The 144179-nt window shown below is 39.1% G+C and overlaps 7 protein-coding genes across 10 annotated transcripts in view; 5 read left to right on the top strand and 2 right to left on the bottom strand.

Moving 5' to 3' along the window:
* The first annotated feature begins 7489 nt into the window (after nucleotides 1-7489).
* Nucleotides 7490-16708, top strand: LOC140374297 (tumor necrosis factor receptor superfamily member 11B-like). The gene is made up of 6 exons (XM_072461150.1): nucleotides 7490-7613; nucleotides 11957-12181; nucleotides 12567-12711; nucleotides 14192-14404; nucleotides 15278-15499; nucleotides 15650-16708. The coding sequence occupies exons 1-6, from the start codon at nucleotides 7563-7565 to the stop codon at nucleotides 16042-16044; spliced, it is 1251 nt and encodes a 416-aa protein (XP_072317251.1). The 5' UTR covers nucleotides 7490-7562; the 3' UTR covers nucleotides 16045-16708.
* A 2020-nt stretch (nucleotides 16709-18728) lies between these two features.
* LOC140374447 (F-actin-uncapping protein LRRC16A-like) lies at nucleotides 18729-68251 on the top strand. Of its 3 annotated transcripts, none has more exons than XM_072461341.1 (39): nucleotides 18729-18805; nucleotides 23118-23215; nucleotides 39753-39803; nucleotides 43761-43820; nucleotides 44714-44835; nucleotides 45357-45454; nucleotides 45541-45611; nucleotides 45695-45768; nucleotides 46790-46865; nucleotides 50701-50789; nucleotides 51138-51232; nucleotides 51606-51692; nucleotides 52785-52888; nucleotides 54080-54157; nucleotides 54533-54609; nucleotides 55272-55376; nucleotides 55471-55540; nucleotides 56967-57048; nucleotides 57132-57231; nucleotides 57314-57368; nucleotides 58181-58353; nucleotides 58441-58509; nucleotides 59352-59445; nucleotides 59560-59658; nucleotides 59751-59879; nucleotides 59983-60114; nucleotides 60181-60356; nucleotides 60435-60522; nucleotides 60605-60745; nucleotides 60967-60984; nucleotides 61300-61366; nucleotides 61479-61696; nucleotides 61773-61882; nucleotides 61954-62178; nucleotides 62289-62499; nucleotides 64197-64233; nucleotides 64317-64586; nucleotides 64669-64788; nucleotides 66179-68251. In XM_072461341.1, exons 1-39 carry the CDS (start codon nucleotides 18766-18768, stop codon nucleotides 66334-66336), a joined length of 4167 nt encoding a protein of 1388 aa, XP_072317442.1. In that variant the 5' UTR covers nucleotides 18729-18765; the 3' UTR covers nucleotides 66337-68251. The 3 variants fall into 3 exon arrangements, with proteins under 3 accessions (XP_072317442.1, XP_072317444.1, XP_072317443.1); XM_072461343.1 differs by having other exon boundaries at nucleotides 64389-64586; XM_072461342.1 differs by lacking the exon at nucleotides 60967-60984.
* A 127-nt stretch (nucleotides 68252-68378) lies between these two features.
* On the top strand, nucleotides 68379-74143 carry scgn (secretagogin, EF-hand calcium binding protein). Its single transcript, XM_072461346.1, has 11 exons — nucleotides 68379-68519; nucleotides 68606-68676; nucleotides 70124-70216; nucleotides 72139-72228; nucleotides 72513-72569; nucleotides 72637-72714; nucleotides 72784-72839; nucleotides 72927-72972; nucleotides 73054-73113; nucleotides 73436-73504; nucleotides 73776-74143. The coding sequence occupies exons 1-11, from the start codon at nucleotides 68450-68452 to the stop codon at nucleotides 73902-73904; spliced, it is 819 nt and encodes a 272-aa protein (XP_072317447.1). The 5' UTR covers nucleotides 68379-68449; the 3' UTR covers nucleotides 73905-74143.
* A 12032-nt stretch (nucleotides 74144-86175) lies between these two features.
* LOC140374448 (CCN family member 3-like) lies at nucleotides 86176-88626 on the top strand. The gene is made up of 5 exons (XM_072461344.1): nucleotides 86176-86357; nucleotides 86615-86837; nucleotides 86916-87170; nucleotides 87426-87655; nucleotides 87744-88626. Exons 1-5 carry the CDS (start codon nucleotides 86316-86318, stop codon nucleotides 88014-88016), a joined length of 1023 nt encoding a protein of 340 aa, XP_072317445.1. The 5' UTR covers nucleotides 86176-86315; the 3' UTR covers nucleotides 88017-88626.
* Nucleotides 88627-89338: 712 nt separating this feature from the next.
* On the bottom strand, nucleotides 89339-90520 carry LOC140374124 (uncharacterized). Its single transcript, XM_072460924.1, has one exon. It carries the CDS (start codon nucleotides 90518-90520, stop codon nucleotides 89339-89341), a length of 1182 nt encoding a protein of 393 aa, XP_072317025.1.
* Nucleotides 90521-97796: 7276 nt separating this feature from the next.
* On the top strand, nucleotides 97797-133037 carry sntb1 (syntrophin, basic 1). The gene is made up of 8 exons (XM_072460386.1): nucleotides 97797-98340; nucleotides 108135-108366; nucleotides 114745-114862; nucleotides 116427-116516; nucleotides 117997-118133; nucleotides 120003-120199; nucleotides 129188-129417; nucleotides 132034-133037. Exons 1-8 carry the CDS (start codon nucleotides 97818-97820, stop codon nucleotides 132124-132126), a joined length of 1620 nt encoding a protein of 539 aa, XP_072316487.1. The 5' UTR covers nucleotides 97797-97817; the 3' UTR covers nucleotides 132127-133037.
* A 3886-nt stretch (nucleotides 133038-136923) lies between these two features.
* The window catches only part of mtbp (MDM2 binding protein), a 28272-nt gene continuing 21016 nt past the window's right edge, over nucleotides 136924-144179 (bottom strand). The window contains exons 13-23 of one of the 2 annotated variants that reach the window (XM_072461001.1): nucleotides 143802-143915; nucleotides 142825-142992; nucleotides 141190-141283; nucleotides 140911-141069; nucleotides 140404-140499; nucleotides 140061-140324; nucleotides 139807-139961; nucleotides 139608-139723; nucleotides 138567-138680; nucleotides 137141-137206; nucleotides 136924-137064 (exon numbers count right to left, since the gene is read on the bottom strand). In XM_072461001.1, coding sequence (XP_072317102.1) covers nucleotides 137026-137064; nucleotides 137141-137206; nucleotides 138567-138680; nucleotides 139608-139723; nucleotides 139807-139961; nucleotides 140061-140324; nucleotides 140404-140499; nucleotides 140911-141069; nucleotides 141190-141283; nucleotides 142825-142992; nucleotides 143802-143915 — 1385 coding nt within the window. In that variant the 3' untranslated portion in view covers nucleotides 136924-137025. The remainder of the gene's footprint in view (nucleotides 137065-137140; nucleotides 137207-138566; nucleotides 138681-139607; nucleotides 139724-139806; nucleotides 139962-140060; nucleotides 140325-140403; nucleotides 140500-140910; nucleotides 141070-141189; nucleotides 141284-142824; nucleotides 142993-143801; nucleotides 143916-144179) is intronic. The other variant, XM_072461002.1, reaches the window with a different exon arrangement.

The following is a 144179-nucleotide window of genomic DNA, read 5'->3' on the forward strand; positions in this document are numbered from 1 at the left end:
ATTTCAAATGTGGACAACATGGATTCTCCAAGATATCAATAATCAGTAACTATGAAGAAATTGACCTACAAAGAAATATATTTTATATCCATGTTAGATGTGATAAGAAATGTTGTTTAGTATTTTTGACTAAATTAAAAATGTAATAAAATAATCAGTTTAGTTTTAACCTACTTTTAGTGTGTCGTTCACTGTGTGTCTTTATTTGGTCCAGCTTTAGTGTCTCTTCTCTTTTCCCTAAGAATCAAAGGCTTTATTTTTAAGGGGAAGCAGTCACCAAATATTGAGGGCAGGCCTCGGACCCTCGATAACACAATGGCACCAAACACACACATGCAACGCTCTTAACAATTGCACCACTAGCAAAGCACAACCTCCACCTCTTTTCAGATCTCACCTGCTCCTCAGCCTTCATCATCACGTTCCTGTCACTCCTCCTCACTGCTGCTCGCTGCCCCTTTTCGACATCTGATCATGTCCAGTCTGTCCCATTTAGTCTCTCAATGCAGATGGCACGTCCGCTTTCCTGTATGTGACGCGCAGAATAGAAATTGTTTTCATAGTAACAGACCTAGGTCAATAGATGACTTCTATTAGTATGACACTGTCAAAAAACTATAAACTAAAAAATCCATATAGAACAGGCACCATAACCTCCTCCTCTGAAACTATCTAGATTCAGAGAGAGACACACATCCTCCTCCGGCATGTATTGTTTACTCTTCTCTAATGTACTTCCTATACGTACAAAGGTCCTTATTTTGACTTGGTCTCTCCTCTTCTCTTTTATGTGGTCTGTAGATATTTTCCAAGTAGGCTGAGCGGCCAGAGAGTGGCCATTTGAAGACCACTGCTGCTGCGGTCGGTCAGGGAAACCTTAAGCCAATGGAGGACCAGGCAAAAGTCCACCCAACCTCTGTAAAACAAACAACTGCATGATGTGGTGAAAACCCAGAGGAACATACTGTACATCCTTGTTTATTTTTTACGCCAACAATGGTTTGATTTTTTTTATGCGTCATCTTCATGTCTAGATCTGCTGTCAATCAGATAAACAGTTCTTTTATTCACTCATTTTTTTCTTCTTCCATTTTTGCGGCATTTCTATTTGCACACCTCAATTTCTCTTTCCTTCCAGATTCAAGGGTTTCCTTTGTCGTTTCCAGTCAGTCAGACCCCAGCTCAGACAAATATAGCCCCTTTACTGGCAGTCAACACATCAGTGGATTTAGCACTTTCAAAATGTGCATTTATGTCTTTGAGTCTCGGTGCTGAGGGCATTCTGTGTTCAGACGACACCGGCTAATAATCTACTGAATAAGAAACAAAAAACAACTGCAATGATGCAATCGCCCCTAATTAACCAAGACCTTTGCTGGAAATGGAAATGTGGTCCGGGGTTGACACATTTGCCCACTTTTTGACCCATTTGAGACTGAAAATCTCTTTTCTCGTAAGGTGAAGGGAATGACTTAAAGCAATTACATTTTTATATGTGTGTGAGTCAGTCAAATGAAACTGTTTACGTATTGCTCAACTTCTGATTGGATTACTGTTGCATTATTTACTACCTCATTTTCCATTGAGCCAAATATTGGGGTTTGCCAATGAGCAATTGCAATTTGTCTGACTATCCTAAATTGGCAAGAACATCTGAAATCTAACAAATATACTAAATGCCCAGAATGTATATTTAATAATACAGTGTTGTTATGCACTATAATCCCACCCAGATCAAATAATTTTTCTTTCCATATGAAGGAGCATGAAATTCAAGTAGTGACCATCTTGAATCTAGATACATTAACATAAAGCCTATGGCACATACCCACAAAACACTGAATTTGTTTGTTACAGCAAAACTATTTATTGTTATTTTCAAGTAACTGAACAATTAAAGGACTTACTTAGGGGACGTCTACAGCGTTCGGCATCCTGGAGAGAAGCAGAAAAACACTGCTGCTTGAGACCCTCTTCTAAGTTTGTCATCTTTTCCAGGGTAACCAGAGGCTGCAGGAGATTAGCCCAGTGGAAAATACTCTTGATAATGGTGGAAAAAGACAACAAAGTCTGCTACTCATGTGGAAACCTCACTATCAAAATAACATTATGGTATTTAGAAAGCTTCATGTTCACGTCACTATTCAATCAACGGAACATTTCCTTGTATATTTTAATTGAAGATTGAGTCACAATTTTGTAGTATTTTTTGTAGGTGGCTTTAATATTGATTTAACCTTATATTTTTCAGGTGGAGGCGTGAATCTATGTTACTTCTATGTACTTCTAATACTACTATGAGAGCAATTCAGCACAACTCATACGGTGCCCCATTTGCTAATTGTTTGTACTATCAGTTTGGACATACACTCTCGTCATTATATCAATTAAATAAATGATCAAAACTGAAACACTGGCCTCTAGTTGTTGACTGTAGCCCAGCTGCCACTTTTCACATGATCTTGACAAAATAATTAAAACTCTGCACAATCACACACACTCTATTCATTGAAACAGGACAATACCGCTCATAAGCAAATAGGAACAATGAACTCAGGTGCACCTGCTTGTACAGCAAATATGGCACAGAGCAGGACTCTCAATCAAAACTCTTATTAGTGCATAGTCCACGGTCTAGTTCACCGCTTCATTATGTCTGTGAAAGGAGCCATACAGTCACGTTTCCTGTTCAAAACGAGCCTTTATTAATTTTGAGCCACTCTACTTTCTCATCTATTTGTATACAATCCCCCAGTCTGAAAAAGCCACCACATCACATATAATGTACAATGCTCTTATGGGTTGAGATAGTCAAGTGAACACAAGGAATTGATCATTTAAATGTCAGGTCATCATGAATAAGGGCATATATTCACAAATGCTTCAGGTTAACTGCTATGTGACTGATGTAAATGATATTGATTGATTTACAACCAAATATCAGCCCAAATGATCAATATCAGTTTGCTTGATATCACTGTTAATCTTTACGTACAAAAGTATCACATTTGATTTGTCTACATTCTGTGTAATTTTGCAACAGCGCAGTGACCAGTGATGGATGTGACCTATGATGTCCATTCTTTTACAGACTCCCACTGGGATAAACATTGCCCTCTAAATAGCAGTGTGGCATAGAAAGTTGTGATCAGAAATAAACTTGTAGTACTATTCATACCCAAGTGATTTGTTCATTCACATGGAGACCTCTTGAGTGAGGCGCATTACATACGTCACTCCCAAACACCAGGCGTTTCATAAGCGCAGCCGAGTTTCCCCTAAATCATTTGGAGAAACCTCAGCAGGGAAAACAAGAAGACCACATCAGCTACTGTGGAAGTGCAGGGATCCCTCTGTGTTATTTCTTCTCCAAGGTCACATGTGACTCATGCTTTGACTGGCAGCACTTCCAACGCTGGGCACATGGTCGGAGGCCTCAGCCCTCTGCCCCCTTCCAGCCTGTCTCTGCTCCTCATTCAGCACTCGGTCAATAGAGGAGGGTCAGGGAGCAAAAGTACTAGTAGTGTACAAGGTGCTCTGATGAAAAGACAAGGGGCGAAAGAAAGAGCAGTCATTTGATTTTATTTCTTTTTTCAGTTTTTAAACATATAAAACAGAAGAGAAAAACACACAAAAAAACGAACATGGACAGAAAGAACGAAGCGAACGAAGAGAAAGAAAAAAAATGAAATAAAAAATCCAACAGGCACCAAAGGCTCAAGTTGTCCGAAGTAAACGTCCCATTTGTTCCAAAGTCTTTCAAATTTGTCCATTTTCAAATTAAGCCTAAATGTGATTTTTCCATTTTGCGACTGTCAGTTACAATGTCAGTTCAGGTTTGATTGTTATCCATTTTTAGTGATGACCTTTCCTGCTGCGAGAAGTATGTTCCAACGGTATCCATTTCTTGTGTCCATGGCAAGAGTTTTGAGGCCCAAATACATAGTTCTGATGTCCAGTGGGATGGCGACCTGCAGTCCAGTGCTTTAATACCTGAAAGAAGACTGAATCCATCCCAGTTCTGGCCAAAGCATGACACTTCGCTCACCTTATCTTTGTGAATGTGCTTGTGGGTGATGGCTAGTGTGGGTCAGGAAAGGTCCAGATGGGCCGCCTTGTTTTCTGTCAGGGCAAAAGTAGCATATACCACCTATTTCGATATGTGACTGAGTAATTGCTTACTGTGCTTGGATCTGCAATACAGACATGTAAACCGCACTATAAATCCATCTTTTAACTTTTTGAAGAAATTGGGGGAGTGGTAGTAGTTTAGTACAAGCGGTATGTTGTTAATACGAAACTATTTTGAACTTTTGTGTGTATTGCACTGCTCCTTATTTGTGTCTATTCTTTGAAAAAAGATAGTTGCTCTTACAGTTGAGTAATAGTTTCCGCAAATCCATTTTTTTTTTTATACTTTTACTTGAGCATTATTATTTAGTCAACGCTATTTGCTTTATGCTAAAGACTGATGACTTTCCATTTATAATTTGTGAAACCTAATGTAAAAGAAAAGATTTATGTTTTCCTCCATTTTATGTTGAATTTTTTTGTTAAAATAAACAAATGTCTGGGGTGAACTCATCTGAAGAGGCTGGATAAAGTATACAGAAACAGAACCTCTAAGGTGGACCGCAGAAAATCACAGGGACGAATATGAGAAGGTCAGCAACCTTAACAGGGCAACATGGCTTTTGTGTGTCTGTAAAACAACACATTAAAATACAGTACGTGGCTGAAGAAAATCTGTACTGTTATTGTCACCATTGACACAAATAAAACAAACCGACCATGAGTAAAAATTATTAACATTTGAGTTGCAGCAGAATAGACTTTAACCAGCTTTCTCCGTCCATTGGCAAACATGCCTATCACAGTTAGCCTCAAAAACACACCATATAAATAAAAAAAGCATTGTACCTTTATATGTAAATGTACTTTCACTTGTCACATATTGTTTTTGTGAAAGAATGTTGATTTAATTGAGAGCTTTGATTTCCTACTTTGATTTGTAACTCCTATAACTGAGTTGTAAGAAGAGGCATTTGGCAGGAGAAGTTTATTTACCATCAGTATGAGACCCAGGACCTGGAGGCATGAACCTTCAAGACTTTAGAATTGTGTTGCCCATTCAAGTTAAGCCTGGCTGTGCTGAATTTTGTTCACTGACAATGGCAACAAACCTTTTTCTGACTCTGATTCTGATTCTGTTGTAGGCAGTAATGGCCAGCATACAGTGACAAACACTGCTGGCATAGTCCTTGGTAAAGCTATTTCTCTATCACCAGTACAAGCTCTATGTTATAAATAGTAAGTATGAAATTTCAAGGTTAGGTGTTAGGGTTAGGGATACAATTCTACAAATGATCATAAAACCCTATATCAAAATGTAAAATCTCCTTTTGTTGACAAACCAAGACCAAGTCACAGCCTATGTGTTGCAATCAGACTTGAGCGTTTGCCTTTATACTTTGGGTGCTTTCACATTTGCCCTTGTTTAGTCCTATTTTCCGGTCCAGGTTTACTTCCAGGATTAGTCTCAGTTCAGTTTAGTCCCAACTCCGATGCAGTGTTTATGTGTGAACGCACCCTTTGAGTTAAACCTACCTTCGATGTGGTGTGTTGTTGACATGGTTCAAAAAGGGAAACCAGATTGTTCTGTGACATCAGTGGTCCACATCATAGCTTCTGTTCTTCCACTGAGACGTGTCATTGTGGCTTCTCTATTGTGATATTCCAGGAGCTCACTGTGACGTTCAGCTTCTATGTTTGCACTTTATATTTATTCCTATAGTCAAAGACAATAACAGGAAAGAATGAGGGTTGTATTCATTCTTTTAATATGGTCTTTTGGGTTGTATTACACAAATTACAATCTAGAAAGCACATAATACAACCTTTAAGAGACACTAAAGTAGAGAGTGATTACTTTGCCTTATGTGTCAAACGTGTATTGTTTTCTATGGCCTTTAACAGTATTATAGAGTACAATCTTGGCAAATTTGAGTTGGAAGATAAAAATGGTAAGTTTTGTGCTGTTGGGCCATTGCTTCTGACTCAAACAAACCTTTACTTTTGTTCTCAAACATCTATTGTTTGGCGTGAATACAGCTTTATAGGCCGATATGCGCATAAGACACGTCCTCATGTAATTATTAACTAGTTTCGTGGGATTGTAACTGTGGTAAATATTTATCGTAGTTTTATATTGGTCATGTTGCAGTTAGTAAAAAAAAAAACTGGACATCTTAAAATTACAGGGAGTAGCACCTAAAAAGGTCCTAAAAAAGAAGAGAGTGTCTACAGAGCCACTCCTGAAACTGATGGGCTATTTGACCGTGCCGGGTTAGGCCGTGCCGGGTTAGGGTTAGTGTTAGGGTTAAGGTTAAGGTTAAGGTTAGGGTTAGGGTTAGGGTTAAGGTTAGGGTTAGGGTTAGGGTTAAGGTTAAGGTTAAGGTTAGGGTTAGGGTTAGGGTTAGGGTTAGGGTTAGGGTTAGGGTTAGGGTTAGGGTTAGGGTTAGGGTTAAGGTTAGGGTTAGGGTTAGCCATGAGGCTTTATGGCTGTGCCGCAGCTCCTGAAACTGCTGGGCTATTTGACCGTGCCGGGTTAGGCCGTGCCGGGTTAGGGTCAGTGTTAGGGTTAGGGTCAGGGTCAGTGTTAGGGTTAGGGTTAGGGTTAGGGTTAGCCATGAGGCTTTATGGCCGTGCCGCGGCTCCTGAAACTGCTGGGCTATTTGGTTATTCTCTGTGGGTTAGGGTTAGGATTAGGGTTAGGGTTAGGGTTAGGGTTAGGGTTAGGGTTAGGGTTAAGGTTAAGGTTAAGGTCAAGGTTAGGGTTAGGGTTAAGGTTAAGGTTAAGGTTAAGGTTAAGGTTAAGGTTAAGGTTAAGGTTAAGGTTAAGGTTAAGGTTAAGGTTAAGGTTAGGGTTAGCCATGGGCTATATGGCCGTGCCGTGGCTCCTGAAACTGCTGGGCTATTTGGTTATTCTCTGTAGCCACGGCCAAAAAAGAATCCCTTGTCTACGTCATCAATAAGACAATTTAAACACAACAGACACCCTTTTCTGACAGTTTAAAAAATAATTTAACAAAATAAAGATGTTATTAATTATCATTTTGTGTCAAACCATATGTAATCTATATGGATTTGGCCCTTGTTTACAATATGGTTGCTAGGTAACAGTTGCGTTATTGCCTCTCTGTCACATCTGCCGCTCATGTCCAACCAGGAAGGAACATTATAAACTTTACACTGTCATTGTCAAACTGAGGCAGAAGTTAAACATAATCATGTTCACTGCGTTTTAGTGAAATGTCCAGTAGTCTAACCTGCCATGTGCACTTTATAAACGTATACCACACCACAATAGTACTGTTGCATTGTATCTACAACCACTTTGCGTAAGTCAGATGCGTAACTGGCGGGGAGAGAGCGCAGGTTTATTTTTAGGAGTGATGCAAAGCGGTGGGTGTGCTCAAGCCCTCCCTGTTCTCCTCGTCCACGCTGTATAAGAGCAGATCCGTGATGGAGACCCTGTCGCTGTTGACTTTTGCGCGGTGGGTATGAGGAGCGCTCGGACATACAAATCCAACCCAACCATGAAACTCCTAGTGGTAAGTGGCAAGTACGTCTATGTATGTATGGATGTGTGTTTTTCTTTTGTTTGTTTTACAACGCGACACTCTAATTCATAAGCAGTTCGTCTACGGTAAATTAGTTTGTTGGGCTGGAGTCGAGAATAATTTGAGCAAAACAAATATAACGCGTCACATCGCAGCTCAGGTCTGATGTTCATATGTGAGTTGAGTTTGTTGACACGTTTTATGTAGAGTGTTATTTCATACAAGGCTCAAACCCCACGTGTCCATGTTTATGTAAAATGCATCAAACTATAATGGGTCTTGTTATGGGAACAGAAGCGATTGAATTAGAAAGCATAGTGGTGAGCAATTTGCTTTGACAGTTATGAATGTTTCAATGTGTATCTGTGACTTGTGTAAATCCAGTTTGAAGCCTGGGGGTGAACTGTATCCCTCATTGTTTGTGTTGAATACTACTAGTATTTATTTATTGGCTTCTCTATATGTCCTATTGTATGTGCTGTCAGTGTGGATTTGCATGCAGCGCTGTGTTGTAAAGGTTTTGCATATTTTAATCTGATGTCTATCTGAGATCACACAGCAGCAGATCTCGCCGCTGCAGATACACTGAAGGCTGTTGTCATGTGTGCTTGTCAAGATAAACAATGGCATTGTCTAGTTTGATGATATGCGTAAAAGAGCTCCTATTATTTCCCAACTTCCCTTTATCAGTCACTGACACCGACACAATATCAGATATTGTGCGTGTCTTGTTACACTCCTGGCTGTGTTTCTCTGTAGGTTGGTGACAGAGGATTACACAGCACAATATATTCTAAGTATTTAAGTAGGTTATTGCAAAGCGAACCAAAGTGAAGTAAGAAATAATGGAGGATTCCATCATTACATGTATTCTTACTCCAGTTTGTACACATATGTACTCTTCCTGCTGTCCCGCATGCTTGCCACATGTGGTCACTGTCCTGGAGTGGGTCCTGGTGTGGGTCCTGGTGTGGGTCCTGGAGTGGGTCCTGGTGTGGGTCCTGGAGTGGGTCCTGGAGTGGGTCCTGGTGTGGGTCCTGGTGTGGGTCCTGGTGTGGGTCCTGGTGTGGGTCCTGGTTTGGGTTGAATGCAGTTCAGACATGGTTTAGTTGTAGTTTAGTCCTGGTTGAGTCCTGGTCTTATCCAGATTTTGACGTGGCGTTTGTGCAAACCTTATGTTGCTATTGTTTCAGGTGAAATGGGGAAGCAAAATTAAATTACATCCATCGTGTATTGTACTATATTTATTCTCAGTTTCACAATGACTTAAGTCAGGCATGTCCAATCCACGGCCCGGGGTCCAATTGCGGCCCTCAAACCATGGTACAAACAACACAAAGTAATGCTTTTTACTCTAATATTGGAAAAATTCAAGCATTTTTATGTTGTACCAACCTAATATTAATGCGGCCCTCGGTGAAAAAAGTTTGGACACCCCTGTCTTAAGTCTTGAAGTCTGGTTTCAGTCACAACAACTTCTCTAACTTGAGTGGCGCTTGTCAGCAATCTGTACGTTTTACCTGAAGACCAGTACAGGTGAGGAAGTCTATGAACAGCCGACAGACAAAGAGAGGCGTGTGAGGATCAACAAACAAGTCCAAACGTTTAACCTTAGCTATGGAAGTTATTGCAGACTTCCTCTTTTGGATCAACAGTGGAACTGATAACAGCGGTTTGTGAGGCTTGAGAATGTGAAACAGTTGTAATTTCATGCAAGCGCATGTGGGAGACATGGTATTGGCAGTGAAAACAGGGCAAGGGTTTATTTTTGCATAAAGTATTTGCATGATAATCAAAGATGACTGAGTGATATTACACTAAGATTACTTTTCATTAGTTTTAGATTAAATATACTTCAACATTTGTTTTTTGTTTTAGATTTGATTATTTCATTTGTCTCATTTTTGTATTTTGACCAAACCATAGAAATCAGACATGTGGTTTGAAATAGCTGTGGTAGCATATTTCAGTGACTTGTCCTACAGAGGTGGAGGACTAATTTGACATTAGACACACATGCATGTACACACACAAATGTGCAGGAGCAAGAATCCCCCTGAAGACCACCTGCGCACTACAGTTAACTGAAGCCATGTGCCCCTGGAGAACTGCAGCGACTGAAGTTTAGGCTCGTGTCTTTATTGCTGTCACAGATTTATATCTGAGTCAGAGAATACCTAAGGGCAAAATGTAAGAATAATGGTTCTGTTATGAAAGGTATTGAATCAACAATACTTTTCAATCTTTTAAACCTGGACTTGCCCACATTTATTATACAAGAACAATAATGGGATTGATATATTTAGGTTCAATTTGTACTCAAACTCCAACATTGTACTCTCTGTCTGAGCCCCTGTGATGATGCTCACGGTGTAATTGTGGTTGTCGGTGGTCACTGGTTGCTGTGTAATTGGGGTTTCCAGTGGTCAGCCAAGATGTGGTTAAAAAATAGCTTCTATGGCAAGAACAAGTGTGAAAACTTGAGTCTCATGTGCCACATTACAGATAGCCTTCAGATCAAGCCTGTCTTGATTTGTTCTTGAAGATAAATTATATTTTGCACTGTATTTCTATAATTGTATGCTGAACTGTTTCCCCTTCCACCTCTTTTTGAAGTGAAATTAGATTTAGTAAAAGCCATAGTAAATTTCAATGACCCTTCTCTCTGGTCTCTGGTATTGGCTTTGATATTGATTGGATGTGGTCTGAGGGCTTAATAGTGTATATACAAACTTCATTTAAAGAGCAGAACTATGATTATGGGTTTGATTCCCGCCGAGGCCACCCATATTACAAACAAACACAAAGTGCCGTTCTGTGGCTCTGGATGAAAGACTTTTGCCAGAAAAACCGCTGCACAGGCCTGGCTTTTTTTTAAGCTTCAAAGTTTCTATCATGGTTAAAGCCATGCATCTATTTTTATCCATTTGAAATTCCCTGATTACAGAAAATAGAATAAGGTTAAAGTAATACTTAGTTTTATATGTTACTAGTGTATGACTTTGTGTCACTAAATCATGAATATAAAATAAGTGACTGATGCCGCAAGCAAACCATCAAGCATCAAGGAAACCACAGCTTTCTTCTACTCAAAGACTAAATTAAAAGCATATAAACTGATGTTTGAATGATTAAGAGAATGTTTGGTGACAGATGATTGACTTCATGTGTACAGACAAAAGACTCAACCAGTTCTTATCTTTAATTCTTTTTCACACATGCGTTTGTGTAGACAGGGCTTTGTTGTGGCTGCAGAAAGGAGATGAATGCACATAATAGTGTTAGTGAATAAACTATCGAACACAGTGCTTGTGTTTTGTATTGTGGTGGCGATAGGGAAAGCCCAGTAACCTCTAACAGTTTTCTTTATGAACAGCGGGCAGCAGCGGAGACCACAGGATGTACACACTAACGCTAAGGGAGGCTGTAACTGGATCTGAAATCAAGGCAAAAATGCACACAGGCATCGTGGCACATTCCTGCTCTGCTGCACGACCATCAACAGTGTTTGGTTAATGCAACAATATCAATCCATTCAGCTAAAGATGCACAACAACCTGGTGAAAGCACAAACCACAGGCCTGCGCACACAAGCTTGGACAAACTATTGTTAGTTTGTCCAAGCAGCGCTCATGCCTCTGGGCCGAAGGGGAAGTCCCCCGAGTCAAAGAAGAGGGCTACGGCCCGTTGTGTCACATCTGGCCCACATGTGGCCCGGGACAGCTGTATGGCCTCATGTCAAACATGCTTTGCAACTGATAGCTGCACTTTAGGTTTGGACCAGGTTTTGGGGTTTCAACTCAAAGATGATCCATGGGCTTGTTATTGAGGCAATTGCTACATATGTCCGTCTCAGATCATCAGTAAAGGCCACCCACTCTACAGCAACCGTGCACTGGGCTACTTTATAGTGGGGGACATGTAAGGGAGTGTGCGGTGTGCTCCTGTTCAAAGGCACTCACTCTGTAGATTATACGGCAAAAGGCCATCATCGTAAAAATAGACACATCTGTGCCATGCAAATCAAATGTCAATGCAAGCCAAACAAGGTAAAGTAGAATTGTGATGCATTGTCATGATCAAATGTGTTCAAATGAAATACATAATTGAGGGGTCTGTGCTACATGTGTTCTAACATTTCCATATACTATATAACAGAATATAGTTTCAAATAGAAAAAGATGCTGAGAATGTGGTGGAACATTCTTCAGTTTCTCTGGACGCCAAACTGCAAAACAAAGGGAAATCATTTTGTTGGTCCACTAGGATCTTCAGCTTTCTGCCCTGGCCTGTATCCAAGAACAGTTTATCTAAAGAAACTTCTCTTGTTTCAGCTCTTCTCTGTCTCTCTGTCCTGGGCGTTCCAGCAGCAAGAGCGACCTAAGTACCAGCACTGGGACCCGGTGACCTCTGAACTCCTGCTGTGTGACCAGTGTCCGCCGGGCACCGCCGTCATGCACCCCTGTACGGAGCACACAGAGACTGTGTGCCAGCCCTGTCCAGAGAGGCACTTCACCATGAACTGGCACTGGGGAGACAAGTGCCAACACTGCACCTCTGTAAGCATCTTCTCTCTTGTCGGTGTAATCCCTCATTCGTCCAGGAGTGTTCCATTGTAGAAAAAGCTTCAGTTGTAGTCATCTGGACTCAGTTTAGAAAAAATAAACGTTTTGACTCTATTTTCATAAAAAAACTACAAGTAGTTTCAAATAGATCAGGATTCTATTTGACATGATCAACAACATCCCAATAAGATAGCCTTTATTTGTCCACACAATGGGGAAGTGTCAATGAAGCATGTAGTGACAACTATGAGAATAATGGTATTCACATTAATTTCAAATTAAGTGAAATGTTAAAATAAACCACAAATGAAAGCTCTCTATTAAAATCAGTGCATACATCATACGTTGTAAGTAACTGTGCTTTTCTTGCTGGATGCAGGTGTGTAAGGAGAGGCAGCTTGTGAAGCAGGAGTGCAGCAGCACACACGACCAGCTTTGTGAATGCGCTCCAGGTTTCCATCTACTGGTCGAGTTCTGTATCGCACATATCAAGTGTCTCCCTGGATTTGGAGCAGCAGTCTTAGGTAAAAAAAAAAAAAATCTAAACTAATGAGGTATTCATTTTATATCAATGCTGTAACAGGAACTGATACACTGAAAAAGGGAAACTGTGAAGCTGTTTAGAAAAGGGGTAATTAACTTAATTTGTTTTGATGAATACATTTTTGCTTGGTAAAGTAAAAGGTCAACTCTGATAGTGAAATGAGTTCACCGAATGTACTGAGTAGGCCAATACTTTTACAGATAAGTTATTTGCATCACCAATGTCAATAACCAGGGACTGGTACGCTGCCAGTTAGACATAGTTACATATTGTTTACTTATTCTAATAGCTATTTATGTACTTCTGGGTAATGTAGTTGTTAAATGCAGATAAGATCCAAAAATAAGGCTTTGAGGAGGATATCATTTTGTAGTAAAATGTAACCTTTCCAGTTCATTTGCCTTCAGTTTGACAGTTTACACAATGAACAATCGCATCAAGAATATGATATATAAAAATCTATGTGCACTTATACATAAATAACAACATAATTACAGAAACCAAATATGTAATATATTATTGAATTTGTAGCACTTCCCCTGACCTCATCTTTGTCTTCAAACCAACTGATGAGGCAGTATTTTCCAGTTCTTGACCACAGAGAACCCCAACAGAGCTGACACAGAAACAGTTTCCACACATTCCCGTCTGATCCATCATCACACATAAACCCAGAGTCCTTTTGCAGCCGTGTTGCAGAGGGGCATTCCCCTCCTGCGTCGAAGCCCTGCTCATTATGTAATCCATCAGCAGTGGTCAGAGCTCACCACCACAGGATGTTTGAAAAACCGTTCAGTCTTCCAGAAACTGTTTTATGTAGCCACATTTGTTTCTCACTTTACACAAGTTTATGTTGCAACATATCAATACCACAACTAATGAAATATGTTTCTTCTTTATTGAGTATTTACATTTTTCTTTTTATTTTCCCTTTTACAGAATAGTTAGTATTTCAATTTTAGATAGAAAACAGATCACTTACACTTTTCCCAGGGAAACAAAATAAAACATTTTACACTTTCATAATAAGAGATCATTGATTTATTTTCTTGATTTCTCTTTGACAGCACCAAATCACCCAAACATTGAAAATGAAATACATTAGATAAAAATGTTATTGTATCATTCAAAGTGAACCCACTGGCCCTGATCTCTCTGCATTATTCTAGTGCATGCATGGTGAAACAGACGTCTCTGATGACAAACATTATTAATAATATAATACTTCCTTCACTTGTTTCATACAACTCCCTTTGCTGTCCCCATTTAGTAGACTTTATGAAGTCAAACCTGACAAAAAAATAAATCTGGTGGTTGGCACGTATCAGCCTGTAACCTTAAAAAATCTGTCCATTCACCGGTAGATTCAATTCTCAATACGCCAAAGAGTCAGTCTTCTTCTTATTGTGTCCAGAGATCACATTCTAGACTGTAAGTGCTTTATTTTGTATCTATTGCAGGAACTCCTGTGAGTGACACAGTTTGTGAGTCTTGTCCTGCTGGACACTTCTCTGCGGGACACTCGTCCACAGAACCGTGCAGACCACATCGAAACTGCTCCAGCCTGGGACTAAAGACCCTCAGATGGGGGACTTCTACTATGGACAGTGTGTGTAGTCAAGACAGGACTGCAGCACTGGACTGCTTCCACCACCACTCTCTGTGCCACACAGGTGAGTCTACGATTACCTCACTGAACGCCTGTCTGTAGGGCGCTAATGCTAAAGGGTTCGTTCGTCACACTCACAATTTAAGCAATCATTTCTCAGTCTAAATTTCTTCTGTCAACCTCATAAAAACTGAAATGATTTTAGACATGTGGCCGTTTTCATTCTTTTAGGCAGGGGATTTCCTTGGTCAGGTTTGTTGTTCAAATTCCTTTCTTTTCCAACATTTTTGCGTGTTGGAAAACCAAGCCGAGAGAAAAGTAATCGCTTGAATGGGGATGTTTGTGTACCCAATCTCATATAAGCCATGATGAATCAATTAGCCTCTTAGCTATCACATCCTCTATCTACAATAACAGCGGAAACTGACTCAGTACATTTAAACCCAGGGCCTTTGTTAGTCACACACTCTCTGTGGCAAATGATGACAATTTATCTGAATGAACATCCCCAAAAATTATACTGGATTCTTAAAGTCTGAGCCAATGTGTGCATTCTTTTACAGTGACTTCCGAGTTTTCTTGGGAACCACATGACCACAAAGGTCTGAAACTAATAAACCGAGAACCCATAAATTTGATGTCATTTGTCATTATAATTAAGTTTTAATGTTTACACATAGACAAGTGGAGTATGTTTCGACTTAACAGCAGCATGTTTCTACACTGTTTGTCTCACTAGATTAACCTGGGTTGATTTTACTTACAAGAATAAAATAAGTGAAAGAACCCCTCACCAGAAGACTAGTGTATAATTCTCTTGAACAATGTTTGCATATCTCTGTCAACTCTATATAAATGAGTTATAAATGAGAATGATGTGATTACTCACATGTGTTGTTAATAAATGACTTCATGTATAAACTTATCTATTACACAGACATCACACTGTGTGAAGAAGCAGCCTTCCAGTCGCTGGCAACCCTGCGTCTCTCTTCTGTTCCTCTGGAGAGGATTTTGGAGAACCTGCCTGGGCGCAGAGTGGACCACAAGAGCTTAGAGCGTCTGAAGAAGGCCTGCTCTCCTCAGCAACAGGTCCTGCAGCTGCTCCGTCTATGGAGAGAAGAGAACAGGGACCAGAGCAAACTCAACGTCATTCAAGGTACACACAGCATATATATATATATATATATATATATATATATATATATATATATATATATATATATATATATATATATATATATATATATATATATATATATATATATATATAAATTGCCTTGGATAACATGGCTATTTTATGTCCTAGGAGTAAACCTGTGTGAGAGGAAGTTCTCCCGCTGTAGTGGGCTGAAAAACGTGACCCTGAATGACCTTGTGCAGATCAGGAACAGTCTCCCGGGGGCCAGGGTCTCACAGGAGGATATGGTGGCCGTGGTTCAGACGTGCTCTCCACGACAGTTCCTACTGCAGCTCCTTCATCTCTGGAAATCTCACAACTATGAGATGGACCTGGCCAAAGGGCTGAGCCACAGCCTGAGGGTACTGCGCAGCCAGGGGGCGCCGCGGCATCTGCTCAAAAGCCTCCGAAAAATCCGGCAGATCATTGGAAAGACCTCGGCCCATAAAATGTATGAGAAAATGTTTGTCAACATGCTGGAGGATGAATCCTGCTTCAAAAACCACAAGCCCTTAAATGAATAATGATTTTATGTGAACATCATAAAATAATAAGATTTCAAAAGGTTATAATCTGGACCTAGTCTAGACGACTATGGCACCCTCCTGGAGGACTGAGGGACTGCACACACACAATATGAATGTGTTTAAATCAGATATAAATTCAAGGGACATTTGTTAGTTTAAAAGGTGAAGCGTGACACTCAGGCCTCTAGCTGTATGTTTATGTAAACCTGAATGCATAAACGAGGCAACTAATCCTATTTGGTAAGAAAACAGCAAGAAATTAAACAAGAAAAGGAGATGTTTTAACTGAATTCTGCGAAACATTTAAACTATTTAAAATGTAAATAACATCATTTGTGGATAAACATGCACCAGGTGTAATATAATTGGTTTCTCACTTGAAGAGAAAGGATTTGGTTTCATAATGAAATACTTTTATATTCTACAGTCATTTTTTTGTGTTTGTTTGGTTTATTTTGGACTGTTTGTAAGTAAAGCCTATTTTTTTACATGTCAGTTGAATGTACAAAGGAGTGCAATTGTTTTATATTTAAAATAATTTTACTTAATATAAAGTGCTTTAGGGGTGTGCCAAAATATTGAAATATCGATATATCATGATACTAAATTTGGTGAAAAAGTATCGATATCGTGGGCTGCTGTATCGATACCAGTAATTTTTGTTATTATTTCACAAATTATTTTGTGACTGCACTACAATTTTGTTGCTCATTTAAAGAAAGGAAACGTTTTGACTTTTTATTTTAAAATGGGTGTATTTCCTTTTGAGTTTGTGCAGGTCGTGGCTTAACAGAGAAAAATGTTGTTAAAATGTATTGGGTGGAATACCATGAGAAATATATGGATTATCGCATGTGTCACAAACTCGTGATAGTATCGTATCGTGAGCCGTGTATCGTGTATCGAATTGTGAGGGACCCTGTAATTCCCAGCCTTAAAGGGCTTGTTTAAATACTGGATTACAAATGCTGCAATTTTATGAAGTAATATTGGTTTTATAGTTTGTATCACATTAATATGAATGTTGGGTTTTGTAGATATAGATGTACATATTGTGTGACACGCCATCATTTTTAAGCTTTTGTACTTTCTGAACACTAATATTAAAATGAAATACAAAATTATGGAAAACCTGCTTTGTAGTGTGTTTTCAATTAAATTGCATATTTCATAGACTAGGTATGAAACAAACCTCTGGCTTGCAAATAACTTTATGTTATCTTTTAAACAACAAACAACAACCGGCAAGTATTTCAAGCCTACCGAACTGTTCAACTGCAATTCACAGTCTATTTTACTAGGTGTCAGCAGCGTGCAGTGAATTTCATCAGTACAAGCAGACTTGAGGTGGTCACTTCTGACTTCCATGTTGCAATGTAGACTAATTAGTAGGCTGTTATTTTAACTACATATTAAAAGCATAATTAAACTATTTCTGAGTGAAATAAGCCTAGACCTACAACAATACAGGTACAAACTCAGTGGGCTAAGTTTGTTTCTTCACAAATGTGTTACACTCTAAGGTCTAAGGTCCCAACCCAACAGTGTCTAATTGTGAATCATGAATCATTAGACATTTTGCATTTGGCATTGTTTCGATGAGCCTCCACACCTTTAATCAGACTTGGAAGGCAAGGCAAGGCAAGTTTATTTGTAGAGCACATTTCATACACGAGGCAATTCAAAGTGCAGCAGGAAAATGCATTAAAATCACAAAGAAATTACAGAAACGGAAATACAATAAAAATGAACTAATTAAAAACAATTTAAGTCATACATTGAAACATTGGAACATTGATATCAGGTTGGTACAACATCAAAAGCTTGAATTTGTCCAATTTTACAGTAAGAAGTACTTTTTGTTGTTTGGACCAACTTAGCAGAAAAAATAACAAAATTGGTCTGAGGGCCGCACGGGTCCAAATGTTCAGACACAAACAGCAGAAATAGGGATTTATTCATTTATATTTGTACATTTTGGACTTGATAATAATACAATTCATGTCTAAAGGAAAATCAAACTTCACAGACTTTTGCACAGTTTTAATTGTTAAGAGTAAGAGTGATGATGAAACCCCATGTGTTCATTATTAGAATAAGCCTTTTATTCCCTGTAATAAAGCTTGCATCGCTTGAGCAGATCATTAGCAGTCGCGTGGGCTTGTTCCGCACTACTTGCTCCTGCGAGTTCGACATCTCTCCGCTAGAGGTCAGTAAAAACCCATCAAATCCTCGCGTTCATTCTTGTGGGCTGACCGCGGGGCTGTCATCGGTGCTCCCCGCCTTCCGCTGCCACGCCGCGCCGCCCCGGCAGCGCCTGCTCCGGCTGTCGCATCAGGGACGCGCAGGGAGGGGCCGGGCTCGCGACCATTGGCTGGCGCGTGGATTAGCCACAGATCTACGGAAGGGCCACGAGCGGATGAGGATGAGCTTAAGCGGTGGTCTCTTTTTTCGCCTCGCCAGCGCTCAGTGAAGCTTCCAGGATGATCATAAGAAACAACTAGCGAGTTTTTCCTGGCGTTCTTCCCGTGCGTAACGTTGAAGAAACAAAGAAGCAGCAGCAGCAGCAGCAGCGATGCGCGCGCGCGGGGGGGAAAGCCTGTCGGGACAGCGCTGAAGGAGCGGAGCATGTAACCGTGAGCAGCCCACCTGACACTTGCCTCTCAGCTCTGTGCTCGGAACCGCTTTGACTATTTTGGATTTTTATCTGCTGGGAAAATGGCCGAGGAATTGTCAGAGGTCCCCAAAGAACTCGTGGGTAAGACGCAACACGCGATTTTGAAGCCATGTGTCTCTCCTGCCACAACAGTCCCACTGTCCTTGCGGTAGTTTACACTGTACCGAGATGAACCTCATTCATAAAACACAGCGTTGCCAGAGGAACAATGCTCTCACACTGATGGTCTCACCGCTGCTACCTTGCACTTTCTTTCGTTCTTTCTTTCTTTCTTTCTTTCTTGCTTTGTTTCTTTGTGCGCTTGTTGGCCCCTGTATTTGTTCTGATTTCTCCGATTTTGGCAGTGTTTTGGACAAGCGGTTGAAGCTACTCCCTCTTTTTTTTTTTTTTTTGGGACCCACCACAGCACTGAAGTCACTGCTCTATGGTCTGGAGTCTATATTAGGAGAAAATCCAAATAGTTTACATGACACAGTGCAAGCCAGTCATCCCCAAGTACACCAAACTTTCAGGGATATTTCCACTAAAGCAGCCACATTCCTGCTCCAAAGTCTTTAGAAGTCACTCTGATGCTTTGGTGTGTTATTTGTGTTGCCTGTAGACGTACCTGAGGCTGTTAAGATCACACTGAGCCTCTGTTTGGTGAATGAGCTCTGGCTTTGACACCTCAGTGCAATGTTGAACAAGCGGTTACTTCTGACCTTGTCCTATGCTTCTTTAAAGGTGCACTGTGGAACATTTACCTTGAGCGTCCGCAACCTCCCTTTTCTTTGTGGAGATGTTTAGTCAGTGCTTTGGCTGTTATTTTCAACTGCGTGGCATCGACGCTCTCTATATTCATGGAGACGAGCGGGTCATACAAGAAGTTATAGGTCAGATCTGCGGAGAGGCGAACACACTCGGTGTTTTTTGTAATGCCGTAATTTAATAGACACAAGAGTCTAATACTGTAGAACTCCAAGCTAAGCAATCATATCTTCATAGATACAGGCAGGTTACCAGAAAAGTTACATAGCGCACCTTTATGTGACTTTACAATGGTATAGTAAGTAGAGTTTCACTGGATGAGCAACAGAACGTGTGCTGATCAATGTGGTACATTTAATGGCTGTTTCCACATGGTTTGGATGGACTTTCTTTCTTTTATGTATTTATTTAGATTCTTTAAATATAAAGTCAACAAACGTAACAAGAACAATCTGGACAAGAGACGAAGAGGGTACAGTAAGATGAAAAGGAATATATAAATAAATATTTGAAAATATAGATAATTTTTTGTTTTTATTTTTAAAAATTAAAAAAATAAATCCATATATAAAAAAATAAATAAATTTTCAGTTGGGCACGTGTCCCCTAAAGTCTCGGTCCCATCTGTCCCAGTGATTGTTAAATTTGTCCATGTTTAAGTTCAAGTAAAATGGATAGACCGTGTATTTATCATAGTCACTATTTAGCTTTACAGATTGTATAAACTAGCAGACAATGTAAACATGATTCATTTTGGTGATTATTCACGTCGCTACAAGGACTGAAAATAATCATGAGAATTTTAGAAACAATGTAAAGTGATTTTTTAATCTGGCTATTTTTATCATCAGTTTTTCATTCGTAAAGTTTGATCTCATAAAGCTGTGACATAATAGCGACCTGCTTAGCTATTGGACCATGCAAATGAAACCGAATTAAGGTTTTCACGTTGTTTTGTTCTTCGTGTTGTTCCTTGACATTGTGACCGTTAATTAAACCGTTAGTGGTAGAAGAACACTAAGCAATCTCACATGATGTTGGCGTAATGTGACCTAAAGAGCCTCTGTCTATGATTCAGCGTCACAAGTCGTCATCTCAAACATTTCCAGTCACTCGAGGACAAGGATGAAACGGGAGAAGTGCGTCCCCATTTCCCCAAACCCTTCCAAATGGTCAAACAGACACTTTTGTAGTATGTCTATAGATAGAAATGTCCTTTATGTTGAAATAAAAGGGACATTTACATATTTTTTGTTGCCAAATTGCAGATGTCAAACTAAACATTATACTTTGATACCACATAACAACAGCCCTTTGTGTTTTCAGTAATCTGACTAATCTGGAGTATCCTAGTCAGTAAACAGCAGTGACTTAATTGCCTTGTAAATTTTGATAGTTTGGTTGAACTTTATGAGGCTATAAGACTCTATTACCCCGCCCTGCATCTGTGCCTGCCCAAACGTAACCTTCACTGACGACCACAGCACTTGGCACATGGTTCACTGCCAGCAGAAGTACCACTTGTGTCATACCACCTAATTAGCAGTTGGAAATGGGGAGAATGTTATATAAAAATGTGTCTTTTCTACGTGCGAGCTGGTCTAAAATAAAAATAGGTTTGTTTGTTTGTTGACAGGCGTTAAATAACATACTTTATTGTTGAATTTCCCTTTTTGCGACTGTAGTGTGCCTCTTTTCATGAATCCAAATTATTATAAAGCATTATGGGTAAACTCTTTTGACCTAGGCACCAAGATGAAATGCAGTAAAATCTAAAAGTACCATACTGTATTTACATACTCAAAGTTGTATTTAGACTTGTAGTTATTTATGCTTGTTTGAACAATATTTATTCTCCAATGTTCTTTTTCTCCGACCACAGCCATTGCTCTGTACATACTTTGTCCTCTCTTTATTTTCATGAAACGACGATACACTTTGGCTGTCCGTGGCATGGTACGGCAGCACGACAAATTTGTATCGATTACTTTTACGTTGACGTACCATAAATCTGCTGAGATCTGTGCCACAGTTTTCAATCAGACGTCAGCGGACTAGTTTCAAGTCATTGCGGTTTAAAATGTCCAAAACATAAAATAATGATCCATGGCTGTCATAGATTATAATTAAATCGCAGACAAAAGTATAATATGTCTCCATTGGGGCTCATGTGGTCAAGTTAAAGACCTTTCAAATACATGCGATTGCTGTATAGTTTATCAGTGGAAATGACTTAATTTCGATGTTTTAAAGCGTACTGCAGATCACAATTGCAATGTCGGGTCAGAAAAACCACTCGGACCTAATTTGACTTTCTAATACTTTGAGGTTGCTGGGGGTGGTTTTAGCTGCATGCCTTCAGAAACACAGCCTCCTCCTGTTTGAGACACGCGTGAGTGCAGACAGACTCAGCTGCTGCGTGGCGAGGCGGCTGACCCACTTCTGTGCCGTAAGCCTGGAGTCTGTGCAGGGTTTCTGTGGGCGTGAACAATCCGCCTGAACACCAACACAAACTTGGTGTGCCCAGAAGTACATCTGGCAAATATGGTGGGATTTATTATATTCTGAACCTTTTACTCTCTTTTTCTTTGCCAATACAATGCGTCAATATGATTTGTACCCATTGCATTAGCAGGATATATTGATTGCGGTTGGGGCCCGGCCGGTCGTACCAAACCTTGATCGGATTCCTGTGGCAATATTCTGTGTTACTGATGTCGTCATAGAGCTTTTGGTTACTCATAAAGCAGTCTTTATGATCAAACAGACACTTTTCCCAATCTGAAATGTGAACTGTCTGTTGAAGCAGATGGCATTAGTTTCCTCTTTAAAACAATAGAAAGTCTGGCGGTAATGCAACACTTGGATGCCAACCGCCATAAAACAACAACAACAACAACAACAACAACAATAGAAGTATATGAAGTAAACATGAATTGCGATAAAATCTAAATTATTATCAGGCTCTAAGAAAATCATAATATTAATTTTTTTGGTATCCCTCAAAAAAAGCCGCAAGAACATACTAAGATACAATGACTTTTCACAAATCACAGGTCAGGACTTCCGTATGGAAACATGAAACTGATTATTCAAAAGCTGGGAGTAATTGAATAACAGTAAAGCTCAAGTCTTTTTGAACAGTGACCGTACTGACCCTCTGTTGTAGCTGAAAGTGTGTAGTCAGCCTGGTGAGCCAGACACTCCTTATTACTTTCTGATGAATGCAGAGTCTGGGACCAGACGCGCAGCACATCAGACAACTGTCCAATTTTGAACTATTTTAATTATTTTTGGTTTTCTTATTTACTTTACTTTTAAGCCGCCATGTTTCTTTTGACATAAATGAACCACGTGTTTCTCCTTTTGGTTAATATACCTGTTAATCACACCAATTTTAATATTTAGGGACAAGACACGATTCCATTCAATACAAAATTAATTTGTTGTTTCTACCATTGCTGTTAAAAATGAAGTTATTTAATTAGTATGCATACCATCCTTATGTACAATGCCTTAAAGATTTCCTCTTTTCTCCTCTAACCAGATGTATTACGTGCTCCAACAAGTGTGCTGTGATTGAAAATACTATTCCTTTGCCCTGTTTCCTGATTCCTAATGCTGTTTTCGTTGTGTGTTTGAGCAGACAGTGTGAGAGATGCCGTTGGGAGGAAGGTGAAGCTGTCGCTGAGGAGGAGAGTTAAACTTGAGATCAAAGGAGACAAGACGGAGAACCGGGTCCTGGTGAGTCTGACACTGCCTCGCCAGACTTCATTACAGAGAACATTTCACTTCTACACGTGTCACCCAGATCTGTTCACCTCATCAGTACTTCAGAGGTGTTATCGTGTTGGCCTCACTAACTCTCGCGCTGCAATTTTAAAATCTGCAGTATTCAACCAAAATTCGGATAAGATTGTATAATGTGAACGTCTCCTTCTGGTGGCATATGCAAGGTCCGCTACAGTTCTAATATTTGCTTAATTTTATTCACTTTTGGCCCTACTTTGGGGCTATTCTTGAGCAGAACAACTCTACTGCACTACTACAATCTTAGACCTGGATTAGTCCTATAGTGTGGACCTGGATTAGCCCTATAGTTTAGACCTGGATTAGCCCCAGAGTTTAGACCTGGATTAGTCCCAGAGTTTAGACCTGGATTAGTCCCAGAGTTTAGACCTGGATTAGTCCCAGAGTTTAGACCTGGATTAGTCCCAGAGTTTAGACCTGGATTAGTCCCAGAGTTTAGACCTGGATTAGTCCCAGAGTTTAGACCTGGATTAGTCCCAGAGTTTAGACCTGGATTAGTCCTAGAGTTTAGACCTGGATTAGTCCTAGAGTTTAGACCTGGATTAGTCCTAGAGTTTAGACCTGGATTAGTCCCAGAGTTTAGACCTGGATTAGTCCCAGAGTTTAGACCTGGATTAGTCCCAGAGTTTAGACCTGGATTAGTCCCAGAGTTTAGACCTGGATTAGTCCCAGAGTTTAGACCTGGATTAGTCCCAGAGTTTAGACCTGGATTAGTCCCAGAGTTTAGACCTGGATTAGTCCCAGAGTTTAGACCTGGATTAGTCCCAGAGTTTAGACCTGGATTAGTCCTAGAGTTTAGACCTGGATTAGTCCCAGAGTTTAGACCTGGATTAGTCCCAGAGTTTAGACCTGGATTAGTCCCAGAGTTTAGACCAGGATAAGTCCCAGAGTTTAGACCTGGATTAGTCCCAGAGTTTAGACCTGGATTAGTCCTATAGTTGAAAACATCTAAACATTTGACATGTGTTATGTTTTTTAGTTTTGTCTCACTGTTGGTCTGTTAAGAGGATTCCGTGGTTGGATTGGCACAGACATGAGAAGTTAAAATACTGTGAAATAAACCAGTGTCTGAATTGTTGTAATTCATGGAGCAGCTGGACAAGCCACTGCGAATCAATAAATGTTTGACATCACGTTGAACATGAAATACTGTGAATTGTAAATAATTAAAACCTGGTCTGCCATTAAAATCTCACACAAATGCAAGAAACTTTACATAGCAGGGCAAGAACTGCCTGTGAATTAGTGTCTGCGTGTGCAAGGGCCATAACGTTTTATAGTGGAATCAGAAAGTTGTGATTAGGACATGAGAACTTGGCATGATTAAAGGCTGAATATAGAGGCGTTTTCTACATGTCGTAATAGATTTTCATATTAGTATCTTGGACAGATTTGGAGATGTTTTCTTATGAAAGGACATAAAAGTCTGCTGACAAAGGATTTAATAATATGGAAACATTGGTAGTGCCATTAGAGCAACGTTGTTAGTCAGACTGGGAATGAGAGGCTGAATGATCAAACTGTCTTGTCTTGTCTGACACATTATCCTGTACCACTCACTAAATACTGAGTCATGCTGAGGTTTAGAAACTTCAGGCAAGTCATTTCAATTCTAGATGAATTGCCCTTGTCACTTTAATATTGACGCACAGTGTGGTTCCATGGAATGGAATGCGACGAGTGGAATGCCTTAAAACGCTTAATCTTTTGGCCTAGGCACGACTAATGGAATTGATCTACCGAGTTCATATTTCACTCACTAATGCGTTTTTATGGTCTGATTGGAAATAATGAATACCCATGTAACACATTTACTCTATAGCGCCCCCTACCCATTGTGTGAAAACTACATTGTCTGATTTGTTTGAAACTCATGGATTATATTCTCCGCGAGACGCCATGGAAAAAAGTGCATTGCAGATATATTTTCACAATTGGCCAGCAGAGGCTCAATTAATGCCTTCACTTCCTCTTCCTCTTTTATTTTGATGGAACATTTCCTCTCGTGCCGTGGTCTTAGCATTAGCGTTAGCATCAGCATTAGCGGCGGGTCTCTGTAGCTAGTTGACGCAGGTACAGGGAGGAGGGTCTCAAGAATAAAGTCTCAAGAATAAAGTCTCAAGAATAAAGTCTCATGAATAAAGTTGAAAGAATAAAGTTGAAAGAATAAAGTTTAAAGAATAAAGCCGAAGAAGAATGCAGTGTTGTTGTTGTTGTTGTTGTTGTTGTTGTTTTATGGCGGTTGGCATCCAATTGTTGCATTACCGCCAGACTTTATTCCTCAGACTTTTCGTAGTCCTCAGACTCTGTCGTAGTCCGTAAAAGAACTCCTTCCATTGCTTTGGTGTTACAAAGCCCATATGTCTTTGTGACTAGAATAGTTGTTGTTGTTTCAGAGACCAACCGGCTTTATTCCAGGGAGACTCCTCTTCATCCTCCCCCCCCTCCCCGACGCTCGGCGCTTCCACCGCACAGCTTTATTCTTTAGGCTTCATTCTATAGGCTTTAATATTTCCACTGACGTCGCTGCTTGGTAGCCGTGCGTCTACGAGACTGGACGAGGACAGGAGACCACCCCCACCCCCATCTCGTCACTCTGATCACTCCGACTCCCCAAAAGCAGACCCCCATTACTCCGACTCCCATTTAGCGCCTTTAGCCTGTTTTCTATATCTGCCCAATCAAGCTCCTTTGTTCCAAGGAATCTCCCTGCAGCTTTAGCAATGATCCTGATCCTTTCAGTTCTGCTTTGAGTCTGAGCAGCACAGTTTACAACATCCACCATAAAGAGTACAAAATCCTCTCTATCCACAACCAGGGTATTCTCATTCATTCTGGAACCTGCACACTTGGGACCTCCACGCTGGCCTTTCTCATTTCGCCCTGGCTGGGAGCAGCGCTGGCTCCTCTCTCTGTATTTACTCTAAACTCGTTACTTGAAACTTTCTTGACTGCATCTGCATAGGATATACCTTGAGAGACCTTTATTTTATGCACCTCAGCAGCTCTTTTGCTAAACCTGCATCCCCCGTAGGCAGAGCTATGTTCTTCCCCACAGTTACAGCACTTCAGTTTTGCTCCCACGTCACACTTCCCATACTCGTGATCTCCTGCACATTTACCACATCTTTGCCTCCCTCTACAGACCGCTGCAATATGCCCAAAGCGCTGGCACTTAAAGCAACGCAGGGGCGGTGGAACATATGGCCTAACGTCATGGCACATGAACCCAATGAACACCTTACTAGGCAGGCACCTCCCTTCAAGTGTTACCATTACCGACAAGCTGTCACATCTTACCCCAGACCGGGTCACCTTCAACCGCCTAGCGTCCACCACCGTAACTCCAGTCAAATTCTCCTTAACTTCATCCACAGACGTCGCCGTAGGGACACCTACGATAACTCCTCTGACCGTGTTTCTTTCAGCATTAGACACAAGAATGTCCTTTCCACCCAGACGTTTAGTTCCAATCGCCTTCCGTTGCTGAGCCGCGTCCTTGCACACGACCAGCAGCGAGCCATCTCTAAGGACACTCGCACTCTTGATCACTCCCACAGCTACAGTTAGGCTCTTTGACAATGCCACTGAATTCCACTCCTTAAAGGATGCACTATCCTGTGCAAGCTTTATGATCACCTTACAGTCTCTGCTCTCACTCCGGATATCAATAGCTTCAGCCTCATCCTGCTGCTCATTCCCAGAACCCTCGGACGAGCTAAGGGACTTTTTACGTTTCCGGGCACGTGCAGCCAGAAAAGGCTGCTCCTCCACGCCGTCCAGAACGTCTTCGACCACCGATCCACTCTCCTCCGCCATCTCCCGTCCTTGGGGCAATCGCGATCAAAACACGGTTGCTGAAAAAAGTCTAAAGAATAAAGTCTGGCGGTAATGCAACACTTGGATGCCAACCGCCATAAAACAACAACAACAACAAACGGATGCGGGATGGTGGTCGTGCGGCTTTAATTTTTTTAATTTTTTTATCTTTGTCACAAAATTGTCTCTATTTTGGGTTGTTCTCTGTATTAATCTGAATACTGACCCATATCTTGGTAACTTCCACTTTATTTTTTATTTATTTACATTTACTTAACAGTTTTCAAAGTGTTACACATAGACAGACAACAATAAAAACCTAACTTTGATATGATAATGAATGCTCAATTTAATCTACTTGTCCTAAAACAATAAAACCAGTCAAATCAAATAAAAGTAAAAAATCTATCCAGAAAAACACAAAGGACTGTGTCAAAGAAGATTCATATTATCTTATTATGCAGCACATCTGATCTCATTCTTGTTGAAATGTCGATTTATCCAGGCCTGGAACGGTCACAAAGAAAGTACAGCAGGTCATGGCCCTTTTGGCTGGATTTGTTGTATAAAAAAACAATCCTGTGCAGTGTGCTTGTTCTGGGAATAAGATAAGACTTTGGAACACTGTGGAGGCTTTGGACACAGGGACCCAGTGTGTACTCACAAGTCAATGGCAGAACAATGCGGAGCAGTGGGACTCAGTGCTGGGAAGAGGAATTCCAGTGGAGTGGTTCTTTCTGGTATTTTTTCCACAGAATGACTCGGTGAGTTTGTGTCAACGCTCCACTTGACCACGCGAACAAATACCCCACTGTTGGCTGCCGTGGAAAACTGTGCTGGAGAAAACCAATTATGACGGAAGTAGCTGCAAGAAAAACAACATTTCATAGAACTGACAGCAGTGTTAAAGGTCATGCAATAGTCAGTTGGAATAAGATGAGATAACAGGAATTAGATACTAGTTGAAGATGCTATGTCCCTGCTTGGCTTTCCCCAGTTGGAAAAACTATGTATGAGGCTGATATACTAATCGATATACAATCTAGTATCAAAACTAGATCGTTTGGCAAAAAATAATTTATGGGACAACGTTTAATATGACTAAATAGTTTTAGATAAGTGGAATATATATTGGTCAGTATTTTTTCTATATATTTTTTTTCCTGACTGAAATAGAGCACCAGTGAAAAGGGATTGTGTGTTTGCAAAATTATACAAATTGTGTTGAGAAGTGTATGACTGTTTGTAGGCTTTGTTATAGATTGTATAATATTAATGTAAAATAATATTACATCCCCCACTTTAAGTATTACGAACTGTTGTATTGTCCTTGAAAATATGAAATTGTCTAATATTGTATGCATCTGCTTTTTAACTGTATTCATTAAGGATTTAGTTGGCATTGAATGTCCATTCGGCACAAGGCTTTAAGACTTCTGTCTGCAGTGCATTTATTTATCCTTCATAGATTTATAGTTAATATTATGCTTATACTCATTTGTTAATTGAGGTATTATTGGCATTTACCGGTTCTTATCGTCATCACATTCAACTCTGGAATGGAACGATTTACTGTAGACTTTAGATCACCAGAAGTGTGAAGTCTGACAGACACATAGAAGGTCTTTCTGTTTTCCTGTCACACATGTTAACCTTTTTCCTGCCAAGCGTTTGCTCTTTGACTGAAGCCTCAGGCTCTTCTTAAGCGCTGAAGCTTTTTAGACTCTTCTGCTGCTTTGAAGAATACGGTGCTAATAACATCCTCCCATACGAAGCACCACGGGGAAGAGAGAGTAATGGTAAAGAAGGAGAAGGGATTTTCAGGCATGAACAGTTTATGATCTCATGCAGACTGTAACAAAGGGTTGTCAAAAAAAAATCGATACCCAAATACTAACAGATCCTAAATATGTAAATTAGATACTTGCTTAAACAAGCCTCTACACTAGAAAAATACAAAAACAAACAGGACAAAGTTTGCCTTTTCTGTATAGTTTTAAAACTGTCACATATATCAAGACCTCATGATAATAATAAAAAATATAGCCGCAAGCGGCAATGATCGGCCCTCGCCACGCCGCCGCTGCCACGCCGCAAGAGGAGGGGGAGCTAACGCGCCCCAATTGTCCTTTTATTACGCCTACTGCTGAATCTGTGACGCTGTCACATCTTCTCCCCTTTGTTTTACCATCAAAAAGCAATTTTATTTTGAATTCTTGGCAAAATGTGCGGCTTTGCCGCACAGACACCGTGACTCTTTGAATAAAAATGTGGATAACTTTTGATGGTCCACCTCTGAAGATGAGTCTCACCAAATTTCAGGTTAATAGGGCTGACGCCCTGGGAGGAGTTTGTGAAAGTCTAAAGTGTACACATGTTCTGGCGATTTCCCCATTGGAATAACATGGAAGGTTTCGGTCATCGTTACGGCAAAGCCATAACAATTATGACATGAGTCATTGACTTTTTTGATGGGGCCAAAATTGAGTTGTGTGTCAAATTTCATATAATTTCGCAAAACTAAATATTTAACCTCCATATAAAATCTGTAGGGGGCGCTGTGGCTCCAAATAAATGTATTTCACTTCAAGTAGGTTTAGGGCAAAGAGTTTAACAACTGATTCTAATTTGACGCAATTCGGACTTTATCTGCGCAAACGGCAGAAATGTTAAATTTGGGAGATTTCTGAAATTCTAGCTACAGTTTGCGGCTTCGCCGCACAGAGACCGTGAGAGGTATCAATGTAATTTGAATAACTTTTGATGTCCCACTCCTCAGTAGCATTTTCACCAAATTTCAGCTTTTTAGGGCCAACGCCCTGGGAGGAGTTCGTAAAAGTACGACGTTTGGAAAAACTCCGAAGTCATGTTTAGCCATTTTTGAAGCAATATGGCCGACATTTGGTTGGGCGGACGGCGTTGCCGTAATAATATTTTTTACTTCTCTTGTCATCATCTACCTCTGCGCCAAATTTCATGATTCTACGATCAGATTTTTTTTGGGTCATTTCCCATCTCTCAATGCATTTTTGGTACATTTGGGGGCGCTGACGCGCCAATTTTTTTTATTTTAGAAAAGGGAAATAGCCAGAATGTAGAGGGGCACGATTTTTAGAGGTGTGCAAATTTTTGTGACTTTTCGTCAATGTTCACAGGGTGAAAAATAGGGGGGTTGGTCCCGAGAAGAAAGAAAGAAAGAAGAAAGAATAATATTCCGATGCGAAAACAATGTTTCCCATTTTTCAAATATCATAAACTATACATTTTCGGAAAGCGCTCGCGCTTTCCTACCTCATGGTGTGGGTCCCTGGTCACTGACGGGTACTTTCGTTAATTTTGAGTGGGCTCCGCCCACTTTGTGTTTTTGGCCCTCTAAACAGTAATAATGTTCAATTTTTGTATTACATGCTTATATGCACGGAACATGCAAGAGATGGGGAACGTATTCGTGAGCTACTTAGCGCAAATGAGTGCTTTATATGGGGATGACGACCGCTTCGCGGTCGTCATCTCAATGTAAAGTGCTCGTTTAGTGCGCACTTTTGCACGGGCTTCGCCCGTTTACAACGGTAATGTTCCATTTTCCTAATACTAATTAGTATGCACGGGGCGTGCATGAGTGAAGGAGTGCGTTAGTGAGTGTTTGGAAGTGGGCGAGCGCTTCGCGCTCGATTTCGTGCGCACTATGTGCGCACTTTCGCAGCCGTGCTTTGCACGGCCTTACGAGATTAATAGGCCTCTCGCCAGCTTGTGGCGCTCGGGCCTAATAACACAAAATATTTTTTCTATATTATAGAAAAAATATTTTTGTGTATTGTCTAAGAGTGTTGTTTTAATTTTATTTTACTGAAATTGGTATCGAAGCTTATCACTCTCTATCTGGGGTTAAATGTCAAAGAGAAAATGTATTGCACTAATATTGCTTCTCGTTTGCAGAAAAGCACTCGACCTGGCCAGCACTGATTTATATTCTTGCGTAGTTCATAGTATTCAAATCACATTCTCAGATTGAGGTGGGCTAAATGACCCCAACATGATTAAGTTTTCAACCTCATGCAATGAATTTACAACACCTAATCATCTGTCTGAAAAGCCTTCCCTGGCAGAATTTTGTGATAGTAAATCGACTCCCGAGAGACGTTCCCAAGCGTCAGCCCCGAGCCCCTCCCCCTATCATTCATCTTCATTACCCATAGGTCAGGGTCACTCATAGTCTCAGTAACAGAATTGACCAATGGTTGTCTGTTTTTTCTTTCCTATTTTGTCTTTGTACCCAAAATATGTCTTTCAGCTTCTGGTCAAACCCTGTATACTTGCTATTGTTGCAAAGTATTGTGGGAACGATGTGGTAATGGCTGTGTGCGTTTATTGAATTGGGGTTTGGAGGTCGCAGACACATCCATTATCGATCACCGTTAATGATATTTGTAAACCGCTGGTACAAAACTGATGTGTCGCTTGTGATAATTGTCAAAACTGTACTGAGAGATTATACAATTTGGAGCTTGTACTAAGACTATATCTTGTTGTATTGTATGAGATTTGATTATTGTATGACAGTGAATGGCAACGCGAGCAGCAATTTTGCAGTGAAATGACCACAGTGACTTTAGGGCAGTGCTGTCATATGTTCTTGCTGCTTGGCTGGTTTTCATGTTACTGCAGTTAATGGTGTGGCACAGTTATTCTATTATTGCCGTATGCAAACTCCTGCCCTTGCCTTGGATTTATATCATGTCTTTAATAGAATTTTTATTGTCTGCTTGCTATATACGGTTCTAAAATGTCTAAAAAGTTTGAAATTTGACTTCTGCTTATATAAATTGGACCACTGATGCTGCTAATAACCCTTTTCCTGCATATTTGGAAACTTGTAAATTTTTCATCATAAAGTTACTAATTAGGGCTGTGCAATTAGTCAAATGTTTTATTTAGATCAAAATTAAGTTTGTTCTGGTCTACAGATTTTTTGTGTGTGTTTGATGGCATAAGTTAAATTCTGTTGCTATGTTCAGGAATTTAAGATTGAAAGCATGTTTTATTTGTTTTTAATTAGATGAAGTATATTCAAATTGAAAATAGTGGTCAAATAATATGAAATAAATAATGCCATAATGTTCAGCCTTGTTTAGGGGCCCGAAAAGCTTGGCCAATATAATGGACCGCTCCTTCTTAAAATGTTAATGTGGTAAAATATCTAACTATCTACCTAATGTTTTTTGTAAGACTTGCATCATATACGTGTTACTTTTTCCACACACTGTTTGAATTTTGCTTTGGCGTGTTGCTTAGTTGCTGAGGTAAGCTGTATTTTGAGCTGGTTTCATGTCTCATAAAGTGGCCACTGGTGTAGAGGAAATGCCCGCCCCGTATCCACCCTGGTCACTTTGTAGTGGTCTTTGTGAGCAGTCAAGTGCATCTGCTTTTCATCAGGGCTTATCAGGAAATAATTTAAAAGGATTTAGGGATACTGATAGCATTTACCAAACCTAAGCAGTTTGAAGATCCATTTTGAAAACGCTTTCTAATTTTTCATGGCATATCATTTACCTTAAGCAGAACAGTCTGTTCAAAAATCCATTTCGTTTGACTTGCATCATTTCTTCTTTTATCCCTTTAGCTTTGATATAATTGTTGTCCTAGGAAGACCTTTTTATTAGAGCTCAGTCAACCATCCCTTGTGATCTTAACCAGAATGACTTCATTTTCACGTTGACATTGGCAGTACACGCAGTGGCTAATGCCAACACCAGCCCGGACCAAAGCGCCATCTCCCCCTCCCATCTGTGCTCAGCCTTTGTCTCTGTCAGTCCTTTCTTCTCACTTTGCTTCATCACCTGTGAGTCTGTTAAAAAGGTGCTCTTCAACAGGGCAGGGAAATAATTGTGATTTTAGAAATATTACATTTATTGTATCAAGATACTGAGTTGTTTTCTTTCACACAATCTCATCATATACAGTAAAGATCGGACGGTATGGGGTTTTTCATGTCTGATTTCGATACCAGTTGTTTAGAATCCAGAGATGCCGATGGACGATGAGCTCTGTATATGTACACGATTTTGATTATATAATTTGACTTTACTGCAAACTCATCCCCACCTATAGTAGCAGGTCGGCCAAAACAGCCAAAGATCGATAGCCGATATATGAAAAAATCCAAATATTGGCCAACCAAATATGTAAAACAACTGCTTTATAATAAAACAGTTTAGTTTAACTGATTTACAAACAGGTTTTCACAATGTAAATGAGTTTCAGAGATGAACATTTGCCATAGCAATTAAGAATTCAAATAATATCTTTTGAATGTTAAAAGGAATTAAATAAGAGCCTATACAGGAAACTCATGAGTAGATTAGTTAAATCAAACATTCTTCTAAAATTCTATGAAACAATTATCTGTTAAACGTGTACAATATTGTTACATCTAGAAATAAAATTAATTGTAAACACATGTATTCAAAAAATGTGCAAAGATATTCAAAAGTTTTGCTCATTCATTCTTACTTTAGTGATTCAGTTTGTAAACACGTCTCACTTTTTTGAACCCTCCGTGTTTGTTTTTCCCTTCTGTATTGATTCTCTTCATTCCAAAATGCTGTCTTCTTGGCATAGCTGCTCTCAGACACCTCTACACTGTGGTTCTGTGGTTCTGGCATGCTGATGAATCAACCAGCCTCTGTCTTCTTATCTGTAAGTGAAACGCATGTGGCTTAAGGACGACCTGCAGCGGAACAATAGTCTTCTGGGACCTCCCTCCATCAATCCTGACGGCAGCATCCAGCTCGTAAAAGCCCAGATCTGTATCCAATATTACAGAGGTCCTGCCAATGCGTGTGCGTAATAATCCGCAGCATTTAAGACTTTTTGAATCCTCAGCCAACCCCAGATGTGTTGTTGCCTGTCTTAGTTTTTGCAGTGTACACGCAGCAATACACAAGCTATCAAATAATCAAATATAGGATGCATCTTATCTGTAATTTTGTGCGTGACAATGACAAATGAAGCTACGGATTGTAATAACTGCTCATGTACATGTGCAGATATTTGAATGGCTTTGCAGTTTTAGTTTTTTTATCCTTTTGTTTGAAAAAGTCTTTGTCTGGGTGCTAGGAATGTCAATTATTCGGTCATCGGTAACAAAATAAATAATAATCTTGACAATTTTAGAAGCTAAATTAAGTATTTTTAATTCACTCTACTGTCCAAGAAATGCATGTTAATATAAAGTTGTTGTTTTTTAAATCTGGATGTTTATTTAGTCATTCAGAAAGTTATATTTCATCACAAATGTGTTAGACAATGGGTATAAAAGAAGATGTCATTGTTGTTTGTTTAAAATCTCAGTAATCCTGAATAACTGCTAAATTGTCTTTATTTCCAACAATAGTCGTAACACAAAAATGTGACATTGTGACATCCTTTAGCGCTAGGTTCTTTTTCCATTATTGCAAGTATAAAGTTGGGCCTCAGCTGAAGTCTGTCTGTTATATCTTTCTTGTTTTAAAATGTCTGTTCCAAAAGCTCTATTTATTTGACGGAACAGCTGAAATGACATCTACACCAGCGGCAAGCATGTTTTTACATTTCTATATTGCCTATCGAAAGCATAGTAACTGACCATGCACCATGTTGAATTCTGACTTTTTCAAAACAAACTAAAGCTAATAATAATATAAATTCTTCCTACAAAATAAAGAAGGCAAATGCTACAAAATAGAGCCTGCATGTTCCAGTGTGATGCCATGAGGAAGAGCGTTTTCCTCCTCCATGCCACCACTCACTCGGCTGCAGCTGTGGTCTGATTACGGCGACCAATCACGCGCGTTCAGGAAGTGCCACTGCCGGCCGCCTTTGTTCCTCTCTGCGCGCAGCTCTTCGGCAGTAAAACCCATAATGACAAGCATGGCAGTGATAAAAGGAAATTGATGTCTGTGGTTTTTTTTTATGCTGTCCTCGGCTGCTGGCACAATGAGAAGGGGGCAGGCACGGTGGAAATTGCTCAGTTCCTAAAAGAGATATTCAACATTGTATCTGGAAAATCTAATGTGGATTTGGCAGTTTGTTGTGTTGTTTTCTTTTGTCTGTTATGTGCTGTTGCGTTTAATGCATAATACCTCGGACGTAGGTGTTAAAAAAAAAAATCTATACCCAGAAACTTGGATACTCATTTGAAGCATCAATTATGACAAAAATAAAAATAGGACAAAATCAGAACAAGCATGGTAATTATAAAGAAACTACTATCATATTCTTTTGAAAATGACATTCAATTGTCATGGCTTATATTGTCATCGTGTTATTGAAATTTATATTGAGCATAAGCCTTTGCCTGAGTATTGAAATAAAGTTAAAATGTCAGGATCGTGACACTACTCTTTTATTGCTGAATGTTCTTCCACACTGCACTTTATGCACAAATTGTGCAGTGATTTTTGCGCATTGGGATGCTGCAGTCGGAACCTCAGCTGCTATGTCAGCAGCTTGTGCTGGCTGTGCAAAATCAATTTACTGTAGAAGAGATTATTTCACTACAAGCCCGGCTTCAGATGGTCACCTCAAATGTACAGTTGTAATTTTTTTTTATGATTACCCCCTCAAATCTTAAAGATACTTGTTACTGATTGTACTGTTTAACTTTATTCTTAATGCTGTTTAAATACACACTTTAATAATCAGTGTTTAATATTGAATATCTGGATTTAAAGCAGTTCTTTTCTGGAAAGTTAGATTGCTGATGTAAATTTTGAATGAAAACCGTCTCTTTGATCCAAACAAGGCTTAACCGGGCGTGTGGCACAGTTCCATATCGTTCTGTCGAGCTGCAGTCTGGGAACTCTTGCTTCTCTGTTGCACCATCCATAAATGTTCAAGTAGATTGGAGAATTACACGTTGTCAGCAATGTACAATTTATGTGACACGTTTATATTGAAACATGTAGGGTATGTTTAGATGAGATGCAAATTTAAATACACAATTGTAAAACATTTATTTTCATCGCCAAACAGTACATTGGTATAGGGCATATTCTAAAGCAGTGTTATTCAAACACACAATCAAAGTCCAGTTTACGAAAAAAAATGAAGCTTTCCGAGTTTAACCACATCTTAAATACTGAACTTGCAAAGAATATACACGGAAAAGTAGAAAACTGCTGATTCCAGTTGAGTGATTGTGCTCAGAACAAAGAGGGCCGTCTCTATATTGAAGTGGACACAGATGAAATGGCTTTTAAACACTTTGCCTTCATTAGTATCTGGTCTGTGATTGGATTTAAGCTGTGGCTCCTTATCAGCAAAGCCGCACTTAAAATCTATTAAGTCATTGCTCTTCCGCTGCTGCTTCTCTGCACTCCACTAACCAATTGCTCTCTTACTATACCGCTCTATATTATTTTACTTACACATTCTGCTCTTTCTTCCCTGTCTTGTTTATATATATTTGCTCAGTGGCTAAAAATACCTTCTTTCCATTGGTGTATGATGACAGTGGCACATTGTGAATCAAGTCCACATGCGAAAACTGGCATCACGTTTACTACTCAACCTGGCTCAACTTATTCAAATATTTACCATTAATAATACTAATGTCTGTTATTAATTGTTTTCAGTGGATAAAGGTGTAATGCACCTTTATTGATTTAAAGGCAATATGCTGTAGGCCTAATCTAAATGTGATTTTATTTATTTTTTTCAAGAATTGGCTTTGTTTATTCAAGTATTCATACCAAAATACCCACAGCAGTTGCAATATTGTGAGTGATGGGTCCCGTGGAGTGTGAATGCGCCTTGAGATGGGTGAAGAAAGGCTTTTTCAGAACAGTATTTCCTTCCCGCATCAGTGGTTACAGATAAAACACTGTCCAGCTGCTTGTGGCACAGATACAGAGTCAAGTCTACACCGCGCCGACTGTTTTGGGGGTGAAAAACTCATTGGCGTTGGTTCACAGCATTACTTTTATGAGTGACTGAGCGGCTATCAGTCCATACAGTATGTGCCAGCTGTTACCATGGTTACCACCGTGCGTTTGAATGACTCAAGTGGACAAGCAGGGAACGAGGGTCTGAAAGAAATATAAGAAAGTTTGGATGTTGAATTGGTGAATAAATTGTATACATATATAGTGTTTTGAATATGAATATTGTGATGATGACTAGTTTAAATACTTCTAATAAATGTAATATCTTAATTTTGTGCTCACCATGCCCAACTATTTGATAAGAAAATTCAGACATGGTGCACTCTCTGTCCCAGTCTCAAGCATAAATACATAACATAAATAAAGATTGGTTGTGTTTGCTACTAGGGATGGGATGAGGCACATTTTTTACAAGATTGACAGATTGCATGGGTTTACCAGAACGAGACAAGATACAGTTTTGATATAATTTATAATACATTTAGCACATATTCACATTAACCAGTCTGGTGCCCTTCTCTTTGGTCTGTGCTGATTATGTCTGTAACTTTAACTGTACATAAATAAAACAGATAAAAAATATAACTTTTTGATCTGTTAATCTCTGATATGGGAGATGATTTGTGCCATCTCACTTTCAAACAGATAATATGTGGCACTTTCGTTTAAATGTAGGCTATCACTAATCTCTATCTCTGCATGCTTGTAATTCAGAGAGACCCATAGCAGATGTCCAGTGTTCAGAGCCATGATCTGCCCATCTTGCCATCTGGTTGTCCCAAACAGGCTGGGGGCAATATGGTGGTCATGTGAAACTCTGGCTCAAAGTAAAGCCTCGGCCTGAACTCAAAACGGGGTGAGGCGGAGTGGAGAGGGAGGGAGGCAGCAGGACAAAAGTAGAGAGGCGGAGTTTTGGATGTGGAGGGGTGTAAATGTCTGGCCACTCCAAAGAACACAAAGCAAGACAACTCATTCATGTAATCAGAGCTGGGGAGAGAATCTAAACTCCTATCAACTTCATGTAAGAGTAAAGTTACTTCAAAAATAATTAGTAGTAGTAAGTAAGTAGAAGTACAAAGTAGTGGTCCAAGAAATGACTCAAGTAAAAGTAAAAAAGTCACTGAAAGTCACTTGTCGACTTGCACAGAGTAGAAGAGTACTGTTACTGTAATGAAAATATTATTCGAGTAGAAGTAAAAGTACAGCGTCAGAAAGTCGCAATAAGAAGGACAATTTCTTGAAAAAGTTACTCAAGTAAATGTGACTGAATAAATGTCTTGGAGTACAACAAAAATCAAAATGTTGAAGATTCTCAGTCAGATTTGAATCATGGCACATATTGGACTTTTGGGATATGTAAGATTATAATATTGAGTATAACGTCTATAATTAAAACTATTAAAATTACATCAAAGGGAGCTGATTAAAAAGTGAATTAAATGAGAAGAAACAAGGTGTATGAAGTGATATCTCTGCCCTTTTGTGGCAAATGTCATGGTCCATTCACGTTTTGTGTGATGCTTGAACCTCTGTCAAGACATTTGCAGTCACATTTTTGCACATGACTGATGCCTTTTTAAAATATCTGACTAAATATTGATATAATGTAAAAATAAATTAAAAAATAAATAAAAAATCCAGATATTTTTATTACTTTATACTGTTGAATGTTGAAGAAAACGCTGTATTGTGTGCATATAGGCCCTAATAAAATAAAACTCACATTTCTATTATTTTTATTACGCTGTTTAATGCAATACCCCAAATCATCTGAACACGTGGACCTGTGTTTGCTACAATAACACATCTTTGCTTGTTGCCCTGTGGTGGAGGTTACGTGTGGTCACTCAGCCTGTCTGTGTCGATCTCATCAAAGTCCTCACATGCACAGGAGCCTCCCGGGGCCGGCACTGGCAGAGTCTGCTGTTCCATCTTCTTTTATTTATTGCACCTACACCGCAGTTATAAATGCTGTTTGATCTGACTTCACATAGTTCAGTGTGTTTTGGCCTCACCATTTCGTGGAGTGTGCAGTATTACTTGTGGACCAGATATAGTAATACCTGTTTGTTTATTATTTTTTTCCTTTTGACCACATTTTTTTAGTTGTTGCACTTTTTTGTACTGTTTAAATACATTTGAAATTAATATTACTTGAGATTACTAATTGTGCAGTATTGAATCTAATGTAATCATACGTGATCTATGTATAAATCAAATCAATATCAAAGCCTTTGTTGTTCTTCGTCGTCTATATTATTCTTTGTAGTACTGCTGCTGTTGCACAATATTTAAACATCAACAGTTTATGATATTTTAAAAAAAATGGAAACATTGTTTTCGTATCAGAACATTCTTCTTTCTTTTTCTCTCAGCACAAACCCCTCTTATGTCCAAAATTAGCTCTAGCTGTTTGTCTTAAACCACAGGAAGCTCTGTAAGCTCTCACAATTAAACTGACATTTCTAGAGTCGATGCTGAATCTCAGGTTGTTGTTGTGCCTCGTGAGGCATTCATGCAACTGTGGCGTCTTTGTATTCTAATATTTCTCAGTTGTAATGTTTATAGTGTTTTTGGTGGTCATACGTGTCATTGTCATGTGTCTCTGAGTCAAACCAAGTGCCCCTGTCTCCTTTGTCATTTCCTTGTTCTTTGGTTCAGGCTGGTGTATATTTACTGCAGTGTGTACTTACTGCTACATGATCATTATTCTCTCTGATCTTTCACAGGCGCTGGCATCTCACAGAGTGTACCTCTTGACGGCTCGCATTCCCGCTAAGGTAAGCTTCACATTTACAGGCCCGTCTAGTCCCCGAGTTTAAGTACGAGTGAGTTTAAAGTTTAAAATATCAGCTATTTTGTTCCAGTAAAATTACATACTTTGTCCATTTTCTTTTTTATACTTGTAAATGCGGGTCTCATGATGTGTGACAGATGGGAATTCTTTTGCACTTTGCGAGGTATTGAACATCTGTCGTCACATATTGCGCCATTAGGAGTGCAACCAGAACCACCAGTCTCTAACACGATGCAGAGAAGTATTTTAGGTGGCACATTCTTTTCATCTGTGCGCTACATTTATAACAATGACGGTCCAAAACTGCTGCAAATGTGGTTTCTCAGAATTTAGCTTATTACAGGTTTTGTTCACTTGACATTATAAACTGTGGGTGTGTTACGTGTATTTTCTAGTGGAAGTTTTAGAGAGGTCTTAGAACTAGTAAAAGGCCACATAATAAAGAAACTACTCCTTTGTGGTGTTGAAGTCTGTATCGAGTAGTGAGTCTGTCCCTCTGTATTGGAATTGAGAATCGAACACTACTGACTTTTATTCTCATTTCAAAATTACAAGACGTGACCCACAAGTGCAAAACAACTACATTTAGGCCACGTCAAAACATTTATAGGTCTAATATCAAACATTTTAAAGAAAGATTCAATGCCTTCTACTTTCTTAAAACAAAAAATCTGCATTTTTTTAGTATAAATGTTTCTAACGTACGGTAGATGTACATTTGTTTTGCGCTTCTCGGCAATGTATTTAAAGGCAGGAAATCTTCAAAAACAAATCACAATATTGTACACTAAATTGTATTAAACAAAATGTATATTCTGAGTGACATTTCTGTGTTTGTGAAAGTGTTGGATTGAATTGATGTCTGTCTGAATTTACTTCACAGCTTCATTGGCGTCAGTGGCACCAAGCAAAAACTTGAATTCAACATCTAAATTGAAATGATAAAGTGACTTGCAAAAGTGTAAAAGTCCACAGTATATTTAGCCTGTTTCATCTGATCAGATTTACTGTGCCCTTCAAACAGCTTTATTTCAAGTCAATAACATGCCCCTGGGGAAGTTTTAGGTGATTGATTTGAAGCTTAAAAGTGATTTATGGATTTATTGGAGCCCACAAAGAGTGCTCCACTGGCCCTTTCTCCAGTCACATGTTTTCTATGCACTGAGTGAGTTGTGTGTTTATTTAGCTGTGTTTCAAGTGTTGTTAGGATGGCGCTCCCTCGTGACCCTGTGTCAGTCCTCCCTCCAAGCTGCCTCTGCGCTCGCTCGACCTGCCGTCTGCTCCGCGCTGCACTTTTATGTTTTATATTAGTTCATGGAATCTTCCAGTTGTAAAGATTTGTGAGAATATCCCATGTATCATTTTCCCCAGTGTAATTCCTCCTTTGGCAGATTTTAGGAAACAAATGGTTCTCTCCATTGCCTCAACTGAACCACATTGTAGTATTTATTCAGCCTAGACCTCTGTTCTTTTTTGATATATGTAGTCTGTGTAATCCCTCAATCTGTCCTAAAAACAGTGTCCAGATGACTGCGACTGAATCTTTTTCTACAATTTTATATACAGGTGTGGGTGTGTGTGTGTGTGTGTGTGTGTGTGTATGTGTATATATATTTTCTTGATAATGACAGCTGCTGCTTTCTGCTGGTTCTTGTTTCTGGTCAAAAACATGACGAGTGACAAGCTAACGTCTCTTTTTTCCTCTGATAATTCAGTATCTCTTTATAATAGTAAAGTATGATTTGGGCTTCAGAGTTTTGATAAAGTAAGCCTAAACTAAACAATTTGTCAAATGTTTGTTATTTTAAAGTGTTACCAATATAATATTTCATTGAATTCCAAATATTTCCCCCCAAAACTGATGAATACCACAAATATCCTGGCGTCTTTGCACAGGTTGACTGCCCTGGGCCGTTGATCATAAACATATGTAGCGTTTGCTTTTCTGCTAAAAATGCATTTACTTTACGAGTCAACAAACGCAAACTGTAAATAGTGTCAATATTGTAGTTTTTAAAGGGAGCCGGTGGATTTTCTGTTTGAAGTTTGAAAATAGCGGCAAACCCTACAACATGTTTGTTTCTCTGTTCTCAGAAGCATGTGGATTCCCCCTCTAGTCTTTTGCACACACATCTCAGTGGGTTTGTTCTCCAGTTGATGGCTTGGCTCTGTTTGTGAGGCTGCAGGGCCCACAGCCTGTAACCACGCACACATAAACACGCGCACATTCATCTCTATTGCTATGCTTTAGTTTCCATTCTTGGTGGATATACCTTTCTGACCTGTAAACTTTGGGCTCTTGATTTGAAAGGACAGTGTTTATGTTGAAAAGTAGGACAAAATGGTTATCTGTATGAATCATGCAGGCACCTCTCCCCTCTCAGTGTGACACTCTCTCATTGGCTCTCACTTATCATCGCGGCTCTTTCCACTTAGACTTCCATTTACTTCAAGCATTTTGACCTTGTGCTTGTGGTACACACAATTCAACATGTACATTTTTCTGTTGCATTTCTGTCTAGAATGATTATCAAATGCCTTTTTGGCTCTTATATATCTAATTCATATATCTACACACATACAGTATAAACCACGCAGTCCAAAAATATGGATTATAAGAAAATACAAATAGTTACAATTTATCCTAGACATTTTTAACTGGCCGAGCTACTTTTTCTCCTTTCAGTCACCTTATTTCAACCCTTATTCTGGTGATAATGTATTTAAAAAGCCTTAATGTACAGTAGAAATAATCCTTTCACTAGTCAATGAGTGTTCCAGTTATAAAAACGGCAAAACAAGCACTAGTTTTCAAAAGAGACAAGGGAGTAATGAACAAAGTCTGCAGTCAATGCTTACTTACTTACTTACTTACTTACAGTTTGCTCACAGACAAAGTGCAAATGAGCGAGTGCACTGACTACAACACACAAGTGCATAGACCGTCTGCTCTGATGACTGAGGCTTGAGGAACAGAACTCCACCTCCACCAGTCTGGCCCTGGCCGTGAGACCGAGGGGAGATGCTCAGTAGACGTGCAATTTTCCCTCCTTTCCTTTTTCGGTATGGAAAAGAAGGCAGCTGCTTTGTCTCGCTGCACTTTGTCCACTCGAAACAGAATTAGAAAGTGCGGCGCTGGCATTTTCTTGTGGAGTAATACACGAGACACAAGATTGGGTCCAAGAAAACGAGACGGGATATTGAGGCAATTTTTAATGTATTTTAAGTGATATTGTGGATTTCTTTGCTTTCTCAAGTGATGTACGGTAACTTATCTGCGTTTATCCCGTTTTTGTCCAACGGTGGGGGAAAAATGTCCTGTTGCATGAAATCTTGTCCCATTCCTACTCGCCACAGTTAATATTTAAGTGAAAACGATGGATTGAAACAAAGAAGTAAATGTATCATCAGTTAATTTTAAGTGAAGTATCAAATGTACATCTGATAGTCTCCATGGTGTTGTTATTCCTCTGCCTATTATTCAACTGTATGGCATTAAACTCTTCTATCTCCATGGAAAATAGCAGGTAGTGCCATCAGGCCAAGTTACAGGTCAGATCTGTGGCGAGGCGACCCTCCTCACAGTAAGAATGAGTCAAATTCTTTGAGGTATTTTTGAGCAATATACACTTGTAATTGAAACGGGTTTAATGCCATACTGTGGAATACATCTCCATGGAGACGAGCAGGGAGCAGACCCTCCCCCCACAACCACCCCTAGAAAAGTTACATAGTGCCCCTTTTATATAATACTGGAATGCTTGACTTGACATGAAATGGTGGATGAGTCAGCAAAGAACCCCAGAGACGGAAACGACTGTGTTCTGTCCTATTAATTATGAATAACATGCATCGCTCTGGAAGTCACTGTATGAGACCGTTTATTTTAAAAGCTTTAGTCATCTGAAGCAGACACTAATATTATCTTTATTTCTTTCAGGTGGAGCACTCCATTAACTATCTGGAGATTCAGGGGATTGCGTGTAATAAACCTACACAGGTATAAATCAACACACTGCATCAAAAGTCTTAAAACCGTCAGATTGTTAAATTGTGTTTTAATCAAACAAGAAAGATATCATTCAGTTCAAACACATATAAAATAAGTAACATCTATATGGTAAATAATTCTGCCATTATTTTATTAGTCTCATTAGAGATTATCTTATTAAACTATTATTTTTAGAACCGGAATACTATTTTTAAAGTTGTAAATTAAAGTTTTATTTTGTCTAGTCTAGCGTAAATGCATAATTTTGAATCTATTGAATCATCTAGCATTTTTCTGATTCTTATTCTGCTACTGTTGCAACACTGAAATCAAATAAGTGTCTCTCATACTAACTATAAATATTTGACATTTTTTGGTAATTATATTTTTATTATGATTTCAACGGATAACACAGAAAGAAACAGACAAACTTGCTAAAATGATAGATTATATAAATATACATTTTCTACTTTATCGCTATTTTAAGCTTTTTATTTCTGAAAAGCACCGTTGCTCCTTGTCATTGACCATAATGTACCTATTAAGTACGATAATCCTCTTCTAACCACACTGTTCCTGCAGCTGAACCTCTTCACCACTTTTCACTTCACGTCAGTCCATTACTTATCATGACGGATAGTTCTGGATTCTTAGTAAATAGCAGCTGGGATTATGATAATTTTGGCCTATGGAGAGGCCACATGTTACATCCGTATTTGCATAAGTAGCCTTCCAATGGAAAATGTCATTAAATCTTTTACTTTAGATAAGATGTAGGAAATATAATCAGGCTTTACCATTACAGTTTTACTCTGTGACATTTGAAGAAGGTTAGGCAGGTTAGGCTAATGGTTTGAGTTTGAGATGTATTTTCAAGTACTAAAACTTTATCTGTCTCACAGCTGTCAATAGAGTACGAGCGCGGATCCTTTTCGCTGAAACTGCTTTCCACAGACGAGGTCAATGAAGTTGTGGCACACATTGGAAACTGTATGCAGAGGATTTGTCCAGGTTTACCACCACTGTGAGTTCAAACTTAGTACGAATGAGAGGTGGGCAATATACAGAAATGTAGATAATTATGTGAAAATTGTTTTTAAGATATGATGTACATTGAATATTGATTTTGTTGTTTGTATTAAAAATTTTACTAAACAAGCTTATAGGAAAAAAAAGGGTATTAGGTGATAATTCGGCACGTTTCCGGTTAATTTGACATTTCACATTTTGTCTGATAATAAAACCTAAGCTAATTATGTTTAAAGACATAACACATAATACTGTCTGACTATGGTTATCGGGATACTCCAAATGATATCGAGATATACATTTTTGTCAATATTGCCCACCCTTAATACTAATTATACAGTATTTTTGCTGGTAACTTAATTGGATTGGATGAATTGGCTAGAAAATGATTTAGCTACCATGATTTTCAACTAAATTGCCAATTGGTTTAAAAAAAAAGTACAATAAAGTTGAGGTAGTAGAATTAAAAGCAATCAATCAAATGAGTTGTCTCTAGTTTGAATGTTTCTTCAACAGAAAAGTGATGAAGAAGCTGAGCATGGAGCCTCCGGACAGGCTGACCTCTTTACTAACACAGTGGGAAAACAACAAGCCCTCAGAACCTGGTCCATGTGGTATGAACAAACCCCCTCACTCTGATTTGTCTCGATGCATTTTGCTCCCTGAAGCGTCCTGACCTTAATATTGTGCTTTTATGCAGGTGGCTTTTCTCAAATGTACCGATGTGTCTGCGACAGGCTTGGATTGCCCTACAGAGAAGAGGTGCAATGGGTCAGTGTTGGTTGCACTGATATCATACACATCTTATGGCTGGTTAATTGTAGTAGCTAATGAACTTTTTTTGTTTCCTTTAGGATGTAGACACCATTTATCTAACACAAGATTCGAGAGAACTTAACCTGCAGGATTTCAACCATTTGGAAAACAGGTAAGCTCACATGAAAAACTGAATTCAGACTTTCAGACACACTCCAAAATCTGATTATTATCTGATTTCTAGACATACAAACCACAAAATCTGATGCGAGTAAACAGTGGGACCACAATCAGAAAGAAATCTGATAATTTTGCTGTTTGCATTTCATTTTGATAATGTTTGACTCATAAAATCTGATCTGATTTTGATTATGCATGTAACCACAGACATTGGGTAGATTTACATGGCCAGTAAAATCGGATATCTAAAATGATAAGATGACCCTTAAATTAAATCTGAATTTTGATCAGACATTACAACCAATGCAGTATTTGCTTATTAAATTGAAACGTTGAAAATCTTCTCAAATATGAAATCACTTTGCAGCCTGTGGTGGACTACAACTATAAAAGTAACCTTAGTAACCTTAGTAAGAGTGTTCAGTGTGCAACTACGTGTTTCCTTGAGTGGTGAAACTTGCTCACAGATGGTACCGTTCTACTTGTAGAGCACATTTACAACAGACTATTTCTGTGAGATTCGTTCCTCCTTTCATTAGATTTGTGTGTTAGCTGAAGCCCCAATAATGTTATGAATTATTCGATTTCAATTTGGATTTAAACAATCAGGATTATTGTTTTTTACATAATCAAACAGCCCTAGTTTACATGCACAAGATAAATATGATGATGAAAAGCATTTGGAGACATGCGTCGGTCAATGGATTTTAGAGTGGGAGTATAGTTGGAAGACAAAGTACATTTTAAAGTGACTCTTACAACCTTTGCACTTCTTTCATTTTGTCTTTGCCACATTAGTTTGTGCTTTTCGCATCATTTTCCTTGTGAACAATTAAAGAAATCAGATGCAACTGACTTTTCAATAATCTGATAACTCCAGAAATCAGATAATGATCAGATTTGTGCATGTGAACATAGTCTGTCTATATTTAGTGTTGAAATATACTGACACACAATATTGTTATAAAGTGATAAAGTACTAACCAAAAACTGAATTTTGTGCTCTTCCTCAGAGACCTCGTGGCCATAATTGCAGTGTTAGAGTTTAACCAGTGGTTTACCAAACTCTCCACCAAGGACTGTAAACTGGTCAGTCTGTTTTACACAATCATCATACTACTGCATATTCATAGTTTGTCATTTATAAGACCGTTGACGGTTTTGCAATTTCCAAATTCACCTCTTAAACTAAACATCCCTTTGGTCTTCATCTTTTAGCCTTTGTCATACCTTTCCTTGTCAGACTAAATAAAAAGCGGTTCCAGTCTTTCCACGACTTATTGCCTTAAACTCTGTATGCAAATCAACTGTTCTTCCTCTGCCTTTGTGCTCATGCTGTGTGTAAATGGAGGATCAGTGCAGTGTTCTTGTGTGATAAAATTGCTAATCCGCAGCAGACAAAGAGGCTCAGTGTCTCAGGCTGGTGCCCCCTGCAGATCTCCTTTCCCCACTCCGTCTGAAGGCTTTTCCCAGTCGCGCCAATTACCACACTGGACTTCACCGGTGCAAACAATTAAACGCTATTTGGTAACGAAAGGACACTTTTGAAATGAATATCTTGACCTTAAGCATGGAGCTGATTGTTGTTTTAAAGATGTGCCATATTGTGCATTTCAAAGACTCTTCACAAAACAATACCAGTCAATCAAGAATGGTTAAACATGATTTGGGAAAATTAATTTATAAATTAAAAACGTTTCTGAACTGATGAAAATGTGCATAAAACCTCATTTGTAATCTTCCAATCAAATTGTCTAAAGTTATTTCTATACTTCTTAACATTTGTATTTATTATTTACAATCCAACTTCAACCTCAACCATGACATTTACAAGCACAATTTGGCACATTTCTGGTGTATTTCAAAAATATAATCTGATAATTGCACACACAGACAGTTAATGTTAGGAAGTGTAATATATTTGCATCAAGCTTGCATCTTGGCAAACAGCCAGGCTCCATGTGCTTTGATTTGTTATGGCTCAGAGTTAGACATGGCAGTGAACTGGAGTAGTGAGACCGTTATACACAGTTCTCTGGACAAAGGCTTTAAGTAAGTCCGAAAGTGTCTGGAAAGATTGATTTTAGGAGGAAAACTGAAAAAGAAAGATGGCTTGACATTTTCCGGCTTTGGAAAAGAGTCTTGACTTTTCCACCTCCAGATGTAAGCTGCCTGATGTTCCAGACAAAACTATTGACTCACACAGTTCAACTGAGGAGCAGCCGTCGCATTTGCTTTCATGTTGCCACTAACATTTTGGTTAACGTTTATCTTTTCCATTACAGCTGATAACTGTATTGACTAGAGCAATAGACATAGTGTGTGGAATGTTTGGGCAATGTTTGGGTTTCATTTGTGAACACTAAATCAGGTTAATTCTGATTCAGGCTAAACTGAGCGTTGAAGACCAAATTCACAATAACAATACGTTTGTGCAGCCCCACTTTCCAATAGAACCAGTAAAATGGGGCTAACCGTAGCAACCCCGGGCTACGATTACAGCATAACCATCTCAAATCAAAGATAAGAAGTGTCTCTGGACTATGATAATTTGAGAGCCTCGATCGTTATTCTGCATATCTCCAGCTCAATCAGCCTGTTTGTGTGGCTCTAATCACCACGCATGGGACGGAATGACAGAGGAGGAGCCCATGAGCAGTGGACAACAGTGATAAGAGGGCTTCCAGATTGCTCTTTATTCAGAGTAAACGAAGCTTGCAGTGTCTTTTAGCTCAACATCAGAGCCATAAAAGCACAGCAGGAGTTCGTTTTGGAGAGACAAATCATGCAGTCTATCAATATGCAGCCAGTGTCTCTCTCCCACTCTCTGAGCTGTTGTAGTTTGAGTTGTAGTAGTTTTGCCTCAACTCTCATACAATAGTTGAGTAAATTATATTTTACACTTCTGTTGTTCCCCAAGGTAACGTTATTGTTTGATTGTGGACATTTGAGCAACGCAAAATTAATCATTATTGTATTGAAATTACAAATTGTAAATCAACAGCAGCAGTCGTTCATGTAAAATAGTGTTCGCTGCAAATGAGAAAAAAGTCTCTGGCTTTGGTATGTATTAAACCTGTATTATAAGTAGGATATATAAGGATTCAACCCATGTTTTTTCTTTTGCATTATACCACTGTATCAAACATAGATTATTATGAGACTGAAGAGCACTTTACCGCAACTCAAAACTCATTTAGCCTTACCTGTAGCATTATATTTTAAAACCAGTGCCTTCACAGTCTGAAAAACATTTGGGCAGCACTTTACCCTTGTCCGTTTCTCTATTTCATCCCTGACTAACCTCAAATCTCCCCTTCTGACATGATCTGTCCCAGCTCACTGCCCCACAAACATATTCCACTACTGTAAACACACAAACAACACTCGCTCTGTCCATTCTCCATTATGCCCCGTCTCTCTCTGTTCCCTTCTGCTGGAGATAACGTGATGGACAATGTGGACAATGTTGCCTGTCTTTTGTTGCCCTGTCACTGCTGGTTAGTTAGTGAGAGAGAGTTTCTCCTACAACGGAAATGCCAAATGCCAAGAATAACATACAGATGATCAGTAGAGTTCAGTTTTCTGTTATAAAAGCATCCTTCTGCAAAGTAGTTCTGCAACATTGTATATTTTTAACAGACTAAATGGTTGACAAATTGTAGTCCTTATCGTTTTTGGCCAACTAACACAAAAAATATCTGGATTATCGGGAAAGTAAGCACTGTACTGGATCCAACGAATGTATTTACATAGCTTTTTCTCACAAACTCATAACCGTCAGAGCCGTTTATTAAAAGAAAAGATGTGAAAGCTTAAAGTTAATGCTCAGTTAATGCGTATTTCCTTTGGAGTTACTTGTGTTTACAAAGCCAATATGGCAGCAGGTGGCGATTTAGCTTAATACAAAACTGTGACGACTAAATAAAACTATAAAATATAGGCTGACCTTTATGTTCTTCCTTTTATTTCATTTTTACCTAATTTTATTCATTTAATTTGGACCTTTGATTTAAATTTAGTTTAAATCGGAATTTACAACTGAACTAGTTTCATATGATATACTATTTTAAAAGTGCACTATGTAACTAACTTTAACCACCTGCTTGTTGATGTTATGGCTTTGCCTGGAATGGTCCAAAGTGCAACATTAAACTTATCTCCATGGAAATGATAAGATGACGCCACCGGACCAAGTTACAGGTCCACTCTGTGGAGGGGCGACCCGACTCAACAAATACAAAGAATACATGTCTCTCAAGCTTTAAACACCTGTAATTTAATCAATGCAATATCGACGAGTTTAATGTCACATTGTGGAACATTCCTGGCAAAGCAATAACAATAAACAATATCTCATCGCACACACGCACACTCACTCACTCACGCACAAACATATTGCACCTTTTTAAAATGCTTCATATCCATACTGCGCTGTCACTGTGAACTGGGTCAGCGAACACAGGGCATCTAAGCTGTTGAATATTTAATTTTGCCCAAAACGGAGTGCACCACGTTTCCCTTTCACTTCCTGCCGCTCAGCTTTGATTAGCATAAATGAACAGGCTCCCAGGGTATTTTCACTGTTTCAACCAGAGCACGTGTGGGACTCATTTAACCTAAAAGTATACCACTGAGTTTGCTCGTGACCTTGGATGTTTTCCACTGGAGCGCTGGCTGTTCCTGTTAAGTGGTGTTTTGGCCTCAGAGCAAATTTCGCTAATTAGAATATTTCTAAGCTACTGATAAAAGTAATGAACAAAACACTGTCACACATCGGCGAGGAGAGACTGAGAACATTAAACTGCTTTAATTTGAGTTTGAGAGGCATATTACTTGTATGCCCTATGTGTTTTACCATTCATAAACTACAAACCTATAGTCTTTGTAGGTTCAATTGACATGTAGTTTCTGTATTTTAAAGTCTGCAGATGTGTGTGAAGAGATCCTAAGAGTGGTATCAAGATCAAGTCGACTGGAAGAGTTGGTTCTGGACAATGCAGGACTGAAAACGTATGTAAATGTGAGCTTTTAATGTAGTTTTTGGTTACAGTAGTGTACCGTTACATGCCATTCCAAATTCATATACTATAAACAGGTACAAGGAGAATTATAAATGATTTACTAAGTTTAATTTTGTTGTATTGATCTTCATATGGGTTTAGTTTGATGCAGACTAAATGTATCATAATTGTCTGTCATAGATGTAAAGGTACAGACATGTTTTGTGCATGTAGCAGACATGTTTTGTGCACGCACGTAACAGACATGTTTTGTGCATGTAGCAGACATGTTTTGTGCACGCACGTAACGGACATGTTTTGTGCATGCTGTCTAACGCGTCCATCTCTCCATATCCAGAGATTTTGCCCAAAAGCTCGCTGCTGCCCTGGCGAGCAACCCCAGCTCAGGACTCACTACCATTAATCTTGCCAACAACCCCCTAGAGGACAGAGGTATGATGTACTCTTATCTGCTGCAGTGTTTTTATCTGCTCCGCGGTGCCGCTCTGGGCCGTGTTAGTCATGTTCCTCTCGACTCTGTGTGAATGCTGAGAAATCACGTAGTTGTGTTGGGACTGGAAATGAATATGGTAGATTGTTATTGCCAAGAAATTTGATTATTTAAAGTAAAAACTGATGTAATGATGAAGTTTGCTTTGTAAATTTTATGGCAGTCTGTCCCTGGCATGAAATTAAAATGGTCAGTGTTTGCGTATTGAGTCAACTGCAGGCCCCTGTATAGAGAATGAACAAGGCCCTCAATTTAATAAAAAATGAAATACAAAAAAGTAATTATAATGTTTGTGTTTATCCTTTTTTGCTGCAGGTATCTCATCTTTAGGTGCTCAGTTTGCCAAACTCCAAATGGGACTAAAACATTTGAACTTTTCTAAGGCCTCACTATCACCCAAAGGTAATGTAATGAAATATGATGTGCATTGATTGCTTTTAATTCATCGTTAAATATGTGACGGTTTGAGGTTACGCTGAGTAGATGTTTGAGGAGTGTCTATAGTTCTAGTTCTATAGTCAATTTTTGTCTCTAGACACCACTAACTGTCTGTAGGGACTCTTTGTGAACAGAGGTCTATCTGTTAATCTAAAAGCGGCTCTGCACTCCAAAGTCCACAGCTGCAGTGCCTAAAATGAGCTCACTGCATTATAAGGTCAATCTCTAATCCATACTTGAAAAGCCCACAACCGAACACTGTTCTAAGGGCATTATGCCAAGCTGAATCGAGTTGTTCCTGGGGTTCTCCTCTAAAATCAGTAGTTTGACTCTAATTTAGCGCTATTCACTTTGAACTTATAGAGTGACTTTATTTCAGTCTAATTTCAGTCAAGCGTTTCCTCACATGTCTTGGTGCGGTCAGGCCAAATCAGAGCTGTAGGAGAGCTGCATGTGATTGCCATGTGAAAGACTGGTTGAGTGATCACACATTCCTTTTCAACCCTTTAAGCAATTAAGTCGGCTATATTTACAAACTCAATTTGGTTTTAAGCTGGGTCAAAATGTTCAGATGTGTAAATTGTAAAACCACCGTACTATATATACAATAGGCCCAAAAATGCATATAGAAGCACGTATACTACATTTCAAGGATTAACCTGTCTGCATTATACATTTTGAAATCAAATCATCTGAAAATAATAACATTTCATTCTCATTTTGGTGTATATATAAATGTATATTTGATTTGTCTTATGAGATTTGAACAGCGTGTCATTTATTTACGCATACAATCCCATAAGTCTTACCACTTTATAATGATCAAATTCAACGAAGGCAATTGCATTTCTGTATATATTTTTCCAACATTTAACACAACAATACCCATATGGTGGTTTAGAATTACATTTACTTTAATTTGTTCTGATAGTGACCCGGCTTGTTTTCAGCCACTTCATTTCCTCAGCTATTTCCTTCACTATTCTGTCAAAACACGGGCTGGAGATCTGAGGCTGGTGATAGCGCTGACTCTGCCTCTGTGTGTTTGTGTTCCAGGGGTGAACAGCCTTTGCCAGTCCCTCAGTGCCAACCCGTCCATCCCCGGCAGCCTGCTCCATCTGGATCTCTCAGGGAACATCCTCAGAGGGGACGACATGCAGGTAACAGAGCTGCACAGATCTGTCCAATCAAATGACTGTTGATATTATTGACTTTTAATTTATTAGTCGGTAATCTTACAATCAGCATTTTTTCGCAAAGACTAAGAATTATTGAATGGACTTTACAGTACTTGATCTTTATTACTTTTTGTTAAAGACAACTTAATTTTACTCGATACACAACGCACTGTATGTGTAAAATACTGTATATGACATCGTGACATTTCCTCTACATGTTAAGTGGCATTTAAGTGGATCTTTAAAGAACCATGGGACAATTTTATCCAACCAAAGATCTTATCGGATGAAAACGATGTGTGCAAACTGTTGCCTCTGACTATCAGACAATTGTTTCTTTTTCCGGCCTCAAGAAATCTTCAGACAGCATATTATTTTGTATTAATTGGGTTAAAAAATACTCTTGAAGATGTAGAAATAATAGTTTGTCTAATAAACTTAAAATCTAACCCTAATCTGATAATTTGTCAACTGAATAATCATGCAACAGCTCTGGCGGTCTGGTTTATAATGATGGTCCAATTGATTAGAGCAGAACATGTCAGCGTTTATGTGGGGCGAGACCTGCTGGCTCATTACTAATCATTGGACATGCTGCACTATAGGAGGCTATTGACTTTTGAGAACTTGGATACAGAGAATACGCTGGTGCCACACCCGTCAGACTGCAGTTCACAATGGCTTTACTTTATTTTCATGGGTGGGTAAGGCAATATTATGATATGACCTTTTTCAGTAGGGGTGCGTTGACAATAGTCATTATTTGGTCCTAAACTAAGCCCATTTTAGTCGAGATGTGGACTTGGGTTGTCCTTGTTATGTCTTGTTTTAGTCCAGGTTTAGTCTCGAGTTTAGTCCTGAGTTTAGTCCCAATTTTGATGTGGTAAATGTGCAAATGTGAACTCACCCTAAAACTTTTCTTTATTGATGCACCTGCTGGTACGGTTTTGGTGACATATTTTCTATTAGAGCATCAAAAGCAGAACCATTGAGCAGAATTGTGACGTTGTATCACCCAACTCTTATGATAGGTAGGCCTAGTTCACACATACCCCATGGACTACCAGTATTACATCGTAGTGAAAGTCAAAGAAAGAAAGAAAGGAAGTTGAGCATTAATAATGTTCGATAATTCAAAATAAAAGCGCGTGCTTGTGTGTTTGTGTTTTTCAGCATTTTTACCATTTCCTGGCTCAACCCAACAGCTTGTCAACTCTTGATTTATCCAACACTGACTGCTCCTTGGATCAGGTAATGCATAAAGCATATTTATTACTGTCAACCAGCATAATTGATCGCTTGTACTGTAGCAGCCCATCATCATTTGGTTTTTCAACTCAGAATTGTAGATCAGCTGACTTCTCAAGATAGATGCATGGTTTAATATATTATACTGTATGTGTTGCAACAAATGTAATTCAATTATAAGCTCCATGTCCCTGTGCACTGTGAGCAAAGTGGCCTGAATACTCTATGTGATGTATTGATTTGGGCCATGCGAGCCAAATCCATGCATTGATCGCTTTTGAGATGTATCCAGCTGTCAGCCTGTCACTGACGATATTGATTAACGTTCAATCATATTTAAATGCACTAGCGCAGGTTTGTGTTTGTGTGTGTTGCCAGGTTTGCTCCGCTTTGCTGCGAGGATCAGCCCAACATCTCTCGGTGCTCAATGTGTCAAAAAGTGTCTTCCCCCACAGGTATGGCAACGTCACCCTGGTTAAATATATACAGTACTTAAGTGCATGCAGGATGGATTGGAGTCTCCTGCCATCTCCGGCCTGAATATATTTATCATGAGGAAGATTAGTATGCATATGGGATAATTTAGCGCAAGGTGAACCAATTGCACACCTGTTTGTAGAGACAACTTATTATAATCTTACAACAAAACGAAATTTAGGACATAAATCTTCTTTCGATACAACTCCTTATACCTCAAGTTGCTTTCCATTATATTTTAACAATACTTAATCAGCTCAATGTTTATAGATAAAAGTGCATTGTAATTGTTGAGCCTTGGGAACAGTAAGTGTGCCACCTACTGGTAAAGTGTATAGTGAAGGTAGGAACATTTTCAATTGAATGAGATCAAAGTTACATGATAATTATCCTGTACATCATATTTGGGAATAAATCATGTGCCATCTGCTTGTAATAGATTTTAAAGCAAAATTTTGGTTACTTTTGACCGCCTAATTATTGTAAATTTAAACATTTCCATACATTTTTTTTCATTTTGTATTATACATGCAAACAAACAGAGCAAGGACCTGAGAGTGAAAGACAAACTCTATAATTGGCTTGTCTAATTGATATGCAACAAGGTTAAGACTATATTTCTGTTCCCTCTCTTTTCCAGGAAAGGCAAAGAGGTGCCTCCGTCGTTCAAGCACTTCTTCAGCAGTGCCATATCTCTCAGTTCTGTCAATGTGTCAGGAACCAAGCTGCCTCCAGAAGCCCTCAAGTGAGAAACCGCTCTTGCATATGTTGCCAATAATTGCTAGTCTCAAAATAATTAGCATTTTGGAAGTTCATGAGGAATTTTTCTTGTCTTTTAGAGCGCTGCTTTTAGGGCTGGCCAGTAATGTCAATGTCATAGATGTCTCTCTAGACCTCAGCTGCTGCGAAGTAAGTCAATCCCAACTTAAGATGAATCTGATTGAAATGTTTTAGTATTTTATTACATTAAGACCTAAATTATGTTATGGGCTACAACTATTATTATGATTATTTTGCCAGTAGATTAATTTAGTGATTATTATTTCGATTAATCAATTTGTTTTTTAAGAACCAAAAAATATTTGTCTAAAATTTGACCCAGATGAAGCTAATTCAATGCCACTTGAGGACAATCCTGATGGAGTATACACAGACAAAATGGGATTTTGACCAAAAACATTTCATTTGACATGTTTTCTTTTTGACTTGCTTTCTATGCCTCTTCTCTCAGATCATGCCATGTTTTGGAGTCTGTATAGTCCAGATTAAACATTTGATTACTAAATTAGTTGAGGATTTTTACAATAACCAAGTGATTAGTGAGTTTTTCAGCCCTATCTGCTCTTATACACAAATACCCCTTATACTTGTACTGTAGGTGACTACCGACGCATGCTAGCCAGCGTGTGTGGGTGTGGTTTTAGAAGTTAAATGTAATATAATACAATTAGCACTTGGGATCCTCTCCAAGTCAATTTGACAGGCCACTGACACCGCTAAGAGCTTGTTTATTAATGGAGAAGGAGTTGGCAGGATAAAAGAGAGAGATAGGGGGAATTAAAGAGAAAACCATCTTTAATTGTTCCTTCACTGCTCACCCTCAAACATGCACGCGGCATCTCCATCTCCGCCCCGCACTCCAACTGAATACCACAGCTTGTTATGCATTCAATGGGATTGCTAAAGATAGCACATGAATACAAATTGGACAGGAAAACCAGCCCCAGATTTCACATAGACATCTTCCAAGTTTATTGAATAGAAAACCGCTCCACGTGGCCTGCCACAGCATCGCCATGAGGGCCGCGTCCTCCCTATTGCTTCATACAAATGTTAGTTTCCTGGTAAATGCATGTTTGTGTATGCTCATTAAGCATCTGTGTTTACTGTCTATAATTGCGGTCTTGGCCCTCACTTCCTGTTTTTTACCCACAATGCCCCTGTAAGCTTGGCCATTGTGTAAGTACTAAGCCCCTTGCTCTAAATAATTAACACGTCATTCACTCATTCATTATTCTTTCTTGCTCTGGCAGATGCTTAATTATCCATTGGTCATTTTTCCATCTAGTTTTATAGGTTTATACTCTCACTCCATTGCCATTTAGTTACGTAGTTGGATACAGTATATTCAATCTATTGCATGTTCATGATCATTTCATATGGTTCTAAATCTTTGCTCTATTACTTGTGAGTGAAGTTATAGTACTAAATGTGTAATTGAACTATTATTTATATATATATATATATATATATATATATATATATATATATATATATATATATATATATATATATATAATTTTTTTTTTTTTTTTTTTTACTTCTTTGTCCTTAGTTGCGGTCTGGAGGCTCTCAGATCCTTGAAAGTTGCATTGCAGAAATTCCAAATATCTCCAGCCTGGATATTTCTGATAATGGTGACTAAACTCATGATGCCCTGTTTAATTCTACTTAAAAGTTGTCAGTAGAACTTATCTTGCTGTTTTCTTGTGTGATCCAGGCCTAGACTCAGACCTGTCCACTCTTCTCATCTGGTTGGCTAAGAATCGCTCCATCAGGCACTTGTCTTTGGGAAAGAACTTCAACAATATCAAATCTAAGTACGCGATCGACTCTTGAATACATGGTGAATGCAATAATCTGTATAATTTTAAGAGTTTTGTTTCTTTCTTCTCTTTACAGAAACTTGGCACCAGTGCTGGATAGTCTGGTACACATGATTCAGGAGGAGGAGTCTGTGAGTGTTTTTGAATTCACTTATTTTCTGCCATAACATTTCTATGAGACTTATAAGTAGGCTATATCTTCAGTGCGAGCAGCGTCAAATATGTTTAAACAACTTTAACAATGACTTTTGGCACTACTTTTCTACAAGGCCACGCTTTGTTTGATATATAATACAATAATGAGCCAATATAGTTTATAAAGATATTATATGCTTTCTCAAAATAATCTGTATTTCATATCACTGAAACCTTCATCTTTATACCGTGGTCTTGTGGTATCTATTGTCTCTCTTTAACCTCAGTTCATTTGCTGTTTTTATCAGCGTCTTCTGTGACACTGTCTCCTGGTGCATGGCCTTCCTCTTTCCCCCGTAGGATTAAAATGGCTAAATTGATAATCCCATTGAACCTCTCTGTGCCGGATTGGTCTCTGGATGCTTGTCTTTTATCTGTGTGTGAGCTGGTTATCAGCCTGTGCAGACGCAAAGACCCAGTGGACGTGAAGAGAGAGGGAAAGTTGATGGATTGCTTCAGACATGTTCATGTGCCGACAGATGTTAAAAGGCAAAAGCAAAACAGATCAAGTCAGAAGAATCAAAATGAAATCCAGTGTAGGGCTGATAACAATCTAAAATGGGAAGTAATGTCTCTAATGAGGCCAAGCTTATTTAGATTCAAATGTCTGTGTTTTCAACACAAGAAAAAAACTTTGGTATTCAAAATGTTCATGATTAGATAAAAGCATGTATGCCCATATCTATTTGAGTATTTCTTATTATGACTTTATGATTAATAATATCTAATTGTTCTGTCCCACCCCCAGTCCCTCACCTCTCTGTCTCTAGCAGACTCCAGACTTAAAAGTGACCTGACCATTGTGCTGAATGCCCTGGGCAGCAACACCTCGCTCACCAGGCTGGACATCGGTGGAAACGCCATGGGCGACATGGGAGCCAAGATGTTAGCAAAGGCTCTGCAAATCAACTCAAAACTCAGGTGAAAACGTTATCTACATTTCAGCAGCTGTTAAATCTCAAATCATATCACTCAAACTGAAATGCTTACATGACTATTTCTGTACAGGGCTGTGATGTGGGACAGGAACAACACCAGCCCTCAGGGTCTACAGGATGTAGCAGCTGCTTTAGAAAAGTAAGTTCTACTGCCCAAATAGTTTATGAACATCATTTTGATATCCCAGTTTTACTTTAATGTTCAAGTCCTAAAATGCAGACATAATTGCAAGTGTGAGTATTGTAGTGTACAATACAAGCATCAGGAAACCTTGAGGTGTGTTTCATTATTAAAAGAGAGGAGCAGATGAGAGGAGGACACAGTGATAGAGAGACTACAACAACAAAGAGGAAAAATGAAAAGGAACGCTGACAAAGGCAGAGGCCACAAGCACTGACTGACTGATAATATTTTTGATGATTCCTATCTGTCAGTTTGGTTTGTGGGAAATGACACGAGCGTCGAGCTGAATTGGTTTCCAGGACTCATCTGTACGTGCACCTTTCTCATCTTCTGTTTATCATAGGAACATATTCTACTTATATTGTAATATTGAATGAGCAGTTTTCATTTCTTTTGCTACTTGTTTCTGAAAATGATTGTCACACAGTCAAACTGCTCTTTCATTTTATTATTCATCAATTCATTTCTTGAAAATGTTTCCATATTATCCCCACTGCAGTATAATGTGGTGATATTTGAATAGGTTTCAACATGTAATATATACAAAATCTTAACCTACCGTCAACACCTCCTCAGCCGTCTCATAAATATGTATTAAGTGTGGAGACCTCTATTTCAACTGCTGTAACCTTTGTAATACACGGATCTGAAAGCCGAAACCAAGAATGAAGGAATAAAATCAACTGCTAAACACCTGAATCTATGGAATACAATTATAAATGTTTGTAAAATGCCAAATTGCGAGGATTACAAAGGGCTGTGTTTATCGTTTTAATATTCTGTCTTTAATCTTGCAGAAACTTCACAATACGATTCATGCCCATCCCCATCATCGATGCCTCCCAGGCTTTGAAGGCTAATCCAGAGAAGACTGAGGACGCCCTACTAAAGGTGTGTTAGCTTTAGCCTCAGTCCTTCTGATGTCTCAAGCCACACATCATTTACCATGGCTTTTCTTGGCTAGAAAATAGATTTCAATGACATTATTTCTTTGTTTCCCCTTAGATTGAAAATTATCTGTACAGGAACCATGAAACCAGGAAATACTTACAAGAACAGGCCTATCGGCTTCAGCAGGGCATTGTGACCACAACCACACAAACGGTTTGTTTGCAAATATTAGTTAAGGATTACTTTAATAAGCTTGAATAAATGAAGCAATACAGATTAATTAACCATAGTATTTTTCTAATTAGGTTATTGACAGAATATGTGTAAAGGTTCAAGACCATTTGAACTCTTTGAAAAACTCTGAAGCAGACACAATCGTGGAGGATGTGAAATTTGCTGAAAACCTCATTAAGGATGCAAGAAATTCAAAAACTGTAAGCAAGATATACATAGTATATTGGATATATACAGTATACATTTTGTCATGTTATATCTGCACGTTTACTGTGAATAATATTTTTATTTGTGTCTCTGTAGCTGCTCCCCAACCTGTACCACTTGAGCCTGTCTTCGCGTGAGGAGGTCAACAGCTCCTCGATGGGGCCCATTCAGGAGAAACTAGAGTCTATGGCCGGAGAAGTCACCACAGTTATGGACCAACAGCTTCAGGTCAGAAATTGTATCAACTCAAAATCCACAATATTATAACCCATTTAAATGAAATACATTGTACAGACCTTGTTGGAGTCTATGGTGGATGCAGCCGAGCGCCTGTGTCCACATGTGATGAAGAAGAGTAACCTTCGGGGGGAACTGTTGAAAGCTAGTTCATCCAAAATGCTTGTGCCCAAGAGTTTTGTCACTAAAACTCTCCTAGAGCAGTCAGGGGTCGACATCATCAATAAAATCAGGTGAGAAACGTGTACTTGTAAATACTAACGGCAGTAGTTTTATTTGGATAATCACGATGATATCCTCTTTGTATTTAGTGAGGTGAAGTTGAGTTTGGCGTCTTTCTTGTCGGATCGTATTGTGGATGAGATTTTAGAAGCGCTTTCTACATCCCAACATACACTGGTAAATATAAGAAAACAAGTTAAAATTGTGTTGTGTACATTCTAAATCCGATGTATTAGACTTGTTTTTCTGTTTTTCCCAGGCAGACCATCTGGTGCGGCGAGGTCGTCCTTTGATGCAGCAGGAGTCTGTGGACCTCGACGTCCCAGAGGAGAAGATCCCTAAACGGGCCTCCACTGAGATTTTGGAAGGAGAACGACTGGATGACTTGGAAACCTGCATGGTAAGTTATGGGCAAGGGGTTTTATGAGATTTGAAAATTTGGTGGAAAAAAGTCACAGCATCGATTTTTTAAAAGGTTTTTGTTTTTCAAATTGGATCATTAGATTTTGTGCTTTAAATATTTACTTGGACTTACTTCTTTTCTCACTTGTATGATTATGCCTTTTTCTATTTTATTTTTCTTTACTTTTCTTTTCTACACTTGCTCTTTGCTCCTTGGAGACTCTTTGCTGTACCAGTGTAAGTAATCTTGCACTGCCGCAAATTCCCTTCAACTCCACTGCTTTTCTCGCTGTGTCTGCTTCACTTACTTTGTGCTGGGCAATATTTACATTTTATCTCACCTGTAGCTAAAAGTATAAAGTATGAGGCTTTTAGCTGCCCATTAATGTTCTTTGGGTCATGGCCACACATCACAGCTTTTGATTTGAGTTGCCTTGTCTCTCATAACATTAGCAGAACAACAAGTACAAAATAGGATCTTTTTTAGAACTATATAAACATTCATAGCTAGAAACATACTTTTCAAATCAAAATTGTTCTTATTTTTTTCAGATGACTCCCAAATCCAAGAGGAAAAGCATCCATAGTAGAATGCTTCGGCCAGTGTCACGTGCCTTTGGTAAGTCAGACCCAATTAGCTGATTATGTTAGGTTGTCGAATTATTTCTAAGCATACAATTTCATAATGGTTACACTTATTTTAATGGTTTATGCTGTTTTTTTTCCTCCAGAGATGGAGTTTGACCTGGACAAAGCTTTGGAGGATGTTCCCGTTCATGTAGAAGACTCTGCAGTGTCTCAGGCTGCGTCCGCTCCTGCCTCGTCCAAACAGGAGCAGAGGTCTTCAGGGGGAATGATAACCCTGCCATCTGAGGAGGAGAAGAAACTACAACACTTCACCAAACTACGGCCACGCAGGAACAAGAAAACACACTCCAGCAAAGTACCAGTATGTAAAAAAAAGAAAGAAAAGGAACAAAGAAATGTACAGCATTTTACCCAAATTTAAAAATGTTGTTTTGCAGGCATTCAGCAGTACTCCATCTCAGGACGGCGAGCAGAACGGGCTTATGGGACGGGTGGATGAAGGCGTTGAGGAGTTCTTCTCTAAAAAGATCACCAAAATGGAATCAAAGTAAGTTTTATTTCAACTATAATATAGTTATCAGTTGTTATTTACTAATTTGACCAACTGTTTTGTCTCAGACGTTCCTCAAGGGGTTCAGAATCTCACGATGGAGAGAAGAAAAAGAAGGGAGGTTTTCTGAACCTAATCAAGCGCTCTTCTAAAGACAAACCGGACAAATCGGACAAGTCGGAGAAGAACCATCCTGCTCCTATACCCACCACTACGTCTTCTTCCAGCATCCCTGAGGAGCCTTCTTCACCAAAAGTGGCCCTAAAGAGCCCAGCACATGAGCCAAAGTCCCGGTATTGACCATATGTATATGTGTCTTCATTTGAACTGTTTTCATCAGGATTTGGCCATAATCATAATCATAACTGTAATCCAGTTTAAGTAAGATCTGTTTCTCTTCCAGGGACGCCTCAAGTCGCTCGCAGCCCACAGACTACAGCAGCAGCTCGGACAGATCAGATGACTTAAGGACCCCAGACTCAATGGATGAGCCGTGGGAGGGGTTGGACGGGCGAGGCAGTCCCCAGGGAGGAAAGAGGCATCCTGGAGTACAGATGATCGGTACTGGGCTCCTGGCTGAGATGAAGGCCAAACACGAGAGGAGAGTTCATAAGGTAAAGACTTGAGTAAGGAGTTGGTTCATGAAATGTAAAGAGTTTGCTCAACTGTAAAAAGAAGAGTATTTTATTAAATTAAAGTTGTTTTTATCCCTGGACAACAACATATTTGTCTGTACCAAATTATAAGTGGAACAGTTTGTGGTGAGCAATGAAGTGAAAGAACAGGTATTCAAACAGAACAGCAGGTATTCATTTTCCACTGGAAGGTCTGTTTTGTCGAGTGATTTTTGACGTCAGGGGGAGGGGGGCCTGTCCTCAACTCTTCAATGAAAACACACACTTATGTAATATCAAAGACTGCATTGATGTGTGAGAGAGATCATACTGCAATATGCTGTTACAGAAGGTTAGCAGGTTTGCAGTAGCACTAAGTAAAGTCATTGCGCCGAAACGCTTATTACAGAACAATAGTCTCTCATTCTTGATGCTTATACAATGGCGCCCTCTGCTGGGCTATACTTGGAACGACATGGTATCATTTTGGTTAGAGGAGTTTGCAGCTGTATGGGAAACATATGGATTAAGTAGTGTTTATCTTTATGTTGAGTACGCGCACTCCCCATGCGAACTGATACGACACACACGTGCGTTTGTTTATCAGCACAACGGATCACATCTCATCGCTCGTCTCCCGTAGATTTTCATTTTCTTCTGAGTCAGCTCGAACAGTCTTTCTCCGTCTTCATTTTGTCCCGTACACTGAGGGAACTATATTATGATAGATCAATGCGCTTAGACACGTGGAAACGTGGGGACGAGCCGCACGCGGCTGCAGGTGAGCGATAGGTGCGTTTTATGATTGATACGTGGCAGGACTAATCGGCAGTCCACGCCACGAGGAAATAAGACTCAGATTTGGGCCATAACAATTGTCCATTCAACCTTTTAAGATGGTAATTGCATTGGCAAATCTTATTTTAAGATTGTACAATTATAATTATGTTATATTATATTGAAAAGTATACCTGATAATGTTATTTCAGAAGATATTGTTCTTTAAATCATACTTCTATTCTATATAACTTGCATATATATGTTAAATCATTCAAAAAAGTACCAATCTTTGTGAGCTAAAAAATTTGGTGACCACTGTAGACAAAGTAATGAAGCTAGCGTAAATTTAGCCTGGAAGACCTAACTCCACCCAATCTATATCCACTGCTACACCAGGGCCACCTGCTCTCCAGCCTCAATCAATGCACCCAAGTTACTCCTCCCCGTGGCACGGCGCACCTCCTCTGCTTCCAATCAGAGCACAGTCTGCCCCATTTAAACACTCATGCAGTTTCAGTCTGTGCTGTGACCCACCACCTCCCCTTCTCCTCTTACATCGTCCTCTTCATCCTCTCTACCCTCTTCCTCATATCTACCACCACCAGTCTCCAGGCCCCTGGGGGAGACATCTAATACAATTCTTCTGCCGGGGTCTGAGCGCCAAATAACCCATGTAATAAAGCTTGCTAAATGCTTCTTTCTGTTTATGTCTGAGTCTCTCCGGGGTGAAATAAGATCTTATTGGAGCCAAACAGGTGGCGGACCAAACAAGTTGTGCAGTTCACATTTAGTTAAAGTTTTACCATTTTATTAAAATTACTCTTAATATGTCCAAAGCCAATTCTGACATTGTCTGTTATCTGTAGTGAAGGCACATCATAAGGAAATTCAAATGTTTTCTCTGTTACTTTCCACAGTCTTCCAGCCCAGACAGACCTGAAAACAATACAGCAGGTAACTTTTCATTTTAATCTTAAAATCCACTTAGTTTAAATTTAGTTTTGATATCAACAACACAATCTTATGTTTGCTTACAGCTAAGCCACCAACCCCCACTCCTGAAAACAGATCTCCCAGCAGCCCCATGAGTAAACCTGACTTTTTCACAGTCTCTTTAGAAAAGATGCAAACTCATGGTGAAAACAAGCCTGATACGGCTCCTCGTGTCCGGGCTGCCTCCTCGTCTGGACCTCCTGGAGGACCAGTTAATCCCAAACCGCTGGTCCCATCGGGGGCTAAGCCTGTTCTGGCTGCTCGACCCACCATACCACAGAAGCCAAGGACCACCAGTACCAGCAAGAGCATAGGTATACACTTTAGGGGTGTTGACGCCTTCTGTTCTGTCCAAAATTATTAAAATAATTTTGTTCTATTGTTGTATTTTATTAGACGAGAGCCCAGATTCTCCAAGCAGTGCATCTCCTAAAACCAACAGTCGACCGTCAACACTGAAAAAAGCCCCATCTGAAAAGGACAAAGATGGACAGAGCAATAAAAGCTCCCAGGAAGGTTGGTTCAAGTCTGGCCATATTAACTCGTTTCCATGGTATTGTTATTGACTTGCCATATTAGGTAACGCTGTGTCAGCAATTCTGATTCTGATGTAAATTATTCGCCAGGAAATGTCCAAAAAGAGGGAAAAATCTGGTCGCAAAACATGTCTATTCTTACTGTAAATAAGGCTGCCTTCCCACAGATCTGACCTGTAACCTGCACATTCTCAGCCAGGGGTCTCCAAACACCAGACTGAGGCCCAAATCCGGGTCATGGGCCATTCAATATTGGGCCTCAGGGGAAACTGATCTAGAGAGAAGAAAAAAAGAAAAAAGCTACTGCACTCAAAATTATTGTTATTTTGAAATACTTGTTGCACTGTCAAATCTTATTTTAATATAGTGCAAATATACTAAATTATGGAAAATATTACTTAAAGGCGGTATGGACGTTTTTCGGCGATTTGAGAACGCAGGCGGAAGTGCGCATGCGCACTCCCCCGTGCGGACTGATACAACACACACGTGCGTTTGTTTATTTGTGCAACGGAGCGCATCGCATCGCTCGTCTCCCGTAGATTTCTGTCCACTTCTGCGTCAGCTCGAACTGTCTTTCTCCGTCTTCATTTTGCCCCGTACACTAAGGGAACTATATTATGATAGATCCATGCGCTTAGGCACGTGGAAACGTGAGGAGGAACCGCTGCAGGTGAGCGGTAGGTGCGTTTTATGATTGATACGTTGCAGGACAAATGATTTATCCACGCCTCGAGGAAATATGATAAAAAAAAATCTGAAAAAAATCGTACATACCACCTTTAATCCAAGCACTTATTCACACTTTATTAAAAAAAAATATTTTTTTTCCAAAAATGTATACCTGATCATGTTATTTCAGATGCCATGTTTTTTTAAATAGTATTTCAAAATCATACTACTGTTCTACTAATGTTGTCTTTTCAATTATTTTTGTCACGCCTAAAATCACAATAGCAGTTCCCTCAGTGAGCGTTCCAGAATGGTTGAACAGAAGGTTAGAGAATCAAACAATGAATGTCAAAAGCTGGTTAAACAATGTTCAAAGGAATTTAGCAAATGGATAACTGTGTCAGAGCAAAATAACCCTTTGTTATTAGAGCCTCGTTCTCTGCGAGGAAAAACTACCAACAAATCCTCTTTTCCTGTGTTTTACTATGAAAACATAGTTGAAAGGAATATGGGGCGGTAGTAGCTCAGACTGTACGTCCTTTGATCCGATCAGATCAGTGTGTGTGTGTGTGAATGGGTGAGAGGTTCCTTGATGCAAAGCGCTTTGATTTTCCCTTTATTAATGTATTACCATTTTATTATAATTACTCCAAATTTGTCGTAAACCAATTCTGACGTCTTTTCTTTTGTTTTTGCAGTGAAGGCACCATCAGAGACTGTTCGACGTCCCAGTCAGACCAACTCTGAGGATCATTGTCCTCTCAAACCCAAGGAGCTCTCCTCTAACGCCAAGGACAAAGGGCCAAAGAAACCGGGCTCTGGAGAAGAAGCGAACAATGAAATTATTTTGCTCTAATCGACGGACTTTCCATTTCCAGCCTCAGATGTTCTTCCAGCAGACAAACACAAATTCAATTGTCTTTTCACCTTTATCAGGGGTTACATGTTCAGGCCATAGGCATAAGGTCATGATCGCATTTGATATTAACTGACCATTACCTAGTGAACCAAACTGCGTAAACTGCCATTAGAGCTTCCTTGATTTTACTGTGCAAAAATATAATGTACCATACAATGCCATGTCAGAAATGAGTTTGAACTCACATTCAGCTTGCTACAAGGTTTTGAGGGCAGTGGACAAATCAACAAGGCATTGTGCTTTAATGACTTACCAGTGCAGATCTCACACCACATTCTCCAAATATAAAGGCCCTCCTGCTGTGTTCCAGTAGCTCTCTCCCAGGGACCAAGCACATCGCGTCACAGTACTGTTTTTCAGATATACTAATGCACTAGAACCCTGAAACCGTTGTCTCTGTATTTGATCATTTGTCACGTATTCATGGTGTACAAATCATTTTTTCTTTATCGTTATTATTTTCTGGTCGTTTTGGGTTATTCAGTAACCAACCAATATGCAATTCACATTTGTTACAGAAAACCACAGGCTTTGCTGAGCATCTCAGCCCACTATCCCTAAATCTCATTATTTAGTGGACTTTTGTTTGTAGCTAAACGTCTGGAGCTGGAGTTGACCAATGACGTGTCTGCTTTGTGAGGACAACTAAACACAAGCGATGTTAAATCATGCAAGGCTTAGCACTGTTACTAACATGATCACTGTGGACATGACTCCTGTTTTCAGTGGAATCATGAACACTGACTCTAACACACCACTGCTAAAGCAAAGGACCCTTGTAATAAAAGTGTGTGCGCTGGTGCAGTGAAGGCAGAAACAGACTCACTGTCAAAATATCTTGAGTTTGATTATAAGCACGACACTGAGGGAACTCCAGCCTTGAACCACACTACTATTCTTCCTCAATACTTCAGGGATCTTTTTGAATACAGAAACGATTAGCTTTTCACTATGGTCTATTTTCATGAACTAAAAACCAACATTGATGTCACTAACTCCTGTATTTCCTTGTGATACTCTAGACATGCTGCTTGATCTGCTCCTACAGTGTTATCTGTTATTGCAAATTGGATAAAATCTTGCTGCTTATTAACTTCAGGAGCAAATGGTCTATTTTCAGTGTTTTCTTGAAGGCACCATGCAATTCTGTGTTCAGTTTGCAAATAATACTGGTCGTGCAGTTAATCAATCGACAATGTTCTGTAATGGCAACGATAATATCTTTGAATCAAATGTTTGGGACAATTTGGTACATCACACTTGGCTGTTCCTCTGCTTGTTTTTGAGGGGCACAGATGTTTTTTGTCAGAATTATAGTTTTCCGCTTCCTTCAGAATAAGAGCACCTTTTCCCTGGTGGTCAGTGTTTGAGCTGGAGCAGAGGAAAAGCTCCTTGGCATTGCATCCTCTTGTGTGTGACTGCATGACCGTGTTTGTTTATATGTGCTTCATCTGTCGGTCTGTTTGTGGCGTGTCTGCTATGTGGACGTGCCATGTGCCTAATACTACCTAGGTGCTCATTTGTCTCATTTCTATTAAGTACCAAATTACATGGATTTGGAATTCAAAAAGGAGACCCGTTGGTCCATGGTTGTTTTCTCCTTATTGTGTATATTGTGTTTATACATTTTTGAAATTGATTAATTGTATGTTTTGTTTGTGAATTCAATTTTTAATGTATTGTTGCTTTTGTTAAGGAAATAATGCTAATGTTTTGTTTTTCCTAGAGAGGAAAAATAATGTGTTGCTCATGATGAGTTTTATTTTGTCTTAGACTAATGTTCCACTAAGTCACTCTGCTGTTCATTTTTGTGCAAATCGTATTAATTAATATTAAATTGCTTTTAAATTACTTTTCCAAGCGTTTAACTGTTTATTCATGTATGCCATCAGTGACGCGTTGTAACCACTAGGGGGCATATTTTGTGGTCAGTTTTCTCCGGGGGCGGGGTTTGTACAGTCAGAATAATACTGAGAGCACCTCAGACACTGGCACTTTGTCAAATTCTCCTCAGTTGTCCTTGTGTCGGGCTTTATACTCCAAACAGACAATGGACTCTGCCTTTGATAACCTGGATGCTGCTGGTTTTCTGGAAATCTGGCAACACTTTGATGCTGATGGTGAGGACATTGATCATTTTGGACTATTTCATTCAGCCACTTTGATAAAAAAAAAATACACTTGTTCATCCTTTTCCTTTTATCAGATAATGGCTACATTGAGGGCAAAGAGCTTGATGAGTTTTTCCGTCACATGATGAAGAGACTGGGTCCACAGGTAAATTGATGATCATTTTTCAAACAAATTCAAACTTTAACTCTATAAAATCCCATCATCCTCTGTAGTTGTGATTGTGTTCCTTTTGGACTGAATAACTTTGGGTGAGGCCCTTTTCTTCCTGGTGCACTCTTGATGCATCTGTGCTGTTGGGTGGAGACTGTGATGATGTTAGCCTGTGTAATTGAAGAGGTTGAAGCCTGTCTAAGGGAAAAGCTCTTAATCTGGTTACACATTTACCAAACACGTGATAAACATACAGATGTGACGCTAATGGTAAGGATGCATTTTGTGTTTGAACACTGTGGGCCATTACGCCTGAAGCAATACTATTAGTGAAGTATCTCTGCTTCCTGGTTTACTAATGGGGCTACAAGCAAACAACTGCAGTACACACACTCAATTAATGCTTCAATGAGTAATCCCTTTTATTTTTCACCCTCTTGTTGAATAAATGTATAGTTTTAATGCCTTGTTTTTGTTGGCTTTTCTTATAAAATATATTAAGTTTCTGTAAGTTTATGGAAAATTAAAAAACAACATTTAGAGTTTAGATACATAATTTAAATAGAATCTATATTTCCTTTTTGTTTGGATACTGATGCACGCTTTACTCTTTTTTTTTTCTTTAATACATTGTGTGTCTAAGATGAGGTCTAAATGGCATCTGTCTTTGAGCTGCCCAGAAAACAAACTTTGTCTTTGGGTAATGAGCTCTGCCATGGCACCTTAAAGTCTGCAGCCAGAGCACTACATGTTAAGATAGAATTGGCCCGTTTTTTTATCAGTTTCTATAGTTACAGTACAATGAGATGGTGTCGTTCAGTCAAACTATGTATAGTTTTAACACCTCTTGCTTAGGGGCCTGTTTTTCCCAAAACGCCTGATTAAAATAAGCCCCATTTAAAACTGAGGCTGTTCTTGAACCCTCTGGAGCACAAACAATTGACTGTAGTTTTGGACTCTGATGTCTGGTTTACTCTAATTATAAGTAGAAACAAGCTCTGCGCAGAGGAATTCAGATTTAAATGTTTGCCTACTTTGTTAAATATATTCAGGAGTAAAGCTTTATTTTATTTGCAGCATAGGTACATATCAATCACCTTTTTATAAGATGGTGGACAAACTGGAATACAAAGTACATTCTGCAGAGTATGCGTGATTTCTTCTGTGATGAATCTTGAACAGGAAAAGATTAGGTTCCTGTCGAATTCAGAAAGTATAAATACATGCAGCTGTAATGCATTTCATCACTGCCCACTTCATGTAAGATTATAAAAACCTGAAGACCTTCGCTTCAAGATCCAGAGTATCCATGGAGACCTGCAATTACTGACATTTTTAAGTATGAAAGTGTTGAAAGGGCTTGACACAATTTTTGTTCTCGCGTCATTTTATTCCTTAGGGTCACAAAGAGGCAGAAGAATCTAAGTGTATTTGTGTGCAGGAGAAAGTGACGGAGGAGCAAGTGCAGAGCCTGAAGCAGCGGTTCATGTCGGCCTATGATGTCACCGCTGATGGGAAGCTGCAGATCCAGGAGGTCTACACTGTTATCTTATTTCCACCATTTTAGACTAGTTTCCCTTGTGTAACAGAAGAGTCTGTCACAGTAGCAATTTCGACTGTAAAACGCCAATAAAAAACGTCGTAAAATAATCATAAAATAATATGACATGATGAAATGACAGGGTATTGGGATATTCAAGTTCTGTATATCTATAAATCTTCACATAACACTAAAATTTTCAATGAATCATTTCAGTCACATTATGTTATGTTACTTGTTATGGATCCATTTTTGAAGAATTTTGACTATTCAAAAGGTGAAATATTTTGTTTTGAATCGTTAATTTCATGACCACAATCCTGACATGTCATCAAAAGAGCTCGGGATGGAACATCAAACAACTGTTACCATGGAAATGCGCCATGGTTGACGAAAGCGTGCAAACCCTCCATGGAGAAGCATTAGCAAAAACATAACAAATAAAAAATAATACAAAAGAGCTCGGGAACAACCCAATTAATCAAATTAAACTTAAGTTATAAAGCAATTTTTATAACACACACACACTAAAATAATGTGTGGATGGAGTAAAACAAGCTAAACTGCTGGCTCAGGTTGTTAGTGGTGAATTACTTATCACTAAATGGTGATGCAGTGCAATAGAATAGATACATCACTCTTTCTTTAAGACTAAATGCCAAATATTTGTTAAATTCACAAAACATTTACAAAACCAATGGGGAACGTGAGTGCGTTGTCACTGTTGCACTACAATGTTTTGTGCTTGTCGTTTGAACTGAGTGCATGAAACGTTTCAATCATATCTGTCAAACCTCCAAACCACTAGATCACTAATGCGTTAACTGTTTTTTGCATGCAATGTCTTTTAACTTTTTCCTGCTCATAATTTATTCATTGGTGGTCATACGCAGTCATTTTGAAAGGGCACACTGCCTTTCTGGTTTGCAATTAAGACCCTACTGGAGTCAGAAAGAGAATTATTTAATTTGCTACATTTAATCAATGTAAAATAAGCTTTTAAATGTAATAATAATGTACAATGTGTTCTTTCTTACGCTGTGATTACACCTTTTAAAGCGAAAGAACTACCTGATAATACTAACATTTCAAACTCAATTTAGTAAAAGGCTTGATACTCAATATCAATTTCTGTGAACACAATTTTGAAAGGGAATAGAATGTCATTTTCACACAATAATATTCGTTTTTCTTATACTAGTTCTGAAACAGATCAAGACCATTCTAAACTAACTATTCAGAAACGGTTGATTTTAGCTCTATTTATTGGATTTATTTTCTCCCCAGGATCCATTTTTGTCCAAATGACTGCACTAATCTGTTGTGTGGTAAATTACATCTAGAATTCTAAAGGTTGCTTGTTTTGCAGGGCTTTTCCCAGCCAGATGCTCAGGCCTGTTGCCCTTTATGACAACCAAAGCTACCCAGATGTTTCACTAATGGTGTTTTTATTGGAACTAGATCGTATTAGACAGCAGCAAACGCCACACACATCGCTCGAGAAGGCAGGAAGCAAGTGGGCAGACAAACCACAAGATCCTCTCATGTCATGCTCATCTCAGTTTGTGTCATTTTGAGCTTAGCAAGGCTTATCTCAAAGTCTATGTGCGGACACTTCTTCACCAATCACGCGATGAGCTACATACATTTACCGTTATGACAACAAGAAAGTAAGATGCTGTGTCTGATCTACTTCGTGCGATCTCTGCCGATGTAAAGATGGCATCACTGTTGGTGAATTGCGCTTGCTGCAACTCACGGCTGTACTTTGTGTTTACATTAAATTGTGGATGGCTCCAGTTTAATTTACTGATGGAGGCCTATAGTTTAAAAGGGACACAGCAGCCATAAATTGTAAGCTACGCAAGGAATGTTTTAGAAGGAATGATGTTGTACGGCATTAAATTGTTTTATAGCTGGCCCACATGATTCTGCCTGAGGACGAGAACTTCCTGTTAATTTTCCGCAGAGAGGCAATGCTGGACAACAGTGTGGATTTCATGAAGGTTGGACTAATGTTATTTCATCTATTAATTTAAGATTATGCACATATTTTATTCCAGAGCACTTCATATAGACACACAATGGTCCTGATATGCACTGATCTCATGTTTGACAACTTTTTACACTAGTAAATAACTTTATTTATGCCCTTCGAGGCAACTGCAACTGTGATTTCGGGCTTTACAAAACTAAATTTAATTGAATAATCTGAATGGCAGAAGTACTTCAAATTGTATCACTCGTCATTTCATTCCATTAAGCTAAACCATGTCTTTACACCTTGTAGATTTGGAGGAAGTATGATGTTGACTGCAGCGGATACATCTCTGCTCAGGAGCTCAAAGTAAAAGTTTATTCTACATTCATATTTAGTGTTATCAAATACTGATTAATCTTCTTTTTCCCCTTAGGCATTCTTGAAAGACCTGTTCCAGCAGCAGCACAAGGAAGTGCCATCTGACAAAATGGATGAGTACACAGACACTATGGTAAGACGCCACCTCAGCCCAGTGGTCACATGAGGAAATGACACTTGTATATCTATATTTTTCTTTCAGATGAAAATCTTTGACAAGAATAAGGATGGACGTTTGGATTTAGACGATTTGGCAAGGTATTTCATAGATTGATACGTTGTTGGTTCTTCCCTTACTGTATATCTGCCTGCATTTTTCAAGTTTGTTAAAAAAAACATTTTTAGGATCCTGGCTTTAGACGAAAACTTCCTGATTCAATTTAAAATGGATGTAAGTCTTTTATTTTACTTGTACATGAAAGAATAAAATGTATTCACCATTATGTACTGTATATGTCACGTTTCATTGCAGGCCTGCAGTAAAGAGGAGAGGAAGAGAGACTTTGAAAAGATATTTTCACATTATGATGTTGTAAGTGTGAAACTCGGACATCTATAGTATTCTGTCTTCATAATGTTCACAGGGAAACACTGAACAAAAATGCACTCAGTACATTACAGGCAGTTAGTCCTATTAGCCGTTTTACTTCCTATTAAACAAAATTACATTAACAGCCTCATTATATTGCGGCTCACTCACAAAGCCAAGACGTTAACTGTGTCGCAGGCATTCATCACACGGCCATTCAATCATCACGACGCTGACACCCTTTACTTTGGTTAAACCATGTTTGCTCTTGTAATGCATGCATAATGTAAATTATCCAATCAGGTTTTATTATTTATCTACACAGAGTAAAACCGGTGCACTGGAGGGGCCAGAAGTGGATGGCTTTGTCAGAGACATGATGGGACTGGTCAGGGTAAGATTACGATTCATGAATATTATCAAGAATATTATCAATGTTTTTTTTCTTACCTGGTTAAATAAAGGTTAATAGAATAGAATCATAGCAGCCCTCTCGCAGTTACTTCTCTGGAATAAAAACAATAAATACAATACCCATAGATGCTGGGATTGGCTTCAGTTTGTGACCCCTATAATATTTAATTGCAAGTAGATGGACCAAAAACTATCATACATATTATATATTTCTTGATAATTACTATACATTAATCCTCTTTTTTGTTCAGCCCAATTTGACTGGCCCGGACCTGGACAAGCTGCGAACCGTAATGCTCCGTCACTGTGATGTCAACAAGGACGGGAAGATTCAGAAGAACGAGCTGGCCTTGTGTCTGGGAGTGAAGTTAAAGGTTTAGTGGTTAGAATACTAAAAGACTGATCAGTATTTACAAACCACACCATGATTAATTATTGTCCAATGAGATGATGAATTACTTTGTGCATGTTGCAAAAATATATAATGAAAGGTGTGTTTGATTTGTGGACCATTTCTGAATGTAATAAGAGTGGCTTACGAATTTACTACATTAAGCCATGAGTTAGTTCTTATTTTATTTGAATGTGAAAAAATAAAATTAAGTACAAACTTATCAAAGCTGTAATATTTGGCTTTTAAATGTTCTTGTGTTTGATGTCAATGAGGCAATGTTGGTAACTAAATACTTAAAGGAAAACTAATGTTGAGGTTCTACGCATGAGAAAAGTGTGTGAAATTGAAGTGTTGTGGCGTGATGTGATCATTTTGTACACACAAGACCCTTTAGACTGGGCTTTTTTTGTGATGGGACAAAATCCTTTTAAGTGGCTGCTGGAAACCCCCCTGGCCACTAAAACGCCACTAATGATGTGGACGTAAAAGCTATCGTCCGCCTCAACCACAATGTGCACTTTCTGCTCTGCACTGTTTGACCTTTACTTTGGCACTGTTGCCTAAACACCCAGTCTGCGTGTCGGGGGTCATTCATAAGATAATGCACACTAAAAGAGACTGGACAGTGTGCATCATGTTTATTCAAACAGGAACATACAGATACAGTGGAGAGTGAAGCCCTTGTTGACAGAAGGGTAGTGAATGCGACCACAGCAGCTGCTGCAAATCAAACAAGATATCCTCATAACCATTAAAGATGACAGCTCTGTGCCTCATTTACTCTTTATTGCTATTGTCTCATACTGCGTATCAATAAGTAAATATTTGACATTTGCTTTTCATGATAAATATTTTAACAATATCTTGGTAATATTTCACTAAATTTGACATTTACAATGTAGGTGTTTACTGTGTTGAGCTGGTGTAATTTGTGCTGATAATGACAATTTCTTTAATTGGCAGGTACATATTTTAAAAACCATAACTAAAAACAAGTTCTTAAAGTATAATCTAAAATGTATTATTAGAAATAGGCCTTGAAAAGATATTCCTCCAAAGTAACCTGGACAGGCTCAACCCCTGAAGGGAAAAGGCCGTAGAGAATGATTAAAGATATGACACAATGACGCCCTCTAGCGTCTGTTTAGTAGCGTACAGCCGTCTACGGTCCTGACGTCTGGTTTGGAGGGATTTTAGGAAAACGCCCAACATACAAGAATAGATGGAAAATGTGAAAACCATCTTCTTTGTGAGTAAATTGGTATTTCAAACTGGAAAGTTTTTATTTTATCTATTTAAAATCTCCATAGACAAAGCAGACGGTCATTTGCGGTCCCTAACCTGTTTTCACACCACTACTGCCTATATAGCCTTTTGAATATCACAAGATCTAACCAGGTCTAGCACCCAGGTCTAAACTAGGTAAATAGGATTACAAATACACTTTATAAACATGGTATCGTTTTAAGGATGCGAGAAATGTGTCTACAATTGGCTGTAAATTAAGTTAACTGAAGATGTACCGGTACATACACACGCACACAAGCATATATGAAAGAAAAATAGACCAATTGATAGTTTTCAACATAATTATCCAATCAAATGCCATGCAGTTCCAAACGACAACAGCCACTGTCAGGGTCAAGCTTCCAGACCTACTGACCCTCCTCTTTCTCTTGGTTTATGGTGTTCCCATTCCTTTGCTGACAGAGTAAACAACAAATAATAAGATGTTGTAAATTGTAACCCTTAAAGTGCCTTGTGTGCCCTTTTAAAAGCTACATGTCTTTCTTTTCTCCTAGGTGAAGGGGAATATCTCCCTGCAAAAGTGTCAATGCGAAATGCTTCTGTAGTAAATATAATGTGCTGCTTATGGATGGGAGCATCACCGGTTTCCATGGCTTCATCCGAACACCTCCGAGACCTTTACATTCAAAGGTCAGATTGGCGAATATATAGGTCTAAAGGAGGTATTAAAACATATATTATTGTAGGTTGAGGGTTGTGCACATCCAAATTTAAACCTACAATGCAATTATCGCTCACTAAATCTGTTGGTTGGACATTCCCTTTGCACTTATGGGGCCACAATGTATCTGCACTAAATGATAAACTTATTCTTTTTAATCACATGTATCGTTTAAAAAGGCTCTAGTCCAGACAAAAGCGAGGGTGCATCTGAGAAGTGCACAGATAATACTTTTCCATTGAGAATAATAATTTTACGTGTCTCAATTGAGGGAACAGACGCTTCACTGTGCACCCTTTCGCACCCTTTCGCACCCTGACCGCAGACCGGACTCTGTTTAGTGTAACAATCATTAAATGTGAAGTGCGTCATGCCGTCACTTTAAGGTCAATTCATGAACATGGTATAATAGCACATGTGTTTAAACTGTGCTGCTATGTACATAACACCAGGAGTGTAGTCATGGTGTTTTCTCGTGGATTTCTCCTTGCTTGCGTCAAAACTTTGAGGTGCTGCTCTGAGTCTCTATTTTACAGTCCAAATGCTTGAACAACCAGAAAGGACAGAAGCAAGGTGGAGGAAGTACTCACAAGCTATACTGAAGTTTAAGTGCTTTGTTAAAAATAGTAAAAGGCACAAGTTTGCTGCAGGATTGACCAACAAGCACTTATGAATGCGCCTCTATTCATGGGGTTGTGTTTAAGGCGCCATTTTGAGGACTTTTGACCATTCAAAAGATAGATAACATTGTTTTGAATTTCTTTTCATTCTTCATTTTTTTCCCACACTCTGAAACCCATGGATTTCTAAAGGAGCACTATGTAACTTTTCTGATGGAGGGTCTGCCACTTGGAAAAGTTAGAAAGCCAAGAAAATTCCCCAGTATGGCATTAAACTCCATGGTAACAGGGTGTGATAAAATGTGAATATATGATTATATTTATGTGATGTATTTTATCTGCATCATTAGTCTAAGAGAAGAACGGGTGTGTGACAAACTGCATTTGTTTGTGAAGGTATCATAAAGATGGGCCAAAGAATGTTGCCCCAGGGGGGGAGTTGCACCCCCCCTTGCAGGCTTTATCTCTACGGAAAAATACCAAGTGCCTTGATGTGAGGCTGACCAATGAGAAATGTGACCCGCCTATTCCAGAATATCTAATAAAACCAACCAGCATGAGAAAAAACGGGGTGAGACGCAGGAGGATCACGCAGGCTGCTTACCACAGCTTGCGTGATCAGTCCCCGCGTTTTCTCCCATGCATGCCATACAAATGTCTGACGTTTCTGTGTCGTTTCATATTCTAAGTTGAATTGTGTTCTCTATGTGTTAAGGAATAGCATCGGTGCATGTCTCATCCCAAGGACATGTTTGTCTAATTCCATGACATTTTAGTGGTCCTATTCAAGCCGGACGACAAGCTGTTCTTCGTGGAGAGTGAACTGCAAATCGGTGAAGTCTGTGCACAGCTAAAGGAAGTCCACTTTTCCCGTGGCCGCCCATCAGCGCCTCATTCTCCACGGGAACAGCCCGTCGTTTCGAGTCAGCGGAGAACAGACGACAAAGAGGTCAGAAAAATTTTGTGTGTGAAAAAGAGTTAGCCATAAAACGTTTTATGCATTAGTTTGATATTTACTGGAAAAATATTGTAAGCTTATGGACGAGATAAGTTTCTCACATAAGCAAGGAGTTTAAATTGCTCACCACGAGTTAAGTTTCTCACCGAAAGTGATGTAATGTATGCTTTGTGTACGAGTTTGTTACTGACATAAAGACAAGTGAATGTAAGCGCTGTGCACGGGCGTGGTAAGTAAGGAAGTGTGAATGTGTGAATGAGGATTAATAAGTGATTAACTAACAAGTGTGAATCACAATTAATCATACAAGGGTCACAAGGCGTTATTCTGAGAGATCTAAAATTTGCAGTCACGGGTGAATCTTAAACACCACGTTTATGTCCGGAGGAATCTAATATGGAATTTTCTCTAGAAGCTTGACATTGACCGTGACTGTAAAGCAAGTAGCATTTCTCTCAGACGACCAAGACCAAATAATGCCAGAATTATCACCCCAAACTGTAAAAAGACAAAGGAAAAGTCATAAGAGGATTTTGGAGGGAGACTTCCAGCGTGCTCAGATGACGTGGCAGAGAGGGGGAGATAAGGGGGGTCAACAACATAGGAGAAGGGAAAGCAGTTCAGAGGACGCTCTGAACTGATAAGTAAAACTAAACTCAGCTGGTTTTAAATTTTAGTATTTGAGAGCTCTGTAGAACAAATTTTAAGGGTTTTTGTTTTGATTGACAACAATCAATTATAAAGATTTTATTAAACTTGATAAGAGATGAAGATTAATTCAGATTTTTATAGATGGCCAATATTTTTGGGGAATGTGATCACAGACAGGACATTTCCTGTCCCCGACATAGAAGACAAAAGTTGTGTTTTTACGGTATCGTGTTTTTTGAGTGCACAGAACAAACCTACGATTTGTTTTGTTTTGTTTTATTTTTGGACTTGACGAAAATTATCTTTTTGGACTTATTATGTAACCATAATGCATGACTAGATGAAAGTACAGGACAAAAAGACAGAAGTGTTTTTAAATTTAGAATCAAATGCAGGCACAGGCCTGGGGAGTGATAATATGGGTAAATTAGTGACTACTGATGTTTTTGGACATAGAACGGGCAGTAAGTAAAGTGATAGTAAAAGTTATATCAGTAACTTATTTATTTGTATTATCATGAGGAAACCTCGTATTGCATGTAGACGTAAGTGAGGGAATAAGTTAAATAGTGACGTCTAATGCCGTCCCAAGACATGAATGGGTCATTAACTAAAGCAATTAACGCAGAAGTGGGGGGACATGGGAGGACACCAAGTCATAAAAGATAGTCAGAGATAAGGGGCTATTGACTGGGAAAGAATCTGGAGGACTCAGGATGGAGCAGATGTTGTTATCTTTGAGTATCAACGGCAACACCTCAGGGGGGGTTGACGTGATGAGTAATAGGAAAAGTTAACATTAACAGGGAAAGAATTTGACATTCTAAAGTAAACACCTGAAGGATTGTGGAGATTCAATCAAGAATTGAATAGATTTAAATTAGACAATATCATCTAAATTTAGACGCTATAGAAGTTATGAAAACCAGTGATAACAGGAACTTAACATTACAGGACTCAGGACGGAGTCAGGACGGACCCGGGGGGAGGAGTGTAATGCAGAAGAATAAATTTTACGAGACCCGCAGATTACCTGAAGATAGTGAAAACTATAACCAGGGGAAGGTTTAGAATCATTTAGATTTTTAATACACATATAGACTTGTTAGAATAAACTAATACACAATGTTTTTAAAGCACCACATGAGCAGGTGTGAGAGATTGTGTTTGAAACTCACCTGAAGCACATATAGAAGATTAGCACATATAACATTAGATGTGTGACCTTACGCAGGCCACACAAACAGAGGAGATGTGAAACGTTATGTTAATTATGTGAAGAATTCTAAGTTGTGAACTGACCCTTATGGCCAGCTCAAAGGGGGAATTATTGGGATAATTATTAGTGTTTGATGTATTTGAATCACAAACCCACACACACACATACATACACACATACATACACACACACACACACACACACACACACACACATACGCGCGCACACGTGGAGACCAAACATTTAGAGGTTGAAACATTTAGAGTTTGAAACATTTCGAGTTTGAAACATTTGGAGTTTGAAACAAATGGTGATAAAACAGATTTACAAGTTACAGATCGCAGAGGCAGTGTCGGATTACAGACACACAGGGGGGGGCCCAGCGCCGTGGAAGGGGGGGGCTCAGCCAGGGATGTGATCACTGAACTGTGAAAGGTCAAGAGGTGACATTGCGGAGTTAGAAGACAGACGCAATTCCATCTCTCCCTTGATTACATCCTGGATTAGTGAACGTTGTAAACTATCTGGATTATTTAATTTTGTTTAAATGTAGTAGTTTGAAAAATGGGCAAAGCCATATCTTAAAAAGGAGGGATATGTACTAGTAAACAAATATTCCGAATCAATAATTACAAAAAAAAAAAAAAAGAAAAATTGGAAACAAGAAAACTGTTTGAAATACACTGAACTGTCGAAAAGACTTTGTTTATCACCACAGCAGAACGTGTTGGAGATGTCGTGTTTACAGAGACGAGCAAGGTGGACGGAGACACACACCGACCATTGGAGGGACGAGAACATGGGTGCTCTCATGGGAAAGTGAGAGAAATGTCTGGACAACACAGCGGCAGATCCATAACATCGCAGACGCAGGACTTCGTTTGTATGAGTTTTGTCCAGAGTCTACGGTAGAGTACGATACTCTGCTACGATGAACGAGAGACAGAGGCTACGGTGCGCAGAGTACCATACTCTGTGGAAAAAGAATCAACAGTTATCATCATCACAGCAATGACGATAATATGGGTGCTGAACACCTGTATTATGCACCGGACAATCGGGACAATCGGGACAATCGATGAAACATACACAGACATGGAATAGAGGGAAGAAAATAAGTGATCAACTTGAAGAAAGGTTATGAAATGCATGATGTGAAATGTATAATGTACAATTGACATGACAGTAGCTGAAGAAACACAATGGCATATTGTTGCCACTGTTGTTTGCACTAACTAAGAGAGTTTTTTATCTGCTACAACATAACTACATGTAATGATAATGAGATCATGAATTGAGATGGGAAATGTACCAGTTCATACGTGTCATAGGTGTGACCGAAGCGAGCAGCGGAAGAAGGTCTCTTAAGAAACCAAGAGAGGACTTATGGTGGTGTGGGGACACTTGTGGGACGTTGTGCCTATGTATCCCTTTTGTGGCCAGCCATGGTCATAACAAAGATCAGCATCACCCAGAACCATACCGCAGGGTCAAGGTCGAGAGGTTAGTGGACAATCTGGTCCCAGTAGCACCTGATACTACGTATTTGAGTCTATTGGGGTGTCCAGAGAGGTCCCTGACGAGTCAAAGTGACTGACCAGAGAGCAGCGGGTTTAAGGGCTTTCCGCTTGTACTTCTATATTTCCCATCACACCGCACAAAATTATAGACAAGATAAATTGTCTGTTTGTCAAATTACAGAGATTAACCAATCTGACTCAAAATTTAGGACAGTAATGCTGTAGAAATGTTGTGGGCCGAGAGAAAAGAAGTGTGTTCAATGTTGAGAACTGTGCATAACTTTTTGAGTGTAAAAGTGTCATTTTAACACCAATATGAAAGACATGTTGAAAACTGAAAAGAATAATGTGTTTGGCATATGAGACAGTAGACTAATGCTTTGATAAACAGGAGGGAAATGTGATAAAATGTGAATATATGATTATATTTCTGTGATGTATTTTATCTGCATAATAGTGATATTTTATCTGCATCATTAGTCTAAGAGAAGAACGGGTGTGTGACAAACTGCATTTGTTTGTGAAGGGGTCGTAAAGATGGGCCAAAGAATGTTGCCCCAGGGGGGGGAGTTGCACCCCCCCTTGCAGGCTTTATCTCTACGGAAAAATACCAAGTGCCTTGATGTGAGGCTGACCAATGAGAAATGTGACCCGCCTATTCCAGAATATCTAATAAAACCAACCAGCATGGGAAAAAACGGGGTGAGACGCAGGAGGATCACGCAGGCTGCTTACCACAGCTTGCGTGATCAGTCCCCGCGTTTTCTCCCATGCATGCCATACAAATGTCTGACGTTTCTGTGTCGTTTCATATTCTAAGTTGAATTGTGTTCTCTATGTGTTAAGGAATAGCATCGGTGCATGTCTCATCCCAAGGACATGTTTGTCTAATTCCATGACCCAGGCAGGCGATGCTCCCAGGCCAAGATGCAGGTCACGTCTGTGGAGAAGCTGTGGAGAAACGCTTGTCTTGAAGTTTATTCTTAACGTAATACATTACTGTAATTGAATAAATGCAGCGGGAAGACAGAAAAGTTTAATACCATACTGTGGAACGTTCTAGGGGAAACGAATAGTATTAACAAGCAGGTGGTGAACCCCTAGACATAAAAGTTAAGTACATCTTTGACTCAAAATTGTAATCAATGTGATAAATGGGGTCACATGATATACAGTATTCAAAGTGTATATTTATCTACATGTGCCTAAGTCCAGTCAAATCTCTAAAGGCTAAAAATAAAGTCATAAATCAATATTTTGTTTGTTTTTTTATACATAGGTTCTTCCTTCGAGTGGCTGCCACATGTCCGCACTGGGAAGTTCAAACAAAGCCATTGGAGCATACACGGCTTGTCTGCTGCTGCTCTCTGTGACTGAGCCCCCCTGCTGCAGACATGTGCAGCACCTCATGACCCCGTCCTGTTACAACACATTGACCATTACTTCACGTTTGCCAACTTTCAGAAGAGTCCAAAAGGTCTGTGGTCTCGGGATTGTGCTACCATATTGTTCCAGTGCCACCCAAGGCTCCGGTGTTGCAGCTCATGTACAATGGCATACGGCAAATAAACCAGCACTGAGAGATTTGTGGTGACCGCACAAGACGTTCAAGAAGATGACCGGCCGCTTCTCTGAGCGGAAAATATAATAAAAGCTGCTCCCGGAGGAAGTGTACATATTCAGGATGGTCAAATGGAAGCACCCTGGCTACTTTAGAGTATGTGTTAGGCATGGTAGTGGTTATTCTACGATCATACAGGAAATATACAGCATTAAAATGGAAATTATTTTTGTGTGCTACATACTGGACAGACAACAATTTTCCTTACTCTGAATAACAGCGAGATGTCCTTCACGTATTGATCTTTTCTTTCTTAAGTTCTTTGGACCTCCAACGACACAATTTTTCTGCCCCAGTGTGAAAAATGATTGTATTGATTGTGTTATCTGATTTAAAGCTTCTTCGGTTAGACTGAGCGTACAAGTGTTTGAGTCTTGAGTGTGTTGGCATGGTAACACTACATCAGTTTGAATTCTCTCTTCCAATGTTTTTCAGGATTTGTTTTTGGCTTGTATGCTTTATTGGACAGGACAGTGTAGCGTGAAATGTGAATGAGAGAGAGGGAAGGACATTCAGCAAGTTGTCAAAACCGTAATTGAGCGCACGATGCTGGCTGCACATGGAAAATGGCATACGTGCTGTCCACTCAGCCATCGAGCTGCACACGAGACAAATGAAAATGTAAGCATAGGGTCTGACTGATAAAGTGAATGCTTTGTGAAAAGATATTAATCCTTTTTATAGTAAGGATGTCACAATATAACATTTTTGTCCTACGATTATTATGAGGAAAAAAACGATTTAACAATTATTCAGAACTACTGAGACTGTGAGCAAACAACAGTTCAATCTTACATTTTCTTTCATTCCCATTGTCTAACAGGTATTCCTACAGCTGAAAAAGTAATTTACATTTGGAAGTATTTTTAGACTATTGAATAAAAAAGACAAAGTTATTTCTAAAATTGTCCCTATTATTTTTTAGTTCTTACAATTGATTATATTGTGACCTGAATAAACACAATTATCGATTAACTGGATTTTTTGACACATCTAGCATGACATTTTGAGGCATTTTAGCCATTCAAAATTGTTTTGAATTGTTATGGCAGCAGAGCTCGGTTTATATAACTCAGTAAGTGATGGATAGCTTTAAAGCTGGAGGACCCGATTTTCACAGAGCAAAACCGGAAGGAGGTTTTTGAATCTGGGTAACTCATTCCTAGCTCTCACAAACCCTTTGGCACATTGTTAATTCACATGCATTCATTTCTGTTTTAGCACACAGCTTTAAAACTGATTCTTTTCAGACGGTGAAATGAAACTGGTGTTTTCCACAGTGCTCTTTATTTCAGGTTGAAGAGACATAAAATACTTCATTATTGAACACGACAGTGCTGCTTAGACCCCTTTGCCCCTGTTGTGATTTTTGGCGTTACAAAAATAAATTGAATTTAATTGAATTGACCAACTACTACTAAAATAAGGTGCACATGATTTAAAAAGCATATAGAGACACACCATTTCCTCTCCAATTTCAGGTCATTACACTCAAAGAGCTGACCAGTTCACTTCCACCCCCTCACCACAGGCCGAGCCGTGCTTTTGTGAATGTGACTTAATTTTGCTGTGTGGTCCGACCGCTCAACAGAACCAACACCAGCAGGCTCCTGTCCCATATGACTCACTGTTTGTGCCGGGACACCTTTTCTTTGTTAAACCACTGTGAATATCTCCCAGGGCGAGCACCCTTATGAGGATAAACAATGTATTCAATAATAAAACAGGTTTTCCCTTTCTACATTTTGCGCCCTGGTGGTAAGTGGCACAGGTAAGTGAAGCGAGTCAGATGAAAATATGCAGTCTTCATGTCTTGCATATAGAGTTGCAGCACAAAATGTATGTGGACAATTACTATTTACTTTTACTATGGTGTTTCACTGCTTGTGTGGTCATAATACTCATCTGCCTTCAATGTTTTACATAAATTGGATGATTTTGTTGCAATCCCTTGATTTACCAGCTTAAGTGTACTCCATAACGAGTGTACCGGTACCTTTTATGGCTGGATTCAGTTAGGGTCTGTCACATGCTTGTTTTCATGGAAATAGATAGTGAAATGCCATAGTGTGGAACATGAATGGACAAATAAAGACATTTGCATCTCCATGGGGACACACATGTGAGGGACCCTTTTCTAGAAGCCAAAATACATGTAAAATACATTGAATATTTCATTAGGTCATTTGAAAAAGTGTCATGACCGGCCACAATAGTTTTCTGTTTAAAAAACGGTCTGCACCATATGTATATTCTGTTTAAACAGAACTATAATAAAAGCACATCTTTTATAAGCTGCCACATCCTTTGCAGTGTTGCACCTGCAAATAGCACACTTGAATCAGACCACCTAAAAATAAGCCAAAGCTCTAAACACTGTGAACGGCCAATAAAGTTTCAACATGTGGTAACCACCTTCAGGTGCGAGAGACACAGGCATCACGAGACAGATTACCATGGTGACTGCTCAGGTTTCTCTGATAATGGTCAACATTCAAATATTTTATTAAATGTTACTTTCATTCTATTTATAACATGCATGGGCTAAATATAAATGCTACTTGAAATATTTAGAAATGTATTATAAGACAATGCGTTCCCTTAAACTGTATTGGTTACTATTCAAATGACCCATAATATGCTAATGAAAATTATAATAAATTTCCTGCCAAAGGGATTTGTTACAGTTCTCTGGCCTCAGCTTTGTGATTTCCCCACTCAAGCTTTTGTGCTGAATGTCACTCCCCACTCTTTAGCCCCACTTCACGCTGTAGGCTATTCTCCTGTGAATTAAAGCCTACACGCCAAAAAAAACAAAAACCTTTGAATTATGCATGTAAAAGACACATTTTATTCATGTGCTACATTCTACATCCCAACCCTAAGATAATGAGTAAAAGCTCATCTTTCCTGAGCTCTTTGCAGCTGCAGGTAAAGCCTCTTTCTCACCACCCATTGTGAGCCGTGTCAGTCTCCCGTGGAGTCTCAGCTTCTGATGAACCACATTTTAACTTTGTTTCTTTTTTAGGAAGCACTGACTTCACTCAAGGGAACAAAAGACTTTTACTTTGTGACCTTCAGGTTAGGGGATCGAGGAGTGGGGTCACGGGTCAGCAGCCAGCGCCATGAACCGCAGTCATATGAGATGGAAACAACTCCTGAGCGGCTGGTTTGCCCAATACAATGAGTCTGTTATTAATGTGCACAAGAACATGGTGCCTTTTTTTGACTGGTACACGCTGATTTATCTGATCTGTTTGCAATCTTACTGCTGTTTTTCCATTACCAAAGTCCATCACCAAATTCAAAACTACAATATTGCCCTATTTTGACATTCTTTTGACATTTGAATGGTGTAGCAGTCAGAAACTAGTGTATCCTGGAATTTAGATGAATCCAATCAATCAAGGCAAAAGAAAATACGTTTTACTGGTTGTTACTTTTGTCAAGAACATGCCAAATCAGCACATAAATCTGATTGTGTAGGTTTTCTTGTGGTAGTCCTTTAGGCAAAACCACGTCGATCTCATCCTGGAAAAACTAAAAACACACCTTTTTTATTTGCTCTCACGTCCATCTTTGACAGAATCCACAGTAAAGACTTGTCTTTCATCTTTCTCCATCGTTCTGTGTATCTTCCCACATTCCTTCCCATTTGTCGTCATAGCGCCCCACAGACCCCTCCTCTTTATAAGGCGTCTGCTCCCGAGCCCTCGCACACACTGACAAGGAGATCCCAACCTGCTGCTTTTACAAGACGAAGAGGGTTAACTCTGAACTGTTGGAATAACAAAAATTCAAAGATTTTCCTTTTGAATATAATTTTTACTTTGTTTGAGATGTCGGCGCACGCTGTTTTTCTCACTGTATTTTGTGCACAGGTAAAGTATGGCCTTTTTCTGAATTGCTTTTAACACATTTCAGTAGCAAAGAAGTATAAAAAATGTTGATGTTTTTTTTTACCGGGCAAAGTTGCCTATAAAAACCAATAACTTAATTCTGCGGTACAGTGCAACATAAAATATGAATAATAATATCGGTTTAAAAAAAAAAAAGAAGAATAAGATGAATTCCTGCACACTCAAAGAAAGTTATACTATTCATATGTAAACTAAAGCTTCATTATTCTTTATTTTAGATGTGTGCAATGGCATGGTCCCAGATGTGTCCACGTACATGCCAGTGCCCTAAAGAACCTCCAGAGTGTGCCCCCGGGGTGCAGCTGCTTTTGGACGACTGTGCGTGCTGCCTTGTGTGCGCGCGGCAAAAAGGACAGCTGTGTTCCGACCTTTACCCCTGCGACACTCACAGAGGGCTGCATTGTGACTACACTGCGGACAAAAAGACTGGCACATGCATCTGTGAGGACCTGGACGTTTGAAGTGAATTCTGTACCAGAGTTTGACGTCTAATTGTCTTAATTCTGTGTTTCTCTGCAGCTCACGGAGGGCAGGTGTGTGTTCTGGATGGGGTGGTGTATCAGAATGGGCAGATCTTCTTCCCCAGTTGTAAATACCAGTGCATTTGTCGGGCCGGGCAGATCGGCTGTGTGCCCCAGTGTAATGTGGATGTGATGCTGCCTGGACCGGACTGCCCCATGCCTAGACGGGTGCACATTCCAGGGGAGTGCTGCGAGAAGTGGGTGTGCGAGCCCCCATCTGAGGCCAGTGCTCTGGGAGGCTTTGCCATGGCCGGTGAGAAACAAATATATCACTAGTGTGTGGGACAAAAAGCGTAAAGGTTAGGTACACTCCTCTGACCTGTTTAGGGAAAGGAGGGAATCAACATAAAGAAAAACAGTGAAATATTCAAATAAAATCATTTTTAAATATTCTTACAGAACAGGATTTATATTTTATTACTGAAACCTTGTAGGGAGTTGTGCGTGATCCAACCCCTATAGTCGCAATTTTGAAATCTTTCCTGAAGTTTCCTTTTTGTTTTTTCAGCTTATCGTCAAGAGGAAACGGTGAGATTTGATGACTGGGACCCAAGTCTGAACTGCATAGAACAGACCACCGAGTGGGGGGCCTGCTCTCGAACCTGTGGGATGGGACTGTCCACTCGAGTGACCAACAAGAACAGCAGGTGTGAGATGGTGAGGCAGAGTCGCTTGTGCATGGTCAGGCCATGTGAGGACCAGCAGACACAGGCAGTAGTGGCACCGCTCATGCCAAAGGTACTACACTCTTAGACTTGTCTTCAAAACGCGAATGTAACCCAAATATAGGCTTATTTTATAATAAACTCATGTAATGTCCTTTCAGAGAGGAAGTAAATGCCAAAGGATGGTGCGCAGCGAGGCTTCCACACACCTCTCCTATAAGAACTGCACCAGCATCCAGGCCTACAAACCCCGCTACTGTGGCACCTGCACTGACGGCCGCTGCTGCACACCCCACCGGACCAAGACTGCCTTCCTGGACTTCCAGTGTGCCAACGGTAAAACCAGCAGGAGGCCAGTCATGGTCATCCTCACCTGTGTCTGTCACAGCCACTGCCCCAGAGACAATGCAGAGTGGAATACACTCGTCTTATAGTTAAAACTAACATATTTCACACATAATATGTTTGCGAGTGTGTTGTTTTACAGGCCTAGAGACTTTCACATCACCTCAACAACAATCTTCTGTTAAATTGAACAAAAATCACAGCACTTAAATAATGAGTTGATTTTGAAAAATGTCTGACAAAGAATATTTTGGTCATTGTTCATTGAACAATGGTCATCGTTAATAATTTTGGCTTTGAAATAATCGACCTGAAAAGTCTGATGGAAGAGGACTGTGTAGCTGCTATGAGCTAAAGAATCCGGTAGGAATTTTTCCAACTAGGAGAGACATTTTTAACATAACTGACTGTGTTCTCTGACCTGGTCTGAAGCAAAGCTTGGATCATGAAAGTGGGTCTTTGTTGTACTGTGGCGTAATTTCTCACATGTGTATGTAACTGTATTCCGAGCGTTAAACGTGTCATATTGAAGTGTTAATTACATGTTTGAGAATGCAAAGACAAAAGTTTTGTAAATACTTGCTGTATAGTTCAAGTGTGCATTAAAATGCACAATTTATTATTAAAGTGCTCTTTTAAAGTAAAGAGTAGTGATGTAAATATTCTAGAACATGCACTATCTTTGTGTAACTTTTTAATAAATATTATAAAAGAAATGTTAATATGAAGATTTTCATTTAAACTTTTTTGCTACAGTTTTTCAAAATAATCTGATAGAATGATCTTTTTCCATTGATAGAACTGATGTCACTGGAGACATCTTCATAAATATATATGGTTTTGTTAATGATATCTGACAATATTTGAATAAAACTAGTGTGTATTATTATTTTCTTGCTAATATTTATGCAAAATGTAAAATATTGTAATCTTATTCAAAGAAAGACATTGAAATAAATGTTCTTTTCACTCAAACTCTGTTTTGAGGCGATTCTCCTCATTGGGCTCTTCTGTCAGCGCTGCAGCCTGGTCACATCGTCAGAGTTTTCCATTGAGTTGTCAGAAGTGACCTCTGACCTCGGTCTGAAGGGCCCTACCTGGGAGATCACTTTGTAAACCATATTATTCCCTGAGGAAAAGTTAGTGCTTCTTAAAATAGCTTGAGTGGAAAGATGAGCTCATGTGCAGCAGGAAGAGGCAGTGTGGTCTTCTCATCTGGAAACAGCCTCCGAGACAATTCATACGCCATGTTGACGGTGAAATGTGATCATTTGGAATCGGAATCGGAAAATTTTATTATATTTATTTTTGACAAACACAAAAACATGGAGAGAAAATAACATACAAATCGTCAGGACAAAACATCTAGGTCCAGTCATAGATTCCACCTTTTACAGCTGGTGAAGATTTCTCAAAGATTACAAAGTATAAAAACAAGCATCACAACAACTATGCCAGCTAGTACAGCTTCCCGTGTGCTTTTAACTGGTGTCCAGCCCTGTAAATAGTTTGCAATAGGATTAATTGTATTATGATATGTAAACAAGAAGAGTTCTCCCTTGAAGTTACATTTATTCAAACAAATCAAAACAATCCCATCCAATGGATGGACGAGGAACATTTGTCCCTGCTCATAATCCACACACAGCAAAACTCTGTCAGGAAACCTTATATTGCACATGAGGCATGCTGGGCATTGCATAAAATTATCATATCTTACAACCCATCTCATATGTGCTTTTGTACTAAAAAACATTTTACCACACATTTTTCTATTGACAACTCCTATTGAGCAGCTACTGTTGCCAACATTGGGAACATCATAGTAGATTCTGCCAGTGGAGAAGCCACAGGCTGGAGGGAGGGGTGAAAAGCTGTACAGGATATTGTTATGCCAAATATGCACGTCTTCTGAGCTCTCAGTCTCATTATTGTCCTCGGTCTTGTTCATCGTGGGTGCTGCTTGATTGTTGTTCTTTTTCTTTTTTTTCCTTGAGTTTTTAATTTTGATAAAATGCACATCTTTGTCAGGCTTGTTGTCTTCACATGTCTTGTCTGACTGGCTCTGGATCTCATTATTGGCACATAACACACACACATTCGTCTGGCCACAGCTGGTCTCCTCGAAAATTCTGTTGTGCTTTGTGCATATCTTTTCGTGCAGTTTTGGCACAGGATCAGTGAGAGCATGTGACTTTAAAGAGGCCACACTGTGATGAGGCTTTAGGTGTGTCTCACAGAAAGATGTCAGACACACCAGGCAGGTTTGAGCCGCTCTGCGTCTGGAGTGAAGGCAACAGTCACACAGCACATCCTCTGGGCCTCTTGGACTTTCACTGTGGCTCACAACATAATCCTGTTTATAACTGTCCACTATGTCTCTCAACAAAGTGTTTACATTGATTTGCAGGGACTTGTTGAACTCCTGTTTGCAAAGTGGGCATTTGCAAAGCTCTTTGTCTTCCCAGTGCCGCCTGATACAGCCATTACAGAAGTTATGTCCACACGGCAGGGACACAGGGTTTCTGAAGATGTCCATACAGATGGAGCACTCAAACTGTTCTTCACATGAGAAACTGTTGGCTTGGGCCATAACTATAAAACAAACAACAGACATTTGTTCATAGTAACCACAAACACACATTATCATTATAGTTGATGATACTAAAACCAAAGTTATAGCAATAAAGATGAAAACAAGAATCACAGACTAACATATTATGTACAAAAAGTCAAAAGTTTACCTCTGCTGTCTCTGTCTCTATCGGGTTGTTTTACTTTCTGCACCAAGTCAACAGTGCTTCCTTGAGACAACTTTAGTTTCATTTATGTGTAAATGATTTGTTGCTCCTCCTCCACTGGCACATATCCTGCACAGATTCGATTCTCTACTTTTATATGTCAAAATGAATAATAAAAAATGATAATGATAATAATAATAATAATAATAATAATAATAATAAATATAGCCGCAAGCGGCAATGATCGGCCCTCGCCACGCCGCAAGAGGAGGGGGCGCTAACGCGCCCCAATTGTCCTTTTATTACGCCTACTGCTGAATCTGTGACGCTGTCACATCTTCTCCCCTTTGTTTTACCATCAAAAAGCTATTTTATTTTGAATTCTTGGCAAAATGTGCGGCTTTGCCGCACAGACACCGTGACTCTTTGAATGAAAATGTGGATAACTTTTGATGGTCCTGAAGATGAGTCTCACCAAATTTCAGGTTAATATGTCTAACGCCCTGGGAGGAGTTTGTGAAAGTCTAAAGTGTAAACATGTTCTGGCGATTTCCCCATTGGAATAACATGAAAGGTTTCGGTCATCGTTACGGCAACGCCATAACAATTATGACATGGGTCTCATTGACTTTTTTGATGGGGATGCCAAAATTGAGTTGTGTGTCAAATTTCATATAATTTCGCAAAACTAAACATTTAACCTCCATATAAAATCTGTAGGGGGCGCTGTGGCTCCAAATGAATTTATTTCACTTCAAGTAGGTTTAGGGCAAAGAGTTTAACAACTGATTCTAATTTGACGCAATTCGGACTTTATCTGCGCAAACGGCAGAAATTTTAAATATGGGAGATTTCTGAAATTCTAGCTACAGTTTGCGGCTTCGCCGCACAGAGACCGTGAGAGGTATCAATGTAATTTGGATAACTTTTGATGTCCAACTCCTCAGTAGCATTTTCACCAAATTTCAGCTTTTTAGGGCCAACGCCCTGGGAGGAGTTCGTAAAAGTACGACGTTTGGAAAAACTCCGAAGTCATGTTTAGCCATTTTTGAAGCAATATGGCCGACATTTGGTTGGGCGGACGGCGTTGCCGTGATAATATTTTTTACTTCTCTTGTCACCATCTACCTCGGCGCCAAATTTCATGATTCTACGATCAGATTTTTTTTGGGTCATTTCCCATCTCTCAATGCATTTTTGGTACATTTGGGGGCACTGACGCGCCAATTTTTTTTATTTTAGAAAAGGGAAATAGCCAGAATGTAGAGAGGCACGATTTTTAGAGGTGTGAACATTTTTGTGACTTTTCGTCAATGTTCACTGGGTGAAAAATAGGGGGGTTGGTCCCGAGAAGAAGAAAGAAGAAAGAAATATAGCCGCAAGCGGCAATGATCGGCCCTCGCCACGCCGCCGCCACGCCGCCGCCACGCCGCAAGAGGAGCCCCAATTGTCCTTTTATTACGCCTACTGCTGAATCTGTGACGCTGTCACATCTTCTCCCCTTTGTTTTACCATCAAAAAGCAATTTTATTTTGAATTCTTGGCAAAATGTGCGGCTTTGCCGCACAGACACCGTGACTCTTTGAATGAAAATGTGGATAACTTTTGATGGTCTTGAAGATGAGTCTCACCAAATTTCAGGTTAATAGGGCTGACGCCCTGGGAGGAGTTTGTGAAAGTCTAAAGTGTAAACATGAAAGGTTTCGGTCATCGTTACGGCAACGCCATAACAATTATGACATGAGTCATTGACTTTTTTGATGGGGATGCTAAAATTGAGTTGTGTGTCAAATTTCATATAATTTCGCAAAACTAAACATTTAACCTCCATATAAAATCTGTAGGGGGCGCTGTGGCGCCAAATGAATTTATTTCACTTCAAGTAGGTTTAGGGCAAAGAGTTTAACAACTGATTCTAATTTGACGCAATTCGGACTTTATCTGCGCAAACGGCAGAAATTTTAAATATGGGAGATTTCTGAAATTCTAGCTACAGTTTGCGGCTTCGCCGCTCAGAGACCGTGAGAGGTATCAATGTAATTTGGATAACTTTTGATGTCCCACTCCTCAGTAGCATTTTCACCAAATTTCAGCTTTTTAGGGCCAACGCCCTGGGAGGAGTTCGTAAAAGTACGACGTTTGGAAAAACTCCGAAGTCATGTTTAGCCATTTTTGAAGCAATATGGCCGACATTTGGTTGGGCGGACGGCATTGCCGTAATAATATTTTTTACTTCTCTTGTCACCATCTACCTCTGCGCCAAATTTCATGATTCTACGATCAGATTTTTTTTGGGTCATTTCCCATCTCTCAATGCATTTTTGGTACATTTGGTGGCGCTGACGCGCCAATTTTTTTTATTTTAGAAAAGGGAAATAGCCAGAATGTAGAGAGGCACGATTTTTAGAGGTGTGCAAATTTTTGTGACTTTTCGTCAATGTTCACTGGGTGAAAAATAGGGGGGTTGGTCCCGAGAAGAAGAAAGAAAGAAAGAAAGAAAGAAAGAAAGAATAATATTCCGATGCGAAAACAATGTTTCCCATTTTTCAAATATCATAAACTATACATTTTCGGAAAGCGCTCACGCTTTCCTACCTCATGGTGTGGGTCCCTGGTCACTGACGGGTACTTTCGATAATTTTGAGTGGGCTCCGCCCACTTTGTGTTTTTGGCCCTCTATACAGTAATAATGTTCAATTTTTGCATTACATGCTTATATGCACGGAACATGCAAGAGATGGGGAACGTATTCGTGAGCTACTTAGCGCAAATGAGTGCTTTACATTGGGATGACGACCGCGAAGCGGTCGTCATCCCAATGTAAAGTGCTCGTTTAGTGCGAACTTTTGCACGGGCTTCGCCCGTTTACAACGGTAATGTTCCATTTTCCTACAACTAATTAGTATGCACGGGGCGTGCATGAGTGGAGGAGTGCGTTAGTGAGTGTTTGGAAGTGGGCGAGCGCTTCGCGCTCGATTTCGTGCGCACTATGTGCGCACTTTCGCAGCCGTGCTTCGCACGGTCTTACGAGATTAATAGGCCTCTCGCCAGCTTGTGGCGCTCGGGCCTAATAATATTCCGATGCGAAAACAATGTTTCCCATTTTTCAAATATCATAAACTATACATTTTCGGAAAGCGCTCGCGCTTTCCTACCTCATGGTGTGGGTCCCTGGTCACTGACGGGTACTTTCGTTAATTTTGAGTGGGCTCCGCCCACTTTGTGTTTTCGGCCCTCTATACAGTAATAATGTTCAATTTTTGCATTACATGCTTATATGCACGGAACATGCAAGAGATGGGGAACGTATTCATGAGCTACTTAGCGCAAATGAGTGCTTTATATGGGGATGACGACCGCTTCGTCATCTCAATGTAAAGTGCTCGTTTAGTGCGCACTTTTGCACGGGCTTCGCCCGTTTACAACGGTAATGTTCCATTTTCCTACTACTAATTAGTATGCACGGGGCGTGCATGAGTGAAGGAGTGCGTTAGTGAGTGTTTGGAAGTGGGCGAGCGCTTCGCGCTCGATTTCGTGCGCACTACGTGCGCACTTTCGCAGCCGTGCTTTGCACGGCCTTACGAGATTAATAGGCCTCTCGCCAGCTTGTGGCGCTCGGGCCTAATAATAATAAAAGTCTCTCAATACTGTTATAAATTCATAAACTAAACATGAAATACAGTCAGGTGGGTGGTACATTTACTCTTTGTACTGTATTGTACTTCTAAAAGTTTTTTTTCAGACACACTTGAGTAGTGTATTTTACAGAGTAACAGTTCCCACTTTGAAAATCACAAATGTATGTTGAAAATATTAAATTATTGTTTTTTATTACACCGCCCCTTAAAATATGCTTTTGTTTAGCTACTTTTTTGTCGTATAACCTTCATAAAATATCATAATTTCTGCATCATTGAATGCTTTGTATATTCAAGTACATCAAATAATAAATCACAAGTTATAAGCTTCATAATTACTATTAATTGAGTAGTGGTTTCTCCAAATAGGCTACTTTTACTTATTTCTTAGTCCACTATTTGACATATCATACTACTCAAGTGTAAAAGTGCCTTACTTGAGTACATCTTTTGACTATTACGCTGCGGAAAACAATATAAACAAGATTGATTAATACTTTCTTTTGCCTTAACCTTATGCCAATATAATCGTTTTTCTTTTTAACAAATTTAATATTATGTAACTACCATTGGCTATTCCCATGGTACAATTCCATGCCTGTACTTAAATGACTCTATGAACTTCTGTGTTTGTATGCAAGTAAATGTGTTTCGATTATAAAAATGTGTCATTAATTAAAATCCCTACAGCCATCACTGCATTTCCCTTTATTTGTTTATTTGTTATCAAGGTCATCACCACAACAAAGAATACCGTCTCTCTGATTTATGATTTACATATGAAAGTGAAAAATGAATTGCATAGTATACACCTAATTAAAACTAAAAATATGTTTTACCTGTTTAAAACAAAAGAAATGAAAAAAAATCCTGTGGTTTTGTATCTTAATGATGCATTAAAAAACAAGCCTGTCTTTAAGTTGAACTCAAAATAAAATAACTTAACAATCATAGCCATATAATTGGAACTCGAACAAAAGCTTTAACACAGAGCTCATTAACATCAACGTCAATAAATATAAATGAGACAAAAGTGATCGTATTTGAAATAAACAAATAGATTACACCACAAAAATAGTAGGTGTTGATATATAAAAAGTGCTAGACCTTTTGTTCTGTTCCCCGTCTTAGTTACAGTTACTTATATTGTTACTGTGCTCTGGTCTGGCGTAATACTTACAAACGCTATTTACAATCATTCCTCATTTAGCAAAAAAGGGCAATTAGATTAATTAATAATGTTGGATATTTTGACACCAATCCTCTTTTTATGAAGTCTAAAGTAATACACTTTTTTGATATTGTGGAATTTCAAACTTTGCAATACAATACAAATCAAACTTTGTGTGTGTCAGTCAGATGGATATAATGGTCATTACTTTGTTTAATTTCTTGGTTATAAAAATGCCTTATTTGTAAATACCTATAAATGTTTCAAACTCATGCCAAAGTATTCTTTCAACATATCAAAGCTTTTCATGTGTTTATCTGGTGAAAAATCTTATTACTTTTTGTAATCCAGACCTTGAATCTCAGATCAGTATCATTTGGTACAAAACCTTAGTCAAAATCCAACCAAGATTTTAACATCAAGTTTGTATCAAGTCGGTGTCATCCAGGAGTGATCCATTGTGGAAAAAGCTTCAGTTATAATCATCTGGACACTTTTGCAGAAAAAACAAGCCGTTTTGACTCTCATCCAAGAGTCATTCATGAGTTTGTATGTTTTGATTAGCTTTTTCCATGTCGTAAGCACAGATCTTACCCAGGGATTCTCCACTTCCTCCAAATGGCTCGGCCGTTTGTCATCTGCCAGTGAAGCTTGTAGAGGAACCCCCGGCACAACATTCATCTAAATATTTTTCCATTGAGCTTCATATTCTGCTGAAATAAAGTAATTTTTCTAAAGGACGGAGGGGGTCGCCAGTAAGAGAGAATTTCTGTTACTGTCCAGTCGCTCAAAGATATTGGACTGAAATTAACAAGCTACTGCAGACTGTTTTGGAGATTGCCATCCCTCACAATCTTAGAACTATATAAAGAAATGACACAAACCTCACCAACTCTTCAACACCAACGATCAAGGACCGGACTGACATAGTGACAGACATCATACAAATGGGAAAAATGACATTCAGACTTAATATGAAAATGGACATCTTTGATAGACTTTGGTCTAAATGGGACTTATGTTGTCCTGTAGTGTTATTTATGTTTTGTCATACTGTGCCGTTTGTGTTAATGTTATTATTATTATTATTATTATTATTATTATTATTATTAGTAGTAGTAGTAGTAGTAGTAATAGTAGTATTTGTTCTTTGTTTTGTTGTTGTTAATATTTCCCGAATTAAAATTTTATAAAAAAATATATGATGATGATGACGATGATAATAATAGTAATAAAAACCTTTCAAAATAAACACATATGTACTGTACATTTTTTGTGTTTTTATCGTTTTATTCTGTGTTTTGTGAAGCACTTTGTGACTTCTGTCTGTGAAAGGTGCTATACAAATAAAATGTACTTACTTACTTACTTAAATACCTAATGTAGTAAGTATTTAACCAGGAGTTGGAAGTTTTTTGTTTTAATGTGGACAGGGCCTTCAATTCCATAGCCTACCACTAGATGTCACTAATAAGCTGAGAATGGCTTGGACTCGGAGCGAGGCAAAGTCATTTTCCAAGGAATAATAGTTTGGCGAAACGCTCGTCCAGATCTGTGAATTGGCGGCTTGTTATGGTGTATCAGAGTGTTCCTGTCCATTGGAAGTGCCAGAATCACACCAGTAGAGGTCAGAGCCGGAGTCAGATGCGTGTGATTGACAGCAGCACGTGTGGCACTCTCATCTGGACACCGCACTCTCTCCTCACACTTCCCCCTCGTGGACGTGTGTTCATGCGGCTCTGCAGGTTTTTATTTCTGTGGAACAGTAATGACAGTGATGGAGTGCAGACAAAAGCGCCTCGGAGGAGGATCTTTTCCGTGTCAAGGCTCTGTAACAAAAGCCGGCTCGCGCTCTCTGCTTTGAAGCGTCAAACCGGTGGCACGAGCGCATTCCTGTGCGCGCGCAACCCGAGCGTGGACTGCTATGCGAGGACGCGGCACAAACGTCTCCCACGGACACCGGCACAACAAACTTACATTCATCTGTCAATCTGGGACTCGTCTTGAATGGAAATATAAGAAGACGAAATTTTAGATGTTATTTGGAGCAATGGCGCAGTCTGACAGGAGGGATTGTGCGTGATTGAACGTGTCCGGTGAGTTCTGGATGAGTGGAGTGGTTTTACGCACGCGGGTTCCAGAGATGGAGCTCGGGGCGCTAACTCCACCCATCGGATAAGTGTCTCCGGCGGGCGGAGCGGAGGTGCTCGTGTCCTGACGGGATATCTGACAAGTCCCGCACAAAACTTCACCGGGACCAAAGTCCGTGCGGCGCGTGGGAGGAAGACTCGGTATTCACGCGTGCGCTTTTTTCCCCCACGCCAGAAAAAGGATGCAAAGATGGCGCTTATAATGGGGACTGGAACTTGTGCGGCGCCCAAAAGTGGTGTTCTAGAAGTTTTGGTGCGCGAACAGTGGCACCGAGTCGCGGTGAACCTGACCGAGGACAGTCTCACGCTGAGCTCCGAGGACGGGGACAGCGGCTCGAGCTCTAACGGCGTGAGTCGCGTCGGGTCGTACCTGGACAACAACAACGCCAACTCCAACAACGCGCCCCAGAGCGTGCGCTCGGCTTTCACGGAGCATCCGGAGCGCGTGCCGGAGGCCATCGCCAACCGGAAGCGCGGCGTAAAGGTGACCAAGCAGGAGGTCGGGGGTCTGGGCATCAGCATCAAGGGCGGCAAGGAGAACAAGATGCCCATACTCATCAGTAAGATCTTCCAAGGGCTCGCCGCGGACCTGACGCAGGCGCTGTACGTGGGCGACGCGATCCTGTCCGTGAACGGCGTGAACCTGCGGGACGCCACGCACGACGAGGCGGTGCAGACGCTCAAACGGGCCGGGAAAGAGGTGACACTAGAAGGTATGGCAACAAAAAAGAAAAAAGGCTCGTCACGCATCCCGTCTCAATAGTGTTGTTATGTGTTTATTTTCAATTGTACAAAGCATATTCTTCACCGCAGCAATAATGATGCAGCGCTGGAAGAGTTCATTTGCAACACTAGATAAAAGCAAATTTAATAAGTAATGTTGGGCTTTCCTCTTTGGATAGTTTGAAGAAGCTAAATGTATTTTCTGCAATCAAAATATTATTCCATCCATCCTTGATAAAATCCACTAGGCAAGGTAAGTTTATTTTATAGAGCACAATTCGTACACAATTCAAAGTGCTTCACACAACAGGGAAAAACTATACATTATTCCATTGATAACATATGAAGAAGATGGTGTCGACAACAAAAAATTGCAGTTGCAGTTGAACTTTGCCTTTGACCCACAACCTATAATGCCACAACAGTACCTTAAGTGGTAATATCAAGACCTTGAAGTTTAGTCAATGTTCTCTGTCATTCTGGGTGAAGGGCACGTGATGTGTCAATGAATGACTACAGTGTGCATTATGGGAAGTTTCACACCAGTTATCAGAGTTTTGGGCAGTGGAGGTGACCTAATGTTCTTGCAAAACGAAATGTTTAGAAAAGTCTTATCAAACTGGTGGTGCCAGTGCATTGATATGTTTATGTGGTCTTTTTTCTACATGCAAGGCCACTCAGATAACTATGGCCTTGGTGGGGTAAAAAGTGTCCTGATGCAGCTTTAGTCTACAGGAAATTAAAACATGTTGTTATCCAGGTCAATGCGCTCCTTTTATCTTTCTTAAAAAGCATGTCTGTATCATTTCTATGCTTCTGATGATATATTATCAGTTGTTCGTAGTCATATTGTTTTAGTTCTGGCTAACAGTGTTATGGCTGAGTAACATTAACTGTGATATAAAGCCTTGTCGTTAACTCTTAAATCTCATTCATAGAACCTATGCACCTCGAAGCAAGTTCAGACAGGAATGACATCTGGCGTTTAGCAGAAGGTAAATTAATGTGTCAGTTTATGTGGGGAAAAGGAGTTTAGGAGATACTCAAATGGCTGAAGAAGTGAAACTACCGACCATAATTTAGTGGCTCTCAGTAATGGTCATAACACATGTGCTCACGCTCTTATGTTTCTTGTTTCAACAGAGTTAGCAAACATTATACAGGAACCACTTAAAAAAACAAAGCGTCATTTCCCTTTCTTAACCACACAAAGATGTTTCACACAAGTGGCCTCTTCTAAGTTGACTCCCAGCTCTTGTCAGGCTCTCTCTCTCTCTTTTACACTTATTCACATGTAAACATGACATGATGGTTCCTCCGGGGGGACACCAGGGCTGAGGGAGGAGCTAGTCCCAAGCTGAAAACTTGCTCCGATAAGAACGTAGCAGTGGTAAATTCAGACAAACTAGAGGATAGAACCTGTTTTCAATACAGAACCATCAAAAGGAAGCGAGATAGAGTGGTAAGATGGTTTGAGGTTAATTGTGAGGTTTAACTTGAGAGGAACCGAGAACAAGTTAATTTCCATACCAGGAAACAGTTTGCACAAGATAAAAATAGTGTTAACTTGAAATATGTTACATGGTGTTGATTGACTGCTGTTCTTGAGGGCACATGGCCAAGTTGCAGTTGTATTATCTAACAAGAGAGCGGCCGGATCGTTATATCCTTGGCAAGACGCTTAACTTGTCACTGGATATCATACACACATACTAATCGGGACTAAAACTAAAGTAACTCCTTTGAAGTATCAATACAGAAAAATAGAACTAATAAACTAATAAAAGACACATGATATTATTAACTAAATTATTCATTTGTGTTGAAAATGGTCTGAAAGAATGTATTTTTTTTGTCATTATAGCATCGAAATTTGAATTGGATCTCAGCATTTCCCTAAATATTGAAAATTGTTTGAAATTGAACATGCATGTGACGGCACGTTGGCTACTTCTCTCGCCTCACAGCAAGAAGGTAGCGGGTTTTCTGTGCCAGACGGGGCCTTTCTGTGCCCCTGTGTTTGTACCCGTGTCTGGGTGGGTTTCCCCCGGTCAATCCCCATCCATCCAAAACATGCACCTTATGTAAAATCCTCCAGCTAATAGTTCTGACCAAGCCGAGCTCAAGAACTGGAACAATAAAGTGTACACATACCCTGGTTCCAGTTTGTTTTTAGCAGTTTTTAGCCAATGTGTATTTGGAAAGCAAAGAGACCCAAATGATGTACCTTTAACTCATGTGAACTGCAAAGTCCTTTACTCAATGAATGAAACAATGGTAATTACTTATCTATAATAGTTAAGTCAGAATATTACGGTACTTTTTGAGGAAAACTGATGTTAAGGTCTGTGCCATTATATTAAAATGGGTTTACAGAAAGGCCCCACCCCATTTGGGAATCAAACCCAGGACTTTCTCACTGAGGCTGAATAGTAAACCGCTGTGCCACTGGGCAAACAACTCACTTACTGTCCTCATGCAAAACAGGCAGCTGCTTTGTCGATTCTTTTATTGAAATACCCTGATTCCATTAACACAGAGTTCATCGTGCCACTCACTCTAGTTCATATTTTCAAGCGAGAGTTATTATTGTCATGTAAAGTCAAACCAGTCAAGAGTGACGTTCCTGGTGGGATCGATGCGTCACATCTATCATAGCAACCAGCTTAATGCTTTTGGGGATTGATGATTATACCAACAGTTACTTGATTAAAATAAGTGTATTTCCGTGTGAAGTATGCTGCATAGTGCCACTTCACGATACAGCGTCCAGTTGACTTCTTAGACAAATAAAACACACTAAAAAGGCACTTAATTAGCTCATGTTAAAGGCTTTAAGAGAATGGAAAATTCATAACTTTTATATAAATATAGTTGCAAACTTGTGATTTATACATTGTTCAATGCATGAATAGTAGACATTTCTTTTTGTTGTTCCAGATATTCTTTAATTTGATTTGGAGGACAAAAGCATCAAGAATTGCTTTTTTTTAACAGGCTAATCAGAATCTCAGTAGGAAATCGGGAGTGCTTGAAAAAATATTTTAAGAAATTGTACAACCAATTGTAAAAAAAAAAATTGAATAAATAACTGAAGATTGTTGGTATTGTAAGATTGCATATTATATCTTGTGCACTTATCTAACTCTTTATTTCTTAAATTGCCTTTCTCCTTTGGCTCACTGTACCGATTTGCACGCTGATTTGCTTTATAAGTTATTAGACACTCGTTACTTACTCTCAAACCGGGCTGGGCAATTAATCAAATCACATTACACTTCAAATAATTACAACTCCAAACAATTACACAATACAATCCCCCCATATAGAGCTGTGAAATTAATTAAATTTGGATTGAATCGAGATCAAGAAAATCGGCTTATTTTCAGTTTTAATTATCACTCATTGAAGGTTTGTTTTGTGTTCATGTAATTAATTATGATTGTTTTTTTGTTGTTAATAAGAATATATTGAATCAGTTAATGCAAGGTGAAAAAATTTGCCAAAAGAAAAACAATGAAATAGGACTATCTGCCTTAGTCCTGACAGGAAGTGAGTCAGTGACCAATGTTTTCCCCTGTGAGCCCCTTTAACAAGCCTTACCTGTCACTGTTTGACATACATGGGCCCCCGTCTGCTGTTAAATCCACTGCATCCTGTGTCATCTGTCGTAACGTCTAGACTCCACACTCTAGATACAGAGATTGCAGTTGACTGATTTTGTCATTAGAGAGACGATCATTCCAGTGGCTGTTTGTGGAGTGATTCAAATGATGATGAGCTTGTAAACAGATACCTTTGTTATGGTGAAGATAATATACATCAATATTGTTCCGCACAATCTTTTTGTGAAATGTTTGTCTGTCGACACAAAAGCAGATACACGGCGCTGCTTTTCCTGCCCAATTTATCTAAAGGCACAAAATAATGCCGTCGGTCCAGGTGTGATTATTGTGCTGGTATCCTGTTTTGTGTGTGCGTTGACATAGTTCCTGTACATTGTTTGACAAACTGAAAGACCTTTTGTTGCGTTTCAACTTTCATACCAGGCCTGGGTGAAAAATCTAATGATGATATGACCCCTGTAATTATCTACCTTTTGTCGTATTGTGATTCAGTTTTGTTTAGTACAGTTTTCAAACTCGACTTTTCACACCCACTCCCCCTATTTGTCAGTATCTGGCAACCAATCACAGTGAAGTTTGAACTCTCAGAAGCAACACATAGTTACCTCTTTATTGCAATATATGTGTGGGATCTTCACTTCTTTATCCATTCATTCTCTTTGGGAATTAGCGTGAGTCTTACTAAAATAACAAGATAGAATAGAAAAAATGTCACAGCAGAGCGTGAGTTACAGAATGATAATCACTCCGTCAGCATGTTAAGACTTTTACGTGCGATGTAAATGTGTCACCTGTGGAAACCTGTGTGTTTATAAAAGTGCTTTTAGCTAAAGGCTAACATACACTAACTTAAATATAAAGAAGACAAACTTGATAAAAGCTCATTGAATGCAAAATTGACTGTTTTGGTAAACCGGTTAGTTCAGTTTGGGGTGTTATTTTAACATAATGGATTACAATTAGAGACAGAATCTTTTGTAAAACACAGATTTTCCCCCGGTAAACACTAGTCACACTGCCAGTGATTATCCATCTGTAACCCACTCACCGCTTTGTGTTAATTAATTATTGATTCATTCTGGCTCTGCTAATTCCCCTTAAGGAATGAATGGAGCAGGAAGTGAAGCTCCACATTTTTAATTCAACCGGAACTGGTCAGTTTCATGAAAAAATCATGATAAAATCAAAATTGTGCTCCAGGCTCTTGAATTATCCACCCTTACTTAACAATTCATTATGGATGTATACCATCATTTAGGTAGCCTAGCCTAGCATTGGATTGATTGTTTATGCCTCTGTTATTATTGCCATAGGCAAAACAGTGTCATGTTTGTCACTTGTCAAGTGAACAGGCCTTCACTGTCTTTCTCCCAAAAACACAAAAGGTCATGCCATAGGGTGTAATTGAGTGTAATAATAGATGAGTCCAAGGGAGCGTTTCCACATTTGATGCCCGTTTTAGTTTTTATTCATCAATATCCTGTAAACTAAAAGTAAATAAAACCATAGTACACGGTAAGCTAACATTAACAGTCTGGTTTGTGTTCACTCTCAAACGTACATACACCCTAGATGAATGTCTTTTTCTCTTCCTAGTTTATAGTTCCAGTTCTCATTTCATTCCAGTTCTCATTTCGATCTAGTTATATCTTACCCTAATTGGTTAAAATGATTTCCCCGTTTCTCCCAGCCCATTCTTCGCTTGAGCTGCAGAGAGAAGTAACACACGTATTTAACCGTCACTGTGCTGTTTGAACTCGTGTGAGCCTGGTCCAAGTCGTACAATAAGATACCTTGAGATTTGTAGTTTGTAGGGGTCTTTGTGCTTGCTTCGGTATCTGGCCGCAGTACCTGCTCTTTGCCCCGTATAGAAAGACAACTTCCCACTTCCAAATCACTGGAGGCTTTCCTCTCTTTCTTTGCCTTGGACTTCTTCTCTTTCTTTGCCTTGGACTTCTTCTCTTTCTTTGCCTTGGCCTTGTGTTCTGCCTCCAACTCCTTCAAATGTTAAGCCCTCTTTCCCCTTCACGAACATAATACAAGTTTTATTCCTCTGGTAGTTTTGTTACTCAACAGTTCCAATTCCAAATTTAACATTGATAAGTACAAAAGGGTGCAGCCGGCCGCAGTGTCGTGAGTTCAATTAACGAATCTGATAGTTTACTGCATGTCCTCCCCTCCTTCTCATCCCCCTTTTCAAGCTGTCCTCTCCTGTCTAGTAAGGCCTACGGGCTAGAACATCATAATAAATAAATAAATAATGAAATAATAATATGTACAAAAGGAAAGTTTTGTTTTCAAGGCAGCGGCGTTTCATCTTCAGTGTTAAGTGTTTCATTGAAAAACTTTACAATATTACAATAAGCCTATTGAATGTGATGTTCAATGAGGTAGAAATACACTGCTGCTACAATATTATAACAACTTCTGCTTCTGCTAATAACGTCTAGCCCATATTTCAAGCTGGGCTTGGGTGAAGCCCTTTGTCCTGAAACATATGCTCACAGATCATAACGTCGTCTAAAAATCTAAGAAACTAAAAATGATACCACAATGGTTTTGATACCTGAAGCACTAGCTAAATTGAAATGTACTTTCCATCATTGTTCAAGAATAACTGATCTGCATTGCTGTTTCTGTGTCCTAAGACAAAGTAAATCAATTATAAAATATATTACTCAGTTTCTCAAATGAAGTGCAGTGTTTGAAGTGGATAAACGAACAGTTGGTCTTTGGTGGATGCAATGCACTGGCATTTGTAATACAATTGTAACAACTCATTAAGAGGAACTCTGTAATTCACCAATCCTGCTATTTATTGTGATTATAAAAATCATAGTATACTGTAATGTTCTAAATTTTGGATGTATCTTTATGAAAACATCCTTTACAATAATAAACAGGCAGGAGGACAGGTAAAATTCTAAAACATTTCATAGTGTTTCAAGTGTCTCTCAGTGTCCACTATGCAACAAAAAATGTTTAGTGAACTGTGCATCATTTTCAAGGATTTTCTGGTCTGTAGGCTTCACTTGACATAAGAGAAGGGAGGGCATTCCGAAAATTATCAGAGAATAAAACTCACAACGTTGAACCCAAACACCGGGCAGCACAAATTTTACTTCTTCAATCTTTTTAGAAACTCATTACAATTTGTACTACAGCCAAGCCTGGATAAGAGTTCAGTGACATTTAACACCTGCTGCATCCAACCATTTTTTTTGTTAATCTTTGGAAATGCTAATGAAAATATGAAAAATGTTATTTAAGTAGCATACTAAGATAATTGTGTAAGGGGGATACAAATGTAGTCACTTGCACTAGTTTGGTTCCAGTTTGAGCCCAGTTTAACTTTGTACCTGTTTAAGTCCTGGTTTAGCTCTGGCCTTGTTCATGTTTAGTTAAATGTTTAATCCTAGTTTAGTCCCGGCTTTGATGTGGTGTTTGTACAAGTGTGAACGCACCCTTAGCTCTGTTTCACATTAATATAATCCAGCCAGTGTAAAACAAAGTAACAACCATAACAAGGATGTAGTAGCATAAGGAAAAGGCGGTCACTGCTTGGATCGGTTTTGCTGAAAAAAGCTGGCGTGGCCCTCTTTCAAATCAAAGCCCCAGTGAATAGCCTTGATTCTCTTTGAGCCCTTATCATACAGTTGGGCTTATTGGAGTGAGTTAGTCGGAGTTGGCTGGTACAGTAATGGAATTGAAACATGACCCTGGGGAGCACACACATTTACGCATTTCCACTGTAATAATGACTGGGGCTCCACCCGTTTATTTTCCCCTCTGCTGGAAACACTCACAGCACTGTTCCTGTGCAACCACATACCCCTGTTACATGTTCACTGGAAAAACATAATCCAAATGTGGGCTCTGTATTGGCCTGACCGCTGCCTTTGTCTTCTTAGACCTATAGCTACTGTGAAGCAGGTAATAATAACCCAAACATATATCAATCTCTTTATTTTAGTACACCATGATTGTAATGGTTCTTAAACTGCCTTAAACACCATAACGCAGACTATAATGCTACCAATGGAAGAAAAGGTTTTAAAGGTAGCCTGGACACTTGAAATTGAGTTTTGACAGGTATACAGAAGTTGTTGAGAAGGAGAAGGAGTTATAATATAATCTGAAACTGCTCTACTTTGTTTTCTTGCTTGTCTCTTTATGATTTGTACCCTGTTTTTTTCTGTTTCCCTTTCTGTTTTCTCTTCCCCTCACAATTCTTTACCGAGCAGCCTAGTATTGGCTTGTTCTCTGCCAATGCTGCCATCCTCTTTCTCACAGCTGTTAGGTTCATGATTAGCATTTGACTGGCTTAATTTCTCACTTGAGGTTTGATGAGACTATTGTAAACAGAAGGTAGATTGTATCAGCTGAGAATTTATTTTATAAGTTCTTTCAAACTTCTCCTTGCTTAAACTCTGTACCTCTCTGTCTTCACATGAGTGGTTTGGGTTTGTTTTATGATAACATATTTGTTACTTTGCTACAATTAGTATCAAACGGATATAATTAAATGAGTGTATAAATAATCTTCTGCCTGGGCATATGGGAGATATAACGATTGTTGCTCCGCATATTCATTGCTCTACTTTAGCCACTGCTATTACTCATGTTGCTACTATTACTAAACATTGCTCAAAGAATTTATAAATTCTAACATGATAGATTAAAAGTGAGAACGAGAATCAACATCTTCTCAGTTTTTATTGATTTTTGTTTTGTTTTTCTCCAAGGAAATGCACTATATTTTTTGTTATAAGCATGCATCTTGTTCTTCCTTACAAAAGTAAAGGTAACTATGAACCACCCTAATCTCAACACAACCCAATAATCAAATATTGACCTAGAACACACACAATACAAATAAGAGCTGTGTGTTATAATGATGGTATAGAAAATTGAAGTCCCTCCCAAAGTGTGCTTTCATCCATGCTTTCCTCACTGCAAGATCCTTGTTTCTCCAATTTAGACAAAAAGCCCCCAATAAAAGCATTACACATCACTGACAGTCCAACAAAAACTAACCTAGAATATTTTCCCTCTGAGGATTTCTCATCTTTGTGCATCAGCAATTCACAATATTCTATTGTTTGTCCACAGCTTCATCTCTCTGCTGCAGCGTGTGGGCATCTGTTTCTTCATACATTTCTTAAGCATTGAAATAAATCCATATTTCAAGTCACCAGTACCAAATTTCTCCTTACAGGATTTTCATAGTCAATGGACTCATATTGTTCTCACTGTTTAACAAATCTATCAGACATTTTTTAGCCTCTAATCAGATGATTTGGTGCAGTGGATATTCTAACAGTGAAAGCACATTGTACCTTTTGCCGTTCAGGTCTATTAAGGACATTTCGTCTCCGGTGAGATAAGGCTACACTGTCAGGCTGGTGCTAAGGCTTGTTATGCTGTCTGCTGGTGTCCACAGTGCCTCCTCCTTCCTAAAAGCAGTTCACATACTGGATACAAAATGTCACCAACTATATGTCAATTATAGCCGACTCAAGCAGTGGGGTATGCCAATTTATCATCCAGTGGAAGAGGCTTTTTTCTAAAATACATTTCCTGTCTCTCACCTCATTCTTTTGCTAACTTGTATGGAAAATAGATTCAGTATTATTTTTTTTTACTCCTATTGGTTTAAAAGTATATACTTTTCACCCTTTCTACCTTCAGAAGTGTTATTTAGTGCCTCAGCCAGGATCTCATTGTGGTGTGCCAAGGTGTGAAGATTGACAAGATTGACCGGGAACATTCAGCATCTTTTCAAATTGCTAGCTCAGAAAAACCAAGAAACTGAATCCTTTTTTTGGGTAAAATGTCTCTCATGACAGTTTGACACTTGCACATGTGAAGCATTATGATAAAGAACCAATTAGAGTGGAAAGCAGGACAGGACGATACTCTTAGTGGTTAATTTTATTTGTTTTATTAATAACAAATAAAAATGCGTTTCAATATTATTTCCCTAAACATAACCAATACAGACTTTTAATCAGTGACATTTCATGTTAAAAAATCTCTCTTCTTCCAAATTGTGATAATAATCATCATCAATTACAGTGTCATTACCAGTGACAGATGCACAAATTGCAATAACATTGAAACATTATGACACCAGTCTTTTTGTTGTCTTTGTTCAGTGAAGTACATGCGTGAGGCCACCCCGTACGTGAAGAGGGGCTCACCGGTGTCAGAGATCGGCTGGGAGACCCCCCCTCCGGACTCGCCCCGCCTCAGTCCGGGCAGCGCGTCGTCGCCCCTCTCAGCCCCCCCCAGCCCCCCTCTGCTGTCCGCCCACGGAGACCGCAGGTGCATCCCACTGAAGATGTGCTATGTCACCAGAGCCATGACAACACCAGACCCAGATAACAGGTAAGGTACAGTTCACCGCAAAAGGTCGCACAGGGAAGATCTACTCTAACCTGGCAGTGAAATATAAATCACACATTCTTAGACGGGTAAAACGCTGGTGTGGCCACACAGACCATCTTTGAACAGTCAGATGTGAGAAAGGAACTAAAGATCATTGGAGAGCCTCAGTATAAGTTCATGCAGTCTGGAAGGAGATACTGCTCTGGAATCCTCTTATGCACAGGAAAAGCAACAGGTATCGTTTTTGATTACCTTATATCATGTCCTGTTTATATTATGTGAATGCTACTGACCCTTGCTTCAATCTTAATCACTCCATCAAAAACCTGAACTTGAAGTGACAGAGAAGTTAGATTATTGTCCTCTGCCTTTGACCAGTCCATCAATTCTGGGGAAACTTGTGAGGAGCAGTGGGCGACTGGAAAATTATTTCCATCAAAGTGTGGGAACCCTGTTTTGGTGAAGCTCGAATATAATTTTGAGGCTATAAAAAGTATTTTTTTTTCATCCTTTGTATTGAAAAGCAAACTCAATGCCATTTGTGACCCTCATATCTTATGAGCATTTAGCTCAAATGTCAGTTAATAATTGAAAATGTACTATGGTATTTCACATTTCCCATGCTCCCTTTGGCTCCATGTCAGAATTTTGAACATTTAATTCTGATGACAGAGCATTTTAAATGGTCTATTATTTTAGCTTGATTCTTAACCCCAGTTTGACAGTGACAGAAAAAGGAAGTCCACAGCTTGTGTTTCCAGGAGAGGATTTACATCTCTCTCTGTCTCCTTGCACTTTAAGTTCTTTCTGTATTTTGCTTCGAGACAGACTTTTGAAGTAGACCATTTGCACTCAGCAGGGGTTCACTGTTATGAGGTGTCCTCCAGTTAATTGGTTTGTAATGTGAAAATGCCCTCAACCCAATACCACACACATATAGGGAGCCTTGTCGATCCCAGACTGCTACACAACACTGAAGTGACCTATTTTCAGATTGAACCATTTTAGATTTTGTATATCCTCAGCTTTGTTTTGGGGGCACTTTTTATTGTAACTTTGACTCATGACAGCTTATTTTTGGGAAGAAAAGTGGCAGATTTAAATTTAGTTTGAGTTCTGTTTTCTTGTTTGCTTGAGCGCTGTTGTTTTGAAAAATATTATACTTTCACTCATAATACTTTCACTCATAATAATAACTGCAAAAGTGTAAGAAGACAATGTAATGTTTAGATGCCTTTACTTGTAGTCATGAGTGGGATGTGAATTAATTAAATATAAAAATGGCAGACGCGCACCTCAGCAGTATTCGTATTTCCTGTGGTTTGTTTCCCTCTTTGCATGAATGATACTGAGCCAAGTACTGTAATGCCCAACTTCACTTCAAAGCTGCAAAGTCAATCTGTAACAGTGAACAAACATTTCTGTGGATACTTTGTGAAGCTGCCCACAATCTGTCCTCCAAACAATGCTGAACCAGTTAAAGTAGTGACAAAAACAAACTGAAGACTGCTGAAAAGTACAATAATACTGATTTGGCGTGCAACCAATCAATGGCGCTTTTACAGAAAATATTTTATTCAAAATGTGCCTGGCCTGGAATGTTCCACCTTGCCTGAGGGTCGGGCTCGGGCATGGACGTGTCAACCAGCTTCCTCCACAGACTCTGTGTCTTTTGCCTCCCTCTATATGCCATCAATAAACACTTCCAGAACATGGCAGATTTGGACAAAGTAGCCTACTGCAGTCTCCTTTTTTTCCTCACAACTGACATTAGTTGTGGCTCTGTCCCCATTTTCTTCAAGACTGACTCGTTTGTTCTGTGGGTTGTCAGGGGGATCCTCATGTGTTTGTAGCATGAGATTCTGAACGCTGCCAGACTGTTTATGTCAGTTGTACTCAGGGCCCAAGCCATAGCCTCTTAAGTTTAGTGCTCTTATGAAGAACTCGATCACGCCATGTTGCCACTTATCTATCTCCATGAAGACAAGCAGGTGACGTCACTTGGCCACATCTCAACTCACTGTAAGAATTACATTTATCCCAATTATTTTTGAGCTATAAAAACACATGTACTTAAATACATGCAAAGAATTTGAAGACACCCCATATATTGCACCTTTATTATTATTATTATTATTAATAATAATAATAATAATAATAATAATAATAATAATAATAATAATAATAACAATATTTTTTTCACATCAAGTTTAAACAAACTAAAAGCAAAAATAGAGTTGAATAATTTATTTTAATGTTAAAATCTTGTCTCGCTGCAGTGTCAATGGGACGGACCTTAAGTTATAGAAGGTTGTTCATGGATTTTGAGTAGTTCTTTCACCTCTGATGAAACTCTCTGACCCTTTGCAGACAGCTTTCTTCTGTATACGGTTTGATAAATATTTACATGGAAGAACACTGGCTGAAATGAAAATGAAAGTTTCCTTATCTTTTATTCTTACCTGACAGCAACTCTCCTCTGTGCATTTCTCCTTGTTTTTGAGCAAATGTGGTTTAAACCGGGTTTAGAGCTGCAACAGACAGGAGAGGTAGATAGGGGAAAGTGTGGCTACAGTGGTGAGAACAGATAAGTGATAAGATAAGAGCCGCTGTTTTTACTTTGGATGGAAAAGGTGCTAGATGTTTTGAGCAATTATACTAAAAATAGCGGGGTTCATGTGTAACAAAACTACTGTATGTAGTGATGTAATGAATAGCAAACCTCGTATTTTATCTCAATTATATAATAATAACTGCATTATAATTTGTAATGTCTCGCCACACTCCATGGAGTTAAGCATCTGTAGCCACAGCTGCCTTGGGGTCGATTGACAGAAGCAAGGCTGTGAATCTGCACCATTGAAGTATTTTTCAATTTGAAAACTGATTGGATATGACTCTCGGATAGGAGTCAGAACATCTTGATTTCATAAACAGTCATGACTACCTTGGATAGATGTCTTGTTTGAAGATGTGTCAGTAGTAAGGTTGTTATACTATATCTGTCTACCATATAGAGTCTCTAGACAGTGAAACCTTGTGAGCCCAGTCTGAGTTGATTTAGTGGGAGCAGGTGACTGTGGCAGAAACAGCAAGACTCCTCACAGTATGATGTCTGCTGCCTCCTCACTTTCACCTTGACAAGTCTATAAAAGATATAATTGCCCAGACCAGAAACTGTACATCTGTAGTGTAACGTAAAGAAATGTGATGGGTTAAGAGCAATTAACTTAAAAGTACTTTAACATGCCGCTCGTAATCGAGGGAATCGCACATATGCCTGCCGTGTGAGTTGTGAGTACGAATACGGCTCTTGACAATTTGCTGCATGTCATTATTCTTTCCTATTTCAAACTGAAGTAAATCTAATTGGCCTACAAAAAAAATACAATTTAAATGCCTATATACATTAGCAAGTTAATTACACCTGCATAAAATTAATGCACACAAGACTGCTGTTGATTATTTATGAAAGGTTAATTCAAAATCAAGCCAGTGTCATGTATTTAATGTATTCTACCACAGAAAAACTTAACGTGCACAACCCAATGGCCCTTTAAATATGTATATTTTTTGCATATTTTTTACACAATTCTTATACATATATATGTATACATATTTATTATCACAAACAATGATAATTATATGAGAAGAACTACAGTTTTTTGCCTATTACCCTTGAATCTTGAAATAAAATACACAAAAGACCAGAAGTCTGACTGTGTGGAAGCTTTGGTATTGACCGATATAAAGTTACGGAAATGTAAGGACGATTCTCTTCAAGGCCCTCAGACAGTGTGAATCCTTGTCATCATTATCATCTGTATTCTGTGTCAGCGCTTACATCTGCACACAACCAGAAAGTACGAGTCCCTCAGGAGCCACCCCCTTCATCAATCAGGCACTTTAAAGTGGAAGAAAGGACACGCTTATATAATAATGTACCGTGATATGGAGCTCATTCTAGGACTCACATTATTTAAGCAGCGCTTCAGAGCAGGGCTTGACACCAACAATAGTCCTTAACTCTGATTCATACATTTCTTTTATTTTTGGTGCTCTTGATGACATATTTGTGTATTTAAATTAATCCAACTCAAAAAAGAGGTGTAAATACAATAAGAGAGTCTGCCACCTGCTTGTTCCCATGGAGAATCTGATCCCTTGCCTGGAATGTTCCACACTATTGCATTAGACTTATCTAGCTCCATGGAGACAAATGGGTGAAACCACCAGGCCAAGTGACAAGTCAGGTCTGTGGAGAGGCAGTGTGTGCTTGTGTTTCAATGCATATTTCTTTGTCAATAATGACACCAATAATTTAAAAAATGTTTACCGTATTTTCCGGACGCACCGGAGTATAAGTCGCACCAGCCAAAAAATGCATAATAGAGAAGAAAAAAACATATATAAGTTGCACTAGAGTATGAAATGCGGTTGCAAGTGTGAAAATGACAAATAATATCACATAGTAGTAAAGTATATAAGCATAAATATAAGTATAAGTCGCACCTCGGCCAAACTATGAAAAAGATGAAAATACGGGTATACGGTACTAGAAACTAGATAGATTTATTGAACACCATACTATGGAATATTCCAGGCAAAGAAATAGTGATAGTAATAATAAAGTTACATCGTGCAGAAGAAAATATATTCTGACTAAAGGGAAATAGTGAAACAGACAAGCCAGTCACTAAGAAAATAGTCCTTTTCAGAACTAATATTTAGAACAGAAAAAAAATGTTGTTACATTGTTAGATAATAATGTTGAGTTAAGGTTTTGTGCATAATGAATTAACTCTGGCTCTTATTAAATTCATGTGAATATATATATATATATATATATATATATATATATATATATATTCTTTTTATATGTACTATGACAAAAACATACAAATTTATATATTTATTTATTTTATTTCCTATTATGGTGGCTATTTGTAGCAACAGTAAAGAGACCTTAATTATGAATGGTGTTATTAGAATAGTTTATTGTCAATGAACAGAATTCACAAACATAGGAACTTGCTTTTGGTGATTCGGTGCGACATAAGACAATGAACAATGATAAAAACTCAACCTATATAAGTCAAAAAGAAAAAGCAATTTAAATCTGCTATAGGATAAAAATAAAAAATAGGCTATATAGTAAATCTAATGAAAATATGATTTCAATCAGTAGCAATTCAGTAGGTTTTTTTTTTATATTATACTGACACTTTGTTGTAGAAGGCGATTAACAGAGTCCTAATCCCCATCAAACAACAGCTCATTAAACTCTCGTCACCTCCTTCCCTCCTCTGTCTCTGCGCCGGCCCCTGCCCCTAATCAGCTTACGTTTTACATTTTACAGACGCAAACTATTTTTAGAGTTATGTGTTTTAGTGAGCACCTGGAGAAGACGTCAGTGTTCTCCTGCACACACAAAGTCCTCCCCTCCACCAGGGCTTTCCCATTCCCCCGAGGGAGGAAGAGGAATCTGCGAGACAAGCCTTGTTCGCAGACGACTCGCATTTAATAGTTTATTTGCTAAACAGACTCTGGTGTGTGATCAAGATGATGTAACAGCAACAAAAGCACACATAAAACATGCAGAGGATGAACAAACAGCATAACACTTTAGCAAAACATCTATTTGTAAAAGTAAAAGAGTAGAATATAACTGCAGTAGTATAAAGCCACTATTAATAATGAGAAGAGCAATAAATACAACAAACTGTTTTTTATTAGCTTTTATTCCTGTTAAATAAGTAGAATAATTTAAACAGAAAATCGCTTCTTAATTGAAATTCTGTGAGCATTGTCAGCATTATCTTCTGACTCAGCTTCAGCCATTGAACATCTTAAAGTGACTCTCCTTGTTCACCAAATACTTTATACTTGACACTTTACTTATGCAGACGTGTCAACTACTGTGGTGAACTCGGGCAGTACTTGATTATGCTCCATGAAAAGCTGCATTAAGTATCTTTTTAAAATTCATATACAGGGCACACAATCCAAAAGTCATCCAGCTGAGGCATTCTTGTGTGCGCCACAAGATTAGTTATGGAAATGTGGCGCAGACTGCATTGTGTCAGCCTGCAGGGACTGTTTTACGCCTGTTGGGTTTTGAATTAACTTGAATAAAGTGAAAATGCAATGCCACTCATTTGATTGTTTTGACTGGGTGCCCATTTCCAAGTTGATGGGATAAACATGCATCAGTCAAAAACATTTGGGACCGAACATGTTGACTTGTATGAGAACCCCAGCATCACAATTTGAAATTCACAGAGTTATTCTCCAAAGGTTGTAAAGAGTAAAGGTTAGAGACGGGTGTGTGAAATGGGAGGTTAATGCAGGATAAACTTTCCTTATCTGTTTCTGCAGACAGCTGGAGCTGCACTCCCCCGACACCAGACACACTGTGGTGCTGCGCTGCCCGGACCAGCCATCTGCCCTGTCCTGGTTCGCCGCCATGCACTCGGTCACCACAGCACTGGCTCAGGTGTTTCTATGCGTTTACTTCACTGTATATAAAAGGTTTACCTCAGTCTTTATTGTTACTGCATGTGCTACAACTTTATCAGTGGTGGAAAGGGCACTGAAAATATACACTTAAGTAAAAGTGCAGTTACATGGCTAAAAATGTACTGCTGCCAAATTAAACTTAAGTAAAAGAAAAAAAATACACATAAGAATAGCACTTGGAGTACTAGTTACTACTGATTTACATTTTAATGCAATTTTAGTTCAAAGGTTTGTTTTAGGTTTAAAAATCTGCTCAAGAAAGTAAAATAACCCAAACATCTACTCAATTACAGTGATTAACGTGAGCATTTGTGAATTAGTAACTTTATTGCTTTGTGTGGCAATAAAGAAATCTATCACCAACATGCTTTTCCTTGAATGTTTGAAATTCAATTATCAACCTTGAATTTATTCACCTACAGATATTTTTATTGTTTAAAGAAATTTCACAAAATTCAGTTTAATAATGCATAAAACATCTCCATGGAGACAAGAAGGTAATGGACCCTCCATGTGAAAAGTTAGTGCACATTTTATATTGTAGTTTAGTTTATTTCAAGTAAAGGGATAATATATGTACAACTGAATGATCAGTGCTAGTGGTTACACAAGCACTGTGATCAAGCATTCATCAAATCTGACAAAAATATTCAAATACTATTCTGGAAATAGTTTCATGCACTTAAAGGTTGAATGGATGATTTTTTTGACCCAAATCTGAGTCTCATTTCCTCGTGGCGTGGACTGCCAATTAGTCCTGCCACGTATCAATCATAAAACGCACCTACCGCTCACCTGCAGCCGCGTGCGGCTCGTCCCCAGGAGAGCAGCACGTTTCCGTGTGTCTAAGCGCATTGATCTATCAAAATATAGTTCCCTCAGTGTACGGGACAAAATGAAGACAGAGAAAGACAGTTCGAGCTGACTCAGAAGAGACGGAAATCTACGGAAGACGAGAGATGCGATGTGATCCGTCGCACTAATAAACAAACGCACGTGTGTGTTGTATCAGTCCGCACGGGGGAGTGCGCATGCGCACTTCCGCCTGCGTTCTCAAATCGCCCAAAAATCGTCCATTGCGCCTTTAATAGGGTTTCTGATAAATTGGTTTTGTTTTTAGCAATGTTGAATTACTCATCTTGAAACTTGCATTAAAATTTACTTCTTTTAAATAAATCAAATGAAGTAGAACAGCCAGCAATTGTTCCACAAGGAACACAAAAAATTACCCAATAAAGCCACATTTTTCTCACATATTGACACAGTTATGGTGCAAACTTGATTATTATAAGGATATTTACAGACAGGGGCACAACATTTTGTACTGGAGCTGCACTGTATCTATTTCATTGCTCCTTTTATTTAAGAATTTGTTCGACAAGCTTATTGCACATGCACAAACACAATCACTACTCTGGTGATTTATCGATGTCTGTAACACGGGGAAATGAGTTTGTCCTTCTGTGCATGTAGCGAGCCCACTCTACATCCTCTCTGCGTGTGCACTGAGCATGATCCAATCTCACTCTCTCTCACCACAGCGCGCACTGGCAGAGGTCATCCAGAACCACGGCAGCATCGGCATCGCTGGCAGCAAAGAGATCAGACACCTGGGCTGGCTGGCGGCGAAGGTAGGTGTTCTGCGTTAGCGCCTGGACCTGGGTGTGAAATGCATGCGTTATGAAAGTATACAATGAGTTGCTTCAAAGAGTGACAGGCACCCACGTTACATTTGTCACATTTTATTAGTCCGCCTTGCACTGCCAGGATTTGATGGCCGCACCTGTTAGTTTTTGTCATTCATTTGCAGCCATTAAAAGTGCCCGTTTAATTCCTCCCAATTATAAAATGGAAATGGTCGGTTTGCTCCTGTACAGCTTGTGTGTGCTGTTTGTATGCATAATTTCATTTATTATCATATCTTCAAAAATAACTCACAGACGCACACCTGCAGCGAGCGAACATACGATTAACACAATTTAATCTGACAACAATTGATCCGTCCCACTCACTGTACATTACTGTTTCTTATCAACATATTGTTATTATTTTGACCTATGACCCGTTAAGTCGCTCAATGGGATTGGCTGAGACAGAACTTCAAAGAGGAGCTTAGGAATCATAGCTATGCCGCCGATAAGCTCTTATAATGAGAGTAGTTAAAGAGCACTGTCAAATAAAACTCGGTGGCTGTGTGCAGGAGGTCTAAAGATTAACAGTGAGTTTTAAAGTGAGGCAAGGGCTCTGCTTGTTAAAGGCAATAGTGGGCAGACAAAAAAAGTTAACTGCGCCTTTGTGTTTTGGGTAATTTAACTTTTGCGGTGCCCTGAATGTTTAATTTGGAGCAGTTTTAGTTTAAAAAATATATCATTGTTACCGGACTCCCCCAGTGAGGCACTTTGTTTGCACCATTTATTAGTTATGAAGACAAAACGACATCTGCTTCTCTGCTGCGTATAAACAAAACAACTTTTACCACAAATGTCTTCTCTGTCAAGTAATATTTTTCAAATATGCTGCACTAATTAGTTAGTAAAGGAGGGATACTGATGTTAATATTTAATGTTTAGAAATAAAAGCTCTGAATATACTTCTTTAAGAATTAAGGATACTGAGTTTTGTATTGACACTTCAGAGCTTTTTAAATAGATTTACATTTATAACTTATTTTTTCAATCTGGCTTTATGCGAATGAAAAGTTCAATTTTGTAATTCCTCACAAACTTGAGGAATAGTAACATGATAGACAATGGGAAATAAAGACAATTAAGATTTCACCTTCAATCTCAATAATTACAAATAATATTTAAAAAAGTTTCTTCTCACAATAATCAAAACACTAACATGTGATATTGTGACAGCCCTATGTGAAGGCAAGCGAATCATTTTTACAGGCCACAATTGTTTTTTTCCTATACATTGGACTGTCAAACTTACATGTAACTGAAAATAACTGAACAATAGTAAACATGTGAGGAGCATGAAGCCATTCCTCATTCAATAAATACCCCATTGGTTATGCATGAGATTTACCCTTTGTGTTGAAGCTTAATCCATGAGTGAGTCCAGGTTTGCACAGATCACTTCTCATTATTTGTGGTCGCGTTGCAGACGGAGAGCGAGAAGCAGAGCTGGAAGCCGGTACTGGTGGTCCTCACTGAAAAAGACCTGCTGTTATTTGACAGTCTCCCACGGGGCCGAGATGCTTGGCAGAACCCCACACACACATACCCTCTGCTGGCCACGCGGTACGTCCAACACACACACACACACACACATACAGACACACACACACACATACAGACACACACACACACACACACACATACAGACACACACACACACACACACACATACAGACACACACACACACAGACACACACACACACACACACACAGACACACACACACACACACACACACAGACACACACACATACAGACACACACAGACACAGACACACACACACACAGACACACACACACACACACACACACACACATACAGACACACACACACACACACATACAGACACACACACACACAGACACACACACACACACACACACACAGACACACACACACACACAGAGACACACACACATACAGACACACACACACACACAGACACACACACACACAGACACAGACACACACACACACAGACACACACACACACACATACAGACACACACACACACAGACACACACACACACACACAGACACACACACACACACACACACACAGAGACACACACACAGACACACACACACACAGACACACACACACACACACACACACACACACACACACACACAGACACACACAGACACACACACACACAGACACACACACACACACACACACACAGACACACACAGACACACACACACACACAGACACACACACACACACACACAGACACACACACACACACACACACATACAGACACACACACACACAGACACACACACACACACACACACACACACACAGACACACACACACACACACACACACAGACACACACACACACACACACACACAGAGAATACTATATCCACTACTGCTCTGTATTCAGTTGACTGTTTTATCCTTCCATAGCGGTGTGGTTGATATTTTCAACACCTCTGTATCTGAAAAATGTAGCTGGTGTTTAATACAGTAAATTATTGAAATGATTGCGTTTAGCTGAGGTAACACTCCTTTGATATTCAGTCCATTTTACAGCCAAATGTTTGTCTTTGAGATTTGGAAGGTGAAGGATTTTTTTAATTTTTCCTACGTGAGCAATACAATCTGCAAATACAAATTGTTGAAAATGGAGCCGCAAAGAATCGTGAGCTGCAGGTTCAAACACTGAATCATCCAGAAGCTTATACTTGTGCTGTGTCTTTAGGTGAAACACTTCAGCTCTTTTGCTTCTTGTGATTATTGCCCGCAAAAGTGGATGAATGTGTGGAACTATATGACCAAATACTATTAGGGCTATCACTAATGATTATTTTCGTGGTCGACTATTGGGGGATTTTTTTTTTTTGATGAATCGATTATTTCACTGAATCATTTCAAATAATACAATATCAACCAAACAAGCTTGAAATGATGACTGAAGGCTTCAAGATAGAGGATATTTACAGATAAACTATATTATTATGATCATCTGAAATTGCTTTTCCTTTTTTGGACTTTTTGATTTTTCTACTGCCTTTGTTATAAAAAAGATCATTTTTAAAATTAGTTTTAGAGTCTGTATTGACCAAATATTCCAATTATCAAAATACAACTACCATTTTGTTGTATCTGTGGTATAATACAGCAGCATACAGATACATACAACATACAAACAACTTATCTAAATTGCCATTGTGAAATTGTATATATTGTGTATATCTCTGTGTTTTACTTTACACTTGTACATATACTAATTTTTATCTTATCTGATCCATCTAGCTATTTTTTAGTTAAGTTGGTCCTTCAACTGCCTCATCCTTGTAAGGTTCAAAGTCATAGTTTTGTAGTTTGTAGGACTTTTTAGAGACTCCACAGAAAATGCAACGCCTGTTCTGTGTTTCTGGCAGTAACTGAACTGACTCGAATGTGATTTGACACAGTCTGGTGGGGTCCGGTCCTGATCTGGGTTCCCCTCACTCCGGCACAGAGCTCTACTTCGCCACTCGGACGGGCACGCGGCTGGGCATCGAGACGCACCTGTTCAGGGCTGAGACCGCCAAGGACCTGTCTCTGTGGACCAGGCACATTGTCAACGGCTGCCACTCTTCTGCCGAGATGATCAAAGAAGTCTCCACCAGTGAGTTTGGCACAAAACACATGCCATACCAACAAAGTGATCAATAATACTAATGCCGTGCGGTACATGTGTGTAGACAAAGCCTCTCAGGGCGTTGCACTGTAGTCATTATTCAGCCGCTCCACATTTATGTAGGAAAGGTGGGTGAAGTTTCTCGCCCAAGGACACTTCAGCAGTATTATCCTTGCCTGTTCGATTTCCGATGGGCGTGATTGACAGGCAACGAATCAGACAAAAGGAATGGTCTATTAAAACAAACATGGTGGCTTACGAGTGAAGAAGAAGAAAAAAAAATAACAAAGAGAACTGATACTTCTGCAGAATCAGAAAAAGGAGTTATATCTTTTGAGAGACACATTTTACGAAGTAGAGGCTGTGATCAGATTGTTTGTGGGTTTTCTGATGTGCTTTTCTCCAGACTATCCTGCATTTGAACAAAGCAGCCGGAGCCGGACGATAAATGAGTGGAGTAATTGCCACTAGCGAAACATACCTCACAAACGAATGTAACGCAAAAAGGAACAAACCAGCATTTAAAAAAAACATAAATCCATAGAAAACCAATTAAACACCAAAATTGTGTTGATTAAAAGGTTATCAAACAACCTGTGAAACAGACATCGAACAACTAGACAAAGCAAATGAATAAATACATATAAAACAAAACATATCTAATTAAACAAATTAATACATCTTCAATATACATATTCCATTTGTGTCGGTGTAATCCCTCATTCGTCCAGGCGTGTTCCATAGTAGAAAAAGCTTCAGTTGTAGTCATATTTTTTCAAACTGAGTCCAGATGACTACAACTGAAGCTTTTTCTACTATATTCCATTTGTACGTATGGTATAGTTTTTGGCTGGTCACTCACTATGGATGCTTTCCTCCGTCATGCTCAGGCCTGTCCTTGCAAAATGCTGCAAGATTTAATGGGCTGATGCGGTAAGTCTTGCCTCAGGTCATGTAGGCCTGAAATACAACCTAAATCCAGCGGATAAAAGCAAAGATACACATTTTCTACACTGGAATAACACATGTGATATAATGTGACAGCCATATAGAAGCATGGACAAAGCACTTGCTATTTTTAGAAAGCAATGCCATTCTTTATCTTGTTTTAGTGTGCTATTTGGCACTGGGCATTGGTTGTCCTGGGAATTACATACACAAGTACTATCCCTCTTGGCCCTGTCCCTTCCCATGTGGCCCAAAGCATCCTGGGAACAGGCAGGTCGGTCTTCAGTGGGTCTGTGTAGTATCTCACCAAATTAGGTTTTTCCTTTTTGAATCTGAATATGTGCTGGTTGCAAAATGTGCATCAGCTGAATGAAGCCCCTTAAATCATAGATGTGTGGACTTTAGGTGAGAATGTTAGACTTTAATGAGAACAGCAGGGCCTCGGTCTGCACTGGAGAGTTCAATTATAATGGAACACTAAGGTGGGACATAAAATAGGATTGTTCATGTCATGGTACTCGGCTGGAAAATGACTATCGCAAGATAGGGTTGAGCTCCCATAGGGAGAGCTCAAAACATGAGTGTGTTATCAAGCTTTACACTGCTCTTTTAATGAAGTCTAAAAGTGATAGTACTCATTGGCAGAATATTGTTCATGTGCAGTAATATTGATTGTATCAGACAGATACAATTTAATGGACTGCCACAGACCATGAGGGAACATTTAATTCACAATATGCAATATTGTTGAAGTATTTGTGTAGGACATATCTGAAGTCAGTGTCCAAATTACCAACAATTTGTACCATGGACCAAACCTGTGCGAATGAGGGGGTCCCATGAGATTGCTGAAGTATGCTGGTTGTAATAAATAAAAAGAGTATAGGCAAGGCAAGTTTATTTGTAGAGCACATTGCATACACAAGGCAAAATGCTTCACACAACAGGAAAAAATGTATTCAAATCACAAAGAAATTACATAAACCACAAAACAGTTTAAGAAATAAAAGAGAAGAGTGCAAAGAAAAATCATTTCAGTCATATGCACAGCTAAACAAAAAGTAAAAATAGTTTTTAGCTTAGATTTGAACATTGTCAGAGTAGAAGCCTGTCTCACATCTTCAGGAAGACTGTTCCAGATTTTAGCTGCATAAAACTGAAACACAGATTCCCCATGTTTAGTCCTGACTCTGGCACCAGCAGGAGGCCGGTCCATGTTTAGTCCTGACTCTGGCACCAGCAGGAGGCCGGTCCATGTTTAGTCCTGACTCTGGCACCAGCAGGAGGCCGGTCCATGTTTAGTCCTGACTCTGGCACCAGCAGGAGGCCGGTCCATGTTTAGTCCTGACTCTGGCACCAGCAGGAGGCCGGTCCATGTTTAGTCCTGACTCTGGCACCAGCAGGAGGCCGGTCCATGTTTAGTCCTGACTCTGGCACCAGCAGAAGGCCGGTCCATGTTTAGTCCTGACTCTGGCACCAGCAGGAGGCCGGTCCATGTTTAGTCCTGACTCTGGCACCAGCAGGAGGCCGGTCCATGTTTAGTCCTGACTCTGGCACCAGCAGGAGGCCGGTCCATGTTTAGTCCTGACTGGCACCAGCAGGAGGCCTATGTGAGTAACTATGTGAGTGAGTGGTGCTAACAAACTGTTCAGCACAGACTTTAGAAATCTGGTGGGTAACACATCAAGGCAGCATGTAGATGAACTCAGACTGGTGATGATCTCATGGACAGTTTTGTCAGTTACTGGTGCAAAGTGAGTTAGCTCTAAGTGTCTTGGTGGTTTTAGGATGATGTTTTGCATTGTGGGATTTATAGCATTTTTAATGCCCTGAACTTTGTCATTAAAGAATAATGCAAACTCATTACACTTGGATGTGGAAATGAGTTCTAACGGCAGCTGAGCTGGAGGGTTTGTTAATCTGTTTACTGTGGCAAACAGGACACGCGAGTTGTTACTGCAGCTTACAATTATTTCAGAAAAATATCTTTCCCTAGTTCTACATAAGATTAGGTTGTACATGTTCAGCTTCTCTTTGTAAATCTCCTTTTGAACCTGGAGCTTTGACTTGCGCCATTTCCGTTTGGCCCGGCGGCACTCCCTTTTCTGTGCCTTGACCGAAAAATAAGCCTTCTGCTTATTTTCAACCATTTTAGCCTTCATAGGGGCAATGGTGTCCAGAACATTCAAAACACTAGATGTAACTGAGTTCAACAAATCATTTCCATTAGAACATGAGACATTTTCAAAGTTTATAACATCTAGATACTAATTTTGGTATCAAAATGTCACATCAATTGGAAAATCAGAGCTTTTCAGGTCTTCCTCTTGCTACTCGCTATTTTATATATTTTTCAATTAAGATCATAGTATGCAAATCAGTATTGAGTGTTGAATGTTGAATGTTACTTTTGTGACCGCATTACACAGTACATACAGTAGTCACATAGTTCGTTTGAATATACATATATTAAAAGATAACGCGTAGAATTATGACCAACAATAATGATGATAATATTGTGCACTATTTGCCTGAAATTTCACTGCTAAAGTTTACCAACTACATTCAAAGTCCTTACATCTTATCTAGGTTTGTTAACTTTTTTGCAACCTTTTTAGTTGGAGACATTTTAAAAGTCTGCTCCAGAGTAATTATGCCAGGAAGGAGTGAAAGAGGATTGACTCACTTTGCTGTCATGCCGTTGACCTTGTCTGTGTTTGATCTGGGTATCTCTGATAAATGTCTGGGATAGTTTCACTTCTCATTCACTGTCAGAGCTCATGATGAAGATGTGCGGCTGCTCACGTAGATCAACTCTCAATCACATTCTGGGCACTCGGCCATTCTCACACAACTTTTAAGAGCTGTGCAATTCATTCTGGTCAAAAATCACCGCACTTGACTTAGCTGTCACTTTATATTGCTCACGCTGATCATTATTTCATTTGTCCAGGCCACATCTGCTGCAAGTTTTTGCCCAATTTGTTATTATGATTAAACCAGTTAAAATCTATCTTTAAAAAAATAAAGGCTCGATACTAAAATTGCAAACTCAATTTCGTTCCATTGGAAAAGGCAAATACAGATTTTGACAACACAATAATAGTAAAAATGCATTGTTTAAAGGTGAATTGTGTAAAAGCTTTGTGGGATATAATGCAGTATGCAGACAAAAATAAAAAAGTTAAAGGCGCAATGGACGATTTTTCGGCGATTTGAGAACGTAGGTGGAAGTGCGCATGCGCACTCCCCCGTGCGGACTGATACAACACACACGTGCGTTTGTTTATTTGTGCAACGGAGAGCATCGCATCTCTCGTCTCCCGTAGATTTCTGTCCACTTCTGCGTCAGCTCGAACTGTCTTTCTCCGTCTTCATTTTGCCCCGTACACAGAGGGAACTATATTATGATAGATCCATGCGCTTAGGCACGCGGAAACGTGGGGACGAACCGCACGCGGCTGCAGGTGAGCGATAGGTGCGTTTTATGATTGATACGTGGCAGGACAAATGATTTATCCACGCCTCGAGGAAATATGATAAAAAATTTGCTGAAAAAAATCGTCCATACCACCTTTAAAGACAAAAGACAAAGGACAAAGATAGGATAAAAAACACAAGACAAAAAAGGAAATTATAATAATAATAATAACAAAAGAAAATGAAAAGCTGCCTAAACTCCCTATAGTTTGGGCTAAATTACTGTGCATCATAAATAGTCACCCGCACTTGATTAAATTGTTCCAATTGTTCCATATTTAGATTCTATTACATTAAAGAAAGCAGGCCAAGTTACAGGTCAGATCTGTGGAGAAGCGACTACACTTGAATATGGCTTACATCAAGAATGCATGTTTTTCAAGGTATTTGTTTAAATAAATAAATAATTGAAGCAGCTGTTATTGAATAAATCCCAGATATATTTAATGTCATAACAGATATCAAAACAATAGCATCTCCATGTTTGGACCCCCTACCTGAAAGGTTACACAGTATACCTTTAAAACAGTTGAAATAAATGTTTAACCTTTAGTAGTTTTAGATATAGATATTTTATCAGATCTACACAATTCTAAACTGGTTCATAAAAAGTTCTAATTCTATACTATTCATGTGATTTTTTTTCAGTCATAGTTCAAATGAGATTCTAATTTCTAGTTTTATCCCTGATGCTGGTTCATTTCAGATCCTCTTGTTTGTGTGACTATAGACACCCCATTTGTCTGGTAGAACGAGTAAGATTGATTTCGAGGTCAAATGCACTAAAGAAACAGGTAAACAGCCTAATGACAGTGTGAGAGAAGCACTTAACCGCAGCAGCTGTGCAGAACTGAACCTATTGACCTGCTGCGACTCCCCAAGTCTCACACAGCACGACACAACCTTTAAAGAGCAGCTAATGTCATTTAGAAGTTGTAAATAACTGAAGCAATTGAGTTTTATCCCGTAGTGACCCTAAAGCATTTCACCTGGAGCTATGTTATAACGCCGTCTTCTCTAATTAACATCATCTCTAAGTCCTATCAAATTCCTATCACTGTTAAGTCTAATCCACTCTCCATCACCGGGCTAAAAGGGCCTTTTGTGGCTGCTTTGGAAAGCCCGTGTGCGAGTTTGAACGAGGGGAGCGTCGGAGACCTGCAGGGTCCACGAGTCTCAGGTGGACCAGGACAGACCAGGATATAGGATTTCACTGCAGCACAAAACACTTTTATAGCTCTTTGTGTCAGGCTCAATTCTACATTCTACTCCAGGCAAAGATCAACAAAACATTAACATACGGTTTTATTCAGTAGAATGACTGGACAACTGAGGGTCTACAGAGTCATGACTCAGGTGACAGTTCACACCTAAGAGTAGTTCTATAGACTTGAAAAACAACAGACATGCCTGACTGTAAACAACTAGTTTGCGTCAGTTTGGGTGTAGTTTCCTCCTCCCTTCAGACAGATATAAAGCAGGGACTCTCTAGTTCTGTCAGAAGAACTGAAAAAGCTTCTTGGAACGTCTTCACACTTAAAATTTTGCTTGCATGAGGAGGAAAATACATTCTTCTAAGTGCTGTATCTTCAGAATGTTTCCCAATAGGCTTTTCTATATTTTACAATGTGCATATTTGGGATATTTTATGAAAAAAGTCCTCTTCAGATAATTCCACTTTTTTTCAAGGTAATCCTGGTCAAGACAGCAGCATCTACTTACATAACTTCACATAAAAGCAGTTACAAACAATCGAGACTCCCAAACCATTCAGCCTTAATTTAAACTGACTTATTAGACCCAGTTGTTTAGTTTCCAGACCTTTTGTAAATGACTGCAGGTTAAGGGTGCACAGTATTGAAATGCTACTTTATGCTTGAGATAGCAAAGAATACTGTGTTTGTAGTTTTTGTTGAATATATGCACAGAGATTTGAAGCAGACACATAATACTCTTGTAAATAAACATGTGCCAGTAGCTTGTGTAATAAATGTAATGTAATTGTAATAAAACCTACAAACCACCCTCTTGGCCAAACCACTTTATCATTTCTACTCAATTAACTTCCTGTTTGAACGCTTTTACACTGTTAGTTTCTAAACATAGTAACAGAAGGATATGAAAGAGATGTGAATAATAATGACGGCGATATTTATCACTGAAGTTAACTGCAGATTGACACGTAACTGTAATTGCTATTCCAGCCTTTCCAAAATCCTCATTTATACATTTATAGCATGCACACATCAAATTCAAACAGTGTGGAGATAACAGCTCACTTTCACACAAGCACTCTGCACGGGAGATCAAATCAGACAAGTCTAATCTTTAAATGTTTTAAACTTGAAGTCTTTATGTTTGCAAAAGGAGACACAGAAGGTATCTCTTCTGTCACCGCTCTGCAAATGCTTCTCCGTCACACAGTGGAGATGAGACAGGTTTGTCACAAAAAACAAAAAAGTGCGGGAGAGAAAGATAAGAGAGAACGCGAGTTTCAGTACGTGACAACCCGTCTTAAGAGACAAGTTTGTTTCTAGACTGTAATGTATGTAGACAGGAGGCACAGATCGAAGCAAAGAATTGATATCTAACTGAGCCACTTGAACAACCACAGCGCAAACCAAGGACAATGATGAAAGATGGGACCGTTTTCATTTTATTATGGAAATGGTACTTGTATTATTTATGTCTGTAGTCTATGAGTGATTGTCGTTTTCTTTACAGAGTGGCTGGTTCAAAGTAGATTTAACCATTTGTTGCGTCATCTTTTTTAAACCACTGCCCTGTCAAACTGTGTTATTATCACGTTGCTAATAAGAAGCCAAAATGTGCCCTTGAAAAACTTGCTTATTAATTTTTCTGCATCTCGGATCATACTGAAGCAACATCTTTCCTAACCCAACCCCAAACAAGTGCCAGTCCCATATTAATAGAGAACAGAGTTATGTAAAAGGTTCATTAGCCAAACATTGTATCAAGATACTTCAAACTAATACTACCCAAGTAGAAGTACAAGTAGCGATACAAAAAATGTGTCGGATTTCTCATTTAAAGTTCACATTGAACCGTGAGTCAGGAACACGCTGATCTTGCACCGCAAATCCACTCTAGGATAGCTTTGTGCAGTTATTCCCACTTGGTTCTCATAAATCTCTGTCCACTTTTTGCTTTTTTTCCTCACTCTTGATTATGCACCATGACAGAGCATATCTGGGCAAGTGACAGGCAGTTGTTTTCCTATGATACCTAGTGGGCAATGTTCCTGATTGGACAAGAACTGGTGTCCCTGGCAAAAGCTTAACTAACAAAATAATTAGCAAAATGTATAGCTTATATCTTACTGTCTCAATTTCTTTCTCAATTATCTGCATTTTCAATACTGCATAATATACTCAGGACCTCAAGTGGGAGCCCACCATCAGCTCCCTCATCAGGAAGGCCCAGCAGAGGATGAACTTCCTGCTGCAACTGAGGAAAGCAAAGCTGCCAGTGCAGATGATCATCATCATTGTGTCCATCTTCACCTCCTCCATCACCGTGTGCTACACTGGAGCCACAACCAGGGACAAACAGAGACTACAGCCCACAATCTCTGTTTGTCAGACTTCCATCTATGCACATCTATGCACACCTGTACGTCTCCAGGGCTCTGGGATGAGCAGGTCGGATCACAGCCGACCCTTCTCACCCTGGACACGGACTATTTGAGCCACTCCCCTCAGGAAGGAGGCCACTCCCCTCAGGCAGGAGGCCACTCCCCTCAGGCAGGAGGCCACTCCCCTCAGGCAGGAGGCCACTCCCCTCAGGCAGGAGGCCACTCCCCTCAGGCAGGAGGCTACAGTCCATCCGGACCAGAATCTACTCCCACAAGAACAGTTTTTACCTTTGGACTCATGAACACTTTAAAACACCTGCCTCTTTAAGTATTGTTTAAATTAACAATTATTCATTGTACTGCACAGTTTTTGCACTATTTTCTGACCAACAGTAAATTTTGTGTATATACTCAGACTCAGAAGAACATTTTTATTAGTACATTTGTAATGTTAAGCATGCCTTATTTTGTATATATGTTTGCTATTATTATTAGTATTCATTGTTGTATGTTGCACCTTAACGCCAAAGCAAGTTTGTGAATTTTCTTGGCAATGGCAATAAACCCTTTTCTGAACAGGGCCTTTAATGTAATTAGAAGGAAAAACCTAAAATAATGTACAAAATCTCATACGTTCAAATGCTATACCACAAAAGTTCGAAAGGCAAAATCAAATGTGAGTAAGCAAACCACAAAAGTACTAGTTATAACAGAGCACTACACGCCTCTGTTCATTGTGCTTGATTGAACAATGAATAACAACCAATGATGCATATATTATATCATCAGTGCATGTGTTGGCATCTGTGATTTTCCAGCTCAAGATCAACCACAAGGCACTGCCCATTTACTTTTATTAGAAAAAGCAACATGTATTTTTCTTGCGTATATGGCTTTGTTGTTGATTAGTAATTATAGCACACTGACATTGAAATTGGCATGTTGTGTTGCAGGTTGTCTCTTCCAGGGGCAGGAGTGCAGGCTGGTCATCCATTATGAAAAGGGCTTCTCTGTTGTGACGGATCCAAAGCGGCTCGACGATGACAATGATGGGATCCAATTGGCCCAAACTCCTGTTAAACCCCGCGTGCTACTGTCCCACCCCTTTGAGACTCTCAAGATGTCCTCAGACGACGGGATACGCATGCTTTTCCTCGACTTCGGCAGCAAAGAAGGCGAGATGGTGAGTGAGCGATGGGTAAAAGTACTCTATGATTCATGTTATTCTGTCGCCGGTAAGAACGGAAAAGATCATTTATAAAACTGTGTTTTCATAACACATAAATAATACTTTAAAATACCTCAATCTATCGTCTTCACTAAACACATTTATTCTTCTTGGTTACTTTCCAGATGCCCTTTTGGCCCTTTTACACAGTGTACAAGATCATTTACCAGCCCACAGTATTTTGATTAAGACATATACAAAAACCTTACTTTATATAATATATGATATGCCACGAAAGAAAAACAGCATGTAGTTCTATAAGCTTTGGAATGGTTTTGCATGACTCTCAGTAAATAGAACAAGTGGAGGGGACATTGGGGAAATGAAGCAAAAATACCAACTAAAAGAGCCAGGCAGAGAGTGGAGGAAGTAAATTACAGCACTTCATCAGAAAAGAACTCCTAAATAAACGCATTTCACTGCAGGTTGTAGTGGCTGATGAGAGCTTCTGGTGTAGAGTGGGTTTTCTACAGATCAAAAACAAGCTTGTAGTGTTTGAGAGTTTTAATCTGTTAACAGCAGCTAAGAGCCTCGTGAATGTGTAGACTGTTATTTTCCTCTTATAAACCTTTCTATAATGCACAATCAAGGACTGATTTTTATTATCTTTATGCTGCAGTTTTACCTAATCTTACTGATTATTTTATCAGTAATGGACAGGACCTACTTGTACGGACATTTTGTACATTTTGATTTGAAAAGTGTCACATTTGCATGAGTAATTTTGAAGGAAAAAAGAATAACCTTTTATCTCTTAATGGCTGGAATTGCAATTAAAAGATTCAATTAATAGTAGTAGTAACAGTAGTATTTGTGATGAAACTCTAGGGACAACTGCTGATAATTGGCTCTAGCTACAGTATAAACATTAACAGTTTTGAGAATAAGAAAATGTTTTATGTGTCTTTTTATTTTATTTATTTTATTTATTTTATTTATTTTATTTATTTTATTTATTTTATTTATTTTATTTATTTTATTTATTTTATTTATTTTATTTTTTATTTATTTTTTTATTTTTTTTATTATTTATTGGAACACATTGAAAAACCGGAACGGAAAATCAAACAATGTTCTTTTTTTACCTGGATATGAGGCCATGACAAGCATCACACACACTTTTGGTGCTTTTGAATGCCACAATTATCAGTCATTGGTTCAAACACTATCACCATATATGGACTGGCACATCCCACTCCAGCCTCCAACGGCCAAGTCCAGCCTCTTTACGCCAGCGTTAAGGTCAGGAAGGTTGCAAAATAGTACTCTGGCCCCGCCCCCTGGAAAAGGCTCCCGTTAACGCTACCTCCAGGGGCAAAATATGGCCCTAAATGTATCTCTAAACAGTGAGTCTTGGTAGGTTTATTCATTTGCTTGTGGCAAATTAGATAATTTAATCAGCAACTTGATGCATGGCAGTTAATTACACAAGACATGCAGAGTGTTGTGGATGTGGATGGTAGAATAAGTTGGCCATATCAGCAGAACAGATTCTGGTGCACTTTGCAGCCACTCACATTCTCATCTCAGCTCAGTTTTATAAAAGTTCCAAAAGCATTTAAGGAAGCAGCTGATGGCTCATTATTTCTGTGTTTGAAATGTAATCGGCTCTTTCACCATTGCCTTTACTTGGCAGGAAGTATATTTGCCTAATTTTGTGAGAGGCAGTCATTGACAGCTTATCTTCCCACACAGAATTAAATTATTATAATATAATTCAGCAAAACCACTCATCAAGCATTTGTTAGCTTAATTACACTCTGCAATGTTTAAAATAGAGTATGAATTGTAATGATTTGCTTATACATGGTCATGTTTTGTTTTTGTTTTTTATATATTGTATTTTACTTCTAAACTATGAAGTGATTGACAGTCTAAACTAAATGTTGGTGTTTTCTATGACAATGACAATAATTTAATTTTGAATCCTGGCAAAACTGTGTCCAAACAGTTTGTAACCCGTTAATTGCATTTAGAGGAGTTATTATTATTTTTGAGATATGCAAAATTAGAAAGTCGATTACTGGTATTTGGTCTATAATTAAAACTATTAAAGATGAACTTAAAAGAGACAGAAACATCTGGTGTAATCTCCCAAACACGGGTATAAAGTGATATTTCTGCACATTGTGGTTCATTTTATGACCATTCAGGTTTTGTGAAATACTTCACAATGACTCTTTGTTAAAATATCGTCTTCAAATATTTGAATGCAACCGATAGTGTCTAAATGCAAATGTTCAAATCAAATTTGAGTGAAAAAATCCGTTAACATTACAGTAAACTTCTGAGAGTATCGCTACCAGCGGTGAAGGTCTTTTCCTCTCGTGCGGCTGCTCTGTTTGAGTAATATGTCACTATTATCTCCAGCCTGTTTTCCTCCTCAGGGAGGAACACCAGCTGAAACTTGGCTTCCAGTATATTTTAAGATTTCAATAACTTTACCGAGCCTCTTTCTTCTTCCTGTCATCCATCTTGTTTGAATGTATTCTCTGATCTTTTAATCATACCAGCTCCCTCCCGTTTGATGCATTTTTCTGTCTCATCCAGTTTTCTTTTTGTGTTTTGCAGCCGTTGGACCTTCACTCCTGTCCAAAGCCCATCGTCTTCATTCTGCATTCCTTTCTCTCGGCCAAAATCTCCCGTCTGGGTTTGGTGGCTTGACCCCTGGACAGTATGCAACCCAAGAACATAGATAATTTCAGACTGGGCCGGAGGATCAGTGAATGTACCCCCATCCCTGGATCATATTTTGGGTTTCAGGAATGTCGCAGAAAGCAATCCTAGGCTAGATATTAGGACAAAGAGTGAAATGTACTCTTGAAGGGCTGCGAGAGACAGACTGTGGCTGAAGAATCACATGAGAATACACAGCAGGGCGGTGTGGCAGCAGAAAAGAACAGAGATAAAGATATAGACTGGGCATTACTGTTGGCAATTTGTAGCTGAGATCATTTTACTTATTTTTTAATGTGTTGTACATGTTATAATTTACTCACGGCACCAATCACTTCTGGCATTGTCACACTACAACATGTTACGTGAATTAATTGATGGGTATCTCATCAATCGAAATACATGCGAAAAATGCATCTTAAATTGGAACATTTAAAGGTGATGACATCATTTAGAGATTGCGTATTATTTGGCTGTTTCACACGATCAATTTTAGATAGTGGTACTGATTTAGCAAATGAACATTTAGATAACATGCTTGATTTAATATCTAATGACTTAATTATTAATTGAAATGATGCATGTGTTTTAAATTAGCAGGTTTTATTGTTTGAAAGAAGTCATTATCTGCCACAATGAACAGACTGATTTAGCTTATTATTTTAGTTTATTTATTTATTAATGAAGTTGTTCATTTACAGCCACATCACTGTGATTCATTTTTTTTTCCTTTAAGTAGATACTAAAAGAAGACTGAAAACCTGGGGTGAAGTAAAGCGTTGGAATTTGTTAGATTAGTTATGTATGACGCCTTTGGCAGCTACTGTACTGTCACTAAGAGATGTAAAGCTTATTTTTTAAATAAATCTCGTCACATAAATCATGGAAAAACATGACAAGAGTGTTTGTTTTTCATTTTTACACAAGGCTCAAAGTGACTACGGACATAAGATTGTTACATTTGACAGGTTTCACACATTTAATGCATGGAAAAGTAAAGAATAAAATTGGCAAATGAAACGTTAAAACATGACATAATAATCCCTAATTCATCCAGGAATGGTCCAAATTAAACAATATATTTTTTTTGAATAGGCAAAAGTCTTCAACATGTTGCATAAAACAGAAAGCGTAAACTAATGAATAGGTGGCGCTCATGTTTCAGATGGAGGGCTGGGTGAGATCCACTGTTTTTGAAAGCATTATCTAAATTTATGATCCAAAAATGTTGAACTTGATTATCTGTTTGGATTGGCTTTTGTTGTCCTATCAACAAAAAACAATCACGTCTTTGGGGTTGAATAACGGCACCTCTCTCTACTGTGGGGGGGGAATAACATGGTTTATTAATGCCGACAGAGAAGACACTGAACCTGTGTCTGTGTCAGTTTCATGGATCTGCCTTGTGTTACAGAGTATTGCAGAGATATTAACGATAAACCAGGTCAAACATCTAAAATCTCACAGTTGAAAACAGTCTAACCTGTTCTCCAGCTCAATTAAACTATTCATGGGTTTCAGCTTCCTGTTTGGGGATATTTTGAAGACTTTTGCCCATTCAAAAGCTATAATAATTCTCATATGCATGGATACAAGGACTATTTACCTCTACATGAAGTGGTGGTGATTCTATAGTTTAAAAATTAAAAGAATGTTGTTACATCTGGGCTGCAATGCAAAGAACTGCACTCTGTATATCCATTAGTTTCAGAATGATGAAAATCTCTTCAATGGTGACATTTCCTTTAAATGTCTTATAAAAAGGAAACTTGAATAAGGCCTATACTTATGGGATATTCTCAAACAAATCACCCAAGCTCTTCATCTTTCTTCCCTTGAATAGGCAGAAGACACCAACGACAATACATACTGATATAAACCTAAAGCATTGAATCTTATCTGAAAGGATTTGTGTCTCTTACAGAAATATCGTTTGTGAGCAGTGCTATATCCAACAGGGAGCCTCTTGACGTTGTTTACTCCCCTTGTTAGCGCCAGAGTAATGAGCTGGCACACAAGTTTGAGTTAAGCCTTCTAGACCCACCACAACACACTCATAACTCTTGTCTTTGTAATTGTATAACCGCCTGCGTTAAATCACCGCACTGTACAAAATGGTTGAAACTCAGTTAGGAATAAATGCAGAATATTGTCCAGGTCAAATTCCCCACCGGCTTGGACAGGGAGAGGCTTTGGCAGGAGAGGGCTGTTAGTGTGCCAGCCTGCAGTCCACGCCGCACAAAGACATAAATGAACTATTGTTTTCTTGTAAAAACTTGCCCTCACAACGGTGGTCTTGTTTTGCTGTCTGGGAATCCGTGAGACCGCTTTATTGCTGGGGACAGTTCTGGACAAAAGCCAAATCGATCAGCAATCAGCCATAAAACGTAATTGTGAGAGTTAGGGCCCTGTCTCTCTCGGTGTGTGTGACATGCAAATTGTTATTTAGTTGTTTACTTGGGCTAGTCGGGGGCTCAGGGTGAGTATTTGTCTGTGTCTAGTTTGTTTGTTGCATTCCTCAGCTCGGGATGACAAGTCCTTACAAGAGCAGCACTGCCTCCGAGCTCAGGCCCTTTTGCAATACCCCATGTTGTTTAGTGTCACAAGTGCCACTGGCTTGTAGCAGAGAGTGGTCCTCATTACAGTGGATGTTATGTAGTACGTGTTGCTCTGGACACACTGCTCTGGTTTGCTGCACTCTGTAAGTTATAGAGGGCAGTTAATTAGTGTAAAGAATAGCATGGGGAGACAGTTCCGGCACTGACAGGAACCACAGACATGCCTCGAGCAAAACAATAGGTAAGATGCAGGACTAAACCAGGACTTAATCAAGGCTCCATAAGGAACTACAAAAAAGTATACGGATAAACTAGACCTTAATCAGAACTAAAAGTCTAAAGAAGAGCCAAATCAGATCAAACATATTAAAAAGGAGATCTGTATTAAAAAAAAAGACTAAACCAGGACTAAACAATGACTTATCCAGGGCTCAACCAAATTCACAGGGTTTTAAGAGTAGTATCTGCAGATCTGAACCAAGACAAAACCAGATGATGTCTTCTCCAAAAAGTCTGGATTAGAACATTTGAACTGAAAAAACAACAAGCCATAAGTAATGGAGTAAAGTAAGGGACAGAGCTTAAAGTTGCACTGAGAAACTTTTCTGGTGACCATATACCACCTGTCTCTATGGAGAGGTCATTACTTTGCTATGAATGTTTCCCAGTAAGGCATTAAACGATTGTTCGATTCAATTCTAGTTTTTCTGTTTTTTCTGCTCAAAAATACCTTGTTAATCATGAATTAATAATGTGAACGAGGTTGCCTCTCCACAGATCTGACTCGTGCCATGGCCTAGTGGTGTCAAAAGTTACGTAGAGCACCTTAAACTAAATCCCAACTTGAACTGCAAGAACTGTGAATACTGCAAATGTCAATATTTGTAAATGTTACAAGAGCAGAGCCAGCTCCCTCTACCCTGCACCTGCACATCAACATTTGAAAAGACTTGCAAACCTTTCCTAATCATTTCTACGCTGGTGCTCACAGACATGAAGTATCGATGCCAGGATGTTCTGAGGCAGGCTGGCACACACCTATTGCATCAGACCTATTAGTAATTAATCTTCCATCTTCCGGCTCAAATCCACTTATTTCATGGAGTCCCTGATTCGACTCCACAGAACAAAACCTGCTCGAATCAACAGAGTAGTTTGTGTGGAAATTAAATGTGATATGGTCATTTCTATTACAAAGTGCAAATTTGATAGGGAGTCATCTATTGTTGTGGAGCTATAAAAAACAGCACAAAGCTTTATTGCAAGTTTTACGGTTGACAAAATTCAGGCAATTAAAGCCATTATCAACAGATGGCTTTACTGAGTGGCTCTGATCCAAGAATCACCATATTGTGAAAATTGGTTCCCTAACAGACAGCCTAGATCCGAGACAGAAATTAACTTTTACACCTGTTCCTTGGAAGATAGTTAAACTGCGCTCTTGTAAATTGAAATTTCAGCCCAACCAGACGAGGCTCTTAACTCTTGCATGTGGTTTTTGGTGAAAGACGATGATTATTTTGTCAAAACTGCATTTTGGTTTAAGAATCTTTTAAACATTTTAGGGTTACTTTGCTACTTTATTTGCAGAGGAGAAAAATCCTGGTTAATCTGTATAATATAAAGAGCCCTGCTGAGATGAGTATTCATATCAAAGTGAGAAAAGTGGTAAAATAATGATATACCGGTTCAGTAGTGCGAGAATCTACTGAAATACAAGGACACATTTTATATATATATGGATTTGGTGGCCATGGACGGCACTGAAAATGCAGCAAATGTCTAAGAAGGAAACATTGCCATTGCAGAACACAAATAAATCATACCTATAATTGAATGTGGTGTCAATGTAAGATAAACAAAGATAAAAGTGCATACAAAATTAGGGCAAGTTTAAGTAAGCTATGGGGAAAAGTTTTGATTATTTCAGCAAATCTCAACCTTGTGTGTGGCTTTTCTTTGTTGTGGTTAAATAACACGCAGCAGCTCACGTGCTGTAAAATATATTGTTTAAGGACATTGTTTCAACCCACTCTTTTCACAGGTGTAAAACCCACAAAGTAAGTCTCTTTAGAACTCTTTATTCTGTTACTAACACATACAGATCAAACACAGAAAATAAAATTAAGATATTTACATATAAATATACAATTCAAAATGGTGTTGAAAGATGGTTTGGTATACAATTGTGATATTAAAGGAAATCTTCTATATAAAACAAGACCACAAAGTAAAATCCTGTGTAGGACAATTAAAAGACTTTGCTCTATGTCACACACTTTAAAACTATGTAAAATATGTGCTAAAACAAAACAAACTAAAAGTAGCGTCAATTCTTAGAGTATTTCTCCAGCACCCAATCAATGACCTAAAAAAAAGTAAAGTTGGTTAATGAGGAACCAGAGAGAACTGAGTGAAGCACATGCCGTGATGAGTGGTTTTACTTGTTTGACGTTGCTGCTGGCAGCCTTTTTCATCTCTTCATGCAGACCTCGAGATGTTTTGAGATCCTGAAATCAAACAGCAAAATGGAGCATTTGAAGTGACATAAAGTACAAGAGCGGGCAATGACAGAAGTTCATTTTAGTTGTAATTTATAAGAATAATATAAAAAAATACGTATTCTAAAAGTGGTAAAATATTTCAAATTATATCAAATGTATCAAAAACCAACTAGTTCAACAAACAGTCAATACTATCAATAATTCGATATGTCATGGTGGCACTTTAGTTTCATCTAACCCGTAGATTATAGTTCTCAAGGCAACAGCTTTAGATTGCATCAAGAGACAGGAAAAGCAAAAACACCCACACAAACAAACCAAACAAGATTAAGAGAAGGTCACAGGTATGTGTGTGTAAAGCTGTGGTTGATACACATCACTGTACATTTCCAAACTGCTCTTTCTCTCACAGACCGTAATGAGCCACATAATGGGACAAGACACTGGGCGGTCACTCAGAAGAAAGCAATGAAAAAGAGTAAGGCGATTCTCAAAAGTCAAGCTCAATGGAAGTGTTTATTTCTCTACACAGATAAGAACAAAGACAAGTTTCTGGAATTGATCATGGGTATTTTCATATGAATGAGATGAGAAGGGAATGAAAAATATCTAATCCAACTTTTATCAAACTAGTCAAATCAAACTGATGATTAGAGTTGAAGTGGATGATAATAAATGATGATGATGTTTGTTCCTCTGGAGGTGCATCGCTGAACCACCTCAGATATCTCCTAAAATGTGACGACTTAATGCAGCTGTTCAGTTTTTAAAGTGTCACAGCTGTCGAGTAAATAACCCTTTCTCAACAATGATTTATGCATTTATTTAGGTAATTGGGATTGGGAGTATTGCTGGGTTTCAGTTGAAATCACAACAGTCTAAAGGCTAATAATATTTAATAGAGATGGGGGCAGCTAAAACGAATATTGTTAAAATTCCATTGTAACATGTAATGAAAGAAGTTAATGAGTCTAGTCACAAACAGAAATCCTCAGACTAAATATTTTGTGAATTTAATATTTTTGATATTTCATGGCAAAGAAAGATGTAATCAGTTGGGAAATCTGGCTACCCCCCATGTGAGAGTATGACAGACTGAATACTATGTGTATTTTAATTACACATGAAAGGTTTGGTTGGTGCAGTAACATTTTTGACTTGATTTTCACTACATTACACATACAAAAATATAGTTAGCGTTTAGTTGTGTTCATGCCACCGTCTGTTCTGGCATAAACAACGGATTTACTGCAAGTTTGAAACTTTCAACAAAACAGCATGATCAATGCTGAAGTTTTTTTTTTTTTAGGAAACAATGCCAAGAAAAAAGGCATCACTGAGGCTGTGTGGGCAGTGCAAGACTAACCTTGAGATAGAATTTTGAGATGTCAAACAGTCTTTTGCCACAGGCCTCAAAGCACTTATGTTCAGAACTGATCCCGTGGTGTTTGAGTGTTTTATTCACCACTTCCTGCAGCATCTGAGAACACATAAACACACATATATTTGTCAAAGAACAATTGCAAAATTAAACACCGGGCTCAGTTTATTCCCAATCCCCCCAATGCTATCCTGGTTCAGAGAAACTAATTTTAGATAGTCGCAAAATGTCTTGACTTCTGGGAATGTCTTTGCACTGTACTGCTCATGCCCGGGGCCAACTTCAAACATCACACTATTTTACTGCCGTTGTCGACAGAAAAAACACAGTCCTAAATAAACACATGCTTTTAATCTCGTCACGGCAACTATTCTAAGGTCTGCTGCAAATTATTTTGAGCAACAGCAGGTTCAGGCTCATGAGGAGTAGAGCTTTAGCTTTTAATCTCTGCTCTGAATAAACGGCAATCATTATTTGTGAATGAGGTCAACTTGCTTTTGGTGTTTGAATGATAAGGTTATTTGCACGGAAATCACAAATCAGAACAAGTCAAGGACAAAATGCAGATTGGGGAAGAGCGAAGCATGGGCTGGTGTTTTCATGGACATGTTTGTGTGTGTAAATACAGAGGTAAAGGAATTAATGCAACAGCCAAGTGACAGGTGGCACGATGAATTGTTACTCACAAAGTGCTTTAACGGAAACATTATAATTCATGTTGGGTATTCACAGTGATAATATGCAAAACATACAGCAATACATTTATCTTGAATGTATTTCAATCTACAGTCATTTGAGACAAGCGCGTGTTGGAGAATATATTAAAGGGAGGATATGTAGCCTGCGATCTTAAGGTTTTAAGGTCCTACAATCACAACTGAACACATACGGGTTTTTCGCTTCCTCAGTTTATTGCCTCATGTTCAGCTCTGAACCTCAATAATGTGAGAATACAAAATATGTATCTTGTATCTTGATTTCCAATTACATAAAGTTGAGTAATGTTACTTATTTTCCAGCACTCACTCTGTTATGTTTCTGGGAACGAGACTCTTTTGATGCTTTCTCCTCCTTTATTGGTGCTGAGCGAGTCTTCTGCTGTGGTGGGTTAGGATTGTCGATTGGAGCCACGTTCACTGTATCTGGACAACATTAATCACAATATTAACCACACCAACAAACGCACAACTAAATTCCAACTTAGTAAACAGGTTTTCTTTTTTACCTGAAGTTGAGCCTCTCGTAGTGGAGGAGGTCAGGGCTGAAGTGGTGGACTGAGATCTTCCAGCTTGTCTTCTGAGCGATCGGATGGAGGGGTGTGTCCCACTGCTGCCACTGCTCTGGGAACAGAGTGAATCACTGCTCTCGGACTTCACCAGCCTTAGGACGGCCAGAAAAAGAAAAAAAAAAGATTATTGTTCAACATAATTATGGATGTAAGTTAAACTTGTGCTTTGCTTGTGGTCGGGGTTCACACACCTCTTGCGTGGATAACCTCCAACCATCTCCGTATCCCGTGACCGGCGTTTTAGCCGGGCCACATCAGCGTTTTGCAGCATCTCCCCATCATGAACACTTCCTGGTTCTGACATTACAGAGGGGGAAGGGGCGGGGCTTAGAGCAAAGGGAAAGGCACCGGGCTCTTTGGTGCAGGTGGTTTGGGTCTCGAAGCGTATCAGGCGTGACTGTAGACGCACAAATGACTGGTCTCTGTCCAAGGAGCACAAGTTGTCCAAACAGAACCTACAGGTAAAAAATGTACCAAATCAAGTTTGTGGACATATATCATAAATGTCCTTTACTCAGATGCATTGTAACATACTCTATGCCGTGGTAATGAGTGGCTGAAGCTTTGCTGAAGGGCATGTGTTTGACTTTGCCAGGAGACATGTCTGGTGAGAGCTGGAATACATTATTTCTGAGCCCAGAGAAATGAGGGCAGAACAAGTGAGACAAAAGCAAAAGAAAGGGTGTAGGTCAGAGACAAAATATTATTTCATGTATAAAAACACACATTAGTTGAAACAACAACTCCACAACAACTAAATAATAGATGAAATATGTGCTAACCATTGTTTTAACAAAACACTATATTTTGTCTCCGCTAAGACTGCTAAGAAGACAAATGATCATAATCAAATACTCATTACAGACTCATTATCATCATCTAGAGGCAAGTGAGAAAACTAATAAATACAGATGTTTTATCATGCAGACAATAGGGGGCCATTTGTTTCATGTCAGACTACAGATATGTCTCCCTGCTCCCTCTGTAACACTAGGCCCACCCTCACTCCCGGACCCTTCTGTGGTAATACACTGGGCCTACCCTCTGTTCAGAGCCAGTGGTTGGAGCTCCCCTGTCGGGGTGCCGTCAGACTCGAAGTGCCGCAGCAACTCCTTGGCATCCAGCCAAGCAACAGAGCTCTTCTGACTGTCTTTCGGACCCAGCAGGCTGTCAGAAGACCCTCTACCTAACAGGCCAAACCTGATACAAGAATACAATTGAAGATTATATACAGAGAAATATCATAATCTGTGGAGCAGTATAAAGAACTACAGGAGAAATTAAAACATGTCAATGAATCATAATAATAATTGTTGTTACCTCTTTTTCTGCCGTCTCTTCTGCAGCTTCTCAATGTTGTGGAGAACACTTCTCTCAGGCCAATCAGTCGGCTGCCGGGAGTTTGTTTGAAAATCTGGAAATTACCAACCACCACATTAGATGTTCCTTCTTTGAAATCACAAAATCTTTATTTTACATAATGAAACAGTGTGCAGGTGGTTTGTAAATGTATAGATTGAAACTGTGGCATCACTTCTAAAGAAACGCATAATAAAACATTCCGGCATTCCATTTCCAGCCTTGGATTCTCTTGGTGAACACAGTCCCTTTTGTGAGTATTTTTCTCTTGGTCGAAGTGATGGATTGCGAGGGTTATACAAACTTTCAGTTATACCAGGTCACCACGCTGAGCTCTTGGCAGAAGATTAAATCTTTGGCCAAAAATCAGCAACACTGCGTTTTTTGAGTGTTTTGGCAGGATGATTATATTATATATCGCACCAAAGACACAATATGTGATAAAACTAGCCCGAGACACCTTGCTGATGACAAAAGCTTTCTGTGTAGAGAAATGGCCAAAGGAGGTGAACCTTATACAGTATGAAAAGGTTTGACAGTCCATGGGCGATATTCCACCTGGGCATGGTCTACTTTGATTTAAAGCTTAGACACTCAAGACTTAATCCAATTGCAATTCAGATTAATGCTCCAAGTGCCATTATTCATCTGTGGAGCAATTTGTCAATTTAATAAAATATTAGGGAAACATACTTTCAGTCTTAAAGTAAATGAGCTTTTTTTTTTAAATAATCAAAGGCCTGTAAACAATTATCTTTTACATCACTAAATATTAGGAGTGCAATTCTTAAATGTTGTGTCTCCATTGAGCTCTGTGCAAAGTTCTCCTCTCACGCGACCTGCTCTAAGCTCTAAAACTTTCTACAGTAAAGAAGCTCACATGGAATAAGCACAGGCTAAATGCATCAAGCACTTAACCTACTATGAAGAAGATGTAGCCTAACTTAACTAAATATAAGAGTCAATATTAACAGAAGCCATAAACTCAATTAAGCTACAGTTGTGCAATTTACAAATTTGTATTAACAACAATAATTAAAAGACAAAAATCCTTTGTCACTATAGTGGGAATATTGACATGAACATTTGAATTATTTAGCAAATTGTGAAAGTGCTGAATCGGTAACAACCCTACAAAATATATTGTTTCCAGTATGCACCTTATGTTATACTGTCTAGGTATGTTTTAGTGTCAGTTTTAAATGAATTGATTCACAAGAGCCTTTTCAAATCCATAAAAACACAAATGACACCAATATTAACTGCATAGAAACCTGACAAACAAGTAAAATATAAGTATGGCCTACATGGCATTTTAGCACCAGGTTTTACTATACTGATATTCAAACTGCCTTCAGGCCCCTGCTGGGACAGTATTGATTGCATTAAGTCTCAGTTTGTTTTTAAAATGTGACGCTTAATAATTCGTAAGTATGAAAAATAAATACGGAAGCCCATTGAATACTAAAATGCTGAAGAATTGTTCCAGGCACATTCATAAAGCTGGCCGCCGGTAGAAAACATGTGAAATACAGGCAGACATCACTTTTCTGTCGAGTCAAAAATGGTTTATGATTTGACCGAGTGTGACTCAACCTGAGCTCTGAGCAGCAGCAGCTCTGCCCCGGTCATCTGTCGGAGTGGTGGAGGTCGAGGTCAGAGAGGAGTCCATCACCTTCAGACACTGCTCCCTGGCCACATTCAGAAGAGCTTTCAACTCGCTGACTGGGACCGCGGTGAACTCAGACGTGTCCGGTCTCTTTTCTAGACAGTAGAAGCATAGAGAGTAACCTTCAGTGCAGGAGGGGATAAAATGAAATGCTCCTATATATCAAGGGGTTGGAAATACTCTTATACGCCAATGATAGCAAATATCAGCTAAATATCTTTCAATGTGCACTTAATTCCAGCAAAAATAAAAGATAGCCAGATACTAATCTATACTATACTGATTTGACCAGGTGAAAACATTATATTACTAATGGCAAATATTGAAATGGTAATTAGAGACTGGATATAAAGTACAGAATAGCACATCAATGCATTTTATGTTCATTAAAAAGAGATTTTTTTGTTTTCCTCACTGTTATATAGTGATCTGTTCTTTTCTTCTGTATCTGCCTCTGTATCTTCCTGCGTTGCACCAATGAAATTTCCCCATGTGGGACAATAAAATATCTTATCTTATCTTAAATTGCTATTAAGTATCAAGCTGTATCCTTAGTATTGCAATGGCGTTTTAATAGTGTGACAAGGGCTTTGCAATTAATCCAATCTAAACTCCCGACTTATACAAAAAAAAAGCGTAATTGTGAGGTGACGATTAATAAGAGGCCAAAGGAACAGCTCTGTAGGAAACTTATTTTATCTTCTCACGTCTTCTCAAGGTGACGATGCAAATGCGAGGAGTTTCAGTGCAAGGAATAATGAAAGAAGAGTATCTTCTCAAACGACAGTAAATTATGGGCAGACTAAAACATACAGTACATTTAACATGCAAGAATAAACTATCAAGGCAGGTTTAGTGGTTCCTTAGCGTTCTAGAGATGTTTGTGTTTAAAAATATTACTTACTCAGATATTCTTTAAGAACAAGAGTTTGAACTTGGGCCACCTTCCTCTCCCTCTTCAACACGTAGTCTCCTTGGAGACAAGGCAGGAGGCAAACTATTTTGCTAACAGCTTCTCCTGGTGAAGGAAGCAACAATTCAATTTTTTTTTCCTAACTGAAAACAGATTTATTCACTGTTTTGGAACTGCAGTTTTTGACACTGAAAAATCTTTGTGATTAAATGCTGAACAATGTTACATATTAGATTGTATTATGGTACAATTGGTTCCTATAAACTATAAAATATGCAATTACAATAATATTGGTTAAAAAAAAAAAGCACAATATGCTGTATTTGATCGTTCCCAGTTGACTTCCTGTTAAATGAAAATCATACTTTT

Source organism: Eucyclogobius newberryi, unplaced genomic scaffold, assembly GCF_026437365.1.
Source record: "Eucyclogobius newberryi isolate DKJ021-1_F unplaced genomic scaffold, fEucNew1.0.hap1 SCAF_3, whole genome shotgun sequence".
In the NCBI taxonomy this organism is placed as follows: domain Eukaryota; kingdom Metazoa; phylum Chordata; class Actinopteri; order Gobiiformes; family Gobiidae; genus Eucyclogobius; species Eucyclogobius newberryi.

Excerpts from the sequence above, each read along its gene's own strand:
- LOC140374297 (XM_072461150.1), top strand. The coding sequence starts at position 7,563 with ATGAGGAGCGCTCGGACATACAAATCCAACCCAACCATGAAACTCCTA. Across the intron at positions 7,614-11,956 it reads CAACCATGAAACTCCTAGTG|CTCTTCTCTGTCTCTCTGTC; the intron begins GTAAGTGGCAAG and ends CTCTTGTTTCAG. Across the intron at positions 14,405-15,277 it reads CCACTCTCTGTGCCACACAG|ACATCACACTGTGTGAAGAA; the intron begins GTGAGTCTACGA and ends TCTATTACACAG.
- LOC140374447 (XM_072461341.1), top strand. The coding sequence starts at position 18,766 with ATGGCCGAGGAATTGTCAGAGGTCCCCAAAGAACTCGTGG. Across the intron at positions 44,836-45,356 it reads TGTCCAGGTTTACCACCACT|AAAAGTGATGAAGAAGCTGA; the intron begins GTGAGTTCAAAC and ends TTTCTTCAACAG. Across the intron at positions 60,523-60,604 it reads CTACATCCCAACATACACTG|GCAGACCATCTGGTGCGGCG; the intron begins GTAAATATAAGA and ends TGTTTTTCCCAG.
- scgn (XM_072461346.1), top strand. The coding sequence starts at position 68,450 with ATGGACTCTGCCTTTGATAACCTGGATGCTGCTGGTTTTCTGGAAATC. Across the intron at positions 68,520-68,605 it reads GCAACACTTTGATGCTGATG|ATAATGGCTACATTGAGGGC; the intron begins GTGAGGACATTG and ends TCCTTTTATCAG. Across the intron at positions 72,229-72,512 it reads ACAGTGTGGATTTCATGAAG|ATTTGGAGGAAGTATGATGT; the intron begins GTTGGACTAATG and ends TACACCTTGTAG.
- LOC140374448 (XM_072461344.1), top strand. The coding sequence starts at position 86,316 with ATGTCGGCGCACGCTGTTTTTCTCACTGTATTTTGTGCACAG. Across the intron at positions 87,171-87,425 it reads GGGAGGCTTTGCCATGGCCG|CTTATCGTCAAGAGGAAACG; the intron begins GTGAGAAACAAA and ends TTGTTTTTTCAG. Across the intron at positions 87,656-87,743 it reads TGGCACCGCTCATGCCAAAG|AGAGGAAGTAAATGCCAAAG; the intron begins GTACTACACTCT and ends ATGTCCTTTCAG.
- LOC140374124 (XM_072460924.1), bottom strand. The coding sequence starts at position 90,520 with ATGGCCCAAGCCAACAGTTTCTCATGTGAAGAACAGTTTGAGTGCTCC.
- sntb1 (XM_072460386.1), top strand. The coding sequence starts at position 97,818 with ATGGCGCTTATAATGGGGACTGGAACTTGTGCGGCGCCCAAAAGTGGT. Across the intron at positions 116,517-117,996 it reads TGGGCTGGCTGGCGGCGAAG|ACGGAGAGCGAGAAGCAGAG; the intron begins GTAGGTGTTCTG and ends GTCGCGTTGCAG. Across the intron at positions 129,418-132,033 it reads GCAGCAAAGAAGGCGAGATG|CCGTTGGACCTTCACTCCTG; the intron begins GTGAGTGAGCGA and ends TGTGTTTTGCAG.